At 40.2% G+C, this 142,493-nt stretch overlaps 3 protein-coding genes and 1 long non-coding RNA gene across 9 annotated transcripts; 3 read left to right on the forward strand and 1 right to left on the reverse strand.

Annotated features, from left to right (window-relative positions):
* Positions 1–1,895: 1,895 nt before the first annotated feature.
* On the forward strand, positions 1,896–31,138 carry sh3tc2 (SH3 domain and tetratricopeptide repeats 2). 4 transcript variants are annotated; one of them, XM_074674672.1, is made up of 22 exons: positions 1,896–2,135; positions 11,024–11,116; positions 13,193–13,324; positions 14,023–14,150; positions 14,319–14,424; positions 16,378–16,521; positions 17,357–17,558; positions 17,737–17,810; positions 21,826–22,021; positions 22,218–22,354; positions 22,518–22,568; positions 22,652–22,956; positions 23,715–23,909; positions 24,023–24,883; positions 24,984–25,204; positions 25,292–25,458; positions 27,419–27,596; positions 27,698–27,848; positions 28,097–28,219; positions 29,499–29,649; positions 29,792–29,988; positions 30,124–31,138. In XM_074674672.1, the coding sequence occupies exons 1-22, from the start codon at positions 2,093–2,095 to the stop codon at positions 30,856–30,858; spliced, it is 4,590 nt and encodes a 1,529-aa protein (XP_074530773.1). In that variant the 5' UTR covers positions 1,896–2,092; the 3' UTR covers positions 30,859–31,138. The 4 variants fall into 4 exon arrangements, with proteins under 4 accessions (XP_074530773.1, XP_074530775.1, XP_074530772.1 ...); XM_074674671.1 differs by lacking the exon at positions 1,896–2,135 and adding an exon at positions 8,219–8,600; XM_074674674.1 differs by lacking the exon at positions 11,024–11,116 and having other exon boundaries at positions 30,124–31,137.
* A 12,249-nt stretch (positions 31,139–43,387) lies between these two features.
* On the forward strand, positions 43,388–93,817 carry LOC141793833 (uncharacterized). Of its 2 annotated transcripts, none has more exons than XR_012598440.1 (3): positions 43,388–43,616; positions 43,819–43,992; positions 93,301–93,817. It is a non-coding gene; the product is annotated as an uncharacterized LOC141793833 (long non-coding RNA). The 2 variants fall into 2 exon arrangements; XR_012598439.1 differs by having other exon boundaries at positions 43,388–43,563.
* adrb2a (adrenoceptor beta 2, surface a) lies at positions 56,607–62,214 on the reverse strand. Its single transcript, XM_074673255.1, has 2 exons — positions 62,042–62,214; positions 56,607–61,756 (listed from the first exon to the last, which is right to left on the reverse strand). The coding sequence occupies exon 2, from the start codon at positions 61,754–61,756 to the stop codon at positions 60,500–60,502; it is 1,257 nt and encodes a 418-aa protein (XP_074529356.1). The 5' UTR covers positions 62,042–62,214; the 3' UTR covers positions 56,607–60,499.
* Positions 93,818–131,274: 37,457 nt separating the features above from the next.
* Positions 131,275–135,092, forward strand: il12ba (interleukin 12Ba). 2 transcript variants are annotated; one of them, XM_074673694.1, is made up of 8 exons: positions 131,275–131,313; positions 132,836–132,923; positions 133,016–133,300; positions 133,530–133,632; positions 133,754–133,992; positions 134,101–134,273; positions 134,468–134,589; positions 134,935–135,092. In XM_074673694.1, exons 1-8 carry the CDS (start codon positions 131,305–131,307, stop codon positions 134,972–134,974), a joined length of 1,059 nt encoding a protein of 352 aa, XP_074529795.1. In that variant the 5' UTR covers positions 131,275–131,304; the 3' UTR covers positions 134,975–135,092. The 2 variants fall into 2 exon arrangements, with proteins under 2 accessions (XP_074529795.1, XP_074529796.1); XM_074673695.1 differs by lacking the exon at positions 131,275–131,313 and adding an exon at positions 131,406–132,056.
* The last annotated feature ends 7,401 nt before the right edge of the window (positions 135,093–142,493 follow it).

Below are 142,493 nucleotides of genomic sequence, written 5' to 3' on the forward strand. Positions count from 1 at the left end.
GGGTGTCCTGATCAATTCTTCAACCAAATGATCCCTGAATTTGAAAAAAAAAAAAAAAAAAGTCATTATTTTATTTTGCTAATCAGAATCCTTAAGTCAGGATTTCAGTATGTATGAACCAGGTGCTATCAACATTCCTCCATGCTGCCTTTACTGTGACTCAAACACATCATCTTATATACCTAGTGATTTCATGTTTATTACTGTATGTTTACTGACCTGGCCCAGGTCAAAGCTTGTTGTGATCACCATGAAGGATAATGATTGATCTAAATGAGCCACTCTTGTCAGGGTGTGTACATATCTGTGATTTTGTGTGTTGTTTTCTGGGTGTGACACTGTGTAGGTGGTGCTCCGTTGGCCTGAAGTGTCTCAGTTGCTGATTGTGCCTCTGTGTCAATCCTGTGTTGTGCTTTTGTCTTCCAGCGTGATGCCGCTGAAAAACAGGAAGCTCGTCTTCCCGTGCACTGAAGGCAGGGCAGGACGCCGACAAGGCCAACACATTTTTGTCCCTGCAGAGGCACCAGTGCCCTCTGATTGATAATAAAAGAGAACATCCTTATTGTGTGTCATTACTGAAATAAACATGTACGCTGATGACACCATGCTCTTCCTTCTTATTAAAACAGTTTACTTATGCACATACAGCAGGATGTCAGAGCAAAATAGAGAATATGTTCTGCTTTTCATGAGCTCTGAGCATATGACAGAGATACGATGCTGGGTTTCTTCTTGGCAGTTATAATGCGTTGCCTCGTTGTCTGGCAGGACCATGCGTGTTCTTATTTGTCAATCACTCTCAGGCCACGCGCCCACTATCTTTGGCAAAGATCAGCAGTGTGCTGCATTCTGCATTCTCCACTAAATCTCACAATCCTTGCCCTTTGTCCAGCTACACACACACTCTACAGTCCCACCTTTAATGCTACACTGCTTACTCCACCCATTCCGGCCTTTTTTTCTAATTTGTTGCTATTCAGTACAACCACGCTCCCTCTCTATCTGGACTGCATGCTCTGAACACACACTTTCTGCAGACAGAGCAGAATAAATGGTGTGTGTCCTGCAGCCCTGCATAGCCGATTGCATGATCACATGTGCAGCACAGGGCAGATATTCTGTGTTCAGGGTGACTTTGTCATGGTGCGCTGGGGGCTGGAGATACACAATCAGTAGCAGAGTTTATATTTAACTATGTAGGGAAAAAGACACGCACACACTAGGCAAACCCAAAGCAAACCCAAAGCAACACATGCCTGGGGATTGTTATCTCACTACGAACAGATATGACCAGACATGACCCACGAAATGAAAAGGTGATAGTAAAAAAGAGGTCAATGTTATTTCCCCTGTTTTGTTATGGTGACACAGCACATGAGGGTTTATCCTTCACGTTTCCAGCACACCTTATGGAATGCAGGCAGTGTGAGTTTAAGGGCAGGGCTTTGAAGGCTCTAATCCTCAGGAATGAAGACAAGTGATTTTAAAGAATGGGCTCAGCATTTGTCCCAACCAGCTGATCGCTTAATCTTCTGTCATCTCCTGACAACGGGTGCAGTCGAACCAAACTGGTGTGACTGGTGTTTTAGAATGAGGAAACAGAATTATAGTGTGCATAGGTGTCCTCTAATATCCAGTGTTAATAGCTTTGAAAAGAGAGATTAAAGTGTAATTATTACCTGACCTCTTTCCTCTGGTTCAAACCTCTTCAAGGCTCAAACGCTGACACACTAAGATAAAGTGGGCTAGTATGGGGAAACCGCTGAGGGAGAATAAGAGAGACACAGGGAGAGAAGGGGTAGGCTGTGCCCTTGTCCAAAAGAAATAATGGGAGGAGTTAAGAGCAGCAAAAACTTCCTCAGTCACTGACATGCTGTCTGGGAAAGCCTCTGTAGCACTCAAAGCCACTCACTCACTCACTGACTGACACACTTTTTCTGTTTTTCTTCTGCTGGGCTTTTGGGATGACAGAGGGAGAATGACGGCATTTTCAGCAACTGTCATGAGATTCAATCCACTGGTGAAGCAGTGAAAGCGCTCACACGCACGCCCTGTGAGATACATATGTAGACACACACATTCTTTCACGCACATGAGGAATGAATTGAGAGGGGGAAGCTGGAGGCACCACAGAGGTAAGAGTTTGTTCTTTTACTTTGTTTAACATGCTTAAAGTCTTCTGTTTAGCAGGTTAAACTCTGCTGTACCATAAAGTTGTGTGGGGGCACAGGATGAAGAGGAGCTATAAATGTACAGTTACTGCCATGTAGTGATTTCAGTTCCTTATTTTGCTCACTTATGTGTGTTAATGTATGTTCAGTCGCCTCAAGAGCAGAAAACAAAACTATTTACAATACCCTGTAGTCTTCTTGTGTCTCTTCCTCAATTTTTATTAAGTAGAAATCTGCCAGACCATGAGAAAAACCTGATCCATCCACAAAGCCTTACAAATTTGTAATCATAGTTGCACTATGTTGTATAAATGCTGCTATGCACCACTGTGGGAATCTCCCTGCAGGGATCTCTGTCCCAGACACACAGGCATGAGAGTGAGCAAACGGGGGGCTATGCTAAACTTAGAGTCCAAACCCCTTGTCTCATATTACTCTCCCACTGCTAACTCCTGTACCACATTTTCCAAATCTACAAACCAAGATTGTACACAGACACACACACACACACATACACGATAGCAAACAACCTCTGCTTGTCATGATTTTGAGCATACCCAGACACTGCTGACACCATATGTTTCTCATTAGGCTGAATGCTATTGTCATGGACCGCTGAGTGTCACAATTGCAGTTCAAGCTTTTGCTGTGGTTTCAGACTGTGTGGGGAGGAAAGGGTCATTTATGGTATGTGGTCACTGGTCTCATCAACCCCTGTTGTTACAGGAAGAGAACACTGAGCTTGTAGCTTTACTTGGTTTTAATCATAAATAACATAATGAGACTTTAGCAACGCTGCCTGCAGTGAGTGAGGACTGGTTTGTACAGTCAGGAATAATCAACAGGTGTTCCTTTATAGTGACAATATCTGCACGTTTTGAAGAGGATGTCACTGAAGACAACTGTTGCCCTTCATGCAGCTTTTAGTGCAAAACAAAGCCAGAGCATGTGACCACACATATCAGCCTTGAGCAGCCTGTGTTTATTAGATTAGACAGAATCTGTTGCACTATGAGAAACAAGCGGGGGAGTCCAAAGAGTATCAGGATATGCTCTGACACGCCTTCGGCCTGTTTACAGCTTTCTGCCTCATAGGACACACACGCACAGATCCAATGGTGACCATTCAGCTGACACATAAACAAGATGAAGAGGTGGGTCTCTAACAAGCACATCAGCCACTTCGTCTGCAAGCAGAGGAACAATCAGGGAACAGAAGAGGGAGAAAGCCCATGCAGTTGCTTCCCTCAATTGGTCACATCAAATTAGTTTAGCAGAGGAGCCTTAATGCACTTAGTTTCAGAGGATTTACAGTTTTGACCATAAAAAGAGAAATATACTTCCACGTAGAGTTATGAAGATTTGAAAATTTGTAGTTTTAATAGAATTCTTGGATGATGCTGACAAGTTGCATTATGGGAAATGCAGTGATTTTGGAGATGTGGCTTATACTTGTACAAGACCTTGCAGTGCCTGAAATCTCAGCAGCCATGCTATATTATGAAAAATAACTTTATCTAGCTAAACAGGGTGGCTTTACTCTACAGTATCCATTCAAACCCCTTTCAGATCTGTCTGACTTCATCACATATTATCAAAAACAAGGTTTAACCAAGTCCCGGATCAAAACTAATGCTCTGTTTCTTAAGTCCAAATACTTTCACAAACGAAAAAAATGTGTCTTTACTCATCGAATCATTCCAGTTAACTTTCATCAATGTGCAGTTCATGAATACAGTTCTTGTTGTGGATATACTATTAATGGTACAGTTATATAATGTTAAACTTGTCTGTCGCCTCATTTGAAAGCAGAGGTATAACACTTTTATCTTGTGAATCTTGTGATGCTGCTGAATCTTTATCCTATGATCTATCTTCCCCTGCAGCAACACTTCATGATCTCAGATGCTATCAGATCTGCTTAGCATCATTATTAAGAGCTGTTTTCTATTCTCCAGGGAACCAGATTTACAGTCATTTTGAGATATTTGAAGGCTGTGAGACAAAACAAAAGGTCACTTTGTTTTTATTATATAGTAAGTCCTTTAGGTTGACTCAAAGCCACTTTTTAAAAGATTTCTTGAATCCAGACCAAACTATCCTGCAGTGTGAGGAGCAACTAAAGCAATCATTAGGTTAGTTTTAAAGAAAAGTTATCCTTATTTAACTACATCAGAGTTAACCTTTCTGACAATGGCAGTTTAATGAATGCTTAGAGGAGGTACTGTCAAAATAAACTGGAAAACATTTTCCTTTACAAGAATTGAATAGCTCATTATATAAAACTCTCTTCTAAAAGGAAATAAAAGTATTTATTGAACATGACAAGGTAAATCCAGTTTTCACAGCAGTTTTTCAGTTACGACAAGAGTCTGCAACCTATGGCTCTAGAGCCTCATGCAGCTCTTTAAATCCTTGGGTTAGTGTTAGGGTAAGGGTTAACCCAGTGGTTCCCTGAAGCTTTGAATAAATGTGATTATTATATGTATTGTTTATTTTTGTTACAAAAAATATTAACAAAGCCTTGGCACTGAACAAAACCGTGTTAACCCCTATGCTAACCCTAACCAGGCATTAACCCTAATCCTCCAAAATACACCAACCCTAACCCTAACCCTAAAAATCACTAACCCTAACCATTACCCTAACTATATCCCTATCCCTAAAATACGCTAACACTAACCCTAACCCTATCTCTAAAGCACACAAACCCTCACCCTAACCCTAACCCTAAAACACACTAACCCTAACCATATCCCTAAAATACACTAACCCCAACCCTTACCCTAAAACGCACTTACACTAACCCTATCCCTAAAATACGCTAACCCTAACCCTAACCCTATCCCTAAAGCACGCCAACCCTAACCCTAACCATATTCCTATCCCTAAAATACGCTGACCCTAACCCTATCCCTAAAACACGCTAACCCTAACACTAGAACACACTAACCCTGACCCTAACCCTATCCCTAAAGCACACAATCTCTAACCCTCACCTTAACCCTAACTCTCAACACACTAACCCTGACCCTAATACACACAAACCTTAACCCTAAAAACCCTCACCTAAATCCTAACACTAAACAAAAATAATGATTTAACTTTTTTTTTTTTCAACTAAATATGCATCACATCTTGCAATAAAGCATGTAACCTCTCTACTTTACCTCCCTGAACATCAACAGCCCACCAACTTTGCCTTTGCCTTTACCTGTTGCTAACCTCAAGTAAGAAAGAAAAGGAAGAAAACAAATTAGGTTTTGTGGTTTCTGACATGAATCCAAGTGAGATAAAGAAAAATGTCTCCTTTGATAGTAAAGATTGCATACCTCTGCCAAAGATTTAGGATATCCATACATGGTACCTAAATGTTTCCACTTAAACTAAGCTCCTCCAAAATTAACCAATCTTTTATAATAACCTACCTGTCTAAAAATAAACTCAGCAATCCTCTTCTCTATTTTCTCATCACCTGAACTATCAAAGTGTTAACACTGTTCTCAGTCAGGGGCAAAGTTTTCTCTGCCCTGGTCATTAAAACAATTATTTAAGTAAAAATATTTACCTTTTATGACATCAAAAATACTTTTGTTAAATGTTCCTGTATATTCACTGAAAACTGCTTTGAGACCTTGTTAAATGTGTTTTTATAAATGAATGCTTGAAAACATTGTAAATGTCTGTTTTACAGCTTGTGTCTCCATAAAACGTGATTGCCAAGATGAAAGCAATTCTGAAAAGATAAACTCTTGTTGGGAATAACACACCCTGACAAATGATAGCTTACTGGAAAGGCCATGGGAAGTAATTGAAAATATATTGGAGACATACATATATGTTTACTACATGGGCCAAAAATGATTTTCTTAAAGCACAATCATCAAAGATTTTTTTTTCTTCAACTCAGATAACACACAAACTAAACTTTCCTGAGCAACTTCAGTCAGCACATTAGGACTTTTAGTGTACTTTTAGTGTCAACTGGATATGATATTCAGTTTATGAACTTAAACTTATATTGGATTCAAACTTTGATTGAATGAATGGTGTAAAAGGAATTTTCTTGGTTGCTAGTTTTTGAATATACATTTATGAATCTTGAAGCCACTAACAAAAAGCTTTCATGAACCTTTTTGTATTCTCTATGTTTACTTAACTTCTTATAACAATATCATACAGCTGTAATATCCACATATATAATGTTTTAACTTTAACCTAAACTTTGTAACACAGCAGAGAACCAACATAAACATCTTGTCAGATAAGCTGTTTATGGGGAAAGAAAAGCTGTCACATATCCTAAGTCAACTCAAGACTAATCAGTTATATGACACGTGGAAATGTTGGGAGAGCTAGCGGCTCTCTCTCAGCTAACCATAGACTGCACAAAACATGGGCAAAGACTAAGTTATGTGACCATTTTGTTCCAAGCATGATGAAGCCAAATGATCACAATATTAGCAATGATGATTCAGTGTCAATTTCAGTTAATAGACTAAAAGGTGGAGCTGAGGTGAACTTTTGCCATTGTGGCAAACAGCTACACGAACCTGTCATTTAGTTCAGCCATGCCTCTACTTATGCAAACCAGTGCATTTTGACAGCAAATAGATCAGGGATGGCCAACCAATTAGAGGCCAAGAGCCACAAAAATAACCATAGTACTACAGAGAACCATGTCACACATGTGGTCTTACAAACACACTTCCTCTCTCACAAAAACAAAAGACATAAAATGAAATTCAAAACATTTCCAATTTTCAAAGCGAGGTTTATTGTGTCTGTTAGTGTGTTTAAATTTGTACTAGAGAAGAGAAAATGAAACTTAAGTATCAATCTGTACACCCAAACATTGATCAACACTGAACCCAACGCTGGCATCAGTATATCAATATTTTAGATTGATCGGCACACCAGTACTCATAACTTAATAAATACATTTTTGTGAATGGATCGAAGACTCACACACCAAAAGGCAAAGCGCCACATGCAGCTCGCAAGTCGCAGTTGGCCACACCTGAAATAGATGATCACCTTTTATACTGCATGTCCAGGGAAAGAAATGTAAATATGTTTCATTGTTGTAAAAATGACATTTTTGCATGGGTGTTACTGGTGATTCTGAGGCTTTGACAGCCAGCCTCCAGGTTGGACACTTGAGGGAGCTGCAGTTTTCTGCAATGACTTTATTTTCCAAGACTGTTGACTGACACTTCATTGTGCAAGAACCCCCAAAAAGTTCATTTTAACACCAGTTTAACCTCTGAATTGGCGAATAACCGCAAAGCAGCACCAGGGGTTTCCAATTAAATCTCAAAAGGGAGCCACGCCACCCTTGGACACCGCTGAGGCACACCCCTGCTTATCTCTTCCACAGATCATAGTGCTTCATATTCAAGATACTTCAGATTTTTTCACGACAGAGCACACCCTTCTTCTGTTATCTGCATTAAAATTAAACCTTTCACAGTCACACTCTGACTTTCTAAATCTCCTCTATCTGATCTCCTTTCTGTTCATATGTTGACCTCACCTTAGTGCAGGAGGGTGTTACCAGTGTGTGTTCATGCCATATCATCTGTCCTTTGCCCATCCGACGGCAGCAGGCAGGGTTGTGTGGAGCTGTGTGTTGTGTATAACATGATCCTCGATCTATGCCACTGGGCCACTCACCCTCTTGCTGACCTTGCAGCCTGTCCCTGGGTGGCATTGCCTTACAGTGGCTCAGCAGGCCATCCTCCACACACACACACACACACACACACACACACACACACACACACACACACACACACACACACACACACACACACACACACACACACACACACACACACACACACACACACACACACATTGTCTTTGTGGCACACATTCTGAGCATATTTTCACACACGCATACTATAGGGAAAGTCTCGCTGAGGCCTGCCACCCCCCACACACACTCATACCAATCGCAGAGAGTGCTTTGTGCATTCACTGACTGACTGGGCAGCTACTGAAGAGAGGGAGGGAGAAATGAGAGGGAAAGAGAGGGAGAGGATGGTGGGAGGAGGGAGATGGAGACAGCAAGAGACAGAGGGATTAAAAACAGGAGCAGTCCCAGACAGATAGAGAGGAAGAAGAAGAAGAGATAAAGCTCATTTAGACACATGAGACCCATCCTGTGCACAGTAACTGGTGGAAAGACAGAGTGAGGGAGGCAGGAAAGAGACTACAGAAGTAGAGGAAGGGAAACAGGGCTTGTCCGGCAGAGAGGAAGAGAGTGAGTTGTTGTTTAAGAGGCTGAGGGGGGAACTGATGGGATGGCATTGATCTCTGGGAGTTGCCGGCTCCTGAGCCAGATGGCATCTTGTTGCTGCAGACCGCTGCTCAACTCCTGCTGCTGTGGACCCTTCATCAAAGTCTGCCTCTCCTCCTTCACAGGTCTGTCCCAGCCTGTTCTCTGTGATACTACTACGGCACCTTCATGAGATGAGTGCTACATTCAGATAGACAGGAGCGTAGGTCTAGACTCAACATGGGTAACACACTTAGCCATGAAGGTAAAAAGGGCATGGAGTGTTTCTGTTTCATAGCAGCATGACTGTGCTTGTGATGACTGAAGCAGTCCTGTTGGTGCTAACTGTGCTCTGTGTCGTGGGATGGAGAAGAAAAGGCTTTTGTCCTCTTTGGCCAAATGTCACATTGTATTGTGTTTCTAAGTTGTGCATCTTGTTGTGTTATTGCTTTACAACAAGATAACGCTGTTTTGTTCTCTTGTGGCACTGACAAAGCATGACAGAGAGGACGTGTTTTAATCAAAGTGATCACTTTCTGTTTGTTAATGTGTGGTCCTCAGTATCCTGCGTGTTGACTCAGAGTGGTGTGTGACTGTTTGTCTGAAACGTGTGGCGTGCTGACAGGGAAGTAGAGGAGTCAGGGGCAGGGCAGCTGTTTGAGCCTGAAGGCTCGTCTGATGTCAGTGCAGCTGTGTCCCTGTCTTTTCTACGTCACTGAATTCCCCCAGACCCCCGTTAACACCCGCACTAACTACTGGCTTGAACTTGGTCATCCCAGAGTACACTGCTGCTTCCATACCCCATGTGACATTAACTCCCCTCATATGCCCCTCATATTTTCTACATTTTAAGAATTATCCTGTAAGGGGGCAAAGTAAGGGCCTGTGTCCACTTACTGCATTTCTTATGATGTCAATGCCTACAGCCTCAAATTAGAGTGCTCCAAGCCAGCACTTTCTATTCTGATCATGGAAATTACATCCCTTAAAAGAGATCAGACTGTTTTAATGGGTTCTTTATTGTGTCATAATTGCGTTTGTTCAAAGAAATAAAAACAAATAATAAAACAATGAATAGATTTTTTTTTTAAAAAGGAACATGGAAACTAGAAATTGAAATTGTGTCGTAGCATTAGCAGCAGTTCAGATCTAGAAGTTATACTTTGTAAAAAATAAGTCAGATTAGTTTTGCTTCTTCCTTGTTGACATCAGATGCTTGATTTTTGTTGGATAGTAACAGAAATGTGACATAAAAGCATATGACGGTACAACAGAAGATTAAGGTCACGTTTAGAATTAAAAAAACACAATTTACGTGAACATACTTGAAATTCACCAGTATTTAGTTGTTAATTTATGAGATAAAATACATCAAATTATTAAGATTATGCCTTAAAACAAACCTTATTCTGAAAGGTTTAATCAGAGAAGCAGCCGTCCACCTACGCAAAGAGGATAAAATAAGAGTGTCTTATTGATTTTAGTTATGCTTATGTTGATCGTCAGTTTTGACAAAAAGCTTCTTGATATCTTTGCCAATAGTTTGCGCATGGAGCACAGAAGGCGTAGTGGTCTAGGTTGTGCGCCATGAGGTTCACCCTCGGGCAGATGACCTGGGTTCAATCCAGCTTGTGGTATCTTTCCCCACTCTCTGCTATATCCACTGTCCTCCTCTATCTGACCAAAGGAATAAAAGCCCTAAAAATACAGTTTTTGAAAAAAAAATAGTTTGTAAGAGAACCTGGGGCTGTCTCACGAAGGCAGCTAAACTCTTTGTACCATAAGCTACCATGCACATCAGTCAACAGGGTCCTAATGCTTACAACAGTATGATGCTGATGTGCCAAAAGATTAAGTATTTCCTTATTTACGAAACCTTTACTCAAGTATAACTTCACAAGATGCTCCTTTTACTTGCTTTTATACAGACAGCTCTGATAGCCTAGCTAAAATAGCTAGGCTATCAGCTAGGCTTTTTTTAAAAACATGTTTCTAACCATTTGTTGTATGACGCTGTTCCAAAGTAGAACTATTTTCAACTAAGACTGCGGCCACAGCAAAAACAAAAAACAAGAAACAGCTAACACTGAGGTCATCTGGGGGCTTCTAGTGGTGAGCACTGGCACACTGCCATGTGCTGCCAGTCTAAAAAAGCGGTTGGTGGACACAGGCCCTTCTTGAACTTCTTTCAGTGCAGTGTAACCTTAGCCAGAGAACTACAGCTGACATATTAAGTACAGCTTGATTCCTGATGTGCATCACTAGTGTGATCGAACTGAAGAAAAGCTGGAGAAAAAATTAACCATTTTTTGTTTGTTTATTAATAAACCTATTTTCAAGTGTGGCACAGAAACTTTGTGGAGTTTTGCTAGTTTCCAAGTAAAATCTCACAGCTATACTCTGGAACATATAAATTACTACATTAACTTAATAATAAAAAATAGATTAATTGCATTGACCTGAATGAAAACTTTTGGAGAAGCTCATGTTAAAATTTTAAAAGCAGAAAGCAGCTTACATATTTTTTCATACTAAGGTTGTTAAAACTCATTCATTTACGTTTTCACAGACATTTCTCCTGCTGAGTTGGACGCTCTTTGGCGGGAACCACCCTACACTCTTGGGGGTGAACACTTCTCAGGAAATGACAGCATGACTCAAGGTAGACTACGTTTCTCATCTTCAGTCTGAAACCATGCTGTTGTGCCACGCTTTGTAAACTTGGAGCATAAACAACATCATGGGGCTTGTTTGCGAGCTGTGCTGCTGTCTGTGTGGTCACAGCAGAGGAAGTGTTTGGGACATCCTCTCAGCACAATGGAACAAACCAGGGGAAGCCCGCCACAGCTTAACTGATACTATATGAATATTTTTAGTGGGGGAATTTCACGGATGTTCATTTAAAATTAATTGCAACATGTTATAAATAAAAGGCAATATTAACAATTTTATTTTATTCTCTGAAACTATGAAAGAGTCACAGGAAGTGAGTAGCAGAATCCTCTATAGCTTAACCCTATATTCCTGAAAGTATCACATTTGACGTCAGATGTAGATGTAGAGTTGGAGAAACAGAATTTAATTACCACACGCTGTGAGCTAGAACAAACGCCTAGAGAACATTAACTGCATTAACTTTTAACACCTTTATATTCAGGTGATAAACTTTAACAGCTCTTGCTGAAAATGTATTCCTCCTTAACCATTTAACTCTTTCACTGTTGGTTTCTATTTTCTGCCAAATGTTTTCTCTCATCAGTTTTTATCTCACAGGAAAGACTTCAAAACCATTGTTGTAATTCAAGTTAAACCTGTCTTTAGATGTTTCAGTAAGAGTAGAACAGAGGTTGCCATCATCATCTTCACCATCTATTATCACGCTCATAGTTAAATCTCCAACACTGTCCGAGACTTACATCGTGATATGAGCTTTCTTTGAACCTGCTTTCATCACACAAAAAACACAAACTAGAGCTGGGTATTGATAACTTCTATTTACTTCAAGGTCCCATATTATACAAAAATCACTTTATTAAGTCTTTCAGTGAAATTTGTGGGTCTTTGGCTTTCCTCCCAGCCCACAAAATGTGATATATAATGACAAAATGTAATGCTTGTGAATGTAAAATCCTGACCTAAAAGGAGCTGTTTGGATTTTAGTGATTTGCCGACGTCAGCGAGTCCCTTTTTTTGACCAATCAGGAGCAAGTCTGACCTGATTGGTCCACCGGAGCAGATAACTCCCAACCATTGCCTCGAACCCCTTCTTGCCCACTCATCACTGCTTTGTTTTTGGCTGTAAACAGCTACATAGTTCCATGCACAAGCTTCCCATCTCGGAAGAAGACAAGACTGAGTGGCTAGAGTTCATTTATCAAGGAAATGTGCCCGCTACACTCAGTAAAACTCTGCATGTGTGTGCTAGTCACTTCACGGCCGACTGCTTTTCCAACTTTGGACAGTACAACAGAGGGCTAGCAAATAGACTGGTCCTGAATCCAGGCGCATTACCAACCATCCGCCAACAAACCTCTGACCCTGGAATTGTGAGTATGTTAAATGCTGTGTGCTGTGGAGCAGATGTAAGAGCTTTTCTTCAATGTCCCCCCTGTCTCTGTGTTAGCTTTAGGATGCTAACTTTAGCGGTGGTTAGCCTGTTGTTTTAGCCTGTAATGATACGGTAAATGAGCTTCGCTGTCTTCTAATCATTGTGCACTCGGAGCTCGTGGCCCCGCTCTCAGTGACGTGGAAGAGCAGGGCGGTATCAGCGGTGGCTCATTTACATATGAAGGCCACGCCCACTAAATCAGACCGTTCTGAACAGAGGGGCTATGAGAGCCTGGAAATAATGCTGCTGTGCTTGATTCATTGGCTTTTTGGACCAAAACATGTTACTGCCATTTCATGAAGACATCAATGATCCATATTAAACTGCAGAAAAGGAGCAGAATATGGGACCTTTAAATACTCAATTAACTGTTGTTGAAAACCTGTAAAACTGACATTTTGTGCACAGAAAATTATATTCATATTGGTAAGGCGAATCGGTAATGGCATTGCTTTCAATAGAATCTTATCAGTACCCATCCCTGACCCAAAACATTGCTCTGTTTTAGAAACATGTCTCCCTTAGCATGGGTGAATAAACACCACATCTAATCTGTGAGACAGACAGACAGACGATAGCAATCTCAGCGCCATCTAACAGCTTATGTCCTGATTTTGTTTCCTCTCTCAGGTGCAGGTGAGGAGGAGGACGGTCCTCTGGTGGAGTCAGGTGAAGGAGGGGTGGAGCCTGACAGCTACTGGAAGAGGAAAGCAGCCTTCCTTCGAGGAAGTACCATAACACTGGGAGAGAAATTCTCTCCAGGTAGATTTGATGATGCTTTTCCCTTCAGTTAATTTCTGGACATTTATTATTCTACAGAAAATCTAGCTGGTACATTAGCCGCTCTGCGCTTGTTATCTTATTACATGCAGAAGCATTTCTCATGCATACTCTATCCATGCATACTGATGAGGCATAATTCCCTGTCTACTAATGTTTTACTCACTCAGCAGTTTTGCTCCATCCATCACGCTCCCCCAGGTTCTTCCTCTCAAATGGATTTAAAAGGCCACACTGAGAGTCCAATAAGAAGCCATAATAGCTCTGGTATTCCTCCAGGGGCAACGTTGTACCCACGGAGTGTCTCTCTGAAATATGTGCTCTCCTAGAAAATCTTTAATGAACTCCTGAGAGTTTTGTCTCTTTTTCTTGTAGAAAAAAAAGATGGTTGCATTCCAGTCTCAGTTTTATTTCAACCTCATTTTAGTTTCTGACTACAGACAGAGAAATACAGTCATTTGTGCAAGTGTGATGGATCAGCTAAAGGATTGTAATAAATCATTTGTCCCTTTATTCACTGGCAACTCTTAGCAGACAATGGATGCCAAGTCCTTTCTCTGAGCTAATCTGTATTTCTAAGCTTATTTGCATTGGATTAGATTTGAGTCCACATTATTCTACTAGGACAAACAATGAAATTCAGTTAGGAGTTATTCATCACTGCATTCCTCTTTGTCTAGAAATTGTGCTGTTGTTCACTGGGAGGAGACGCTCCAGTGGGGATCCTGACCGCGCCCTACAGGAGGCGCTGCGCACCCGACTCCGAGTGGTGGAGAGCAACAGCCAGGACGTCATCCAACTCTTTAAAGTGAGTGACAGTCAGACCTGACAGTGCAGACCTTACAGAGGCATCACACACCACTCAAACATGTCTTAAGGAACCATGAGTTGCATTAAGTCATGAGGGAGCAGATAATGCAGTGTAATGGTACAGACTGTGTATTGTGTTCCTGATACATCAGACTTGTTTCTGCAGGACCTGTCAGCACGTCTGGTGTCTGTCCACGCTGAGAAGGACAGATTTGTACTCACATTCAAGACTGTGGAGGAGATCTGGAAGTTTTCAACCTACCTAGCACTGGGTAAAAAAATGACAAATCAAACATTTTTTACATCAGGTCCTTCATGAGCAGGACATGTTTCTTCCAGAGTCACACTTTAAAAGCAGTCAGGGTTGAGCTATATTTGAAGTTAAATCACAGGAGATACAAAGCTGTCTGGTTATCACGGTTGTCAGGCACCTGTCATAGGAATCTCAATCTCAAAACCCACTGGCTGTTGTGTGATGAAACTGTGTGATGAAAATGTGTGCTTGTAAAACAAAAAGCAACTTTTTGGGGCTTCCAACACAGACACCTAGCCAAGACACCTTTTTTCAAGAATTACTTTAATTTTATGTTTAAATTGTAGCTTACGATAGATTACAGTTTTTCTCAGTTGCTTTGGTTCATTTCTCAGAATTGAAATTCTCAAAACTACTTGTTCAATCTTCACATCATCGAGTCATTTTTGCCCATCAAAAAAGTAGCTTCTTCTTTTTTTTTTTCAACAAGTTGCAACTTCTTTGGGACATCCATGCAAATGTTTATGTATAATTTTCTGCTGTTTCCTACATTATCTGTTGCTTATATTATGTTGATCAAAATGGATTATCATGGGTCTCTGATGAATAGTTCATCTCATAAGTCTTTACATGCAAAAGTTTGAACAAGTTTTCATAATATGTCAAACATCTTTCCACACACTTCCATTAGACTTTTTTTTCCTAAATCTGTCTGGATTGTTAAATTGTTTCCTAGTCAACCCCTGCATTTCTCTAACAAATGGAAATGTGTGAAGCATTAGATCCACCAATGATCAACCAGTTTTCTGAAATAGCTCAAAGTTGCAGCTCATGAACCATCAACTGGCAAGTATGCATGTGTACTTTTTCTGTACAGATGGTGGCAACAAATTTCCTGTAAAAGGACCATAAAGATCTATCTCACTTGTGGACCATTCTCTTAAACATAAACTTACAACAGCTGAAGTTGGTTGAAGGATGCAACTGTAATTCCCACAGAACTGCATGAACAGTTTTCCCTAAAGAGACTGTTCTACGTTCACATTTCTACTTTTGTTTTTGTATTTTCCTTTGTGCTATGCAGCGTCCTCTTCTCCTTTCTGTATCATAATGATGGAGTCAGTCAACAAGTTTCACAAACAGTGAAAGTGAAAATGTGAACTTTGTCCAGTCTCTTGTAATCAATCTCCCACATAACTCCCACGTAACTTACAATTTACAATAACTGTCATCAAAACTTTTGGCATAGTTTACATCAGAACATCCTTCTGTTGTTCACTTTCATTTTGACAAACTGTCTAAGCACTCTGACTGTCCTATCCACAATGACACAAGGACTCATCATTCTGATGCACTGACACAGATATTTCATTTTGAGAAATGAACTAAGAATTTTGAGAAAGAGACTGGCTTTTGCAGGTGATCCATGGTGTTTTGCTTTTTGAAAAAACTGTTTTGAGAAAAACACTCATTGTTTTGCAAATGGAAAGGATGATTCAAGAAATGTACCAAAGCAACTGAGAAAAACTGTAATGTACTTTAAATAATCACCGATTGGAGCTGCTGTTGTAGTAAGGTGGCTTGCTTCCACCTCTTCCCCTGTCCTCAGTGACTCTTCTCATATTTACAGCCACTGGCCTGTGAAACAAATGAGGACAGGATAATTGGACTCCTGCCAAAAATAGACAAAAATCTAGTCTTGCATGCACCTTAAGTTTCTTCATCTTTAGGGACAATCTGTCTATAGAGTGCACATTACAACCATAGTTCTCAAGAGTGAGATTGTTTTGTTATCACAGACCACCTCCTCAAATACTAAAGAGTAGGACACGTGGCTCACTTTTCCCTGATATTTTTCTTTTGCTATTAAAATCTCATCACTATCATAACTTCCTAGCAAGTTGATGTTGTTTGGGATGTTGAAAAGTATCATTATAGCATTTGTATCTGAATTACATGTGCTCTGTTGCAGGTTATGTGGCTCGCTGCCTGGAGAACTTTCTGTGTGACCAGTCCGTATGGCTGGACCCGAAGCTGCTCAGTGACCTGGAGATCAACGTCACTGTGGATGAGGAACATCTGGCCACTCTCTACCTCGGCCTGCTACTCCAGGAGGGTCAGTGTGTCGCACTAATTCATTTTAGAGAGGCTGAGTGAGACATAACTTCAGTTAAAGTATGAGGTGTTTTATTTTCTATAACTATGAATATTTGAAAGACTTATTGACACAAATGTCTTTAATCTGTTCACTTTAATTATACAGCACAAGGCTGTCGCTGCCATTTAATCTTATTACTTCTAATCCACTTTCAGTGACCCCAATTAACACTTTGAAAGCCTTAGTAATACGCTGCCAAAAGACTTACCAAAGTACTCTTATATTCATTAGAAGAGCCAATGACCCTGAATATACACAACTGATATATTTTATTTCACAAATTATAATTACAATCAAAACTATGCCTATTCTACACCTCAAATCTCAAGTCAGAGTGATCTAAAATAAGTGGATGACACTTAATGTGTGTAAATTTTTATGCATCATGAAATAATCTGCTGAAGCAAAACTAATGTTCTGTTTTTCCTCTAAGAATGCATATTGATTTCCTCTGGCTACACTACTTTCTCCTGAACATTTCCCAGAGGCAAAACGCTTCATGGAATTATATAATAGGACTGCAGCGCTGGCAAATAGTGATGAGAATTACATTAACTTAATAGAGGGGAATATAAAACATCCATCATTTCCGGGGCTGAATGAGGGCACACTAGTTGTTGCAATTTTGCTGATCCTAAACTTTAGTGTGTTAATTCTTTACCAACATTAAATGCTGACTGAAACACTTTCCACATCACGTTTCAAACCTATAATATCTTTATGTGTGTGTGTGTGTGTGTTTGAGGATCTGAAGAGTTGTGACAGGTCAGCTAACACACCTGTGTCTTTGCAGGATCTTTCTTTGCTAAGGCACTTTTCACAAGGAGTGATGAAGATGAGGATGATGAAGAGCAGCTGTCGTTCAAAAAAAATGACTTGCTGATGGTGAGGGACACGGGACAGGACAACATGTGGGAAGGAACCATGCTCTCCACAGGAAACCACGGCCTGGTGCCAGTCAATGCCATGCAGCCGCTGCCTTATCCCTTCTATCAGTGAGTCACGGCGTGTTCCTCCAATGAGCAGCTTCTGCTGTAAGCTGAAAGCAGCAGTTTGATCAATCTGTCATCCCGTGAGAGCGTTTATCAAAATAAGAAGAGCAGTGGCAGAAATGCTCTACATTGAAACATGAGTTCCTACCGTTTTATTAACCTTACTTCCTGTTTGCTTTAGGTGGTTCCTGAGGAAGTACCCGGGCAATACTGGATGCACGCCATCAGAAAAGGAACAATTTGAGCACTCCTTAGGTAAAGACATTCTGCATGTAATGTCAGCTTACACACAAAATCCTGTACAGTGACCTATACTCAGACACTGACAGTTTAAACTAGAGCCAGGCTAAAACTCTGGATGTTTTTTTTTTTATTAGTGGGACTAATTTGGGCCTAACACTGAGATATCACTTAGTGCATAAGAAATTATTAATAAAACAATCTTGTGATACTATTTATTGGACTGCATGTATGAAGTGAGTAATAATGCTATTGTTGTTTTGGTTGTGGGCTTTCTTTGCCATAACAATACTGCAGCTGCCTGCAGCACATGTAGCAGAAAACCGCATCTTACTCAAGCAACTTTTGGGGTTTTAAGCCTGTGACATGAACCAATTTCAGGATGCACGACTCAAAAGTTCCAACAAAAAAGAGACTCTTTATGAGAGTGAAAAATAAGGCAGGATTTTAACAGAAAATCACTGATGTAGAGAAAGTAAAAACACGAAATCAAGGCAATGTTGGGAAAAACTAAGTATGGGAAAAACAACAAAATAATTCTGTAAAACAAAACGAAAAAGAAAATCTTCAGAAATAACTTCCATCCAGGACTTTGATCTCTGAAACTCACTTGACAAGACAAGACAAACAGGCTACAAAGAGCAAAGATAGACACAGACGAATTATACACAGGGTAACAGTCAGAAGTAGATACAATGAGGTCAGGGATAACAATCACAAAGGTGGATGACACGTCAGGGCAGGAAGTGTAGTTTTCTGAAATGAGAGGAGAGACAATAGCCTACTACAAAACAAAACAGGACAGAACAAGTAAAAAACAAGACTAAATTTAAAAGTGTGAACATAACATAAATAATGAGGTGTGACAGTTCTTTGAAGAGTCACTAGCTACAGATAACTGGCTTGAGGCGACAATGGATCTTTAATAATTTCTAACTGTAGTAAAGATATTCCTGTGAAAATATCAGCTTGCTGAGTACCCAGTCAATGTTGTTTTGGTGCAAAACTGGCGCAGAGTTCATGAAGACAAATATAGATTTTCATCTCAGCTCAGGAATCTCCCGTTAGCCACCAGGGTTTCAATCAACCAATTTGTGACTCTATAATCTGATCATGGACGGATAAAAATATCTGGCCTAAAACTTAAGAAAACAATTTGAAAATGTAAAAGGGGTTAAGTGATGGAGCCTGAGGAGCTCTGTATAAGTACACTTTTTTCCTATTTTGCTGGTTGAAACTCGCTGTATTGGTTAACTACTTCAGGCCCCGTTTACACGACAACGTTTCATCTAAAAAAGGCTGAAACGCAGTGAAAAAAAAATCGGCGTTTCCACGGAAACGCCGTGGGACTGAAAACGCTGTAGTAAGCATGCCAGGCCTGTAGGAAGCGCTATAATTGTCTTGTCTAAAAGCCACTTTTGGGAGATCTTCACCGAAGTAGAGTTGAGCTGATCATCTGGGCCCAATCCCAAACCGCCCCCTACACACTCTCCCTACACACTAACCCTCCCTTTGCGCGTTCTCGCGGAGGGTCCGCCACATTATAGGGGGCTTCACACCGCCGCGCGGCAACGCGCCGCCTCCAGTCATTTTAATGAGGGTCGGGCGGCAGGCGGCAAGCGGTTTTGGCTGCGGCGGTTGGACCCAGAAGCGGTTGCCGCCCACGTGCACGCGCACAGATTTCCCCCTGCCGCCTGGAGTCCAGCGTGTTGAACTTTCTGGCGGCAGCCGCCTGGGAACAGTCAATCACATCGAAGGAAAAAGAAAACCCGGAAATAGCAGGCTTCGCGGGGCAGAACAGCAATGGAGGAGCTAATACTGCTGGTATCTGAATATCCAGAGCTCTACAATAATAATAAAATCTTTCATATGCACATTATAGAGTAAACAGAAACTGAAAGGTACTACTAGGGGGTACGTGTTTTTGAGGAGGGAGTGTTGTGAAGGACTTTTGGGCGGGCTCTGCTGTAACGTTCGCCGAATCACCTCTACGTCGCTGCCGCCTGTTACCCCATGCTCATGCCGCGGTGGCAGGAGCCGCTTTGAAAAACGCTCTGCATTTCAGGGGCCTCTGCCGGCAGAGGAGCGGTTTTCGGGGCGGTTACCGCGCGGCGGTGTGAAGGGCGCTTAAGGGCCATCCCAAACCACGTAGTGCGGAGGGGGAGTGGACTGTTCAGCCCTTCAACAGCGAGCCTGCATCGATGCTCACTTTGACAGGAAGTGCAACAGCGAAATAGAGGAGGAAACAAGTGCCACATGTGTAAAATATGTTCCCCACACCTCTATCACACTAACAGAAACTCACAAGAAGCGTGGTTTAGAGAGATTAAACGAAACAAGCAAATCTTACTCTATGCTGACGTTTGATTTGATCATTAAGCCCTGGCACCTAAAATGTGAGCAGTTTGCAGTATTAATTCATTTGTTTAACTGGAAATGTCAGATGGTGATAGCATTGAAAGACATGTGGGATCACTTCAAATTATTAAGAGTATAATATATCTCCTGTCATTGAAACGGCCTCCGATTGTATGATTGTAAAGAGGAAGGAAAACGAGACAGACGGTGCAGCTCCAAACAGGCAATGATTCTCATTTCACACACGCAGTAGGCATGGGAGCAGGTATCTGCCCTATCCCAATGAAATCCACATGTTTCACTGTTATCTCTGTGTCAATCTAAGCGTATTTTGGAAACATACAACCTTATCAACCCTGGACAGCGATATAGCGACTCGCAATCTGTGCCACAACGTAACATTCATTCACGGGGAGCGTCTTTCTGTTTCCATGGCGACGAGGTTTTCCGTGTTCCGGTGAAGTGAAGAGGGCCTCCCATTCCTGCCGGTAATGGTTATACCCTCCCCCTTCAATTGAAGTGCCCTCCACAGCCAGGAGTGTGACTTCATTTGAAGTGACACTCGGTAGTGAAGGGGTAGTGTGTAGGGGGTGGTTTGGGATTGAGCCCTGGTGTATTAGGGAATACTAAGTGCAAAGGTGGAGCAACAGATGCACATTTTGTATGAAGACAGTCAGCAGATACAGCAGACTGAGCAGCACAAGCTCAGCACGGTAGTTCACGACGATCATAACAACGGTACTGTCATCCTGTTGTAAGCGCTCGTGCGAAGCGGAGGATGACGTCAGTGTGTCCACTGATAACGCCGGCTTACTGTTTACACGGCAACGGTGTCGGAAGCGTTTTAGAAAACGCCGTTGTCATAAACAACGGTGGAGGCCGTTTTCAAAAGTTTACGTTTTACGCCGGCTGAAACGCCGTTTCCGTGTAAACGCCAGGCTGAAATACGACAATACTTTTGCGTTTCACACTAAAACCGTTGTCGTGTAGACGGTCCCTTAATGGTGTTTGTTTATCTGGCTGCACACACACACACACACACACAGAGAGAGTAAAATCTTGAGCTGCTAAATATGCTAAGTATTTGTTATGAACAATTTATAGTTCAAGGTAAATCAGTTTTTGACTTTAGTCACTGGAGGAAAAAAATCCAGTTGAACATTACCCAGTGTTCTCCAGATATGGATGGTGAAGGTTGTACACTGCCAAAAACTGAAAAGTCTGAAAATGTCTCATTTTAGGATTCAAGATATGAGAAAACAAAAAATGACACCTTCATTTTTTGTAAAGAAGGAAAAAACAGCGTTTCATGTGGATGCACTTTGAATAGATAGATAACATAATCTCAAAGGTTCCTCATACATGACAGGAAATTCATTGTAACTAGTAACTATTCATTAGTGACTAATCTCGATGTTTTGTCTTTGAAAACACTTTACTTCCCTTAAAGAAGGACGATAACATCGAGCTGTTCCCCCTCCTGATATCAGGACATCAAGTAGTGCACAAGTGGATCAATGCTAATGTGCTTACACCTAGCCCACTGCGCTAACCTGCACCTACACATTTTCCACTTTCTATGTCCAGTCATTTCCCCTGCAGAGTTGAAAAATACAACAATCTGAACAGTATTACACTGTGTCCTGTACTCATCCTGTTGTGCTCTCCTCAGTGACAGGCTCCTGCGTAGCAGTCATCAACTACACTCCAGAGGGCCCAGATGAGCTCCAGTTAAGTCAAGGTGATGTTGTGGAGATTCAGGGTCTGCTGCTCAGAGGCCTGGGTGTGTTTGTGGGGACACACACCTCTACTGGTCACACAGGTTTCGTTCACAAGGCTCATGTCAAACCCCTGGATGCCAAGCCTGTGTAAGAAATAACACACCTCAGTCATGTTAAAGCTGTTTATGCTGCTCTTATCCACAAATCACCTTTTGTTTGTTGTGCTGTGATAATCTTTGGTGAAATCTGATTCAGTGTTTTCTACAGTCTGGACGGGGTGGATGTGGCGTGGGGTTGAGGAGACAGCAGATGAGATAATGCTGCCTTTGTTTTGTCCACACAGAGACAGACAATTGCTCTTTCTGACTGAGGAGGAGAGGGCCGGCCTGGCTCAGGTCAACCCCTGCAGCTCAGAGCCCAGTGACAGCGGCCTGCTGGAGAGGCTCTTCTCGTCAGACATCAGCTCAGTGTACAGGCTCGGTAATGAACAGACTCTGTACTTTTTCAGTTTGAGGACAAGACAAAATATAGGTCATGTTTGGTTTAATGTGTGGTGACTTTCCTACAAATTAGTGCTGTATTTCCATCTTAACTTCCATCTGGAAATTTAAGACTTTAATTGATTTACCATGTGGGTTTCCAGACAGGCTGGATGCGACTGATTTCATGTACATCAGGAATCGGCCAAAACATGGTAATACTTAAGAGTTTATTGAGAAATCAGCTGTTTCTGTGCTCGAGTTGTGACCGCTCTGACAGCCTCTGTCTCCTTCTCAGGGCATAAAGTCTCCACAAGCACCCGTCTGAGCGCTATGTCAGACGTGAGCGGAGGAACGCCCCCGTACCACTCCTCCCCTCGTACCTCAGTCTCTATCTCCCACCCCCGGCTGTCCATTTATCACTCCCACAATCCTCTGCCACACGAAGGAGAGTGCCTGTCTTTCACTCTGGACGACACATTCAGGGAACTGGATGAGTTCCAGGAAGACCCACCTCTCTTCTTGGACGACAACAGCTGGGAGGGGGAGGACTCGGAGCTCAGTGACCCTACCCTGAACCTGCTCAACCAGGAACACTTCCAGGTCAGCAGAGATCCAGTTAAAGCCCTGTGTGTATTTACTGCTGAGGAAGCAAAGCAAAGAAATCCTTTGTAGGATTCAAAAGTATTTTTTATTCTCTCTACGAATAAAAATCTACCTCAGAAAATGTAAATATGGAGTTAATACGGTGGCCCTGAAGTGCAAAACACAACAGCAAAAAGCCAATTACAACTGCAAATCAAAAAACACCACACGCAAATTAAAAAAACACAACCGCAAAAAGCTAAACAACCACAAATCAAAAAACACAACAGCAAATTTTAAAACACAACCCAATAAACCCTAAAAACAACCACAAATCAAAAAGCTGAACACAACTGCAGATCAACAGACACAAACGCAAATAAAAAAACACATTTGTGAATTTAAAAACACAACCGCAAATAAACTAAACACAATTGCGAATAAAAAAAATAACCGGAAAAAACTCTACACAGCTGCAAATAAAAAACATGACCACAAAAAGCTTAGCACAACAGCAAATTAAAAAATACACAACTGCAAATTAAAAAAAACACTATAGCAAATAACTTAACACAACAACATTAAGCTACTGTAAGAGGTAGGTGCTGGTGGGCAACATGAGTGGTTTTTAATTTGCAGTTGCATTTTTTTGATTTGCAGTTGTGGTTTGCACTTCAGGGCCACCATAAGTTTAAAAGCAAAAACACAAACAAGTATCCTTAGTCTTTCCCCGCCTGCCGAGACCCCTCTGATTCTTTGTTTGTTGTTTCCTCCAGGAGGACTTCCTGCCCCTGTACGACCTGCACTACTCCTTCCTGTGGGTGACCTTCAGTGGTAAAAGTGAGGAGGAGCTCTCAGGTCACCTGGAGGGCGTCAGAGAGTGCGCTAAGAGGATGGGGATGCACTGGGCACATCGACGTGCTTGCTTCCTCTTGGGGAGACTCTGTGCACGAAAGCTGAAGTTCTCTCAGGTTTTTTCTTCATTTCTGGCTTCAATATGTGCTCTAGTTTAAGTCCCTCATTGACTCTAAGGTTTAATAGATATGAAAGTGATGGTGACTGTGTTTCCTCTTCCTCCCCCCAGGCTCGTGTGTACTACGAGGAGTCCCTCAGTGTTCAAGTGGACAGTTTCTCAGACACTCCGCTCCTCATCGCTCTCTACACAAACCTCACTGCCGTCTACCTGAAGCAGCGAATGACCGACAAACTGCCTCAGACTCTGGAGAAGGCCAGTGCCCTTCTCCTCTGCCTCCCCTGCCACACCTTCACCTCCACAGACGAGGTGGAGCTGCTGAATCTGCTCCTGCGGAGGTCGGTAGTGATGGGGGACAAACACCTAGAGGCTCGTGTCTGCTACCTCATCTCCAGCCTCTTCCTGCTCCTCAGGAAGACCGATGACGCTCTTCCTTTTGTTGAACGGCTTCAGTTTCTCTCAGTGACTATCTCTGGAGTTGAGGGGCCACCCATCGTTCCCCTGGACCTTAACTGGCTCTTGAGCTGGCTCTATCATCGGAAATACATGCCTTACCTGGTGCTGGCTTCTCTTAGCCTGGACTCGAGACAAGACCACTCCCTTCATGATGCTTTCCAGAGGATTGAGCTGTTTGTCAAGAACTCTGTGCGTCTCAACCCTTGCTGGAAGGAAGGTACCTCTCTGCTCCCTGCTCAGATTGTAATTTACCTTCAGCAGGCTCTGGCTATCGCTGAGCGAGGGGAGGATATGAAGACTCAGAGGGATCTGTGTCAGGGTTTGGCTTCAGTCTATCAACAGTACGATGCTCTGGATAAAGCTGTGTGCTGTGCTCGGCAAGCTGTGGAAACCGGAGGCCATATCAATGAAGAAGAGGGCTTTGAGGCCTCTGTGCTGCTCGGGTGGCTGCTAGTGTTGACAAGCCAGGCTGAGAAAGCCCAGAGTGTCCTTCAACCACTGCTCACATCACTCCAGGTACAGCGCACGATCGTATTCATCCTGAAACGCCAACAACTTTAATCAAAGCAAACAAAATACCTGTTGGTGTTTAAATCTGAATTCTGTGTTTCTCCAGGGAACAGACAGTCCCACACAGCAAGGTGTCATCCACAACCTCTTGGCTCTGTCTCTAAGACAGCAGGGCCTCATCCGTAAAGCAGGCTGGCACCTCCACTCTGCTCTGGTCATCTCCAGGGAAAGTGGGAACCAGAGGAACCAGGCTCTGGCACTGGCCAACCTGGGCTGCTTGGCTCTGGATGCCGGGGCGTCTTTGGTCGCAGAACGCTTCCTGGTCAGGTAAGACGTTCGTCTCGTCCTGTGAAACGATCAGCAGTTTGAGGTCAGAACATTTCCATTAGTTGCTCATTGTGATGTTACTTACAGATCCCTGCAGCTCTTTCTGGATCTTGGAGAAAGCCCGACAGATGAGGAGCATGTTCAAACCTGCCTCTGGCTGGGGCGGAGCTACAAGGACAGGGGGAGGAGTCAGGACGTCAGGGCGTGTTATGAAATGGGGCTTCTTATTGCACTTCATGCTAGAAATTTGCACAGTAAGTACAAGTCAACACGTTAAAAGAACAAACCATTTTATTTTTAGAATTTAATACACAAGCTTTCACCTCTGTCATCTGCAAGCAGCTAGCTTAACTCTGTGATGGGATTGTCTATAATGGGCAATCTTCAGTAACATACAGTTTCACTTAGTGTCTTGATAACCTTGTAGAAGCAGTTGGTTTCCTGGCATCAAGAAATGAGAAAAGAGAAAGGGTGACACACAGACCATATGCAGACACTGCCAGACTATAGTGATCAACGTGTCATATATGCTTGTAATTCACTGGGCAAACTGTCAACCTGTAAAGATTTGAGAAGATACGAGGTGTAGTTAGGCCAGAAGACTACCATTTCAGTCAGATTTCCACAAAATGATGCCAGAGCTCTAGAAATAACAAGACATATTGATTAAAGATAAAAACTGACCAACATATTGTGTAGTCAGCAGTTAAGGATTCAGTGAACAGGCTAAAGCTAAAATATGAGTTTCTCTAACAGTCACCCTTTAGTCAAACACTATTAGCAGCTCTCTTCAAAGACAAAAGTTAAGCCAAGGCTCAAACTGACATAGTGTGTCCAACTTATAGAGGCTGAACTTTACCAGCAACTCAGAGCATATACACTTACATATTAATATAAAAAAGTCAAATTTATAAAAATATTTAAAAAATCACCAAAAATTATATTTATATGATATTTTGCAATAACTTTGGACTTAGGCCCCGTTTAAACAACAGCGTTTCACCCCAAAATGCGAAACTGCAGAGAAAAAAAATTGCGTTTACATGAAAACACTGAGGGACGGAAAGCGCTGTAGTAAGCATTCCAGGCCTGTAGGTGGCACTATAACTGTTATGTCCAGAAGCCACTTTTGGGAGATCTCCACTGAAGTAAAGTTGAGCAGATCATCTGGTGTCTTGGGTAATAGTAAGTACAGATTTGGAGCAACAGATGCACATTTTGTTGAAAGACAGTCAGCAGATAGAGCAGATTTAGCAACACAAGCACAACACAGTTCATGACTTTCTAACAACGGTACTGTTGTATGCACTCGCGTGAAGTGGAGCTCAACCTTATTGTTTCCTCTGAAAATACATGTAGAATGTTAACACGGCACGGTGTCGGCAGCGTTTAAGAAAAATCCCACCCTGAAGGCCATTTTCCAAAATTTGCATTTTAAGTCGGCTAAAACGCAGTTTCCATGTAAACACGAGGCTGAAACACAACAAAACTTACCCTAAACTCACCCTAAAACTGTTGTGATGTTACCATGAGATTTTAATACTGGTATATACTTTCTTAGTCACTTAGCTTAGCTTAGCTCAGCTTAGAAAATCATTCACCTATCAAAATGTTTTATTTTTTATTCAAATCCACACGTTTAACTGTTGAACAGAACCATACGTGTTTGCAAAGCTAAGCTAACCAGTTGCTTGTTGGAGACATAGAAGTTTTCATTAATATATTTATCTTACCCTGTGACAAAAACAAATAAATAAAAAAGATTAAGTCCTGTTATACAAATAAACAAAACCCACACCAGTTGTAATTTAACATAGGACCAAAAAAATATATTTTTATTTCATAAAATATTAGTTTTGAAAAGATTTTGACGGTACTTATGGTAACCCATGCAGTCCATAAAAATGAACAGGATTAACATATTTGAGTTAATTTTTACATTCTTTGATCAAAACGAACTTGTCTCTACAGCGCCTCTGGTGGACACACAGAGTCAGGACAATACTGAATATAAAGAAACTCAAGGAAACCAAAGCTGTGCTGCAATTTTTTTTTGTATTCCAGTTCTGTTATGCAACACTCTGCAGTTAGTTAATGGTTTGGCCAAAGTGCAGGAAACATCAGCTCCACTTAACTCCCCGTTCAATATGAGAAATGTATCCCAGAGTATTTGGTCTAAGGAGGATGTAACTTATCTGCCATGTTTTCTCTCAGGTCAGATGGTAGTGGCCAAAGTGCTGAGTCGTCTCTACGCTGACATAATGCTCTATGGTCAGAGTATCGTCTACTACGAGCACTGTGTGTCTGTGTCCAGAGAGCTCAAGGACAAGAGGCTGGAGGGAGAGTATCTGGAAATCCTCAGCAGCCTCTACCTCTCCCTCAACACAGAGAAGTCAGTCCACGTCTCACCTCCTCCCTCATTCCTCTTTTCATGTAAACATCTTTTCATCATTGCTCTGGTTTTTCTTCTCATCTGTGGATTGTCATTTGCAGATCATCTCGTAAATCACTGGACTACACCAAACAAAGTCTGAGGATTTCTATAGATTTGGGAAAGAGGGAGGAGGAATCTGAGACGTGGCTGCAGGTGGGACGAATATATCACATAATTCAGGAGGAAGAGCTCGCTGACATGTACCTGCAGGTGAGGAGAGGGGAAGAAGCAAATGAATTTCAAGTATTTTTTTTTCATTCATCAGCCTTTTTTTAACTGAAAACTGTCTGTGGACGTTGTCGGACATTGTTCCAAAGACTTCATCCAATCCTCTCAAAGCTGCCACTGTTTAAGTCTAATAAGTTACAATAGCTCTGTTGTGTTGGCTTTAATATTTTTATACATATATATTAGTGTTTGAAATTAAATCCTGATTGAAAATCTACTATGACTGGCAGGCTGCAGTGAAGACTGCCCTCAGGATGAATGATCCTCACTTTGCTATGAGCATCTACGAGGAGGCGGGAGACGTCTACTTTAAAAGCCACAGGAACAGAGTGGCTTCAATTCCTTTCTTCAGGGTAAGAGGAAAACAATTAAAAATGCATCTAGTTTCACCACCCAGGGTTAGAGTTTTCTTGAGATGAGCACTGATGGTTGAGTGTTTAACGCAGCGGTCTTTTTCTAGCTGCTGGAGTCAGGTTTCTGCTGTTGATGGTTTAATATAAGTAGTAGGAGTTTGGGGTCAGTGGTGGATGTTAAGCTCCATAAAAAGTTCAGACTTTCTATTTCTGTGGAGTCATGCATTAACTTACCATTCAAAACTTTGAGAAACAATAGAGCATTCTAACGCCAGGTGTTACAGTTAACTATGAAATGGATCACTAAGTATTTTGTTGCATAACCACTTAAAATAAAGTCAGTCCTTACAACTCTAACACACCTAAAGATCCAGACACATTAAGAAGCTCTTGTTGAAAGGTTGATTGAGCTAAAACTAACATTTAATGTCAGGATAATTCTTTTTCGTGCTGATTAATCACTTTAACAGAAGCCTTCTGGTGTGTGGATCATAATTTTATATGATATCTATAAAAACTCAAAACTAAAAAGAGTGTTTTTATAACTTCTATCAAAAAAAAATTGTTTTAGAACTTACATACCTCACATTTCCCAAACGTGCCCCAAAAAATGTCATAATTTATGATCTCAAACCAAAAATAAGGCCTAGGTTGTTTGAGTTGGTAATAAAACATCTGCAAATTAAGTACAAAATACTAATAAATAAATAAAATTATTCTTATTGCCTGTTTTATAACTCACTTCAAGCAATTTTGGCTTTAATTATTACTTTCAATATCTTGAAATAATTGATTTTTCTTTACTTGCCAGGTAATCTGACTTTAATCGAAGACTTTCCAAACCTTTTTACTAGAAATAAAACAAAAACGTTTGCTTAGTTCTGAATTTTTTCAGTGTATGCTTAAATTTGTTTTTAATTCAGCTCCCTTACTTCCACCTTTGATTCTGCCTCAAAAGAAGCTCAATAAGACAGTTTTTCAGCAGAACATTGTATGTCAAGCATTCCACTTTACTGCAGAGTCAGGAGAGTAATTGAAACATGATCAACCATACTCATCCATTGTTGAATTCTTTGTATGACTGAGCTGCTGGTCTGTTTTAAATTGGGCTCTCCAATGTTCATTTTTTGTTCATCCTTTTAACAGATTTTTATTAATGCTTATGGAGACTCTCAACCTTAATGAGCATCTCAACTTTAGAAGGCTTCAAGCTCTTTTCAAGTAGCTTTTTGAAGGATTTTTGTTTTGTCTTATTTAACTAAATTTTGTTTGGCTCCAGGATGGAAGTCTGCCTTTTGCCCGAAGCATCAGAGACATCCATTCAGAGTTTCGATTGTTGAGTAAACTGACTGAGCTGCTGATGAACCTGGACGAGCAGGAGGAGGCTCTGCAGTACGCAACACTGGCTGTTCAGACAGCCAGCAGAACAGGTACAGATAACAGTCAAGGCCTACAGAAGAATCTGTTTCCTCTAAACTGTTCACTGGGTATAAAATTAAAAGTCTGTTTTCATTCAGAGAGCTTTGCTCCTTTAGAGAGGCTTGGGCAGACCCCACTCTTGTTTCTCTGCAGGTGTGAAAGTGAACGAAAGGACAGCTTACCATCGGCTGGCTACGATCTACTACAAAATGCAGCAGTATGAGATGGCTGAGAACTACTACCTCAAGTCCCTGTCCCTCTGCCCGCCCATCCTGCAGCACCCTACAGAAGCTCGCTTCTACACTAAAGTCTACTGCAGACTGGGCAATCTCACTCTACACAAACTGAAGGTACTTCAACAAACAGGACACATGCAGTATGATCTGAAGTTTCACACCTACAGTGAATATGATTAGTGGACATCAGGAGATAATCTGTTTAATTTGGACGATATCTGATCTGACTCCCCTCACTGCTCTCTCCAGGATGCCTACGATGCAGTGGGTTACTTCCAGTTGGCTCTGGCCGCCGCTCTACAAGACGAGGCCAACCCTGAGGGTCTTTACGTGGTGTACATGAAACTGGCTGAGATCCACGGCAACCACATGCCCAACGCTCAGCTGTGCCAAGTTTACAGAGACAGAGCCCAGAGTCTGAAAAGAGTCCTGGCTGGAGAAGGAGGCGGCGCTGCTGAGGGAAAAATAAACGTGGACTCAGAGCTGGGCCAAAGGAAGGAAACAGATTTAACTGTGGAATGTACAGAACGTTTGGCTGAGAGAAGAAGCAATTGCACTTTAACATCTGAAAACACAAAACATGAAGAGCCTTCTTTTATAGGAGACACTAACGGGTTAGAAGATCAGAAGAATAATCACCCTGATGTGGATGGCGCATTTGTCGACGCCTATGAAACCACCGCCAGTCAGTCTTACAGTGACAGTATTCTCACTGAGTCCTTTGACACAGCCAGGGAGCAGATCTCAGACTCCAGCAGCTCCACTGACACTCTACAAACATACCAGGATCAAAGAGATAGGAAAAACGCCTCCTCCACCTCACCTGGCAAACACACATGTGACATAACAAGGCTCTCAGAAAACACAGATCCTGATTTTACAGATGAAGCAAACACCCTGACATGTGAAAAAGATGCTCCTGAAGAAAAAGACAATCAGTCTGATTCTGACCACACAGAGACTGTTTGTGTAAACACTGATTGAGCTGAGGACAACACTTCTGACCACACAGAGAAAGAAAAGTCTGCTGACGCACACAGTGAACACTTCGATTTCGATGATGTCTACACATAGTCTGCTTTAAAAACACTTAACGTACTTCACTGACATTTCCATTGTCTGGTCACATGTTTGTCGGCCAGAAAACTGACTCCAACGTTCCAGCCTAATGGCACTTATTGTAGAAAAGATGTTCATACTGAGATTTAGTAAAGCATGTGCCTTTTGTTTAATATATTCAGAGATTATCAATGTTTACTGATTATTATTGTTTTCTGCTTGTAAAACATGTTTTTAATGTATTTTGTATCTCTGGAAGATATGACTTCAGAATAAAGAATGATATTTTTTCCTAATGGACTCCATCCTCTCACTTATGAAGCAGTTTGAGTGTTAAGAAAGCTCCGCAAGACTGGGGGAAACCACACTGGCTTAAAAAGGCTGAATTAAACCTGTGCTGCGGTTCATTCTTGTTTTCAATGACAGCTGTGAGGGAACATTTCTCCTTCAGAAACTAATGATAGATGTAACTAAGACAACAACTATATATTTTACAGTTGGTAATACTTTAGTCTGTCTTGCCCTACAAAGATTGAGCTAAAAAAAAAAAGATCTTTGTCCTTACCCGTAGTCCACGTCTTAAGGACAAAAGACATTCCTCAGGAGACTGTTGTGTCTGCAGCCTCTCTGAATGGACCATTAGTCTGAATGGGATACTAAAGGGCCATCTTCAGGCTTGAACTGCCATCCCTTTGAAGACAGCCTGAGTCTCCACTTATCACCAACATATGAAGCAGCTTTGAATTCCATATCTAACAGCTTTCACCCTCATTCAAAGCCTGAATGGTGTCACACTAATGATTCATTGACGACTGAGAGTGTCAACAACTCCTCAATCAGTTGAAAACCTTAGTGCTCATTTGCATACTCCTTTGTCCCTGTGCCCTGAAACCTCCCACCAAGGATTACATTTCTTCATGTGTTCACCAATCAGTTCAGAGCTGAAGAGGTCTTTAGAAGGAGAGCTGAGACTGAGCCCACAAGCTTCTGGGATCAAGCTTGAATCACCACCTAGACAAGCGGGAACCCTTAGGTAAGAGATGACAAACTCAATTTTTCCCTCAGCTTAAACACTTTTTTATTCACACATTTTATTCTAATAGCATAGTAACATTAAACAGCTAAATGAAGCGTGATTTGTTATGGACTACATCCTTCTGTGGAGTTGTACACCTCAAATAAGCTTGTAATTCGGGCTTTACCTGGTAGAAAGATTGTTTTCGCAGGATTGACTGAGTGTAAGGTTTAAAATAAGAATTTTTCTCTGTCACATCAACCTAAGAAATTTCTTTACAAAAAACAAGTTAACTGACCAAATCCTAATATTTAAATGCTTTCTTAGCATCTGCTGGATGACCTTCACTATCACTCCTCCCATCTCAGGTTAAAATGGCATAGTATGCTTTTAATCAGGACTAGGTACAGTCTTGAGTAAGGCTATGTGTGTGTGTGTGTGTGTGTGTGTGTGTGTGTGTGTGTGTGTGTGTGTGTGTGTGTGTGTGTGTGTGTGTGTGTGTGTGTGTGTGTGTGAGAGAGAGAGAGGAGAGAGACCTACAGCCAGATGTGCTTTTATGTAGTGACTTTTGGATCAAACCAACAACCAACCATGAAGAGTTGGATGTTTTTCGTTGTGGTATGGGCATAAGGAAAAAATAATAAATTAAAAAATAAGTACATGAAATAAAATAAAATTTTAGTTTTCACAGGATCACTTAGAAATTTGGAAGTTATTGGGAGAGATTCCAAGTCATTAGTACCACTGGAGAAAGCATTCAAAAGTGGGATACTCCCACCCCTGTTGCCGGGGTGATAAGGTCTATGACAGAAGAAAAAACAAACATAAACATATAAAAACCAAAACCTTTTTCATTTTGAATCCATTCATGAAACAATTCAGTCATTTTCATAGACTCAGAACTTTCATTTAAATAGGTAAAAAAAAATTCAAAGACAGTTCACATCCAAGGATTAAATATCTTGTATTGCTATAAACGACAACAAACCACTTGTACTGTGTGTTTCCTAGAAGCAAACACCTATGTCGTTTCTGGAAGGCAGCAGAGGGATCTACAGACCCATCAGGGTATGTAAAATGGTTTAATTTGGATTGTAAATACTTCAATGATTTAATATTTGTTTGAACTATCTATAGCTAAATTTAAAGTTGCTGTATTTTCTCCAAAGGTGCTGTTTGATACACCCATCTACCATCGAGCTCTGCAGCTCTGCTGGCATCTAGGCAGCTACAAATCTCAGGTAAGTCCTACCATCCTTCAACAGCAACACAGCTACAAAATGCTTTACAACTGCTTTAACACTCATTCTTGTCGTGTTTGAAATTGAATTATGTCTTTTTTAAAATTTTCTTCAGACTGCTCTTGTAATGGGGCTCCTCAAGCTTCAGCAGAAAGACCAGATACCGTCTCAGGTGACAGCTGAAGACATGGCCAGCCTCGTTTTTGAGAAGAGTGCCAGTACGCTCAGAGAACAGTCAGTAACTGTAGTTACACAGACACATCTCAGAGTCTGTCAGACTGAGGTGTTACACTGTTAAACGATATAGACCAAGTGGTGATTAATCTTGTTTTGTTCCTGTTTGAAGGTTGTGGGAGTTTGAACTGGAGGGTTATGACGAGGAGGATGCTAAGCCTCTTTTGACACTGGTAAGATGAAAGCCCCTCTTGAGTAGTTTTGAGTAAAACGTTAGATTTATCATCTAAATATGCTAAAGCTTCTTTATGTCATTTGCTGTTTCAGGTTTGGTCGGTAAATGTCTGCAACAAGATGAGGGATGTTATGAATGAGGCAAAGATGCTCCTCAGCTCTCAAGAGGCCTTACCTTCTAATTTTCAGTAAGTCAGAATTATTTACTTTAAATCAAACCATTAGTGACTTCAGAAAGTCTGTGACATTCTTGAGTTCTGATCTCAAATTTCACCCACAGACACCTGAAAATCTCCAAGTTGGCTGAAGACTACGCAGAGATCTTGTGTCACAGGCAGAAGGAGGCTCCCACTGTCAGACTGCTCCGTTCACGGGAAGTGGTGCTGGAGGTCGTCCCCAGAGTCCTGCAGGACCTCTGGGTGCTCCCTCCACGCCCCCTCTTAAACATGCCGTCTCAGCTGCTCAGTACGATGTCTGTTGGAGTCACACAGGCAGTCCTGGACAAGGTCTCCTCTGGTCTAACCAAGCCGGGACATCAGGTTAACTTCTCCCGGTCCAGCAGAGATGAAATGATCCAGTCCATCCTTGCAAAGATCAGACAGGCACGTCCACTTGAAGTCTTGGTGGATATGATCGGGACCTTCTCATCAGTGCTGCTGAATGACATTGTAGAAGTTGCGGTGGGACAGATTTCGGAGATGCTTAAATCCCAGGGCTCTGAAGATCAGGATCACCTGATCTCTAGGACTGATCCTCCTGCCAGCTCTCCAGTCCAGGAACATTGTAATGTGGCTTTGAATGGGAAGCAGCAGACACCTGTTCTGGAGACAAGCTCTGCTGAGGAGACACCTCCAGACCACCTCAAGATGGTTGGGAACAAGGCTTTTAACATAAATGAACACATTAATATGGTCTTTTCTGCCATGCGAGGTGGAGTCTTCGAGACCAACTCTGCTGACTCTCCTCAACATCCTGCCTTGTGTGTTGGGAAGAACAAAGAGGTTATAAATGAAGATAAAAAACTCCCAGCAGATCAGGTTCAGCTGGGTCTCCTGCTTTTAAACCTGCGCTAACCTCCTGCTGCTTGATACTTCCACAATGACTAAATGCTTGGGCTACAATGTATTGGCCAGAGTTGGTGACTACACTCAGAATTGGTGGTTGCTACATCCTCTGTTTTTCTATGCTTAGAAAACTAAAGTGACTGAATGATATTAAAGCTGATAAGTGTTGAACAGTGGTTGATCATATTGCATGAGGAGATGGAATGTACAGCCAGTGGATTCGCACAGGCATCGGTCAATGGCCGTGACACTGAAGATTCAGGAAATTGATTTGAAATTGATTTAATACAGACGTACACATTAGGCTTTGATATTCAAGATGTCTAACAGAGCCTTAGTTTGGCCTTTTATCTGTTGTTATGTTGTTTATATTCTTTCATAAACTGACCGATTGGACTCATTATATCAAACAATAAAGTAGTCACCAGATAGATTGGTTGTCTTAAACATTTTTTCTTCTCACCGACCAATTTTCCACATTGACATTGTTTTTAACAAGTTGCTCTCTTTAAGATTCTTGAAAGATATTTTTATAACTTAAAGGAGCTGTGAGGTATATGTAGGTTATTCTTAAAGGTCCCATATTCTGCTTCTTTTCTGCAGTTTAATATGGATCATTGATGTCTTCATGAAATGGTAGTAACATATTTTGGTCCAAAAAGCCAATAAATCAAGCACAGCAGCATTGTTTCCAGGCTCTCATAGCCCCTCTGTTCAGAACGGTCTGATTTAGTGGGCGTGACCTTCATATGTAAATGAGCCACCGTTGATATCTCCCCTCTCTTTCGCATCATTGAGAGCGGCGCCACGAGCTCCGAGTGCACAATGTTTAGAAAACAGTGAAACTCGTTAACATTACAGGCTAAAACAACATGCTAACCGCAGCTGAAGTTAGCATCCTGAAGCTAACACAGAGACAAGGGGGGACACTGAGGAAAAGCTCTTACATCTGCTCCACAGCACACAGCATTTAAAATACTCACATTTGCAGGATCTGAGGTTTGTTGGCGGATGGTTGGTAATGCGCCTGGATTCAGGACCAGTCTATTCGCCAGCCCTCTGTTGTACTGTCCAAAGTTGGAAAAGCAGTCGGCCGTGAAGTGACTGGCGCACACATGCACAGTTTTACTGAGTGTAGCTGGCACATTTCCTTGATAAATGAATGCTAGCCACTCAGTCTTGTCTTCTTCCGAGGTGGGAAGCTTGTACATAGAACTATGTGGCTGTTTACAGCCAAAAATAGAGCAGTGATGGTTCTTTAACTTTAGCATTCTCCTCCCCGCTGCTGGAGAGGTTTCTCTCCAGCAGTGGGGAGGGAAGTGGGCTGGAATGAGGTATCTGCTCCGGTGGACCTATCAGGTCAGACTTGCTCCTGATTGGTCAAAAAAGGGAATCGCTAACATCAGCAAACCCCGAAAATTCCAAACAGCTCATTTTAGGTCAGGATTTTACATTCACAAGCACTACTAAGTACAAGTTTTGTCATTAAATATCACATTTTATGGGCTGGGAGGAAAGCCAAAGACCCACAAATTTCACTGAAAGACTTAATAAAGTGATTTTTGCATAATATGGGACCTTTAAATGCTACTTCTAAGCTTTCGGAATGGACTGATTTTTAGTACCTCTATGTCTCTACGACACTACACCAACCAACAGAGTTTAATAGGGAAAAGAGAGACTGTGCTTTTCTCTGCTGAAAACGATTTCTTGGATTAATTTTGTAGTGATGGTGGAGCCCACACAGGAGCCCAATTGCTAGTTAGAAAAAGACAGAAGAGCAGAATAAAGCCAAACAGGAGAGTGATAGAACACGAGCTAAAGGCTAAAACAATTGAGATTCTATCATTAAATTAAAAGTGAGGATGTGTTCGCTCTGGGCATAACCAGGTTTCACTGATATAACACATTACAAGTGGATTATGGAGAAGATACCTCATTTATGTGTTGGATTAAATCAAAAACAAACAAAAACATGCTCAGGTGTTATGGTTTTTTAAGTCACACAAGTAGACTTTTCAAGTAAGTAGAACTGTTGAGCATTGTTTCCACGGTGAAGACTCTGAGAATTCTTTAGCAACCGCAGGTCAATAACACCCAAGAGTTTCATTCAGAAACAAACAACGCTTCAACACAGAGAAAGAGCAACTCTGTACCAGCAAACAAGTTAGCAAATAGCTAAAAATGGAGGACAATGACAGTTTGCAATCACCTTTCAAGACAGCCCTGAGACTGAAAGAGTGCATGCTGACCAACCAGGCCCTGAAGAAGGAGGTGGCTGGGCTGAAGCTGCAGCTGCAGAACCCAAAGAACGTGATCATCCGTCAGGAGGGGACAGAGCAGCTTCTACCTAAGATTCAGGATGAAGTGGAGAGTCTGGGGCAGAAACTACACCAGGCAGAGACTCAGATTCAGCTGAAGGAGGAGGAGATCCAGACACTGCTGAAAAGCACATCAAACCAAGAGGAAGAGCTGACGGAGCTCATGGGACAGCTTAACCAGAGCTTCAGGACTGAACTCAGAGAGCTCCAACAACAGCAGGAGGAGGCTTCCTGGAGCACCATGGAGGTTGCGACACACATCGAGGAGAATCTAAAGAAGGAGCTTCAGAAAGAGTTAGAGAAGCTGAGAGATCACTTCTCAGAGCATCTTCAAACCTGTCAGACTCAGCTTATGGCTCTCAGCGTCAGCCTGGAGTTCAACAAACTGCTCGTAGACAAGTGGGCGAGGAACGACAAGCTACTCCATCTCAGGAAAAACATCCTGAACTTAAAGGAAGTGGCAAGAGACAAGCTCACGAAGCTGGAGGAGCTGGAGCAGATCGTAGAGGAGGTGAATGCTCAGTCTGAGGTCCACCAGGAGGCCATTATTGAGCTCCACATTGAGTGCTAGTTCACCAAAGCCCGAGACGAGCAAGACGAGGGGTCGAATAGGAATGAGGAGACCTCAGAGTAAGAAGAGACAGGAGGAGGAAGAGGAGAAGGCCACATTTCACAGGAGACAGCATAACACAAGAATCTTTGTTTTAATTTTCATAGCAATAAAACACCATAACATGTCAGTTTTTATTATTTCACTTGTTTTTCAAATGGGAAAACATGATGCTAACCAGATCACGATCCATCCTAATCCTGAACACTAAGAGTTTTCAAAGACGAACAGGTTTTTATCCTCCAGCTTTTCATGAACTCTTTGATTTTGAGTTTAATTAAATTTGAAGAAACTTTAATTTTAGAAACTTTTACTCTAACTGAGTGGATGTTTAATAGTCTAGATGAAGACTTTTTAAAAAAAATCCTTTCTTTAACTTGTGTTTACTGTTCTCCTCACGAAGGAGAGCTCTAACAACAGCTCCACTTAGCATCCCACTTAATCTAATAAGAAACTTAAAGTCACTGAAATATGAATGGATGAGAACACACACACTGTGCAGTACATACACTGCTTAGAAATGTGGATTGTTATGACCCTCGGTCATTTGTTTGTTGGTATTTGTTCTGTGTGTGAGTGCGTGAGCCCAACAGGTGGAGATGGAGGACGGTTGCTGTGATTGGTGCTCGGCTGGAGGACGGGTTTTAGGGGGGAGAGCTCCAATTGGAGGGATCAGGAGTCTCCATCGTTAAAAGCCAGAGGAAGCCCCGCCCTCGCTCTCTTTCTGACTTGCCATGCCGAACAAAGAGCCGTGTGCCGCCTGTTTGTCCTCGTGTAACATGTTGAGATTTGTGTGGAGCCTGACAGATGAATTTTCAGGAGGGAGAAGCCCGTTTTCTTTTTTTGGTAGCCTACTTTTCTCCTGTTTTTGTTAGATTTAGTTAGGTGAGATACTTGTCATTTGTTTTTCCTTTGTTTATTTTCTACAGGTAAGGTTAGGTTTGTAGGAGCGTTTTGTTTGTTGTTTTGGGCTGCAGTCAATAAACCTCCTGACCTGATTTAAAACTTGTTTCGTTGGCCTTTGTTGGGTTGGGCAAGCGGAGAGGGCTCTGCATGTTGTGTCCTGGGCACCCCTAGGCCGGGGACGTAACAGGATGTAAATGTGGAGCTACACACACGAGGTGATGGTTGTATTCAGTGTGTGTGTACATCTGCAGCTTTCAGGATTTTCAAAAGAGAAGAGGCAGCAATTTGCAACAACACATGTCTTAAAGGCACCACTTGAGGGAGCTATTACGTTGATTTTGTGCTTTTCTTTTAAAGCCACCATGGTTGAGTATCTATTGAGAGCAGCCAGAAGAGGGCGGTAAAAGGTAGCCCTTGTTTGCAGCTGGTTTCAGCAGCTGCGCAGAAACTTTAAACAAGATCAGAGGAATAGAGAAAGGGGATCTTAGAAGTGTCTGGACCTGGCAGTAGGCCAAACTTAGTATTATGGAATTTGCCTGTAGGTCACAGTTTGGGGTAGAATTGAGTCAAAATCTAATAAAGACATTTATTTTTCCAGGAGTCTTCCTGTCCGACTCAATAAGACCACATCAGGTGTTAGGTTTTTATTCCAACACAGTGTTGAGAATAAAGACAGCCGGCTCTTGCGGTTTTGTCAGCTTATGAAGCGCAGCTCAAGTGGTAAAACTTTTTTTTTTCCACCACAAACAGCATGCCTAACGTAATCTCATATTGAAGCAATAAGTTATTAACCACTGTAACTTTGGTATTGCTTGATGGAGAATGGAAAAGACACAAGGGAAGAGAGGAGAGAGGAAAGGCGCGGCTAAACAACAACTGCTGAGGATTAGATTGTTGTGCAGCAATGGGCCAAAGGAAGGAATGTTTGCACTCACGGTCTGCATGCAGAATTATGTTGCAAGGCATCTTCCTTCCCCCCACAGGCATGAGTTTGAGCGCAAGTTCACAACAGGTCCAAGAGTGCCAAAACAAGCACTGAATTGTTCTTCCTTTTTAAGTATTCCCATGGACACCACAACGAGCTCAAAGGGTGTTTGCTTGATATGTTTGTGCTCATCACACCATCAAATTTATGTGGAACCACAGAGGCACATTACTCTGCAGAATAAAAAAAAACACACAAGGTTGAATGATCTCGTCTGAGCTAAAAGCTTTCCAAACAAAAAATAAGTAAAAACCCTGAGTGCATTTGATGTTAAGTTTATTTGTTTTAGGAGAGGCTGAAGGTAAAATAAACAAAATGAAAAAAATAACTAACAAAAATAGATATTATTTTTCCCCGCCTTACACAAGAGAGCAATAAAAGTTTATTATGGAAAGTAAATCTTGAAAAAACCCTGCATGAAGAACTGGTTTCTCAAAGCAGGTGGATTGTCGTTTTTCCAAAATGACATTTCTAGATTGAGAGATAGCAATATCCAAACAGCTACACTTGGAAAACCTTTGAGTGAGTATCCCAAAACATTTGGGAATAGTTTGCCCTCAAGACACAGCACGAGACCCACATGTGACTCAAGCTTTAATACAGTCAGTAAACACGCAAACATGGGGTGTGTAAGGTGAAGTTTTTACTTCACTGTAAAATAAAGTAGAAATTTGCTTGTCTTTCATATCTCTTCTGCACAAACAACATGTGTCATATGTGAAGCAGGTGCATAAATAACCTGTAAATGGCCTTAGAAACAACTGAAGTACTGTACACAGTTAGATTTGCATAAATGTCTTTGGTATCGTGGGTGTGCGTGTCCTCGACTGAGGACATGAGGATGCAAATGTTGTTTCTAGTTATACAAAATAAAAATGAACAGTCAGGGTGAAGGAAGTATCTAAGAATGAGCTGTGGGAGTTTCTTTGTTCTTCTTTTCTTTTGGTTTGAAACTTTTTAATTTCATCACCTCTAAGATTTTTAAAACAGTTTGGACACCAAAAATATTCACTGACACACACACACACACACACACACACACACACACACACACACACACACACACACACACACACACACACACACACACACACACACACACACACGCACATACACAAAAGCAAGAGAGGATGAGAGGTTGAAAAACTGAATATAGAACAAAACAACATCCATATAAAAGCGTGACACGGTAGACCATAATGAGGAACATGTAACAAGAGACGATTGTAAGAAAACAAACTGAATTAGTTGGTTATAATACACAAAGACATTTTCATGTATGCAAACACAGCGTGCATATGATGTAAATTCAACAGGGTGTTAGGAGGTTTTCTTAACCAGGCTCTGGACAGCATAATGACGTTCAGTGTCGTGTGTTTCTGAGTTTTACACTCTGAACAGAAGCTGTAATGGAAAGGTAATTTCATTCGTCGGTGATTATTTTTAAGCAACGGTAAAAGAGACTCTAGACACACCTCTGCACACAGCCAGGGTGACCACAAACTGAATTCAAAGTTCAAGAAGTTAATCAATTAGTTTTAATGAGGTAGCATTAATTGACATTCACCACATATTTCATTTTTGTGGCACCTATTATAAAGACATGGAGCCTGTGTGATCAGGTGTGACACCTGTCCTAGAGTGTATTCCATCATACAGGGACAAAACAAGGAAAAGATATGGGTACAAGCTGCTCTTCCTGCCATGCTTGTGAGCAGTTCATGACACTTCCCAGTCTGCTCCTCTCATTGGTTGGTGCAGGTATTCTGTCAGAGACAGTCCGACTTTTATTTGCAAATATCATTTTTTAACATTAGGATTAGGATGATATTAATAAACATTTCTAGAAATATGCCTGTAGCCCTAACTAAAATCAGTCAGCCTGCAGTGCATTAAAACAGCAAAACATTCTTAATATCAAAACTGGCTAAAACTATTTAGCAACAAAATGCATGGATATCATATATAGTATAGTTCCAAATTATAAATGTAAAATGTTTGTATAAACAGTTTTGCTCCTTCAAAAGCCGTTATTTAGGGAGTTAAAATAGGGGGTTGTTTGATCTAAAGTCTGCATAACTGGCTGTGCAGCCTAACCTGTAACCATTTTAAAGTCATCAGTTGGTTTCTTTAATCTTATTGGGGTTTTAACAACCTAAACAGCAAAATCCAAGTCATTCCCTCAAAAAAGAGGCGGGACAAGTGATGCAGATCAGGGTCTGGGGGTTCTCCCCAAGAAAATTTTTAGAAAATTAAATGCAATTTCCTGCATTCTGGTGAATCTTATCATGTTTTCAGATTGAAAGTTATCTTTCTCTTTCATTGTTTTTCCTTGGAGCGGGCATGATCTGCAATTACTGACTACTATTATACTCTGGTGTAATACAGAGGACTGACACTGACAACATTTTGGTATTTGTTCATTCATTCATTTTCTCAGCCGCTTATCCTGTTCAGGGTTGCAGGTGGCTGGAGGCTGTAGCCTATCCCAGCTGTCATTGGGTGAGAGGCGGAGTGCACCCTGGACTGGTTGCCAGTCAATCACAAGGCTGACACGGAGACAACCATTCAAGCACACACTCACACCTACAGACAATTTAGAGTGTTCAATTAACCTGGTGAGCATGTTTTTGGACTGTGGGAGGAAGCCAGCCGGAGGACCCGGAGAGAACCCACGCATGCACTGGCAGAACATGCAAACTCCACATAGAAAGGCTCATTGGCCAAGCTAGGAATCAAACCAGTGACCTTCTTGCTGTGAGGCGCCACCATGCAGCCCACTTTTTGGTCTCTATTTAATTCAAGGATTATGCTTTTGCGATATTTTATACATTTACTGTGGCACTGGGCATTAGAAGATTTCGAAAAATACTAAGTTTCCCAATAAATTATGTGACATTATTCTGAACTACCTGTCTCACCTTATAGCACTCACCTCAGAAACAGAGCTGCCTCCACTGCCCCTGCATGCTGTCCCTGCTTCCGCCTCACTCAGTCTCATCCACCTTTATCAGGAGACATGAAGATGCATTGAGCATATTGATAACTGAAATAAGCTTAATATAGTCTGTTCATAAGTCTGTTTGAAGATTTCTGTGATGTAGCTCAGTCATGTTATCAGCATATCAAATATACAGGTAGAATGGCAGCCTAATTATGTAGGTTACATAGGAAATGGGCCACCTCCCTAAAACATGACTGAGCAGTTTGGCAGTTCAAAATTGGTCAAAAGTGTGTTCAGACCTCAAGTCTTTTTCAATGGACGCTGTCAGAGAGAGGAATAACGTCACAGTAGCAACAGTACGCGATTTCACCAACCTCATAGCCCTCAAGTCTCAAATTACACCTAAATAAAGTCACTAGACTTTTGGAAATTCAAAAAAAAGTCACAAGAGGGGTCTGATTACTAGCTAAATACAGCTCGAAGAAGCTAGGTTGGCAGCACTGCTCCCGCGCAGTGTTTGCTGAAACCAACACGTCAGTCCAGGGTGCTCACCTGCTAACATTCTAGATAAAAGCTGGCTGAGTTTGGCCACCAACTTAACAATTTCGTCACTTACGGGAAAGCTCATAATTTTTTAAAACTTGAGAAACTTGGGAATACTCAGGCAACTTTAACTTACTTTACTTTTCTTTGAAAAATAAAACCCTCCTGATGTCTACCTTTAAGTCATTGATCCTAAGTCAAGTGGCTACATGATGCTAGAAACCAGGAAGATGTGGAGTGGAGTTCTATTGATATTTGTATTCCCTAAGTGATAAAGTGGAACGGATTTTCATGCGAAGTGGCTTTCTGTTGGTAACCAGTAAATCACGGAGTGGATTTCTATTGATGTGGGTATTCTTCGCTATAAAAAATGGAATGGATTTGAAAACAGATAGAATCGATTTTATTTTTGAAGACGAGACGGACTCTTAGCGTGAGAAATCGGGGGTATGGCGTGAGTGCGTGTGAAGCCAATTAATTGTGTGTGTCTCACGGCCAATGCATGAGAGTTGACAGCTATGATGTGACATACAGCTGAGGTTGAGAGAGGAGAGACGAACAGCGTGTTCCTGAGAGTATTTCAATTTTAATCGGTAAGGTCGACTACTCGTGGCCCTGATAACACCTTGTTTGTTTCTCAAAAATGGTAATAAGTGTTTGCCTTTTGTTCTGTGCTGTTATTTACCGTTGTAGTGATCAGACATGATGTGAAGCGTCAGTTAGCGACCTGCTAGTTAGCTTATCTTGTGTGCTAACTTCATTTTGTAACTGTCGTATGTTTGGAAGGCAAGAATGTGCCTTGATATCATACCGTTACGGTAATATTGTAATGCTTCTTATGTTTAAAGGAGAGAGGAACGTTCGAGTGGTTTTTCCTGGTGATCCTGGTCGGATGGACAACGCTGGTTGTTTCTTCCTGTGACCCTGTGTGCTAACTGCTCAACGGTGACTGTCATTGCCCCCGTGACCGCCATTGCCTCCCAGTGATTACCATCCCCCACCTGCCGATTCGTTTGGAAGTTGTGAGTAATAACTAAACTAACTGAGCTCGCATGTGCTGTGTTTTCTGCTCGTATCAGAGTGCAGCAGCCATTAAAGTTTTTAGGCCTTAACTCAACCCAGCTTGGAATCAGGCCTGCAACAGGGTTCAGTTTATAACTCAAGGAGTATGTTGATCATAGCAGTCATAAGGGCTCCATGATATGACCTAAAATCACTATCCTGATATTTTAAGCTATATGGCGACACACAATATGTACGTCTCAATAATATGATTTATTTTCTAAATCACTGTATTAGTATTAAATACAACGCTGTGATGCTTAAAATGACACCTGTAGAAAGATTCAAGCAAACCCTTCTGTGGGATTTTTAAAATTTGCATTTGCAAATCTTAAACCTGCGACCGACGAGATCTGCAAGCAACTTTTTTCCCTCCTCCTAATACAAAAATTTGCATGCAGGAGAGTTTTGTAGGTGGGCAGGGGATTGAGCTGTTTGATGTAACAGGAGCACCAGCAGAAAGTAAAGGAAGTTAAACTTGAAAGAGTATTACAAACCCACATGTAAAAACATTAACTCAATGGTTTTATTCATTTTATACATCTCAAGTGCAAAAATTACGTGATATATTGAGTATATCCGAAATGTCCCCCCACTGCTACTAGTCATATAAAGGGGGTAATTCCTAGTGTAAGAGACATACAAGAGGTGATTATTTTTTATTTGGTACAACTCAAAACTGTTAAAGGGTATTTTCTTTTCCTAACAATAAAGGTAAAGACATTTGGAACCTTAGGATAGGTTTAACAACCAAAGAAACTGGATATTCTATTTGCTTTTATTGGTTTTTGAGTATTGTTTTATATTTTATTTCTTGAAAAGGGAGCTGCTAAATGTTATTAATTCATTATTGTAAATAAGTACCTGTCACATGATTGTTGCATTTAAAGTACAGTTGTGTGGTGTCCATATTAAATTTAATTGAGGCAGTTAAAATCCAAGTATTGAAAGAACTCAAAAGAGAAGTGTAGTATTAATTATAATAGTTTGACAACAAACTCAGGCCCTGTCCCATCGTACTACACACTTAAGATAAATATAACATAGCTACATGACCTGGGTTACATGCTGGTTTAGCCACGGATGGCTGATTTTTATCCTTAGTCTCTGGGGCAGATGACAGGAGCAATACGATAACTAAGATCCATTAAAAAAACATTACAATAAACACTTCTACAACACATCACAATATGAGGACCTTATCTTAATACATGACAACTCTCAACCATAATTTTTGCCTCACAGGCAGAAACCTTGAGCAAAACCAGACCCACACTGAAAATAGACAGCACAGAGCATGTAAGGCACTTTGCATAGGGGATAATGAGCCTTGTTCCCTCAGTGCAAACAGCTCTAGAAGTTTCAGGTCACAACGGCCACAGCTTTTGTACTCACGTTTTACTGGTAATTGAGCTGCACCTGCTCACTACTTTTAATCCTTTTGTTCACTCAAAGCACTCTTACCCTACATGTAGTCTTCACCTCTTCACACTCATTCAGTCAGTGATGATAAAGACTGCCACATTAAGTGTCCAACAGCCTGATAATCACAGTTGCACAGTTAATTATACCCTCTGACACATCTTAGGGTGCAGAATCTTGCTTGAGGACAGTTTGGCATGTTGCCTGAAGGAGCTGGTGATCATACCACTAACCGTTTTTGAGAGACAACCCCCTTTCCCCCTGAGCCACAGCTGCCTCAGTCTTCTCTTTACAGAAACCTTCAAGGGATGCTGCGGTGTTTTAAAAGCGGGGTTGTATGAGGTACTTGTCAATACAAAGTTTAACAGCCACAGGGTATCCCAGTCAGCCCGGCCTCTTTGTCAGAAACCACCCAGAAGAGGTCAGCTCTACCATAACAAAGTCTAACCAAAGCACTATGCTTAGGGTATGTATGAAGTCTAATTGGAAATTTATTAGTGTCTACCAGGCTGTCAGAAAGCTTATTAGCTTTTTCTCTGTTCCTGAATGTGACGCATACATATTCTTTCATGTGCTGTTGACAAGTACCTCGAACAACCCCACTCAAAAAACACAGAACTATCCCTTTAACGGTTTAAATGTCATTTCCTCCCTGTCACAAACATGTTTTTTTTTTTTACATATTTACTCAAAGTATTTCAGCGGGGAAAAGGCAAACAGTGAACTCACCGTGAACATGATGGATTTGTCACAGTTTGAAGAACATGCATTCGCAGCACGTTATCTTTCTCACTACAGGGTAAACCGGTGCTCTGTTTCAGTCCTCCACATCTCACAAGATAAAAAGCAACCAAGGCTGCTACTGTCCAAAGTGGGGCCCCAGAGTGAAAATCCCTTTCTGGTCATTTTATTAAAATGCAATGAACTTAGTGCAGACAATCAAGTCATGTGCACTTTGAAATAATAAATCACGTTATCATAATTACTTCATGTGAACATGTTGAAAATATTTTGTTTCAAATTTATAGGTGACAGTGTAAAGACAACCTTTGTTCTCTAATCCCCCCACTGCAGACATGTACCCAAAAAACTATGAGGGCTGTTTGTACTTAACAAGCTTTGATTGTAAGAATTAAGTAAAACTGAATATGAGGTTGAAAACTTAACCATAAAGAAATCTGTGTAAACAATTAACAAAACTTCTTTCACCAACAATGTTCTCCTTGAACAAATAAACTTCACCATGGAATCCAATAAAACACCATCAGTAAAACCTCTGTCTCCTTCAGCAAAGGCATCCTTAATTGGGAATAAATAAGTAAATCCCAAATAACATAATTGACTGTCACCTTGCATTAGCCTTCAGCCACACACACCTACTCCCTCTTCACACACACACACACACACACACACACACACACACACACACACACACACACACACACACACACACACACACACTTACACACACACACACACACACACACACACACACACACACACACACACACACACACACACACACACACACACAGCCTGCTGCGCCTCTTTCTTTCTCACTGTGTATCTGAAAACTTTGTTCATCAAATTACTTTAAAAAACAACCAGAGTTTTAATCCATTTTACCTGTTACATATTTTCTGCTGCCATGACAAACATGAAAAATCAAAACATTCAAGAACAATGGGACAGTTGTTTTAAGATAATCTGATCAGATTTTGGTTACCACATTGGATCAACTTTTTATTCAAAAGGGAAAGAAGGATTTTGAAATTGGATTTGATCAGGTACACTGATCACAGTTTTAACCTGGGTCAAACCTTCAGTTTGTGTTCAGAACTTTCTTTAGGATATGGATAACTTTGATTCCCAAAACCAGTATCATCCTGATCCCAACAGGGGGATTTCAAGGTGGATTTCAGGAAAAAAAAAGTAGTAAAACTTTAAAATTGGTGGTCAAAAAATAAAACGATTGTATCACTTGGTGTATAAACTTTTACCTATGTTTTTCACTTGACTTGTTTAATCCTTACAAGGATAAAATAGATAAAGCAGACATAGACTACCAATTAAGCCCTTGGTTTTTGCTGTTTTTAAAGGTTTAAATACTTTTAAAATAATTTTGGCAATTTTTGAAATTCTTTTTTTTTTTTTTTTTTTTAAATTACAAACACTTTTTGAAAAATTAGCAAATGCATCAAAATAAAAAAAAACTTGGACATCACATGTACAATTTTACAATTTTATAAAAATAAAATTTTAACTAGATATTAACTATGCATAGAGTTGTATACACTTTGTTGTCTTTATTATGAAGATAAAATAGAATTTGTGGCCCCGGAACGACTTTATTTTAGGTGAGCTGAGGCAAAATGGTTCCCATGAAACCGTAGAAGAAATGTGATCTGGTTCTTCAACAGGATCGGGAACATCGTAAGCATCATCACAGAGAGGGACATGCCTCTGGTAGTTATGTTGTGCAGTACAATACATGCATGTATGTTTTTAACGAACATTTTTCAATCTGTTACTATTGAGCATTTAGCCTCTCTTCAATTTAGTTTTCAAAATATCCACGATGTATGTGGATGTACATGTTTTTTTTTTTTCATTTGTTGTGGCTCAGATGAAGGCACGTAAAAGAAACTATTAACCCCATGTTGGCTCCTCTACCTGTTGTTCTTTACCGAGCTGGTACGTTGTCTCATTTAGAGCACTAGAAATCTGGATTCTGTAAAATTTATTTGAAAATTTTACATCTGGATCAGGGTGGTCCAAACTAATTTTGCTTTGATAAAACCGACATAAAACTAAGACAGATCACCCGAGGGTGCATGTGTGTGTGTGTCTGTCATCATACAGGAGCAGGAGGAGAAAAACAAGCAGACAGCATGCTAATTAAATGATAGCAAATCATGTCAGATCTCCAAGATAAATAAATACATTTAATGCTATAATGGCTCACCAAATTTACTCAGGTAACCGTTAATATACATGGGTGTGATGCCCAAGTCGAGTGCTAGTGTATGTGTGCACTGCGTCATGAGAGTAACAGTGATGTAAATTCGTTCTGATGTGTGAAGAAACTATTGGAGCCAAAACATCACATCTGTTCAGAAAACCAAGGTGATGGTGCTGTTAATACCGTACTAAAATACTGATGATGCTGGGATCATTCATATGACATTTCCCGATGAGCTTCATTTTTTTCCCTCTTGGCTAAATCGATGCTGTGCACATTTTCATGTGCACCTGAATGACGTGGAACTAAGTCACTGTTTGCGTCTGTTGAAGACAGAGTTGGGAGGAAGTGTTGGTTTTCGATGACCTGAATGAGAAGGCGTTGGCATGTTTGCACTGCAGTTTAGGACGCACAACCAAGCTCTGACTCATCTTTGTACCCTGCTCTGTCCTTCACATAGAAAACAAATCATCTTTGAAGACATTATCCTTGACTGCTATAATAGACCAACACACCAGCACACACAAATGAGCAGATTTATCTCCAGCTTATTGTTGGTGATTAGGAAGTGTGTGTTTTTAAAGAAACTAGAAGTAGTTTCAGGTTGATTTGTAACTCTGGCTTCACTCAGTTTAGATTTTTATTAGTGGAGTGTCATGTTGTAAGCACAGTGTGACCATGACCTGAATATGAAGCTGTAAATATCTTGGATTGTATGCTCCAATAACAGGTCTGTCAGGTTCTGTTTTATTTAAACTAGTGTTGGATTCAAAAGTTAAATTTCTGCAGTACAAAGCTTTAAGAATGCTCCATATTTTTATATATTACATGCAAATATATGTTTATCAGATATAAATTACCGAGGAGTTTCTACAACAAACATGGGGTTCTAAAGTGATTTAGTGTTGGATTGAAGTCAATGCTACTCCTAGGGGGCCATTCACACCACCGTGTTAGTGTGAAACATATAAGTATTGTTGCATTTAAGCCTCTCATTTACATGGAAACAGCATTTTAGCCGACCTAAAATGCAAACTTCTGAAAACGGCCTCCAGAGGGATTTTTTTTAAACACTGCTGCCATCATTGTCCTGTAAACAGCAAGCTGGTGTTTTCAGTTGAAACGCTGATATCACACCCCGCTTTATGCAGGTGCATCAAACAGTACAACAGAACCCTTGTTACAATCGTCGCAGATCACCGCGTTGTGCTGCTCAATCTGCTGACTATCTTTAACAAAATGTCAATCTGTTGCATCACTTCTGCACTTAACATTTTCTAATACGCCAGATGATCGGCCCAACTTTTCGGTGGGGATCTACCAAAAGCTGCGTCTGGACAAGACAGTTATAGCGCCACCTACAGGCCTGGCATGCTTACTATGGCTTTTTCTTTCCCTCAGCGCTTCTGTGTAAACGCAGATTTTTTTTCTCTGCAGTTTTGCATTTTGGGGTGAAACGCTGTTGAGTAAACGGGACCTAATAGTGCACAGAAGTATAACAGTAGGATCCATATGGAGGAAACAAACAACATATTTCTTTAGCATTTAGCTGAAATACTCAACTGCAAAATGTCCACAATTAACATAGCAGGTGGGCCAATAAAGCTGTTTTTGGGTGAGGAAACCAGGTTTGATCTTGCGAACAATATCAGGATACTTACCATGACCACTGTAGCTAACAAACAAATTTTTGCTCATTGTGTCAAAAGTATGAAAGAGATTAGAATAGAATAGAATAGAATAGAATAGAATAGAATAGAATAGAATAGAACTTTATTGGCATTGTAACAAGTACAATGAAATTGAAGTCACAGCAGCAATTAAGAAAACAAAAGTAAGGAAGTGTATAGAAAGTGCAAAAAGGTCCATAAGAAAATAGATGATGACAGCTTGTCCACCATTCTCCAGTTCAGCCAGTCTCCACCTCCACAGGGTCCAGGACTGAGCTTCTTCAGTCATGCTCCATCTCTGTCTCCTGTATCCTGTCTGCTCACAGCAGGTGAAGCTCTTCCAATGTGGCGTTGGTGTCCTTTGTTACCTCCATTAGCCATGTCTGTGAATAGCATGATGCTACTCTGCCCTCTGGTATTCCCTCTGTTGCTGGGTTAGCACAGCTAGCTTGTCCATCTTACTGGAGATAGATCTTACGTTCCCAATAACGATGGATGGAAGGACAGGTCCATGTCGTCACTTCTTAGCTCACACCTGAGAACCAGCATGTCATCCTCACCTCCTTCTCCTCACCTTGTGGGAAGACATCAGGCCTTGTACCAGTTAGCACTGACATGCTACAGACTGCTAACAGCTGATTTCACATGTAAACAATGCAGCCGTGGTTACATGTAGGATCTCCAGACAAACACAGGAGAAAAAGTAGTAAAAATATCTCTGAAACTACAAAAAGTTTGGTTTCCATGACCAACAAATGAGATAAACAAAGTAATGATCCACTCCTAATACAAAGATTACAAAGAAGAGACGAAAAAAAATTACAAGAAACGGACAGAGAAGAGAGCTGCTGCAAAAGGCAGCCATAGCCAACAGGGCGGCGCCTAGAAACTCATGTTACTTACTGTGTTATGTTAATTACTCTCATGTTATTGTTTTAAGTTGTTTGGGTCAAGCCAATGTAAGGACATGTCACACTTTCTCATAGCTCTGTGAGAAAACTTGGAAAAATGGCATAAATTGTAAAAAGGATTAAAGGTGTTTGATCACAGGGGGTTGAAATGACATTTTCAGATCAGTTCTATGATAAAGAGAATGTTCTTAATTGAAGAAGTTCACACATGAAGCAGCTTAAATATGCCCATGAACACACCATTTACGACCCACGGATTGAGCAAATTGGCTTCCACAACTCAGCCTTGAAGTTTGTTTAAGAAGAAAAATCATCCTGAGAGCATGTTCTACCTTCAAAATTTGGTCAGCATGTGTGTCATTCCAAGATCTACAGATATAGAGCTCATGCTCTTAGTGAAAGTCAAACAGGAAGTGTTTTATCTGATCAGCTCAAAATTTTGTCCGTGTGTTGGAGATGGACATTTAATGTGATGAAGGGTTCAGATTTCCAGTTAAAGGTGCAGAGCAGGCTCAGCGTTATTGTCTTTGGATATTTGCCATACACAAAGGTATGAGCGCCTATTCATCTCTACAGGCAACTTGATTTTCTGATGTAGCAGAAGCAAATGCCAAAAGCTCTGCCTATGCTAAATATTTTCTACTTGTCTAAGCTGTGGATAAATATTATGCAGAGCTTCCATTCAAAATGCTCAGCAGCTCTGTTGGCTGTTTTATACATCTTTGGTACATAAACATAATCCACTTCAAACACACAAACACACACCTTTTCCTCTGCAGCCCTTCATCATACCTAATCCATGTGTTACCTTTTTAGGCCTCAGTTTACTTTACTGACAGGCATATTTGTCTCTAATTAGTAAACCCCTGGGAGTATGTCAGGGAATGCTTGGTCGTCAAGTGTCAAAAGGATAAAGAGAGCATTGACAAGGTCCAACAAGACAGGACAGAATAAGGAATTTCCACTCTCATAAAGATATTGTAGAAATGTGGCAATCATCACTTCACGTGTTTTTGTCTCCTTCAGATGACGAGAATCCCGTGAATCACTCACTCAAAGAAACATAGCTTAATGGAAGCCGGCCGTTTCACTACATTTGCCGGTCAGTGAAGGCTCAAATGTTGTCAAACAATCTCCAGAGATCATTCTTGGCTACAGAGCAGTCCTGTGAGTTATAATAACAAAAAGAAGAATGGTTAGTGCAAGTTTCCATTTTACAGACTTGATTTTTAAAAGCCTGTTATTGCAGCAAAGGTGCTGCTTGATGGCCACATTTATCAAAGGTCAAATCTAAGAGCTTAGAAGACACTATATCACAAAACACTTTATATTCTCATCCCCCTCCAGGGCTTTTCAAACGCAACTGAACATTGCTACAGCATTACGTAAGCATGAAGGTGTACTTTGAAGGCTGGTGCTACATTACAAAGCCATCAACAAAAGCTCACCATTAAAAAGACAATGTCTGGAGCTGGCTTGTGGTAAATTGATTACTTGGATGACGATTATGAGTGTTATTTTGAAGATAATTGGCCCATTAGAAGTGAAAAAATACAGTAGGAACATTATAAATGCTCTCTTTGTACTGCTCCCTCTTTGGCCTGTGTCAGCGTTCCCATTTATTCAAATAAAAACCAATCCACCCTCAGCAGCAACATGAAGATAAATACAACTTTAATGTGAGGCTGACACTTTAAATTAAGTACGACAACACTCCCTGTTGATCGTCTGACCACCCGTGTGCTTGCTATAAAAGCTGCACTGCCCTCCTTAAAACCAAAGCCAGACTTCATTTTTCATCCTAGAAAACCTCAAACAGATGGATACAGCTCATAGCTCGTCTGTTCAGAGGGGCGGCTCTTTACATGCCGCGCACTGAAGCTCTGGGCAACAAGTGTGTCATTTGCCACAGAAAGAAAGGACCAAAAAACTGAGAGGCAACCTAAATGTCACAGTCTCCATGTTGAAAGATTACTGAAGCAAATGAAGAGCAGGGTGATCACACTAGCACCAGGAATTAAAATGACAAATTTTGCCTTCAAATCTCTGCCCGACGTGAATTCCTAATAATTGCTCATTAGAGATCTGACTTGAAAGTGCTGACCTTTGAAGAAACAGAGAGATGAGGAGTCAAAGAAAGGGGAACTGTGGTAAATTAATGGATGTTACATCACTTAAGGAGAGCTGTAGTGTTAAAGAATTTCACTTTCATTCCTGTGAAACGGCTTACCGCAGGATTGTTATCACATAAAGCTTTGTTTCTTTAATTCATACCTTTTTTTAATCTCATACAGGAGCACCATTCCAAAAGGTGCAAAAAGTTGTATGCATTTTCAGATGCTCCAAAAGCCCCCTCACTTGATTTCAGTGATTACTTTATTCGGGTGCTGAAAATTCATAATTATTATCAGAAACTTGAAGAGATGTTGAAGTTTTGTTTTCAAAATGTATGTCCTGTTCAGTTTTTTTGTAAAAACACTTGCTAACAGAAGCTGCAGAGGTCGTTTGGGACATTGAATGTCACGGTGTTGAGCACTGACAAGTTAGAGGCTATGTGGAGATGACATTTAAGCCATTTGAACAAGGTTTAATCTGTTTGTGTGCTGATAGCAGAGTAGATCTCCTGAACACTCAGAGCTTTAGAGCTCTTGTCACAGGCAGCTTAGCTGCTGTGCTAGCATATTAGCTCACAAGCCCTAGCTTGTTTGGTAAAATGTCTATGACATTCATCTTACATCCCTGCTTATATTAAAAAACGTGTTAGCACGTGCCATTTCTACCCATGTTCCATGAGGCATAGTTAAACAAAAGGAACAATTTCCTTTACATGTACGTATGTTCATGTCCCAAAGAGCTTTAAAGACATGAGTCATTGTGCGTTCAACCCTTGACCCCTACATCCTCCTCCTATATCCTGGTTGCACATTTGGTTCACATTACAAATCACATCACAGATAATTTTTAGTTTTGACTGCTGACTTGCACCCCATGTCAAATGTTCATGAACTTGTCCCTATTTATGGTCTATATCACTGCTCGAGGCTCCAAAGACAGTAATAGGCTTCAAAAAAAGAGCTGAAAGTTAAACAGTGACTGTCCCAAGAGTTTGCGATCATAAAATCAACGGTTACAGGAAATGTTCTCTGACTGTGAGTTTAGCTGGCTGTAATAAAATGATTAGTCCTCACAAATTAGATAATGTATGGAGTTTTGTAGTGGAGACATGCAGAAGATGGAATGTTACTTAGGTAAAACATGTTTGAAGATATGTTTGTTGTATTTTCGTTTGGCTTTCAAAACAGATTGCAGCACATCTTTTGAGTTCATATTTGCTTTTGCAACCTCAGGTCAGGAGAAGTTAGTTTTTCAGAAGCTGACAGGCTATGATTTGAGATGCACAAGAGAACATTGGGACAAATACTTGCTTAAATACTCACACAGTCACAAACATATGCTTGTCAGGCCCTTGGGAGCGAGAGACTGCAGACATTGTGGTGCCTTAGTTTTTGTAGTCACTACAGTACCACCAGGGGACTTATTGATCTATCAGGGACGACCTTCAAATGCTCACACTCTTTATTCAGAACATTACTGTTATGATTAAATACTTGAGAAAACAGCTATGGCTTATGAAAAAGGAGACATTTATCTCTCTGGTGCGTCTTAAAAAAGTCTACTTAGACAACGTGGTGGTTCTAGATATGGGAAATGTGCCATTTTATCTTCTGCTGACAGATATAACCATGCATGGGCTGATATTTGAAGTCTGAGCTGACTGTTGGCCATTAAGGGTACAACGTCTTTCAGGACCAGAAAATCTGCCAACAGGCTTCAAAGAGCATGTGGCAGATCTTTCAGAGTTATGTCTGCTCACATCCCAGTGGGTTACCCTTGGTGCAAGACTAAACCCTGAGAGACATTGTGCATTCGACTAAACTAAAACTACATACCAGTGCTGCAGGGAAAAACTTGAGATTCAACTTATTAAAGGGGGTAGCAGTGGTTCTTGTGAACAAAAGTGAGCAGCTTTACACTAAAGACTTGATAGTGTTGATGTTAAACTGTGGAATTTACCTGCAGGAGAAGGACTTAAGGGGAATGAGCTGTCAGACTGTTTAGATAACCCAAGAGTGTCAAAGGTGAGTTTGTCAGTGTTAGCTCATGCTCCGCAGCATGGCCTGCTGTAATCGCCCGTTAGTTAAATCTCCCCCTGGTAACCCTTGATATCCCTGTTAAGCTTGTTATGCTCCAAAAACAAATTATAATAAAAATGAAACCCACAAAAAATTGAAGTTCAAAACAGTGGTTTCTTAACTGAAAACAACTAAGAACAGATGAACTGTTGCTAGCTTGTTTATCAACTGTAGTATGCTAGTAATTTAAGCTGATGTTTGCTTTGAAAACAGACTGTCTGTGGTTTATTTTTTAGTATTTAAGATAAGTAATTTGATTTATTCATCTAGTGTAATAAAACTGTCAGCATGGAGGAAAGTGTGAGAGAAACAAACATGATATTGGAGTGTTAAATTAAGGGCTAAGCTAATAGTTGTCAGGGTAAAAAGCTACCAGAGACCCACTTTGTGATCAATTCAGCTGACATTAAGCATTGCAATTTTCAACAGTGAAAAAGGACCAGTGATAAAGTATAAGAATAACTAAGTGTGATAAGAACTAAAGGCTTTGAAGGAGATTCACAGGACTAATGGGTTTTGCAAAACTACAGTCTTTAATGTTACTTTGACTGCTGGCGATTAGCTAATGTAAGCTAATTAGCTGAACAAGAATCTTGTTGATCCTTAATGACTTTATGAATGTGAAATAGAGAAATTGACTGAGAGGCAGACAAAGGAAACTTTATGTTCTGACTGCTCAATCAAAGGAAAAAGTGCTTGACACAGAAAGTAGGTTATGGATTGTTGCTTTAGGTGTTCTCACATGACCTGGGTTTCACCCAGTCCTGCTGCATAAGGAACAGAGAAAATGATGTGACTGAGGTCAACACATTGTCTCATTTCAAAATGCTGTAATTCTCCAACGCCTTCATCCATCATCAAACACAGATGTACAAACTCACAAAACCTGTTACATATAGCTAAGTCTTTTTGCATGTATGACTCTTAATCTTCAGTTAGCACATGACATTTTTTTTAAATGATGCGGCAGAAAAACCCTCAGGACTCCAGATAAGAGCTAAACTTCAGGAAGTTTTTTATGGCTCCGTAGATCTCAACACTTCACCTCCCTTGAATTTCTTAAATTAGCTACTCCTTATAATATATATGAGAACTTGAAGCACAGGGCAAATATATTCATAACATCCTGGTCCCCCCCCTGTTCATATTCCATCTGAATCACATGATGGTGACTGTTTTTCCATCTTACTGAAATAGACTTTAAGGCTGTCAGTGGTGGTTTGGTGCATTCAGATACTCCTGACTTTTCAGTCAGCCCAGGTTAGCACTCTCTGTTGTTTCATTTAAAGATATTTGAGGAAATACAATTCAAGACGTTTCATGCGACAATTTATTTCAATACAAATTTTACAGCACATTCACTTTCTTTTTTTTCTCATAAATACAACAAGACACCACATTTTGTAACAGGCAATACCTTAACAATGACAAAAAAGTTGTGCGGAAATAGCTGGCAAACATTAAGTAAACATTCAGCTGTTATTTTTTTTTTTTATTCATGCCTTGGGAAAAAAAAAAGCTTAACAAAGAGATATAAAGAGGGGGTGTTGTGCTTATTTTGTAGGTTTTATATTATCCCTCTGAAAGATTTGTAATAATTTAACATGATTTACAGTTAAAAAAAATCCTCAACTTAACTCAGGCTGGTCTTTGAAATGCTCCAGTTCATCGCTTCCGACACTGTCTCTTTAAGGGGTCTCTAACTTTCTTCCTACTGTTGCCATACTACAAAGTTGTGGGTCTCTGTGAAAAAAGACAAATTTGCTTTTTTAAGGAAATTGGATAAATGGTTATGTCACAATTTGAGCAAATCTCCTCACCCTTTGATTATTCTTACCCAAGTTTGGTTTCTAAAATGCACAATACCCCCTCTTTAATTTTCATATAAAGCCCAAAAGAAACATTTAGTTTCCGTAGAAAAGATTTACATGCACTAATTTGACAGAACCTTTGACATTTATGCTGAGATTCTCTGCCTTTATTCAGTTGTTCATTTATTTATTTGCAAACAGGAAAAATATGTCCTGCAAAAATTAGATCATATGAGGAGGAAAAGCTCTAAATTATCCATAGTTCATGAATTCAAACAGGTGTTCAAATTTTTACAAATGTTTCAATGAAAGTGCTCGACAGTGCTTTTTATATATGAAAAAAAAAAAAAAGGAGCTGTTGGACAAAGGGGGCTACTTTAAATAGAAACAATAACCATAATTTTAGCATTAAATAAGCCAATATGTGCCCTGAACTTATTTTCAATCATAGATTTTTTTTTAAACAACAAAAACATGTGCTATGCCGTGTCTCAAAGCCCAAACTTTAATGATAGGAGAACTTGTTTAACTTTGCCAGGGGATTACATGTGTAACCTTGGGCTTACTTCTGTCTGGGAACTGAATGTTCATTTAATGCATCAGCAGACATGATATATGGTCCCAAACCATCAGGTGAGCTTGGAATGTGGATGTGTCAGCTAAACATTCAACACTCATTGCACATAACAGGGTTGCTCCCTATAGCCTGGTGAGGTGAAGGCATGAATCTCGTACTTTAAAGGTGTATCATAAAATGGTCCATAACTCTGAGAAAGCCAAGGTGCAAGGAAAGGTCACTGCCAGGAGGGAGCAGTATGGATATAAAGTTCACAACATGTTCAACTTGGAGGATCACGCTAAAAGGAAAAGGCACCACAGTCCACAAACACAACACCAAGAATACATATTAGACATGCAAACATTCACCTGTGAAGTGCTTCTTAAAAAAGAAAAATTCTTCAAGCATTTTTAATCCAGCTTTGAGCCATACTTTAGTTTCAATGCTTGGACAGTCTTATATCAAAATCTTGGTCTTGGATCTTGTGCTTTGTGTTTGGTGTTCAGTGAAAATGCTATAAAAAAATCTGCTGAAGGAAATTTTCATGACATTTAACCCCTGCATGAAAAAGGAAAACAGATACAGATCATAGAGTGGAGAGCTTGTTTTTCACGTGGCAAACACTGACGTCTGATGACACTGTGGTTACGTCTACTCCTAAGGCCTTTTGAAAACAGCACTGAGCAAACCTACGGATACAGATACAGTACATAGAAGTCCCTCTGAGGGAACAAAGTTCACAGTTTTGACAGAGTCAGCTGAGCTCACTCTGAAGGCAAAGCTACATGCACTAAAACATAGGTCACTAACAGATTTAGACTGGCACAGGACTCCCCCTCTTCTGCTTTCAGCAGCCACATTTAGCATGCTGTCACATTGATCACAACATACTCCAACGCCAAACTGTCTGGGATAAGGCGGGTACATCTGGAGGAACACCTTTGTTGCTCCTGCTGGATGTAATGATCTTGTCAGCCATTTAGTGTGATACAAATGGGCAAAAATTTTCAATTTAGGCTCTGCGTGCAAAGAGTTTCCTGTCCATTAATGCTTGCACGAGTCAAAAGATGATTTTCCTCTTAGAGTATCATTCAGGTTAGCCTTATTAGGTCTCATCACAACCTGCAAATTTGGATCTTTATACTTTGTAATCAGCTGATCCATTTCAGTGTTGTTCTTAGTAGGGAGTTATCTGATTCTGCAGCTGAACGGTGGAGATAATGAATTTATTCCTGTTTATTGGGTCTGGTTCAAATGGGTATGTGAATTTCCTGGGGCGGCATCGAAAATAGATGTCTGAAAATGACTGAAAAAGCTGTGATAGAGCTGGGGCCCTGCTAAGTGGACTCTTCTCTAATCCCAATGTTAGACTGATTTCATAAAGATACAGACGTTGGTTTACAGTGAGGGGACATGGACTGATTTCATAAAGATACACACATCTGTTTACAGTGAGGAGGCTCTGGGACGTGTCAGGGCACAGCAACAAAGGTATAGCGCTGAGGGTCAGTTTCTCATCTCAGTTTATTGGCCTGAGAAGTCGCCACTGGCAGGTCCAGAGTCTGAAACTTTGTTATCACTTGGTTATTACAACGCCCCTGTTTATTATTGTGGGTGGCGTGTACCCTTGTGCCATGGCTAAGGAAACAGCTTCTCTGGTTTCAGTAAACACTGAAACACAGCAACCACAAAACACGATAAATAAACAGGGCTTGTGTAACAACTGATACCACTGCTACTGGGGGCGAAAAAAAACAAAAAAACAAACTATCCTTACACTTACAGAATACCTTTAAAAAGTACCACATAATGGTTTACATGTCACGCAAATGACCGCACACACAGAATGATGGGAGTGGTAGGCTGTGCAATAGAAAGAAAATGTACATTTGAGCATGATCATGTAACAGCCACGAACCTGTAAAGGTCAACACCAAAGTTTCAGCCCTTTATCAATCAAGCCATCTGCCTGGCACTTAAAGATATTAAATACCTCCGGGGCTGATAAAGGGCTGACACTTCGTGTGAAAAACTTGCCAGCCATATCATTTAACATACACAGGATTGCCTCAGGCGTTTCTCAGCTCGCACTAGTGAGATGAAGATAATGTCATATCTCTGGTGCTGTCTGCTGGCACCAGAAACTCCCTGCAACAGGCTGCAGAAACCCTGAGCGGGGAGAGGGGCCTCACGGTGTGTGTGAGCGGTGAGGAGACAGACAAGCAGGGATAGAGAGAGACAGAGAAGAGGAGAGGAGAGACAGGTTCTGCAGAAAATGTTTTAAATCATGCTTAACACTGAGGCAATCTGTCAAAAAAGGGGAAACAAAATGAAGGCAAATTATAGCTTTGGTTGATTTGGAATGTATGACTTTGAACAAAGCACCAAAAAAGCGTTCAGATTGGACCTCTTATTTTATGATGGAAATAAGAACTTGCTATCCATTGTGGCTTCGCGTGCCTGAATGGAATTTACTGCACAGCCTCCAACACCATTTGAATTTCAAAAGATTTCAAGCTAGTTGTGAGATCGTTCGCCAAGAACTCTTCAAAAGATTCAGCTGGAGCCAGAAGATTAGCAGTGCACAAACCACTCGGTTACTAAACAGCTGAGATGCTACCCCGTGGCCAGTGAGTTGATGTGGACTTGTTAAGATACCAGCACAAGCAAATAAAAAACCAGACACGATGAGGTAGATGGGATTAAACGTAAATACAACAAATGGAAAAGTGATCTACCTACAGTATTTATTCTCTCTTTTAAAGACGGAAGAGAGATACTTTCCTCAGCTGAGCATGGGAAATTCAGTTTCTCCAAAGCAGTCTCTAGAGACTCCACCAGTCAGTTGGACTGGTTTTGCCGTCATTAGTCAGTTGAATGAAAGTTTGTGATGGCAGTGTAAACATGACTGGGTCGCCCATGTCTCAGGCCTCCACGTTTTAAAGGACAGTCGTCACAGTCGATATGCCTTTGCTGCAATTCCCATTAGGGTCCACTGATCTGTCCACAACCCCGCAGACCCCCGCCCCCTTCCCAAGACACCCTTCATTGGCGTCGCTGTCCTCTGAGCTGCCCTTACTCCTCCCTTGCTGCTCGCTCTGCCAGCTGTGCCTGCTGTATATGTAACCATTCACAGGCCCAGAGCTGCCGAGGCGGTTCCTCTTCAAGCAGAGGATTTCCTTGAAGGCGTATCTGAACTCAGGACTCCGGCAGTATATGAGCGGGTTGAAGGCCGAGTTTGCGTAACCTATCCAGTTGAGTATCCTGAAGGTGAGATCATTGTGCAGTTCCTTCCATATGGCCACCAGCACGTTGAGCAGGAAGAAGGGCAGCCAGCACAGAGTGAAGATCCCCATGATGATACCCAAAGTCTTTAAGGCTTTGTGTTCCCGCAGGCAAAACTTCGGCTTCTTAAGGATGCGCCCATTGCTTGCCTCAAGAGTTTTAAGGTTGGTGTTGTCGCTGTTGTGGAAACGACCAACACTTTGGTCAATCTTCTTTAGCTGGCGTTTGGCCTCCTGGAAAACACGGCTGTAGACAAAAACCATGATGACCAGAGGGATGTAGAAGGAGATGATGGAGGAGGTGATGGCGTAAGCCATGTTGGTGTAAAACTCACAGCAGTTACTGTCAGCAATGCAGTCCTTGGCTTCTTTGTCATCAGATATCCACCACTTCATGTGTATGGGCAGGAAAGATATCAAGGCAGCAATCACCCACACCAGGACGACCACGATTCGTGCCCTGCACTTGGTCAGCATGGACTGGTATCTGAATGGGGACGTAATGGCCAGATATCGATCTATAGCTATGACACAGAGAGTCTCTATGCTTGCTGTCACACAGAGCACGTCAGTCGCAGTCCAGAACTCACACCAGAAACTACCAAAGTGCCAAGTCTTAAAGATGATGTAACAAGCTCCAAAAGGTATCACAATGAGACCCATGACCAAGTCGGCACAGGCCAGAGAGGTGATGAAACAGTTGGTGACATTTTGGAGACGCTGGAAACGGGCGATCGCCGTTATGACCAGGATGTTACCGAAGACGATACACAAGACGAGTAATGACATGACCATGCCCAGCAGGATCATTGTTGCCTCGCTGTAGCCCTCCTCACTCGCAGCTGCGTCTGAGGAGGAGTTGATCATCTGTGCACTCACATTGAGGTATCCTGGGGGAGTTGTACTTCCCATCTGAGGAGATTGTATGTGGATAACAAGCAGAAACAAGATAAGTGCACAGTTGAAGACTCAAATTGTCGGTATAAAAAAAAGAGGAAAGGACAGAAATATACAACTCTTGTGTGTGTGAACCTCACCCTGTCAGCAAAGCCAAAGTGAGTCTTTTTCTATTTAAATTGCTGATTTTCATTTAACAGAAAAAAATATCGACAAACACTTCTAAGTGTACTGATCACAACCTGTTGAATTGCAGAAGAAACAATGGCAAACACTCCAAAGGAAAATAAAAGTACAAACCTCCACAGGTTGTCGTTTGGGTCTCTGCCTCCCATGCAAAGTAGAATTGTCACTTTTCACCTACTTCCTGCAAAGTACTCCTATCACATGTCCCTCCGTCTACTGTCTGCTTTTCTTGATCTCTGTGAGCCTCACTCACTCACTCACTCAGCCCCTCAGTCCCTCAGCGGAGCAGTCTTTCTTCTAATGTGTCTCCCAGGCTATTTGTCAGAGCCCTTATAACGTGCAGTGATGACATCATGGTCAGTGCTCAGCCAATCAGACAGCCAGCCTGCAGAGGGTGCTGAGCGCTCCCAAGAGTTTGAACACATTGTCCCTGCAGCCGTCTACTGCAAAGCAGCATGTGACAAGAGACTTTCTTCTTCATCTTTAAAGAATTTCATGAACTCTTGAGTTTTTTGCTTATTTATAGTGGTAATCAGAATGTAGGTACTCTGTTCAGAGATAAAATAGGTCAAGATGTTTAACACAGTTGTGTATCAACTGCTTTTTCAAGTTTCTCCTGTAAGTCTGGGTCTTATTAAAAACAGGTGAAGCTCTTTTGCAGTCTTTGTAGAAAGCTGGATGCACATGTAGACAATCTGGTAAATTGAACCAATTTCAGAGTCAAGTCTTTGATTTAAAGGGAGTTTGACCGATTACGTCCTCCTTTGTCCTGAGGAAACCTCAGTGTTAGGGTGATGTGCTTTCTTCTCCCGTGCAAACAATAAAATGTAAATTGGAGCACACACAGATCACGTGAGTTAAGCCCTTGCAAAAAGAAAGAAAATAAATTGTGTTTATATACTGCTGCACTGATGAATATCTGCATCTTAAACAAAAAAAAAATCTCCGAATTTCTAATGAGAATCTGCATCCAAGACCTTGACTTTTTAACCCTGCAGGACACACACAGGCTGGCATGTTTTACAGCATCAACTTTTTTTGAATCTGGCATTTTTGTAGAGCTCTACAAAGACCGTGTTGACAGTTGACACTGAATGGCTTCAGTCAAGGATGAAAAAAGCCGATGGATGAGGACAGATTAGCCACTGTGTGATGTTTTTTCTGCTTCTGTTTGTCTCTCCACCCTGGTTACACTGAGTCATCATAATGCGCTGACACTAATAAACCATCGGTATGAGTTCATGTTTTGGTATACACCCATAATCTCTGTGTGTGCTCAAAGGATTAGCTATTTAAAGGATTAACGAGTCAACAACCACACCATCTTGTTTAAAGTGAGAGCCTTGATATTATCCTCACCATCATTCTGCATTTAGAGAATCTGTATATCACTTTCAGATGATTTATACTTGACACAGTCTGGTTTATACAGGCACACAAAACACATTGGACAGCTGGTTTAGTTATATCAGAGCTCTGATATGGCTAAACTCACGAAAGCTGACAGCAATTTTTTGAGGATGGTGTGATTTCATTCAGATTTGATGGAATTTTAGGGCTACATGGTGAAATTTATTGTGTCACTTCTGTCGATTGAAAGCAGTCAGCTCTCTCCAGATATCACACTCCATCAATACACGGGGTAAATTTTTTCAGGCAGTTGTGTTTATTGATTTTGGTGGAGTTCTTTCCCTGATAATCACATGAAGAGGCAATTTAACAGAACTACAGTTCACAGAAAGAATGGGCTGGGTTTGTGAATAATAAAACCATTATGATTGAGCATAGATCATGAGCAGGCCTGGAGAGAAGAGGGGGTGTTAAGTTCTCTGAGGGTGCTTTCAAGTGTTTGTGTGTGTGTCCAGGTCTGTCATGAACATACTGCGGGTAGAGAAAGATGATTTCCAGAGGCTTAAAACAGGAACTGTGGTTAATCCATGTACTGCTTTCCACAATGAGAGCTCTCTCATGAGTCCATATGACCAGTGACACAGGAAAAAACCCTGAGGATTGATCTTCAATTTGTTATGAAACAAGCTGAGGAGCATTCTCCCTGCTTTGGTTTAAGTTTGGTTCTTAGTTTGATTTTATGCTGCTGTCCTGACCAGCAGAGATCCATTTTGCTCTTTAGTCCATGCAACATTTTGGTAAAGTATCCCAAATTTTGCACAAGATATTTACGGTGGCCAGGGGGTTTCAGACAATTTGCAAAAGCCACATCATGAATGCAAGAGCAAAAACATGAATGCAAAAGCTACAACACCAATGCAAGAGCAAACAAATGAATGCAAATTTACAACACAAATGAGGGATGAACAATTAATTGATTTTAAACTGACATTGCAATGTAATAGAATGCAATTTTCAAATCACAAAGGCTGCAATTAGATAAAAAAAATATATGTACAGACCTGGAGGGAATATAAAAACTTGTACTTGTTCTCCCTTAAAACCAGCTAAAGTCAAAATGCTGTTTTTTTCTGGCAAAAAAACCCCTCTGTGCTACACAGATCCATCTTGTAGATCGCAGAGCCATATCCCTTGGTCACTTTTTTCTGTATGGTTTGTTACTCTAAATGACAACTGGAGGTCAGTAAAATTTCACAGTGTTCCTTTTTCTTTTTCAATTAAGAAATTAAAAAAAGACTTGTTCAAAATGCTATCTTTATCTTTTGTTGGTTAGTTATACTATAAAATGACTTAAAACTTGTGTTAAGTGACAATGCAGAAGATAAAGGTCCCCCCCAAAAAAATCGTATGCTAAATTGCAATAGCAATATTGGTCTAAAAAAATTGCAATTAGATTATTCTCCAAAATCGTTCAGCCTTAACACAAATGCAAGAGCATAAATATGAGAGCTGCAACGATGAATCGATAAAATCAATTAGTAAAAGCGTCAACAACGTTTTTCCATAATGGATGCACTTGCTGCACCATTACTGTATTAGTGTTTCTTCAGTTAATTTGACTTCTTCCTTTTTGTCAGATTCTTAGTGATTGGTAACTAGCTGGAGGTGCATTACCGCCACCTACTGGACTGGAGTGTAGATTACCTGGGCTGCGGGGCTGTATGTGTAACATGTAAACAGATCAGCGTGGAAGAAGAAGCCAAGCTGGCAGGTGAGGGAAACAAAACAGGCGAATAATGGCAGAGCCGGAGAGTCCAAAAAACTCCAGAGTTTGGGAGTATTTCATGCTGAGAAAAAGCACACAGCCTGTTAATTGCAACATTCGCAAAAATGAGCTTGCATGGCACAGCAGTACAACTGCAGTGATCCAGCACTTAAAACGCAAACATGTCGGGCTCATCAATGACGAGCTGGGGAGCTCAACAGTGAGGTGAGGAGCTACAAAATCCCACATATACTCCTTTTATATGTTATGAAATGCATTCTGTTTTTCATGATTCACCAATTAGTCTTAAATATAATGGTCAGAGTAACCGATTGCAAAAAAAAAATCATTAGCTGCAGCCCTAACACGAATGCAAAAGTTACACTGCCCTCTGCAGTTTGGGAACAGACCCCAGCAGACGCTGTGCATAATGTTAAAAAGTATAAAAGCCACATATGGTCTCTCTTGTTCAGTGCCTCTTTAGCGTGGAGGTCATGCGTATTAATCATAATCCTTAATTGTTTTTACAACCTCTGAACCTTAGTTTAGCGCTACTGTTGATCCAATATTTTAGATTATATCAAGGAAATAACCGGAGACTCATAAAATGCCCTGCAGCAGACATAGCACATCTCTTCTCCGGTTACCCCTACACTTATCCTTTAAGTCTTTTGAAGTGACTAAACAGCAACAAAAATTTGTCGAGCACATGCGATCCTGGTTTCTACAACCTACAAGACAAACATGTTGCACTGTAACCCCTACAGGGTTTATCTTCTGTGTGCTTACACTTGCTCTAGCTTTAGCAGTCAGTGTCTTGTTGTACAGCTCTGTAACCCAAATGTAATGCAATGTATTTTCACGCCTGTACTCTGCTTTGGAAACGGTGAGTTCATGTGTTCGATTAATCACTGGTTTCCTCAGCCTGTGACATCTGTCTTCCTGTATCCTGTCACTCCCAGACAGAGCCAAGTCACATTTGGATAACCCTGCAACAGCCTCAACCCCCATTCAGAGCTGGATATTGTGCACTGCACTGTTTAGTCAAACACTGTCAAAATAAATCTGTCCTCCATCTACACCATATCCTCTGGGATTCCCACTTTTCATCTTCTTGGAAAGTTGTGATTTTGACCCAGTGACCCCACCTGTGCCTGGCCTCCAACCTCCCCTCACTCTATTTCCCTGTAATCTGTGTGAAACAATACCTGGAGGTATTGTTCCTCTGTAAGTAGAGGTTTCAGGAGCTAGAGGAAGTGAGAGGGCTTATAAAAACACTGTCTGCCTCTTCTGTTTTCCTCACATTGCTTTGCTATAGCCTCTTACATGTGCCACATTGTTCATTAACAAACAAACACAGAGACAAATAGCACTTATTTAGGTGTATTCCTGAAAGTTTTATGAAAGGATTGACACTATTTCTATTTCTATTTCTATTTCTAAAGATATGTCCTAGTTCAGATGTTGGATCCTTTAAAAGCTCTAGCCTTCAAACAAGCCAACCTCCGTAGCCTGTGTCAACCACTCAGGCAAAGAAAAGGGAAAGAAAAGAAAGGAGACAGATTTGTTTGCTGGATCTGCAGTAGACTTGCACGTGCTGTGATCAGCCATCACATGCAACCTTCCAAGGAGTAGAAGCACAGCTTGTGCTACATATGAAGCTTGTGGCTGTCTCGCTAGGTTTAGCATGAAAAAGGGTAAACAACCTTATGCTGCCTTAAGTGAACACTAAACCCCTAACTGACCTCGTTATGTTAACAAAACACAATGAAAAGTACAAAGTTGTGGTTAAACAGGGAGTCCCATGGGGATTTATTTTTGGCCAATCAGGGTCAAGCTAGTCGTGGCTAGCAGCTTAGCTAAGCCCAGTGGCTCCAACTGTGTCTGGTCCTTCAAAAATAAACGTGGTGTTACCTTTTTGCTAAGAGGCTGATGTAAGAAAATCTAAGTTACATATTGTAAGCACAGTTCATCTTTTTAATCTGAAGTTTTACATCCAGCAGAATCACTTGTTCCTTTGAGTACATTTTTATATCAACTATGTTAAGTTCGAAAATCAATCCCAGCTACACTTTCTGGATGTGGATCACAGCCTGGCTATGTTTTGAGCTCTACAGGCATACACTGTTAATACTGATTAGCTAGTTGCAAACTGATTTTTAAAGATGGATTAAGGTAAAGGCATAAAGGTAAACCATGGATGACAAAAGGTCTGCAAAGGGCATGCAAAAAGAAAAAATATATTATATAAGAAATTCTTACGCCTAAGAACAAGTGATGGTGAGGAAAAATATAAGTTGTATAAAAAAAGGGATAACTATAATGACAGTAGAAAAAGAACTACTGCAGTAAAATATTAAAGGAGAACAAAAGCAACATACAGAGGATGCAGAAGATATTGTGGATAAATTCAACAACCACTTTGTGAATGTGGGCCTAACTTTGGCAAATGAGATTATAATTTCTGATGATAAAAATGACATGTTCAATCATTTTATAATGTTGTTTAATGTTTCTTAGCAGAGCAGATTTAAAATATATAATTGAAATTGTAGGACAATGAAAAACAAAACATCACCAGACATAAATAGCATTGACATGGTGGTCATCAAAGAGGTCATTGATTCTATCATAAGACCTCTGACTAACATATGCAATCTGTCCTTTCAAAAAGGAGTTTTCCTGTTAATATGACAGTGGCAAAGGTGATTTCAGTCTTTAAAAATGGAGATAAACATGTCATAGAAAACCAAAGACCAGTATCCCTCCTTCCACTATTTGCAAAAATTCTAGAGAAGTTACTTGTGAAAAAATGTAATTTGTTCATCTGACATAGTCAGCAGTAATGTGAGCTAACTAGTGATCTTAATATCTTCTAAACTGCTGAGTATAAAAAAATTCACCCCCTTGTGAAATTAGTGCTTCAGACAAGAGACGTCTTTTTTGTTGCAGGCAAGAGGCATGTTTATTTCTGCTGTGAAAATTCTTTTTTTTATTAATTTTTGGCTTGGTGTCTACGTGATTTCTAGTACTCCCTAAGCCAGCCACAAGTGGACACACAGATTTTAGCAGTTCCACATTGTCTCATATTTTTTAAGTGGAGGTTGCCCCTTGGGCTGACCGCCCATTCCTATCTGCTCAAATAAATATTAAATAAAAATCCAAAGAAGACACTTTTCTTGGTAAAATATGGTGTAATAAATACACCTCATTGCCCAGGAATGCCTTGTGTTGGAGTTGCATGTACCCAATAAACACCGTTAGACTATTTTTAAACTCAAAATCTCAGAAAAACCTCATAAAACCAAACAATTACTAACTTTGTTCATTGTATTCCAGTGGACATATGGGTAGAGATTGTCCAAGTGTGTGGGAACAGCTAGACCCACTGTGATCACCTCATTGTGTTTGAGGGTGGGACTTAGCCATAGGCCAATTATGTAGTTGTTTAAATGTAGTGCACCAGTTGTATAGTGGTTGTGATTGGTGTGTAGCTAACGCTGGGACAGCTAAATGGCTGTACACCGTCCCTGTCAAAAAAAACTAATAGATAAACACATAAATCTGTCAAAAATTAAGGCATATGATTAAAAACCTTCCAACTTCGTGTGTAGATCATTTGCTCTGTTTGTCCACTTCAGGCCACTGTACTTAGAGTGTGATCATTCCAGTTACCAGCCTGTGTGTTGTTGTTCATATCATCTTAGATGATTGGGATGCTGTCCTCAGCAGTGACCTGGTGTCCAGTAATAAATGAACCAGTGGTAACTACACACAGTGTCGCCAATCAAACACATTGATGAAACAAAGAATTTCTACATTTTGAATGAAAGAAACGTGTTGTTTGTCTTCATGACGTGCTGGTGCCTGCTCTACATGATGTTTCAATCTTTTTTTACAACATTTTTATAAGTGTATCACCAGATGTACCTCACTCATGCTGAGTGTCCAGTCATGTCTAATCCATTTATCTCAAGGATTCAAAGAGTTATTGTCCAAACCAATTATGTTGTTATTTAACTTATTCCAACAAAGACATTCCCCTCGGGATTAATCCTGACTCTGACCCTCTAATTAGTTGCGCGGTAAAGGCCCCTGAGGGACGGAGGGTGAGGTCCACCTCACACAAAAGACTAAAAATCTGAGGCAGTTTGAGTTGTGCCATATGACTAAAGGGAAAGGGTGTTTTTGTTCTACTAATAGAGTAATAAAGTTGGTATTACGTGAACTTCACATAAACAGAAACAGTGATAGACGTCGTTACTTCAAAAGAATCAGACCATATATAGACTGAGCAGTTTGTGAGTCATTGTTCACTCAGTTTGCCCCTGATAAAGTTCAGAGGAAGAGGCTGACACTTCACTGTACTTTTAAACAACTTCAAGGCTGAAGTGTCCAGAGCTCGTCAGATACAAGTGATGAATTAAAAAATTATGTAATGAGGTTGTCACCAGTGACACAAACAGTATATCACACAGGATGCTGCCATGACTTAGAGTGGAGCTTAAGTTAGTGCCATCTGTGAGAATTAACAGGCTTAGCTTCATTCGCCTCAACTCTTCATCTCTTCTTTTCTAGGAGGAATTTGCTTTATTTCCCAGGCCCAATATTCAATAAACAATTCCAAACATGGATAAATGGTATCAAAATTAAGTTAACTTTTCTTATCTTCCAGTCAAAGGCGGCACCATGGGAGTCTTTTTCCTGTCAACAGCAGAAAAATTGAGGTCTCTCATTTGAGTGACTTAATTTGTCCATCTTTGCAGAGGCAAACGCTCACAGAGGACATTCCTTAATAGACATGTTTGCAAAGGTTAAAGGTTAAGAGCTGCAATTGACCCAATGACTGAATCAGTTAACCCAAATGCAGGGAGTCGGCATTTACTCTGGAATTTAAAGGAGGATTTATAACTGAGCTGGGCAGTCAGGGTCTGAGCTGAGTTATTAGCTTTGTTTAAACCTTTGGGAGGACGAAATAATGCATTACTGTCCTTGTAGGGATTTAATTAGTGTGAACAAATTCAGCAAAAAAGTCCCCATGGACCTCCAGTCAGCACAAAGGGGAGTAAGAATCCATCTCTGCCAAAGTTGTACCACACAGGAATTAAAGCCTGAATTAATTCAAAGCAGGTTAAAGACAAAAAAAGAGTTTAATAGTTCCAGACTCAGAGCAGCAAACTGGTGTTTGTACTCTTAGGTCTTCTTGAATCCTGATTACTGTGTTGTCTCATTTACTGTTAATGCCTACTGACGGTGTGAATGTCAGATGATGGTGGAGCAGTAAATAGAGATATAAATAAATGAACAGCTGGTGTTTGTCTCCCAAACAGACTGATGGAAAGTGATCGACTTGACATGTAAAAGAGCCAATAATGGAGCTGCCTCTACATTAACTATGTAGATGAAATTAAAAGTCAGTTAGTATTCATGGAATTTTAATAAGACTACATAATGTTTTCTTTTCAAAACGGGTGCGTTTTTAGCCCTTAGACCTCAGTAGCACACTGTATGCTTTGCATGTGAACCAAAAGACAATATTTTTATCTTTTCTGAGCACTAACAATGACTTTTTGTCTGTTTACTTGGAGGAGCTGTTAAATCTGAGTACGAAAAAATCTTCTTAAAAGGGCCAGCTGGGCCAACCCATGAAATTCCAACTCTTTTGTCCTTCCCACTTCAACGCTGATTAATCTGAGAATAAACAGCACAGCACAGATTTCTTCTCTTTGCCACTTAAGGAAGCAACAAGGGGCTCAAACATCCTCTCTAACTTCCACCAACAATTCTGTGTCTTCTTTTTTTTTTCTGCAACCTTAAAAACTCTGTTAAAGTAATTGTCTCCAACAAAGAGTCAACTCCTGACCCGCTCCGCACCAAAGACAGAGATCTGAAACCGACAAATGTCTCAGGGTTTGTTATTTACCGTATCATTGGCAGACATCCAACTGGTATAAATAGCAGCCGCCATGAATGGTTTGTGTCTGCTGGGGCTGAGAGACACAAGACGGATTTCTTGTAAGTGTGAGAGAGACAGAGCAAAACTTGTGATGGGATCCATATGTTTCAAAGATAACACTTAGGAGGAGAGATTGCTGTGCATTTGGCAGTGTTTAGTCCAAAATTGGATGAATGGCTATACACCACAGAGGCTCATTCACTTATTATGATGATGGGGAGAAAAACCCTCAACACTCATACAGCAGGACTATATACACATGAAAATCTGCAGCAAGCAGAGTTAGAATCAAGACACTGAACTCCACTAAAGGCCAAAACAACCTGATGACATCACCTTTAAATCCAACAAAGTATTTCCCTTAAAACAGTCAGAGAAGAGACTTTTGTTAATCATTTAAAGTGATAAAAATAACTACACACGCTCAGTTAGAATCTTTATACATTGTGTTTTTTTTTAATCCTGACAAGTTTTATGTACATAAATCTTGTCTCAAGAGGAAAAATGAATTTGTAATACTGTGATGTCATTACAATGCATGGCCTGTGTTTACAGCAAAACCTTGTAGCCAAAGCCAAAAAAAGAAAAAAAAAGAAAGACACTCAAGTGCATATTTAGGGGATTGCATAATAAAGACATAAACCCTAAAGCTGGAAGCTTTGTCCTTATGTGTGCCAGGCCAGCAAATTTCACTGAACTGAGTAGGTGCAATCCACGGGCCATGTATGCAGGTCATATATAAACATCAACACTGTTTACATTTATGTTCTGCAGCTGTGTGGAGCTACACAGCTGCTTTGCCTTACAAGTTTCCTGCATGTTGAGTACTCTTATAGCTTTGAAATTCTGCAGAAAGACTCACATGGTAACTCTCCTGAACATTATCATAGCTCATCTTCAGAAGTTATCGAGTGCTTTAGAAACTAAGAATCTGAAGTCTGCTCTGTCAGCAGGTCTGCATTTCCTGTAGTACAGCTGTTATCAGGGTTTCCCAATTTACACTTCATCTTGCCACACAGACTGACTGAAACCCGAGAGCTGAGCTTTCCCAAAGACCAGACCATCTATCAAAACCTCAACTATCAGTGTCCACACAGAATTTATGTGTTTACACCATGGTGCAATTTGACTTGAGATGTTCTCTTTTTGACATACAGTAAAATCTGTCAACAGACCATGCATAACAAAAAAAAAACATATCTTTGAGCATTTGTGAAATGCACTGGTTAGTTTTTATCCATTTACTAAAAGTAAACATTAGTTTAATGAGTAGAATTTTGATACTTTGGTGTATTGAAAGCAGTGTAGGTGACTCAGAATTAAAGCTTACATTGTTCAACGTAAATCCTTATTTCTTCATATGAGCTCAGCCTGCACTGCTTAAATTTCAGCCCATTTATCTTCAGACATTTCAATTCTTATGGTACAAAAGAAATTTGATGGGTCATCTTTTATTTATGTATTGACGCTTTCCTTCTTTTTCTGAACGTCAGTTATATCAACAAGGCCTCAGATTGCAGGCGTAACATCCTTAAATTTCTGTGTGTGAGCAACACTCTGAAGCCTACCAGTACAGTCTGTTGGGCAGTCTCTGATCAAGCTGTTCCAATGTTTTTTGAGGAACCTTTGGTTTGGCACCTCCTGTTGACAAACAGGGGCTTCCTCTCTCTTCCTCTTTACTGATATTCTTCTGTTTGTGTAATGTTGTGCCTTTTCGAAGGGGAAATAATGGTGATGTAAGAAACCACACACGTTGCTCTTGTCTTTACACGTGACTCATATCAAAACTCTAACGTGTTCAGAAGAGCGTTCAGTTTCAGGGCAACAGTTTTTCTTTTTAATTAAGTCATTACCAACCACATAAATGGGCACAATTAACACATTAACCTTGCCTTTCAATGCACAAACATAACCACGACTAGTAAAAGCCGCTTTGAGAACTGTTAAAGATGGAAGCACGCCAACAGGGTCTTCTTGTGTTGTAACATCATCTGAATTAGCCAAAATTAATTCCTCATTCCTTATCAAAGATGTTTTTGTGCATGTTTACCTCTGCTCTTAACCCTTTCCTTTGTCTGTGCTGAGTGACGGCACATAATGTGGTCCCCCTACTGGATCCTCAAGGTATTACCAATTAATCAAATTCAAATACCAGAATAATGCCCTAGATTATTTCCCTTCTTGTTGCCGACTGTGAAACCTTGGTGCACATTACTCAATGAGAATGACGCAATATATAATGCAATGTTTGCTTATTAAGGAAACAAGTTTCAACCATCTATCTTTTTAAGCTGTTCACTCCCTTTGACAGTTTGCTGAGGTAAACAAAGGCTGTTTTATCAGTATGCTGTAACTCACTTTAGCTGACACATGTCAAACAGCAGTGGTTACCAGCATGAAAAACCATAACTATTAGTGTTTCCCCAACCATTGAATGGGGGGTGGGGAGTCAAGTTAATTTTATTTTCCATATAGCGCCAGATCACAGCAGAAATGTTTTAGAGTTAACTCTCTCAGAAGTCAGGTCTCTACCTTGTTTTTTTTTATCTAACAGGCTAAATAGCCATATGCTATTCTCATTTCATAAGGAGGTGTCATTTGTTTATCGTCATGTTCACATTTTTCCTCGCGCTGTTTTGTGCACGGCGAAGTTCTAGCTCACTGCATTCACAGGCACACAAACATGTGCGCACACTTACACACACAGACGAGCACATTCCGTATAGTGGACAGAGATCTGAAAAACTACCACAAGAACCCCCCACCCCCATGCTGCCGACAATGCCACTGCTGTAAACCTAGTGGAAACACTAACTATGATCAGTCTTGTTGCTCATAGTCTTGTTTCTGGTTATGCATTGGTGTCGGTACTACTTTTGGGTTGTTCTGAATCTATTAATTAGATAAGCCCAACTGTGGTCAGCAGCTGTCGATAAGCTGATCTAGATAACCCAGAGCAGCTTCAGTCCTGCACATTTAGACTGTGACTCGATCAAAGTGTCATTTTCTGATCAGATTCGGGGATTTTCATCATAAAACCAGTGGTCTCATGAAGATCAGGTAATTATTTTAATTTTGAAGGTCCCATATTATGCTCCTTTTCTACAGTTTAATATGGATCATTGATGTCTTCATGAAATGGTAGTAGCATGTTTTGGTCCAAAAAGCCAATAAATCAAGCACAGCAGCATTGTTTCCAGGCTCTCATAGCCCCTCTGTTCAGAACGCCCTGATTTAGTGAGCGTGACCTTCATATGTAAATGAGCCACCGCTGATACGGCCCCCGTGTCACAATGTTTAGAAAACAGCGAAGCACATTTACCCTAACATTACAGGCTAAAACAACAGGCTAACCACAGCTAAAGTTAGCATCCTGAAGCTAACACAGAGACGGGGGGACACTGAGGAAAAGCTCTTACATCTGCTCCACAGCACACAGCATTTAAAATACTCACATTTCCAGGGTCCGAGGTTTGTTGGCGGATGGTTGGTAATGTGCCTGGATTCAGGACCAGTCCATTCGTTAGCCCTCTGTTGGACTGTCCAAAGTTGGAAAAGCAGTCGGCCGTGATATGACCAATCAGGTCAGACTTGCTCCTGATTGGTCAAAAAAAGGAAATCGCTGACGTCGGCAAATCCCCAAAATCCAAACGGTTCCTTTTAGGTCAGGATTTTACAATCACAAGCACTACTAAGTACAGGTTTTGTCATTAAATATCACATTTTGTGGACTGGGAGGAAAGTCAAAGACCCACAAATTTCACTAAAAGACTGAATAAAGTGATTTTTGCTTAATATGGGACCTTTGATAAAAAATTTGTAGTCACATTGCCCGTCATTCAAAGATCCGACAGCTGCTTTTGCAGTCTGAATTGATAGATAGCACATAAAAAGATCATACTTTCTCCCTTGTTGTAGTATGTTCCCACTGCAATGAAAAAAAATAATTAACAGAACATGTATGGAAAAATTTTGCATGTCTAAACATTATGTACACAAACTGCACGGTAGTGAATGATAAAGCTTTTTCTCTTGTGCTGCACCACAGAACATTGAAATCACAAGCAGTCTCCATTTTGTGTTGAGGTGTGTGTGTGTGTTGTGTGGTGGGGGTGGGGGTGGTGGTGGGGGGTTCCTGAGCATGACTGCAGTGTGAATCTGATTAAACTTGTCTGTCAGATTAGGAAAGGAAGTTGCACTGAGCTGAAAAGAGGAAGCGGGAAGAGAGAAACTTATCTCCGTTCAGGTTCAGGTCACAGTCAAACCAAGTTATTTGGTGAGGAATTCGATGTTTCACTTTATTTTTGAAACTTGTCTCAGCAGTAACTCAACTGATTATAAACATGAGAAAAAAACATGAAGTGAAATGAAAAAGGAGGGTTAGAAAATGGTAGTTAATGCTAGGTGAAGTCTAGTTACAGACATTATTTTCTCTTCTTACTCAGATTCACGTGGTGACCAAAGCTCTGATTATAGGGACAGGAGGTTATCTTTGTAGTTTAAGGAGCCAGCAGGACTTCACAATGGCACCATGGTGGGTGGATTGTCACAGTTTGGTACTGGAGTATTCAGAGCGCTAGCCTGTCCTAATCTGGTGTTAGCGTGAGGTTTTGGTGATTAGGTCACAACAGACATGGAGCCTTCACTCCTGATATAAATGCACACAGGGTGCTCTGAAAACACATGGTAGATCTTTAGCTTGATTTGCCTAAAGTTGAGGGTGGAGGAAATGAATTTTTCTTCCTCACAAAAAGGATTCCAGTTTAGTTCATATTTTTTACCAAAGAACTTCAGAGCTGTAGAAAAAAAGTCGCGCTTCATGAACAAACACTTTTTATGTCAAGTCATCTTCCCTCTGCACCATGAGTCTGTGTCAACATTGTTTTTTAACACTCAATGTTTTTTTTTTTTTGATTGGAAGTTAGCAGAAGTTCATATTTGTTGTCATGATGCAGGAAAGCGAGGTGTTCAAAAGTGGCTAATAAAAATGTCTTTTGAGAGCATCCAGGTGTGAGCAGCTGAGCCTGGAGCTGATAGGAAGGACTCCTGGATAATACTTAGAGTAAAGGCCTTCGTGAAGCCTCCTTGGTCTGGTGCCATATCAAGCTGCAGTGTTAGGTCACAGAAGTCATGCAACGAGCTGGGATGGCTCAAAGACTGTAAAACCAGCATTGAGACCACAGTAATACATAATTTTGAAAATATAATCTTTCCACTCTGTTATTCAAATCATTTCCTGTTTGCTCTTTGTCTTTACACTGCTGATGTGAGACCTCATTTAAATCCCAGTATTGATTCTGCTGAGTTGATTGGCTGTCCTCTGCTGCCTGCCTGTCCCCTGTTAATCTGCATCAGTCAACAGTTTACAGTGCACATTGATGCATAATGAAGTCCCCAAAGGGGGTCAGACTGCCTGTCAGCATGCATGAGCACACATCCTGACACTGACTTTGCAGGTTAACAGCTTCATGTTGCCTTTGCTGGGCTCTCTAGGACTCTGTCTGTACAACCCTAATGGAGATAAATGTAACCTAAGTGTTCTGCCAGTGATGAACCTCTGTGATCTCTGTCTGAGAAGGATGGGACGAGCCCACAGGATGAGGCTGATTAGTGCTCATTATCACTCTAATGACTTTAAGGGACAATGACACAGCCTCGCAAATGTACAAAAATCACAGGTTAACTCAACAGGGCTGGTGTCCTTGGATATTTTCTCTCAGCTGCAGTCTCCTATTTGTGCAAATTTATGTTAATATTTCCCATCTGGGAAAAAAAAAAAACCTTGTGTTTATTTCCCCGTCAGGTTGGTCCTCTGTGCAAAAACAGAAGAACAGAAGGATTTCTGCCTCATCATAAATATCAACAATTAATCTCTGACCCTTTTGCAAATCTGCCAGCAGGTACTTACAAAACTGTGAAACACATGATGTTTGTTTAGTTATAGTTGTTAGAAGAGACAGCCTGACCTCAAGAATATATAACAAAAGAAAGAAAGAGGCAGAAAAGGGAACGATTACTGCAAAAGTAAAGTGAAGAGCTAAAAATAACGCTTGTGAAATGCAAATAAACTTTTTAAATTCAGCTTCAAAAAGTGCTGGTAGATGGTTCACCGGCACGATTCATAACATAAAGTCCAAAGAACTGTTTATGCTTCTCAGTGTTTTAAATAAGAAGTTTACCTCTTGGTAAAGTCATATGGTAATATCAATGTCCCCTTAAATCCTGTGCTATAAAAAAGCACCTAACTTGGTAAAGGGTTTAAAAGAGCACTAAAGAAATAACTGTTTACTATTACGAGGAACAGTAACTGATGATACATGTCATTTTACATTAAATTAACACAGAACATTGTATACCTTGTTCCAGAGAAATCACATTTGTACTCCACTGCTCTCCTAATCATGTTGTGGTTAAATGCTGCTCGGACTATTTTCAGACACAGCGTTTCTCTAAGTGAATCTAACACTTCATTTGAGGATCACACTGGAGTTGCGGAGAGGTGACGGTGCTGGATGAATGAGTGTTAAAGGTGCAGGGTTATCAGGTAGCACATCCAGATTCCTGTCTCTTATTAACAACAAAAACACACTTGGTAAGAAAGGAGAAAGCAGGGTTTTTTTTATTTTTTTTTAAATATATATTTATATAATTCCTTTTTTTTCTTTTATTTTCAAAAAGACTGAGCTGTCCTATCTGCATCACCATGACATAGTTAAACAATGTGCAGGGTTCAATCTGATTTCAACTGTCTTCTGATTTGGAAAAAAAAGGTGGTAAGCGATGAAAGAAAAATGTTTCTTCCTTAAAAGCAAAGTCTGGAAGTGTTGATTGCTAATGTAAGGCGACCTAACCATGCAATCGGGGGGTGTTCTTTTTATTTCTTGCTTTCGCCTTCACTTCTCGTTCCTCTTTTCTGCTGCCAAGAGACACACTGTTCAGCACTTATCTGATACCACCCAGAGGAAGAAGCAAATTGAGGTTGTGTAACCACTTAGGAGGCATGAGTGAGGTCAGTGACTGGCTGCTGGCGTGATGTCAAACGTACATGTTTCTTTGGCATTGAAGAGCGGGAAGAATCATATATAGGCTAATAATAACAGATGATATTAAAGCATGGTATATTAGAAACAAGTTTCAAAGGTTAGGTTGAGTTTTTGCAGTCAGACATATAGAGTCTGTAGACTGTGTTCCCAATCCAAATAAAGACATCAGTTCATCTGCAGTTGCTGTTTTAAAGGCTGAAACATATCACACCACAGGAATGCACTGCATCTCTGCAACGAAGCACTTAACGTAAAAATGTGCATTAAAGTGAAGCAGATTTATCCAAATTCTTTTATTTGTGGCGTTTTTTACATAAGTTGTTAATATTCAGCTGTCTGCTTGTCCAAGAAAGTACACGAGATGTCCTTAAATGGATCCTCATGAGTATTTGTGCATCATCTCTCCATGTGAAGTGACCTTTAGTTTATTAACCTGGCAGGAGTCAATTTTCAGATACCAATCACATCACAGATCCCACCAACAATTAATTCAGTTTACTTATTCAATGGAGCCAGTCACGCTCGTTCCCTTTCTTCATCATCAGTGCTCCTTATCAGTAATCATATTGTGTTTTAATTGGGGTTATACTCTTGCCTATCACTGTTGGTGTTTGGTAACATTTGAACATTTGCTTGCTTCGTTTATCACATTAAGATTTCCTCTGCTGTCACCTCCACAATCTAATCCTGATGTCAGACAGAGGACTGTGTCTGAGGGTTTAATGTATTTTTTAAGGACACTTCAGGAGAAGAAAATTAAAGCTCACAATCACAGTGATGCATAGGTGCTCTTATTCATCTCCTCCTTTTTATACACATGAAGTGATATGACTATTCATGGACATAAGAGGGTCAAACCTCTCAAAGGAAATTGTTAAGAAGAGGGGAGAGTGATTGCACCGAAGAACACTTGAATCCATTACAAATTGTTTGCAAGTATGGTGGGCTGTAAGGGCCATAAAACAAATTTACAATTCAAATATCTGTCATGAACACAGAGGTTGGGGGTTCGGAAATCATTCACCTGTTTATTACTCCCTGTTCAGTATTCAGGAACATCTATTCCATCATTGCTTTCTTTTGTGTTCAGTGTATGATGATGTAAGTATGATGGTATAAAGTATCCATCTTAAGTTTACAACACTTTTCACCATGCATCATTGGATACTACCTACTGCATTGTGGGTAGTGTATATTGTATTTCTGTAATTGAGTCACTATAGCTAAAGTGCAAGTTGAGCCTCGAATCCTTAGTGTTTGAGTCACCTGAGTTCAGTCCTCAGTACCTTTGCCCAAGCCCTATAAGTCCCAGGAGCAGGACACGGGGAACTCACCTGGTGAAACTTGAAGTATCTAACTATTAGTATATAAAATATTATGATGGATAAAGTCAGGGTTGAGTGCAGGATAAGGAATGCTGCTTGTAGGCTGCGTAAACCTGGACTGACTGTGTTGGGTGATTTTGACGTGCAGAGAACACAATCAATGAATTAACAGTTTGTGTCTGTTGATCTGAATTTGACTGCACAACACTATCGTAAAGAGTCTGTCCTAGAAATCTTGGCCTAATTGCATAAGCTATAATTAAAATGCATTTAATGAGTGCTTAAATCACACTTTGTCAAACTTAAAAGAATATTTGTTATATGCAGTCATGATTTATTCATTTAATGTTACTTACATATCTTTTTAAAGATGCGCCTTTATGAAATCAAAAACATATCACAAAAATTAAAAACATAACAACAAACAACAACTTGGGACCATTGAGTGAATTCAGAGGCTAATGTTGTTGTTTTTTTGCAGCTAGCTTATGACAATGTAATCAGCAGTCAAAGTCACATTAACATTACCATCTACTCACTTCTTGGGGTGCATCCTGGACACATGTCTGTTAAAGTTGGATGTCTCTTTCTTCTCTTCAGTGTTTTGTTTTTTCTTTTGGTTCACAAAGTGAACATGTTCTGCATTTGCCAGTGTTTCAGGTTTCTGCCCGTTAAAGGGAAGTTTTTCCTTGCCATTGTAACTTGCTAAATGCTGCAAAGCCCTGTACTCATGGTGGATTAAGATAAGATAAGACTCCTTATCTTGTCTTGATGTTTGGTTTCTGCTAGTAAACTTTTATTAACATTTACGGGTCTAGACCTGTTAATGTTTTTGTAAAGTGTCTTGAGATAACGTTTGTTATGATTTGGCGCTATATAAATAAAGATTGATTGATTGATTGATTGATTGATTGATTGATTGATTGATTGATTGATTGATTGATACTTAGCACCATCACGTTTAAAACCCAGTACCTCACCACCTACATAGTGAAGTTGATTTTGAGTTTAAGATGACCTCATTGATTTAGAAATAGTTCCCTTGATTTCCCAGCTAGTATATCTTTGACACTAACAGAGTCTAATCAAACTCCTTGCAGCCTCCTTGAATTAACATAAACCTGAACATTTCTGTTCAAGGTAACATTAGGCAAGGTGAAAGTGATCTCTGCAGGAATATTAATGGCATTTTGACATTTCCGTCCTCATTCCGCTCTCCTACTCAGAACTTTATAGCTCACAAACATTATAAACCATGACAATGCCATTATCATGATTGCTTATGGTTTACGCCCTTCAGGCTGTCCTCACAATTGTGTCCAGTAACTGTCAGGACTAGCCTGACACAGGAGCCTCCGTTTTTTCCACATTGAAAAACAATTTAGGATGTTAAAGAAACTATTTTTTTCACAGTGTCAACAAGCAGAGGTGAAATGTGTGATATCCCTGTACAGGGATTTGTTTGGGTTGACATCCAGTCTGATTGTTCCTGGTGTCAATTTTGCTGAGTACAACCAAGCTTTGATACAGAGAAGGCTCTGTGCAGCAAGGAGAAATACAGCTGCTGTATTTAAGTAACAATTCTTTTGACCAATTAACAGACGGCAGTGTTGTAGCTCCACCTTCTGGGATTGGATCGGGTCCCAAAAAGTGGGACAGTTCATCTCGGTTATCTGGGAATCTGCCCCTGGATTTGTCAGTGGAAATGCCACAAAATGTGTACCGTACCAAGACAAACCGAACTGTATGGCTTGGTGGGAAAGGGGCTCTAGACATCACTGATATGATGATTAGATTGATCTTGTGTTCTTTCCAAATGAAAAAAAAAAAAAAAAAATCCCAAGCATGAAGCAAAAATCAACAGACAAGAGCAGCATCTGTAAAGTTTACTGTTACTGATTAAGAAGCTTTATATTCTGACGTGATAGTTAAGAGTTGCAGATAACAGACTTTTACAATGAAAGGAAATATTAAAAATCATTCTGTGGGAATGAGGAATCACTAACCATATGCTGCTGGATCTCTTAACCACACCAACAGCATTGAAACTGAGCTCTTTTACTATCTAGTCTCTGTGGCCCTCTGTATGTTTACATTCTCATTCCATGTATGTGTCTGTACGCTTCAACAGTTTTGCTCAAGTATTTATTTTCTGGTGTTTTCAATCAGCAGAGAAATGTTCCCGGGCTTCAAGAGGCGACTAAGACCCCTGGGAACTCTTGACTTTTGTGTGTAGCTATAATGTATATGTGCAGATGTGTGTGTGTGTGGGTGGGTTGGTGTGTTTATAGAGAACAAGAGACAAAAGCAAAGAATGGAGGGGTCCCATGACCAATGTCAGGTGCTTTGAGGTTACGTGAAGCCATTTGTTCCTGTGCTGATTGGATTGGGGGAATGGGATGAATACCTGTCGTCTATATGATGATGCTTTGATGTACGGGCACAAGTCCAATTCATGATTAACACTTTTTGTTTTTCAGCTGGTTTGCAAACTGACAATAATCTCGGTTGTACTCCTTGTTTGGAGAGAGAGATAGGGTACAGCCGGAGCCACACATTAGACTTTGACTGCAGCCAACAGCCTGTGTAACAGGAAACCTTGTTTAGTGGAAGGGTGACACACAACCCTGACGTGCCCAGGAGTGGGAAGTATTCACACATGAGCCGGCAACTGCCAACACACACACGCAACTGTAAATCCCAAAGGACCACAGTGATCTGTTAGTGTTACGTCTGCTGCAGAGAATGAATAGGGATGTGTGCGTTAAACAAGAACATAGATTAGGTTTTAAAATGGAAATTTCTTTTTAGTCAGACAGCTGTTTTCTTTGCACTCATAAAAAGTAATTACAGCTGTGATAGTGCATGCCTCTTTATCAGTGAGCAAGCCTGCAGACTTATATGTGGCGTATTAATCCTACTGTAAGGATATTTGTTTGACTGCTGAATGAGGAATACTTATTACTTGGCAAACCAGCAATCTTTACATCAAATTGCATTCATTTTACGTATGTTTGCATAAAATAGACATATTTATTACATTTTGTCCTCTATAGAACCTGCAATTCAACTTTAATATATATATATATATATATATATATATATATACACATATTGGTAATACAACAAAAAACAAAGGCCCGAGGATAGATCCTTGTGGAATTCCTTATCTTATTCGATTGCTTATCATTCCCCTGATACAAAGAGAGTCATTTTTATTACCTGGCTTCCTTGCTCACATGGAAAATGTTTGATTCTGACCGAACAAAACCCTTGACAACCCATTGACAATGATTGTTAACTTTCAGTAAAACAAGCAACACCAGAGGCAAACTAATCCCACGTCATGTTGAGTCAATCTGTGGAAAAGTGTGTTTGATGATTGATGTTCAAGTGAAGTTCTGATGCTCAAAAATGCACTCAAGTACTACTGATGTAAATTTACTTTGTCACCGTCACAGCTGGTTACTGAATTCTGTCTGGCTGAACAGAAAACTGGCTCAAAGAATGATTTGTTGGACACTTAAAATACCAAAGATAACTACACCAAACCTCAGTTTGTAGACATCATGTGTAAACAGTGAACAAATGAGATTTTTCTTTCAAAGAAAAACATGTATTTCCATGCGTTTATGGAGGGCGATACTCCCTGTATCATTTAATTTATTTGTTTTTTTTATTATTCCTCTATTTTTGTCTTTTCACGTATCAGTAGTTAACAGACTAGAAAAACCCATAGGGTTTTGTTGTGGTTGAATTATCCTCTAGTGTGAAGTAATTGGTAGCTTACAGTTATGCTTTCAAAGCAGCTTAGTGAGTGTAAGTGTCACATTGAGACACTAATTTGCCTTCGCAGAGTAAAGGGAAGTTGTATCTGCTGGTAAAATACACTGTTCATTACACTATGCAATGTGTTACATACACCCTGATGAACTAAGCTATCCTCCTCATTCCTCGTTTTCAGATGTAGGACTGCTACCAAGGGACTTTGCAGATTAAATGCCCACCTCTGCTCATCCTGCTGACTTCAGAGAAAATGCACTGTTTGCATTAAGATGTTAATTTAAACAAAGAGAAATCTTTCTGCAGTCAGTTTGGACTTGGCCACACAACAAACTGAGCTTCAGCTAATCACAAACGAACCCTCCTGTGATCCTCTGCGTGCTGTTTTTCTGTCCCTCTGACCTCCGTCTGCGCAGGCTGAGATTGGCCGGTCTGGTTTTGCGAGGAACAGTAAAGCCAAATGGTTTTTACCCACTGAGAGCGAGACAATCATCCTTTACACCACGCTGATACGATCAATACTGCTGTGCGAGACAGAGCTTTGATACAAGCATGCATCAGAGACTGTGGCCTTTCATCCTCCCCTCTCCCATTAGAAAACTAATCTTTTCTCATTACGCAGAGGGCCTGCATGAGTTTGGTGTTTTCTGATTGGTGTGGGCATTGATCTTTAACATAAAAGACCCCAAGAGCTGGTTAACAAATGATCAGACTGTGGTCTTTCAGATTTATGAGCTTTAAAAGTAAGCAGACTTTGTATTAATAGTCATATTGTATTTGATTACATGGAAGAGAAAGAGGGCTTCTTGTGAAACTTTTCAAGGATGAATGGCAAAAAAATGAATCCCTATTCATTAAATGTGACTTATTTCACTGTGCATACAGCGACACTACAACAAGGTGTTAAATACAGAAATGTTTTGCAAAAACACAACTTTTCATCTCAAGCTAAATTTAAGTCACGTAGATGCTGACTAGGTTATTGTTGTACATCCCAGTACAGAGGGAATGACGATCAGTGGTTTTGACAAGCTGTATGGTTCACTGAAGCAGGTTCATCATGTTTTCACACCATCTAAGCATGCTCTCTTACATGTTTAGTCCCCCGAGACACTCGCTGGCTGTGGAATGAAGACCTTAAAATGACATGCATGAAAACCAATTTGAAGAATGTGAAACCTGTGAGAAGCTGCACTTGAAAGCTTGTTATTTAAAGCTCTACATGAAAGGTACCACCCCTGAACATACTTTTCTCAAGTTCAGGGGTGGCTTTATATAACACAGACTGGACACTTATGTTTCTATGAACCCTTGTGTACCTGTGAGCAAGTTTTTATTTTACAGGCTGGGCAGGAAAGATGAGCCCAGCATGTGACAGACGAGAGTATCTGTACAAATCCTCAGGCAGATGCTACAAGAGATGATGGAGATGATGATTTGATATGTGATACTTGCAGAGAACATTAAATCCTCTGAGCATTGCATGTGAGATATATTTAGCTGGTGTTAAAGAAACTTCATCTTTCTTTGCCCTGTTCAGTCCAGCTCAACTTATAGAATACAGCCTCTTTAGATCTAGGTCCAACATATCGCACTGTTAGAGGCATGGTTTAACTTTAAACCCCTGTCACCACAGTAAGTGTTAAATTCACTTAACATGTTTTTTCTGTACTTGTTAAAAACCATAATGACTTTGCTGTTACTGTCTCTCTGGTACACGCCTCATTAAGCTGTGTCAGTTTGCCGCTACTGTCGACTCACTTCCGCATTCGTCTTTATCTGCAAGATGTACTGTTCTCGTCTGTCACATTCTCCTCAGTAGCTATGCGTCAGTGAAACAATGGAACGGCTGACATACCTATAAGTCTGAGGTAATAACGTGTCATTCTCGCCAGCATCTGAACATGGTTGATGTTGACAAGCCGGTCTCACACACACACACACACACACACACACACACAAATTCACACTCATCATTCATCCATTCCTCTTATCCTTGGGAGTAAGTGCTTCAACTCAAACTACCTCAGCAAAACTCTGATTTATAAACTTAACTCTTTCCCCGCCAGACTGTTAACACTAAGTTGCTAGCCAGCGCCAGCCTTTTTGATCATTCCATCGAATTTTTAAAGGCCTATTAAAAATGTTGTGTAAGAGGTATGTGAACACTGAATACATCATCAGAAAGGACAGACTTTCATCTTTTAAACACAAAAAACTATTTTATTCCATCTCCATTCATTCTTGAGTAATCAACATTTGAACATTGGTAGTTTTTCTGAAAAAACGTCATTCTGAACAAAAAAACAGAGAAACAGCATTTTTATCGAAGTCATTCTTTAGGAAAATAAAACTGATTAGTTATTTACATTTTTGACTCTTTCTTATTCAAAAACAGTTACACTGTATTCAAAATGATTAAATATAACAGTAATAGTAACAATAATAATAATAATCAGTTTGAATATATCTCAAAATTCACAAACTTTCTCACAAACTTATGCAAACTTTACACAAAACATCTCGTGCTTTCTTATCAACTTTACATATTTACAAAAATAAAAATAATATAGTTATAATAAATATAAAAATAAATAGTAATTCACAATTTATCTACCTATCCATTTAATCTTTTTATACACATTTTCACATTGCTCATTTGAACGAATACAGATAATAAAGACGAATTGCACAAAATGTCAATAATATGAATAACTGATTGGTTGAGAGCTCCTTTCGAGAAACTGAATGAATATGAGGTGCTGTGCAAACTCTGCAAGGTACGGCTTCGGGGGTTGTTTAGGCATTATAATGTGCCTTCGAATGGTACACGGTGTAGCATTCACCAGGATGTAAAGGGACACCACAGCCTTTGCAATGGAAAGAGGTCTCTTTTCGCAACCCCTTTCGTGCACAAACCCTGCATCTTCTGGTTGGATGCTGCTTTTTAGGTGTTGGCAGGATGGGGACAAGTGGATGGGCTGCAAAACTGGCATCTAATCTCTTCCTGGGGTCAGCATTGTATGGGGCTCTTGGGGTCTTCTGAGAGGCATCCCTAACTTCTTCAGCTTCCCTTTCCTGACCGCTCTGTCTTGCAAGTTCTGGGCTGGTCCATGATTTTACAACACTCTGGATGAATGCCAGCAGAGTGCTGCATTTGCCATGAGGGGTTTTGGCTTTGTAAAGCACAAAAGCATTGAACAGGCTGATTTCAAATAAATATGTCACAAATTTCTTGGACCACTTTTGAGACTTTCTGGTGAAGGGGTAGTAAGTAATATTCTGATCTAATTTGTCGACTCCGTTCATCGCATTGTTATACTCAACGACACAAGCTGGTTTTTGTTTCTGGACCTTTTCTCTGTGGCCTCTCTGCCACACCAGGATGTTCTCCATTCGGTTTTCATGAAATGTGGTGAGCATTTTCACTGGTTTTTTGTCTTGCCAAGCTAGGACCATGACTTTTTTTTTGTGGCGCACAACTGGTGTTCCCCCCCTCCTGAGGTCTGCATTTCCAAGCTCACGAATGACTGATGGCTCCCCTCTGTTCTTTCTAAGTGTGCCACAGACATGGGTATTCAGGTCAAGAAGGCGCTCACACAGGGCAACAGAGTTGTAATAGTTGTCCATGAACAACCTGTAGCCATGGCCTGCTAAGTGGTCAAGGAGAGAGACAACTGTGTCTCCTAGCGGGGCACTTTCTCCACAGTAGGGTTTGACATTAAAGCAGTACCCTGTCTCTGAGTCACAAAGAATGTACGACTTGATACCATATTTTACAGGTTTTTGGGGGTTGTACACCTTGAAAGCCAGGCGTCCACGCCACAGAAGAACTCCCTCATCAATGCAAATGTTTTTGTTTGGTTGATACATTTCTTTAAATTTGGAAACAAGGTAATCTAACACAGGGCGGACTTTGTACAGCTTGTCATTATTGTTGGCTGACCTGGACTCGTTATCATTGAAGTGAAGAAATCTCCAAATAATTTCAAATCTGTTGCGAGACATGGACTTGCTGAAGTAAGGGGTAGCTAAAACTTCATCTGTTGACCAGTACATTTCAAGGTCAGGCTTACGAATGATACCAGTGAGAAAAAATAGCCCCAGGAAGGTTTTCATTTCTGGCACTGTAACTGGTTTCCACGCATGAATTCGGGCATGTGGTGAGGTATTAGTTTCGGCTTGAATACACTGATTTGCATAGAGATTGGTCTGATCAACAATGTCCTGTACAAGTTCATCAGAAATGAACAACTCTGCAAAATCAACTGGTTGCTCTGAATCAAGAGCAGCAGCTGCATTGACAGGCCCAGGGTTCAGAGTGAAGGGAATATGTAATGGTTGCCAGTCCTTTTCAAGCCACTCACGATCAGGTCCAGGAACTGCAGTAGGATGGTGGTCCGGAGCCCTTTGTTGCTGACTGGCTGCACCACGCCCTGGTGTTTGACCACCTTGTCTTCCTTGCTGCTGTTTTTGATCTGTAAATATTCATATGAACATATATTGATTTATCTTTTGATTTATATTTTTATCTATCTATCTATCTATCTATCTATCTATCTATCTATCTATCTATCTGTGTATGAATCTATCTATCTATCTATCTATCAATGTGTGTATGAATCTATCTATCTAGCTATCTGTCTGTCTGTCTGTCTGTCGGTCTGTCTACCTACCTATCTATCTATCTATCTATCTATCTATCTATCTATCTATCTATCTATTATACACTATTTTTTTTATCTATTTGTGTGTTTGTCTGTGGATGGATGAATTTATGTATTTATCAGTCTATCTATCTATCCATATATGGATGCACTTATTTATTTATTTATTTACTTATTTTTATAAGAGCCAAATAAAACAATGTCTCACCACTTGCACCTCTGGTATTTGAGAGCGGAGAACGAGATCTCCATCTCGGATCCCTCCACTCTGTGTCCAAAGTGTCGCGATCTGAGCTACCACTGTCTTCCAAATACCGCAGAGGTGCTCTTCTTCTTGTCTCACGTCCGGTTGTATGTCTCCTCCTGGCACGGCCCCGAACACCTGTGTCCTTGGCGTCTCCACAGCCTCCTCCTCTCTCTCCCTCCGCGGACTCTCTGCCGTCTCCCCCATCTCCTCCTCTCTTACTTTCCGCGGACTCTCCGCCGTCTCCCCCATCTCCTCCTCTCTTACTTTTCGCGGACTCTCCGCCGTCTCCCCCATCTCCTCCTCTCTTACTTTTCGCGGACTCTCCGCCGTCTCCCCCATCTCCTCCTCTCTTACTTTTCGCGGACTCTCTGTTGTCTCCCCCATCTCCTCCTCTCTTACTTTTCGCGGACTTTCTGTCGTCTCCCCCATCTCCTCCTCTCTTACTTTTCGCGGACTCTCCGCCGTCTCCCCCATCTCCTCCTCTCTTACTCTCCGCGGACTCTCTGTTGTCTCCCCCATCTCCTCCTCTCTTACTTTCCGCGGACTCTCTGTCGTCTCTCCCATCTTCGTTTCTCTCATTTTCCTCAGTCTTTCCTCCGTCTCCACTTTCACTTTCTACATCACTGGCACTTGAACTTTCTTCGGACAAATCAAATGTTGAATCGTCCGAGTCTGAGTCTAAAAGTACCTCCAACACTTCCGAAACAGTGTATCTTTTCCGCGAAGACGGCATATTCGAAGCGCGCTGATCTTTCGTAGTGTCAATGCCGCGAAACACATTAAGGATTATAACTTTGTTGCAACTCTGTTTCCCGGGTCAGCAGCTTCTTCTTTATTTGTTTTGTGTACCTAGGGGTGCATGGTAATTCACAAGATGCGCAACAGCGCCCCTCTCAACATGATGGTGAAAACAGGAATTGACGGAAAATCTCGTGAATGGCGGGGAAGCGTTGTGGCGCGAATGACGGAATATCTCGTCAAAGGCGGGGAAAGAGTTAAAAACCCTACAGTCTAATGCTGATATAAACTAAACTAAACACATTGCCAGGCGCCGTCCTGCTGGCTATGGCTGCCTTTTGCAGCAGCTCTCTCGTCTTTGTTTGTTTCTTGTAACTTTTTTGTCTCTGTTTCATCATCTTGGTGTTTGGAGAGAATCATTACTTCGTATGGCTCATTTGTTGGTCATGGACACCAAACTTTTTGTGTCTTCAGAGATATTTTTACTACTTTTTCTCCTCTGTTTGTCTGGAGATCCTACATGTAACCATGACTGCATTGTTTACATGTGAACTCAGCTGTTAGCAGCCTGTAGCATGTCAATGCTAACTGGTGTAAGGCCTGGTGTCTTCCCACAAGGTGAGGATGACGTGCTGGTTCTCAGATGTGAACTAAGAAGTGACGACATGGACCTATCCTTCCACCCATCGTTATTGGAAACGCAAGATCTATCTCCAATAAGATGGACAAGCTAGCCATGCTAACCCAGCAACAGAGGGAATACCATGAAGCAGAGTAGCATCATGCTATTCACAGACATGGCTAACGGAGTTAACATCAGACACCAACGCCACTTTGGAAAAGCTTCACCTGCTGTGAGCAGACAGGATCCAGGAGACAGAGATGGAGCATGACTGAAGAAGCTCAGTCCTGGACCCTGTGGAGGTGGAGGCTGGCTGAACTGGACAATGATGGACAAGCTGTCATCATCTATTTTCTTATGGACCTTTTTGTACTTTCTATACACTTTCTTACTTTTGTTTTCTTGATTGCTACTGTGACTTCAATTTGGTTGTACTTGTTACAATGACAATAAAGTTCTATTCTATTCTATTCTATTCTATTCTATTCTATTCTATTCTATTCTGATAGGCAGCCTTGCAGTGTTTGGTCATGTGTTATACTGAGTGTGAATTGTTCGCCTTGTTGTTGACTTTTTTATTTTTTTCCTTGCTAATTTTTCCATAACCTTACTTCCTTAAGGCCACAGTCAGTTCCTCAACCCACCCTCTCCTCTAGTTTCCTGGCCTTCACAGCTTACACCCACAGCCAGGTCACACTTCCTGTCTGGTAATACATTGTGAGGGGGAAACACGTAATGATCCTCTGCTCACCATGGGTTACACACCTGCAGGCCAGATAAACACAGCTGTAGCAGATGGACAGATACCGTTCGAATCATAACACTTTCTGTTAAATGAAACCCTCAATGCTGGTTTTAAGATTTAAACCATTTTTTTTTTTCTTAAAACCAAACAGACAAGCAGTTGAAATTTAGCTCATGTGTCTTAGATGCATGAGTGATGTAAGAGAGTACGCATGATTTAGTATCAATAAATTATAAAAGTTTGTTACTTTTTGTGACTTGCTCCTTTCAGTAAGTTTAATATTTGCTCCTTCTTTATTACACACCTGGGTTAAGTACTGACTGGTCTCTTGATTCTGATTTGACTCCATAGCTGGTAGATCTTTGTCATGCAGTGCACACTACACCAAGAGATGCAGCTCACATCATAGACTCAGGAGGACTTACAGTAATCATATCAGTGTCAAAGGCAGAAGTCCAGCTCATTTGTTGCTGGCTGTGTGTACTGTGGGAAAATCAAACAAAAAGAAAGGAAAACAGAGGAAAAGAGGCAGGGTAGGTTTAAGACTCTAAAGCTGTGATCTGCAGCAGAGAGGTCTACGAAATTGGAAATGGCAGATTAAGTAAACAGCTGAACGGGGAAGAGGAAACAGTGGTGTTTGAGGACTGATATGTAGCTAAGAAAGTTGATTCATGCAGTCTTGTTCACCTCATCTAACTTCACTTTGAAATTGAATTGTTAACTTTTATCTGATTAATAGCCTCCGTTACACTGTCTGAAAATGTTTTGTGGCCATATGATCAAATAATTCTCCTCCATAGACGGATTGTCCTCACTAAGCCGTGCTCCCCACTGACATGAAACTTGCATACACAAACTCAGACCCCGGCTGTACGGATCTTTGATAAATGAGGGCTAATGTGAACACTAAGGGCTCTAATTTTGTGGCGCAGCGCAGGGGGCGCAAGCCTGGCGCACCCTGCGCAGTATTGATTTTGTGCTGCGCACTGCCGTGTGCTGCCAATTTGACAGTTTGGTAGACCGTCTGCACAGAGATGGGTGTGATGGCGCGCCAGGGGCAGTTGACAGCGCACCAGGGGGAGATGTCGGCATATTCATGTTGCCGCAGTGACAATTTCGTGCCAAAAACAGTGCAGAAAGTGCGCTGAAAGCTCGCCAGCTCCAACCTGGTCTATTCTCAGGGCAAAGCGGAGTGCACCCTCCACAGCTGTAATTTGGTGACAGGCGTACATGTGCGCACATGTCAACAAAGCCTCAGAGGCAGGTTTCCAGAGTGTCAGGCACATTTTAATGCAATAAACAATCACAGCAATCACTATTTAATGTAACCGTCTTGTAGTTTGATGCACATCTTGCATTTAAACAATAAACAGTCTTAACATCTGATACTGAGTATATATCTGGCTTCTCTCATTTAATTTAATTTAAAGAAAAGAGGGAGAGAAAAGACGAAGAAAAAAGAGACAAAATAAATGTATGTCACTCAGGATTTACCAGTGATTTCCCATATTTCTCTGTTTTAGTCTTTATTTTTAACGTGATCTAAAAGGGTGGAGTACATTATTGTGAGGAGGATGAGGCGGAGACACCGAGAGAGTATACAGTATATCACCAAAGGTTCTGCTATTTGGCGATGACAAACCAGGACTGCAGGTGGATCAAAAGTATTCTGAATGGATAAGCCAGCCGTGTGACTGTCTTAATTTTGTTCTCCTATTAATGACAAAAGAACAGATTACATCTGTCCTGGGAGCTGGCCCACACGGTGATGCGCTTCATGTTCTCCGATGCGCCCCACTGTCGATTATCCTGCTGCAGGGACAGCGGCTCTGACCGTCTCCACTACCAGCACTGTTTCTACGGTGCTGGGGATCACTCAGACCAATCAGATGCTGCGTCTCGGCTGTAGGGCATTTAAAGGCGAGGAGAGGCGCTTATTTGATTGGTGAAGACAGCGCTTGGCTGTGTTAAACCCACTCACGGCTTTTCTCCTACCTCTTTGCCATTTGCACGGAGGGAGGCATGGAAGCACACCTCTGCGCTCCTCTGCGCCTTCAGTGCGCCTCTCTTGGCACTGTAGGAAACTTGCAAAGTGCGCCGGTCATGCCCTGTCCGCGCGGCGAAGGCCGGCGCAGGGCAGGTGCGCCTGCGCTTGCGCCTGGTCTACAAAATTAGAGCCCTATAAGTTGGTCGGTTGAACAGGTAATGTCACTGTTAGGGGATGGTAAGAGGTAAAACTGAATGGTTGTGGGTTAACTGAGTATTATAAATACTTTAGTAATATAAATTGTGTTTATAATGAGTTTTTCACAAGTGTGTATGTTTCCGACCTTTTTTGTTATTACAGTGTTATTAATGCCAGGCTTCTTTAAGCTCTTGTGATGAGTTTTTACCAACAATAGCGATGCCTCTTTTTAGCCTATAAAACAGATTCAGACCATTAGCAGTAACACTGAAAATGACCCTGCCATGAAGGAAAACAGCTTTGACCTTTTGTCTCTTGAATTAAACCCAACATTAATAGATCTTAAAGACTTTCCATGGCTATTATGCTCAATGGTCCTTACAGTGTCTTATGATGCTTTGGTCCACTGTCCAATCTGCTGCATTTAACAGAGATTGAGGATGAGCTGTTTACAGGTTTTGTTGTTCCCATTTGACTAATCAGCAATTTAAAATGTGAGAACACAATGTTGTGTGTTCTGATCCAAAGTGACTCCTGGGCTCTTGCAAACCTGAAAATTAGGAGCTGTTTCAAACTGTACCTTTCACCAGGCCTGGTGACTGCACACTTACGTAAAATGAAATCCCATGAATGTATGCAGAGAACCACAGCTCTCAATAAGCAGATCATCAATTAGCAACAAAGTCGTGAGAGCTGGTAGTGTACAGACAACGTCATCTTTGACAAGAAGCGTACGAAGAGTAAGTAACCGTGAAACCAAAACGAAACCAGGCTCCATCAAGACTACCAAAGCATATTTTGGTCCTAAAAGGGATAAAACAGCCTTATTTGTACTTTGATGTGGAGACAAGTATTTATCTCATGGGGTTGTGAAGCTCCAGGGACTTTGTGAGGCTGTGTTTCATAATTTGTTTCTTATGTCGTTAACCTTTTCACTCCCCTCACAGCACGACGATGGACTATGAAGCAGGGGACACCTGGTCAATACCAGCTAAGATTGATCACACCTGAATGTTCTGCAGATGAATGAAGACAAGAGGACCAAGTTTTAAACTCTGTCAAATTCAGCCTCTTAAACTTACCCTTGTATAATCATACTCTATAATGAAGCATTAGAATATGCAGAAGATAAAGCACGAAAACTTTCCCCTTTGAGAGTAAATAACTCCAAGTTAATGGTGAATAATGTCCCTGTGACAGGACACATGACTGTGCAATTGTTATGAATAATTAGTTGATTTACAGCCTCTTGAACAGTGATTGGCAACAGGTGGTGCCTCATAATTTGTTCCTTTGATTCTTCCTCCTGATTGGACAAGCTGATGACATCATTGTATTAAAACCCCAGCTGGTAGCCAATTTCCTCCTCCACTTGTGCCACCTGCAACAATTAAAGTCAATATTTTGTTCCAAATGGGCCTCTTTTTCAACAAAAAAGTAATCTTAAATTGATATTCAGTAAACATGGAGCTTGAAGGAGTTTTATACCCTTCAGATTTGGTTTTTATTCTTTAACAAGTGTGAGTTAAGTTTTATTTCATTTTTTTTCAGTTTCATGATGAATTAGTACTTTAACTCCTTTTATTAAAAAATACAGAAAACAGCATTATTTTTCAATAATTTTTACTTATAAAAAAAGTTTTAGGGTTATTTTTTGAAGATATTAATGATTTTGAGCAAGTTACACAACTGTCCATACCAGTGGACTGTTTACAGTGCTCAAATGTAACAATTAATACAGCTTTAATAAACTTTGATAAATGATTGATGGTTGATTGACAAAATAATAACATGTACATATAAATATTATATAACACATATTATAAAAGTGCATTTTTAACAAACATTTCTGCCCTTAAATTTGTCTTAGGCAGCAATAATAACTACCTCAACAGTTTGGGTTGCAAGGCCGTTAATACATAGCAAAACACTGATTTAAGCAGACACAGGAGAGAGAAAGAGAAATGGGTAGTATAGAAACCCAAAATACAGCTTTGGCTTATATATGTGATCTGTTATTAAGGGTTAAATACCACACCAATGTTAATCATTAATACCAGTGTTAATTATCAAGGGTTAAACTTTGCCTTATTTTGGGTGAGATACCATAGTGATGTTAATAAATAACATTTCTAATGAGTCTTGTTCATCCTATGTGAACATCATGTCACAGGCTCAAACAGGAGGACTCAAACACAGGAGTCAGAGCGACCAAAACAGTCTCTAATCAGAAAAGGGTTCAACACACGAGTAATTCAATCAGTAAGGCTAAGGTACAAAGTTGGCAGGCAGGAACAGTAACAAGAATCAGAAAACGAGAACATTGGAAAATCATAATACACTAGTGATAATCTGGCAGGGAGTGAAGGGAATACCCGAGGCTAAATACCAACAGACAGTGCACAAAACAAGACACACATTAGGGAGGGGCTCAGTGAGAACTGAAAGAGAAGAGACAAGTTAACACAATAAAACAGGAAGTGGAAAATGAAAGAAACTTAACAGTGATCCTGATACATTAACTGATGGTGATATTACATAATGTAATATACCTGGGCAGAAATTTGTTGTGCCATCCATGAGTATTTATAAAGCCAGCAATGCATGATCTTCAATTTTTTGGACGAGTGATCCATCTTAATTTTTGTCAAACCTAATTAAACCCAGGAACTTAAACATTTAAACTTGCTCATTATTGCCTGGGCAGAGGAGGTTTCTGAACTTCTAGTGACCATGGGAGTTGTGAGAAATTTCTGGTGCACTTACAATGACTGACAAGCGGTTGGCCGTTTGAGTGGCCTCCTTACATGAGAGGGTTTAAATCAGATTCATACTGTGCATGTCGTCATTCTTGGAAGTGGAAAAAGTGGAAATGACACCATTTCCCTATTGCCTGTGGACGTGTGTTTTTTCTTCCCGCCACTAATAACAGACCAAACCCAAAACTTGGATGTTGGAACAATTTTACAGGCAAGTCCTGGTTAAGAAAGACTTGACAACTTCACTTTGTAATTTGCAACCCTTGTTCAGCATCTGCAGAGGCAGAAACTCACTGTTGAAAATGGCAGTAAGTAGAAATAGCCTTTGGCTATAGGTTTTCTGTTTGGCTGGTAGCTTTTAAGATCGGGCAGTTGGAGGTTTTTTCAAGTACTTAATGGGCTAGATTGCTTTATATGGCTTAAGACATAGCTCATTTCAGGTGTTGCTCCAGGGTTTTGTCAATCTAGCTAATTGGCCATACATTCAGACTGAGGGCTAGTGCAAACATGCAGAAAATGCCCTAACAATTATCAGTGGAAGAGCCAAGCTGCAAAATAAAGTACACTTCAGATCCTAAATGCATGCAACAATGTAAAACAAATTAAATGAGCTGGAATTTAAACAAATAAATAAATAAATACTGTAAAAGGTGACGTTTTATGTATTGACACAAAACACACAGCAAACCCATAAACCAACATCAAGGAAAATGCTTATACACCCTATAAATGTGCAAACAACAAACACTGCAAATCCAAATTTCATGATGAAGTTCTGCAGGCCTGCAGGGGGCGATGAAACAGTTAATTATGCTTTTGAAGGAAAAGTAAAGAAGAGGGATTTGGTGAGATTTGATTTGATTGGCAAGTCAAAATGCGCCCATGTGTGTGTTTGAGAGTGGTTGGTTGTCTGTAAATGTTAGCCCTGTGACAGACTGACAGCCTGTCCAGAGTGTAGTCCTCCTCTCATGCTGGGTAAGGCTCCAGCCCCCCTGACCCCAAACATGATGAGCAGTAGAGATAATGAATAATTAATAGATGATTGTATTAAAAACAGCTCAGACTGAGAAATAATTTAAAATAAGTTAGCTATTGATAGGGAAAAAAAAAGCTTGTTTTAGCTAAAGTTAGCCATGCTGCTAAAGTTGCTATATTCTAGCTCCAGGTACTGAATCTCTTAACATAGAAGTAAAGTTGTGTCTACTAAAGAATGATTCATTTACCAGTCCAATAAATTTCAGGTTGCTAACCTAAACATAGTTGATAATTTGTGGCTAGCATTACTGCTAACATTTATTCACATGTCTAACATTGTGACTAACACTCAACCTGAAACCAGTAAACCTAAGTAAAGCATGCTAATAATGATGTTTTTTTTTGTTTTGTTTTTTGTAAACCTACAGTTAGAATTTTATGATAAACAGATATGTAGTGAGTGATACATCATTTAGAAAAGTTGAAATGTCTTTTATATGAGCAAAACATCAGTGGCATCGCATACTGATAATGCCTCGTGGTGTATCAGTATTTGACGACAGTGGATAATCTTTCTGTCTTCAAGCCAGGTCACTTCTTTGCTCTTTCTTTCTGTCACTTGTTCCTGGGCCAAAAGACCAAGAGGAAGCACACCCACAAGCCTTTCAGCAGATGGAAATAACCTTTCCAGATTGTCCCTGCAGGAGATATAATTATTTGAACAGCCTTGGTCGTCAATGGAAGTGCTTAACTGGCCCCTGAATACCTTGCAGGGTCCCCCAGTGACGCTGGTTTCCTATGGCCACTCATCATCAGCGGTCCACACAAACCTTGAACAGGAAAGAATAGAAATATGGCTGCTCACATACACGTGTGTGCAGGTCATATAATGGTTCACCCTCATGATGGGAAGGGTCTGTTACTGATTGGGTTCTATTTTAGAGTGAGTCAGAGTCGTTTTGTTTGGCAAAGCTGATTCACAGCTCTGACCCTGAATATAGCTGCTTTCCACTTCCTGCACAGTACAGTGGGCAGAACAAGACCACTAACAGTAACACACAAAGCTGTGTTCTGCTGCTGCATCCTGGTCATCAGGTTAAACAGTGATTCTAAAATGCCCGCAGGTGTTAGCGTGCCCATGAGAGGTTGTCTCTCTGTGTGTCAGCCCTGGTGACCAGTCTTTGGTGTACTCTGCTTCTCACCCGAAGACAGCTGGGACAGCCTCAAACTTAACCAGGATAAGCAATCGAAAATGAATGAATGATTTCAAAAGTATCAACATGTCTACAGTAAACTCTGGAGTAACAGTACCTGTACAGTCCACAGGAAACAGAGCAGTAAACTTGTCATCAGTGTATTTGCTGAATGTAAAGGCAGCAGAGGAACAGAGAAGAGAAAAAGACAATAATCAAATATGTTTGCACTTGAAGCCAAAGATCCAAAAACATGTTGACTTGCTGAAGCAGAGACTGCATCAAACATGGAGGTGGTCTCAGTGAAGTTATTCACCGTTTGTTTCTTGATAGGGTGTCATGAAGCTCATCAGTAGTGCCAGGCGTATCAGAAATTATACCTCAAGCCCACTTTTTATCATTCTTGAAAGTGGCAAAAAAAAAGTGGAGCTGTGGCATCCTGACACACCTCTTTTGCCCTCCTGTGTCACCTTGGCTCTGCCCTTCAGTCTAGCCAGCCTCAGGTGGAACTGTAGCTTTTAGCACCCTGTACTGGCTTCATTTTTTAACACTATGAAGCTGCTTGTGTTGTCTTGGTCCGGTTCTTTTGGTTGTCCGGTATGTTCCCAAACAGAGTGAAACCCTTTAGTCCAGCCCCTAAAGTGGAAACTCATTTTCTTTCTGCTGTACATTAACCTGCAGTGATTCTTTATGAAATTGATAAAGGTAGAACACATCAGGGACAGTTTCAATGGAGACGTTTGTTTTTTGGCTGAACAAAGAACCCCAGGTGTATCGGGTGCACTGTTAAGTCTGAAGCAAACACAGTAGTTTTGAGCATTCAACATGAAGAAACTGTCAGCTGTGAATGAAAGCAAATTGCTGGTCCTAACTGTCATACCAGGAAAAGAAGTGTGTGAGGGTTTTATTAAGCCCACAAACATACCGCTGTGTGTTTGTGTTTGACACCCAGCTGAAAAGAAATTCTACTCATGGTCACTCTGATAGGATGCTGGTATGTCTATGGCTGTTCATGCTTGCACCAGAGTGGCGTGTAGCATTTCTCTCCCTGTGGGCACAGGATACCAGTTTGTCACCCATTGCACACAACATATGCATTTGGCTGAAATCAAACCCTGTTCAGCCTGAGTGTTCCTGTGATAGTGCAGTTCACTGCAGGACAACATGGTCCCAAAATGACACACAGACATACTATTTATATTGTGAGGTACTTTCTGCACAGCACATGACAGAACTTACAATGTCTGAGTCTTACTGTGTATTGTACTCTGGGTGTTTGTGTGTTTTTCTTCACAGCTCTGTTTTTTTGTTTTTTGTGACTTTTGAACAGAGAAAAACAGCACAGTTCAGTTTCACGTGATATTGGTACTATAGATTTTGGTGTAAACCTCTACATTAAAAAAAAGGAAAATTAGTTAAAAAATAATAATAATAATTTTAGAAATCTTTAAGAAAGAAGAAATCATCTAAAATCTGGATCTTCATATCCAGGTTGTTTGTTATAATGAATAACATCAAGCAAGACCCTTTGACTAAAACCTGTTTCAAGCTTTCTGAGTACTTCTCCAAAAGTAATTCACTCTATCAGGTTCTTATTCATCAGCTGTCAAAAGAGGAAGGAATAAAAGAACCAGATAATGTGAATGGAAATGTCTAAAATAAATTGTTTGGCACAGGTGCAGCAGTGACGTCAGCATCTGGTCACAGAAATAGTTTCCATTCTACAGCACCTCAAATTACTCTGAGTAATTTAATTTACATTTAATACTTTTTTCTACTACACAGATGATTTGATGCCAGAAGTCTGACATGAGAGGTTTATTGACATAAATATATCAGTCAGTCACCACCCCGGCATGAATGCTCCACTTCACTTTTATGACCTAGAACAGTATGTGAGAAGCCAAGAGGCAGGAATAGAAAGGTGTGAACAGGTCTGGCTGGTCCGCTGAGTCCCGCTGTCTGAAATTCAAGTATGAACCATCGCAACAACGCTTTCAGGTAACTAACACCTCAGGAAATTCAAACATGTGCACACCTGAGGACTCTATGTAGGCCATGTGCAGGGGCTGTTGAAGGATTTGTGTACACAGTGTACATTTTTAGCACGGACTGTATAGAGAGAGGAGAGTTGAGGTCTTTGAAACATAACACCACTCATATTCATAAACACCTGCAGTTTCTAAGGTACAACTTTGAGTTTAAAGACAAGCTGCATCAGAAAGCTTGTTTAATGAAGCACACTATGAATGTATGCCTGAGTGAAGCTCTCAAATTGGAGAGTGCTCTGGTAATTGCGTTAGGGAGATGCTCTTTTTCCACATGCTATCTGACTTCCTGCAGGTGTCACACAAGGCAGCTCTAAATTGCTTGTATTTCAATTCAACATAAATGTTCTCTCAATAACAAGCAGAGTCACAAAGTTCCCTGGATGACAACTAGAAAACAGCAGCAACCTTAAAACGTAGAGCGAGAAACTTATCCTAATAGATGTGTTCATCTGTGCACAGATATGAGTCATAAAGGGAGAAAGTTTAGTTTAATGTGGGTGTTTGATTCCCTAACGCCCCGGTGTGTTCTTTTGGTGTCTCTGAAGGAGGTTTAATGATGGGAACCAGACTCTGGATAGTCTGTTTTGCAGCACTCATTAGTATAGCTGAGACAGTTCAAACAGTAAACTAATGAGAGCAAACACGGATTGTTCTGAGGTTAATAAAATAAAGTGAGGTGAACACAGACAAAGGTTTCAATTATTCTAGTCTTTGATTCATAAATAGAAGAAAGGGCAGAGCTTCAAAGTGACGTTCAATTAGTAAAATCAACTCCTGTATGTACAGTCTGTTATACATTGAAATACCCTTGTGGGCGTATATTAGATTTGACAGGTGCTGGGATCTTTCCCGAAGGATTGCTTTGTTGGAACAGAAAAAAAAACAAAACTCTTCTACAAGCTGTTTCTCTAAATTAAATTGCAAAATGGGTTGAGGATGAGAATGACTCACTCTTCTCGTCTTCGCTCACCTTTATTGCTGCTCTGCCTGGTTGCCATGCCCACACAGATGCACACAGAGAGCAGAGGGGGATCGCTAAAGCACAGCTCTGGCCATGTTGTCCTTCACTTAAAAGGAAGCTAAAAGACAGAATGACAAAAGAGCAACAATTAAAGGCTACCTGGGCAGTGGAAGGTTTGGAACAAGAATCCCTTGCCCTTTAACGGAAGATAATACTCTTTTAAAATGAAGCCATTAGCATGAGGAAAGGAGCTTATCATGATTCACCATCATGCTGCTTGAGTGCCTTAGACGCACAGGGAAAAGTTGCACACCATTCTTAAATGAGGTGTTGTGTAAAGCTGCAAAACTGGCTAATGACCCTACCTATCCACTAAGACGTAATCAAAACTTTTCATGAGTTGAACCATCCCGTGAAGACCAAAAATAATATCGGTGTATGACGTAAAAGTTAAGCTCTCATGTAGACATCTGTGGAGTTTGTGCAGCTGCCTTTTGTATGCTACAACCATAAGGACAATGGAGAGAAAAATGAAGAGTTTAACCTGGTTTGGGTTGTGATGATAGACAGTATTTAGGATGGATGACATGCTAGCTCCACAAAAGAGAAGCAGAAATGTAGAGCTGAAATTGAGTTGTGATGAAATGATTAAAGGTCCCATATTATGCCCCTTTTCTGCAGTTTAATATGGATCATTGATGTCTTCATGAAATAGTAGTAACATGTTTTGCTCTCATAGCCCCTCTGTTCAGAATGCTCTGATTTAGTGGGCGTGCCTTTCATATGTAAATGAGCCACCACTGATACCACCCCGCTCTTCCACGTCACTGAGAGCGGCGCCACGAGGTCCGAGTGCACAATGTTTAGAAAACAGTGAAGCTCCTTCACCCTAGCATTACATGCTAAAACAACAGGCTAACCGCAGCTAAAGTTAGCATCCTGAAGCTAACACAGAGACAGGGGGGCACTGAGGAAAAGCTCTTACATCTGCTCCACAGCACACAGCATTTAAAATACTCACATTTCCAGGGTCCCAGGTTTGTTGGTAATGTGCCTGGATTCAGGACCAGTCTATTCGCTAGCCCTCTGTTGTACTGTCCAAAGTTGGAAAAGCAGTGGGTCGTGAAGTGACTAGCACACACATGCACAGTTTTACTGAGTGTAGCTGGCACATTTCCTTGATAAATGAACTCTAGCCACTTAGTCTTGTCTCCTTCCGAGATGGGAGGCTTGTGCATGGAACTATGTGGCTGTTTACAGCCAAAAACAGAGCAGTGATGGCCCTTCAAGGAGGGAGAGTGGGCGGGTAGGGGGTTCGGTGGTATCTGCTCCGGTGGACCAATCAGGTCAGACTTTCTCCTGATTGGTCAAAAAAGGGAATCGCTGATGTCGGCAAATCCCCAAAATCCAAACTGCTCGTTTTAGGTCAGGATTTTACATTCACAAGCACTACTAAGTACAGGTTTTGTCATTAAATATCACATTTTGTGGGCTGGGAGGAAAGCCAAAGACCCACAGATTTCATTAAAAGACTTAATAAAGTGATTTTTGCACAATAGGGGACCTTTAAAGTCAGAGCCTGTAGGTGAATGTTGGTGTTTGAGGCATTCAATAACATTTGGTACTCAATTTCATTATATGTCAATGACATTTTAATGTATTTGAATTCCTCACATTTTAAACTAATGCTGGGGGGCCTCACCATTTACTTTTTTATTCTTATTTACACTGTGCTTGGACTTGTATCAATCAGCTGCTACAGCAATCAGTGGCATTTCTTTAAAAAATATAAATATTTGATCCTAAAAAAAAAAAAATAGCCATCTGACATTTCTTTGGAAATCAAAACTGCAGGACGACTTGATCCTCCGTTCAAACTTAAATATTTATTATGTTTATTTATCAGATAGGAATCTGACTGTCCTCTGATCTTCCCAGCCTGCTGTTCTTCTGTAACACAAGTCCTTCCGTCCATCTGTCTGCTCCACACTGACAAAATAATTGTTATCAGTATTGAAATGTAGACTTACAACTGAATTTTCTGAATACTCTAGGCTTCCGTGTTCGACATTACTACTTTACTATCTGTGTTTGGAGCTGTGCCACATGATAAGGCTTGTTCCTTCCTGTTAAAACATGGCTGAATACAATGTAATGTACAGGAGTAAATGTTAACAGCTCAATAACATTAAGCTCAAATGCCTCCTCAAATGGTACACAATGCACAGGCACCAAATCGGACAAATGGAAACTGACAGCCAGGTTGCTTTTGGCAAGCCAAGTGTGAAGTCATAAAGGGCTTATTCATTGCTCGTAACAACTCTGGGCGACACTTAATACGTTATATAACTAATTTCTGTACAGTGTACACATCATTGAGCTCTGGCACAGAATGGTACAACCATATGGAAAAGGCCAGGCTTGGATGAATGTTGAGAACAGATCTGTTGAGGTTCAAATGTTGCAAATGAAAGCTGCTATAGCATTGTTTTTGTTTTTAAATCATTGTTATATGTTTAAGTGACTCCCAGTTTCAATGTGAACAGTGAGTGATGCAAAGCTTTTAATCTGGCTTTCTTTAGTAGCATGGACTCCAACAAAGAAACAACTATTATGGTTTCAGTGGAATGAAGGAGCCTGACGCTTGTCAAAATAACAGCACCTTATTGCATGTCATCCCATCCATGTGTGAAACGTGGTTTCAGCACTACTGATGCAGTTTAACATTTTAGTGGCTCTAAGATTTGGTGTTGTTTGAATTAATAAGTCAGCATTACATGCAACTGATTTTTTTCTAAAGACAGCAAGAGTTAATTTCCCTGTTCAGGAAGCAGGCTCCTGACAGAAGGAGACCTGTCATGATAAAGAGACAGAAAGCTTCTGTTTTATGGGTCTGATAAACTAAGTCATGTGTTAGCAGCAATGAGAAGCAGTTTCATTCTACTGCCTGTCACTTTACATCAAATATGATCAATGTGACCTTGCAGCTTGGAACAGTTTTGTGCTGAGAGTGCTGTAGTATGCACAGCTGCGGGCCACTTAATGAAAATGCACTGAAACATTTTGTGTTTTTGAAGCCAAACTTGCTTTTCACCATGAAAGAAGGCTGTGTAATTTATCAGCACGTGAGGATTTTAATCTGTCCTTGTACATGCTGAAACTTGTAAAACAATTTAAAGCAGCCATGAAAAAAGGGTCTGGGGACTATCCAGTTTAAGTGTTCTGTCTTATTCTGCAAATTCAGTTTTAATAACTCTGGCAGACTGATAATTTACATCATAAACCCAGCTCCATGAGCACTTTTTCTTTACAAAAATGCTGGAGTCAGCTAACACAGTGTACATGATTGATTTCATAACTTAGAGGTTGATTCATAAAAGCATCTGGGAACATGTTTGAAAATTAATAATTTCTGCATAACAACATTATTCAATTTGTCATTACTGTTTATGGGGTTAAATATTGTTAAATTAAAGCTTATTTTATAGGTAAGACTGTTTTTAAGAGCTATGTGGGTGTGGCAGCTAACATTTTGATTGACAGATGCAGAGGGTAAAAACTAAATCTACATGTTTGAGCTGCCTGTTTCCAAACCAGAGGACGGTGAAACCCCATCATCTGAAAAACATCCATTTCAAGTATTCTCTGATTACTTGCACTATTACCTCTTAGTTTTATAACTATGAAGTCTCCATGTTTGGGATTTCAGGGCTGTACGACCTGAAGAGGTGGAGGCTAAGCCCTGAGCATCCTCTGCAAAGTTTGACTGCTTTACTCACACTGCCAAACAAACACAGTCACATCTTGGTCTGTGACATCCCTGGAGGAGTGCCTGTTTGTCATTTTCTGGTGATTTTTAGTTTTACTGTAACATTTTACAGAGGCCAAATTAGCAATGTGTTGCAGATTTGTAAAAAGTAAAAAAAAAAAAAAAAAAAAAAAAAAAGCCTTGATTTCTGATTGGTGAATTTATATGGATCAGCCATCATTTCTCTATGTCTAATTGAATTATATGTATATCATACTTAACATTGAGTTCTCTGATTGGAGCCTTGCTATTACTTTGGAGGTTAGCAAAACAAAAGAACAAGCGACATGTCACACCTACATCCAATAAACAGACCACAAATCCAGAAATTAAGGTTTAAACTAAACTGAATAATGCTGAATATCTAATTCTAAAACCTGCTCTTTTGATCAATTAGTGTTGTTTGAGAAGGAAAAAAATTATGTTAGTTCAAATGATGACTATTAACCTGTAAGACTTAAAATCGGTCAATTAACACACTTTATTTTATCCTACTCAGCAATTAATTAGCCTTTGCCCTTAGCCTCTGTGCTCAGTCTTTTTATGCAGCCTTAGTAGATTCAAAAATCTTTCTTTTGTGGTTGATTGAAATGCAAAAAACCAAAGTCCATTTAGCAATTGAGATAATTACTAAGGAGAATTCAATCAGCTGTTTAGACTTCATAAAGCTCTACAGTTGGCTCATCGAATACACAACACATAAACAACTAGACCTTACATTGATGGGGAACTTCAGGCAGATGCAGACTAGATAGTGAATAAAAGCTATACAACAAGAAAAAGATGAATAAAGACAGACAAATAGAGAAAGACTGACTGACATGTCAGAGGATCAATAACAACAAAATGCGGTACTAATGCAGCTTGAATCAGTGCTCTGTGTCAGCAGCGAAGGGGGTCAGACCTTTCCGCTTGTCACATTAATCTTAAGATATCACATGGCATTAGTCTCATTACTCAATATTAAGATATGGTTTATGCATACATTTAGCATAATTTGGTGCAAACAGTCTTGACTCAGTTTAAGTCAGATTTTGTTCAGTGTAATTTGGTGAAAAGATACACTTTTCAACCCTTTTTATCATCTAAAAAGCCAGCTGCCTCAAGCCATACACTAATTTAAGACATCAAATGAAATTGCAAATACGATAAGCATGCTGCTTACACTGTGATACATGGGCTTTACCATTTTAACAGTTATTCCCTGTCTTTAGGCTGCAGTTTGGCACTCAAAGTAATCAGACATATACTTATGGTAGATAAGTTGTGAAGTGTCGCATCCACCTCACAACTACAGACGTTACCTTATATGAGCTAAATTACTGCACTGGTAGGATAGCAGCTAACACGATTAAAAAAAACAACAAGATGATGCTAAAGAAAAAAAAGAAAACACATACAAGCTTAGTATCTTCTGACACAAAAAAACTCGAGTGGCTTATAGCTTAGCTCTTGTGTCTGGCTGGCCTGGACATGTATGGACCCTGTCACACTTACAAATTTGATGTGCTACATACAACCCCAATTTGTTAAAAATAAAAATATCAGTTATGTAACCTCAATGACATGTTATCTATTTCCAGTTGGAATAAATAATCTGATGGGAAAGGATCCTGGGGTTTAAACTACAGTGACTGAACTGATAGACAAAAAAAAAAAAAATTGACCCTCTTATGCTTTAGTCATTGGTGAACAAGACATATTACTTGATGCCCCTGCTTGTTATTCACATAGAAAAGCAGCCAGTCAGCTGATATCAAACATTATTTTAACAGTGTTGAGTGCTTGGCTTTTCAAAAAATAATGCATTCAAACATTTACTTTTCATTATTCCCAGTGAGATATCTGAGAAAGTGACATTTAGACATTTAGTTTAAAACCCTTTTCAGTTCAAACATATGACTCCAGTTTCAGCTCCTGTGTCAGCTGATGAATAATGCAGCTCTGAAATCTGAATTTAACTGAAAGATGCATTTGCAGAATCTCTAATATTAGCGTTGTGTTCCGGAAGAAGGCTGATATAATTATTGAAGCTGATTGTTCCCCATCTCTGCCATCATCTCTGACGTGTTGTTTACGAAATACAAATCAAAGGCATAATAGACCTGCATCCACCTACTCACTCACCTGCATATAAATGGGAATATTTAGCAAAGATGAAGCTGCAGCCCTAAGAACATGGGAGGGGGAGGGACAGCAAACGGGTCTTTTCTCCTTTGCCTGAAAATCCTATTATTTTTAAAGGACATGACTCAGTGTGTGAAGTTTACTTTGAGGGCATTTGAGCTGGACTAACAATAAGTTGGGTTTCTTTTAAAACAAATGCCCAATTTTTATTCCTATTAACAAAGCTTTAAAGTTTGTTCAGAATGTCTTTTTATTGCTCATAAAAAATCTTTTTTAAAGACAGCAAACTACTTATATTGGATGATTTTTGTTTTGAGGCACTAATTATATCCAAAGTAAGCCTTTCACCAACATCTGTTGCTATAGCAGCTAGATTGTAGACACAAAGAGAAGACTGTTAGGACAGGAGGATAATGTGAGAAAAGCATTAATAAACACGTTAAACACATCAACAAACACAAACCTTAAAAACTCTATATTCCTAAGAACAGAGTAAAAAAGAGGGAAAATCATTTTTACCTGATATTTTGATATTTTTTTTCATGGTATACATTTTAAAACGTAAAACACAAAAATGAAGAGAGAAACACTTGAAATAATTTGCTCTCTTTGTTCAGTAGAAAAAAAAAAGTGAACATGGCTCAGCAGCTAAAACTTAAGAGAGGAACTAATTAGTTCACCATTCTGTATCTGAGAGTTAGGCAGCTGTGGAAGAAAACAATTCACCTCCTTATTTATTTATTTTTTTTATTTATTTATTCAGCCTCATCATTTTGTGAAACTGCTGTGTGCTGCTTTTATATGAGGGGATAATATAGAACATAATTTATGGGGACAAAATGTCGCCTTTGATTGGTTGTTGATTGAGTTTCAACTGGTTAAAGGTTTTTTTTGTTTTGTTTTGTTTTGTTTTTTTTTCGCAACAAGTGAAGAAAATGTTCAGAACTTATAGAAAAAAATCTTTATTGTAGCTTATGGGCTATAGGTCAAGAGTGTATAACTATTTGTCAGACTTTATGAAAAAGGCAGACAGTCTGGTCAGTAATAGCCAAGTGGCAACCTTTGGTCTAAAACTGTGACAGTGCAGAAGTGCTGTAATCTGTGGTTTCTCGAGTGTCCAAAAGCCGTTTTCACAGCACAAATAAACATATTAATGGCATAGAAATGTCTCCCAGGTGAATAGCTGATTTCACTATCAGCACACACTGTGTAGGAGGTGATTTTTTTTCTAACTCAGGAGGTTAGAAGATGATTAGATTGTGAGTTTGTCTAACGGGTGCCCTATAGCTGTTAGTGTGGAGACTCGAAGCTGCCCCACTTCCAACATGGCCGCGCCAGCTGATTCACTTAAAAAATCTGTTTCAGAAATAGACTGGTGACGGGAGACTATGTCCACTTACTATACAGTCTATTGTAATAACATGATGACCACCAATATTGAGAACAGGCCATTTTCTCATCAAGGTGGGGGCAAAGCAGTCCTGACCTAATGAGTAGGGTGACCAGGTGTCCCGCTTTGTGTGGGACTGCACATCATTTTAACCACTTTTCCCGCGTCCCGCAAATTGAGACCATGTCCCGCATTGATCGGCTCTTGCTCGAGTCTCCAAAGTGTGGCAGTCTCTTTTCTGAAATCATGATTTTCATCCAATAGCTGGAAGAGGACTATTGCCATTACATTTGTCCATTGTCAATCAAACGTACATGTGCCATCAGGACTTTATCGACCTGTCACCTGCGTCATCCTTTCCTCCGCCCACTGACACGAAAAACAAAGGTAAAAGCCATCTAACTGCAGATTTTGTTAAAAAAACATGAAATTCTTGGGAGAAGGAGCTGCTAAAATGTTTATCTAAGGTTGAAACCAGTGCAGGGTGATTCAGAGCGAGTGTTTTGATTAGTTCTTGATTAGTTGGATGCGAAGCGACACACGTCATAATGTAAAACCTACAGAAACGGCCCGCGCAGAAAGTTAAAATGTCATCACCCGTGCCTTTTTGTTTTATTGCACACACACTAGTTGACCTTTAAGAGCTGTGAACATACACTGAATGTAAAAAAATGCCGATACTCTAAATTTATACCATAAAAATATTTCTCAGGCTCTGAGAAACTTCAGGTTTCTTTTTTGAACTTTTACAAGTGGATTTTTAATAGTTTTTATGAGTATCATTTTTCTGTGACGAATGTGTTTCCTTGTCTTTCGAATAGGAAAAATCCATTGAAGGGAGAAAAAAAACCCCACAAATGTGCATACTGTGTGCAACCAAGTCAAATTGTTGTTATTCATGTAATTACAAGCTTGGTCTCATTAGAAATATTAATGTTTCAGAGTTAGATGGACGTTATTTAAAATTTTAGTCTATGTTTTTGCGTTGTAGTAACATGTCCAACATTGCCACGCATAGTCCCACACAAACACTCCTTGTCCCACATGTGGCCTATAAGCACCTGGTCACCCTACTAATGAGATGTGGACTGTCCAACACCTCTCAAGGTGTGCAGTGGTATTTGGAACCAGGACATAGAAGCAGATTCTTTTTGGTGTGAGGTGGATTCTCTATGGACCAGCTTGGTTGTAGATCTGGAGGCCTAGTGCTGGTTGTTACATGCTCTTCAGTTGGTTTGGACCACTCAGGTCAGCATCAACCAGCCCTGGCCGCCCTCAATCTTGTTCTCTGATCATTAGTTTTTCTTTCTTCCACCACTTCTGTTGGGTATTGATTACTGAAAACAAAAAACACCCCACAAAAGCTACAGGAATAAAAGATGTTCAACTCTCGATGTTTCATTAATGTGCAATAGTGTCTTTCTCTCAGACAGACTTCGCATCCGATGAGATATGTTACCTGTCACTCTGTGACTGATTGTATGCTTGGCTCCTGTTCAGCAGGCAAGAGTCTTGGCTGAAATCCAGGCATGTGGATATTTTACCAGCGTTATCACCAGGAAAGAGGACTACAGGCCAGCTAAGCATCGGTAATGAGGTGTCAGTACAACATAGCAAAAAACATAACTGCTTTCTGATTCAGTTTAGCCTCTGCTTTCTAAAAAGAAGGTGTTTAATGGGCACTCCAATCAAATGTGCTTAACCTACCCTTACGCATCCAGATCCTTTTGATATAATTGGTTAATAAAAATGTGTTTTATGTCACTATTTTGTCGTCCACTTTGGGCAGCTTTGGATCAGGTCAGACGTCTCTCAGTTTAAAGGTTGGCAGTCTGACCCCAGCCCTCACAGTCACATGCTTAAGAGTCCATGGACAAGGCACTCAGCCACAAACTTCTCCCAGTGACGCAGTCAGCAATGTGTGAATGCGTGTGATTGAAATTACACACTGGTTACTCTGCTGATGCCCTACAGTAGCAGACTCTGTCATCAGTGTGAATGGGTGAGTGTGACAAGTCATGTGAAACACTTTGAGTGGATTGAAAGACTAGAGAAGCACAACATAATTACCAGTCTATTTATCGTTCACTCAGAGATCTTTCAGCATTCAGCTTGTTCACGTAGGACTCTTTGGCTTGGTGCAGAATTTAAGTCTTTTCAATTTACATGTTTTTGTGGGCTGTCACACCTGTTGCTTGTTTGCTCTGTTCTGATTCAGATGAGAAAATGTTTTTCTCTTCTGGGCTCTTGGGACTTTTAATGTTCACACTACAGAGCTGTGAAGCTAGCCGAGGCTCACATCATCACAGAGCAATCATTCTGTCGCAGCCTCCTTTTCCCTCCGGTAAACAAATACAATTCATACCACTCACACTTTACATTGGGAAGAGTCAGCTCCAAGACACCAACCAACACCACCCAGGAATCCTTCCAACCAAAACAGAAAGATTTGAGACTCAGTCATTATGTTGGTTGATGAAACTTTGTCAAATGTTGGTCACCTGGTAGCAAATACAAAGTTTACAAACTGAAATTAGTGTTTGAACAAGAAGGGCCTTTGCAAATGCTAAGAAACTTTGGCATAAGTGTGTGAAGCTACGAGGCCAGCTGAGCATATGTTGAGGTTCCACTTCTGGTAAGGATAAATTCCTCTAGAGAAACAAGCTGGACAAAATTCTCTAAACTGAATCAACTGTTGAACTAGTGGGTGTTGTTGAGTCATGTGATGTCGCTATGCTTTTGCTTACTTTTACAGATGTATTTTTATCCTTATGTTCAACCAGATCCATGTCCGATCTGTCTCTGAACTGTAGCTGTTAAGCTTTGTCTTCCCTCATAGCTGGACTCACTGGAGAGAGCGCTTTCTACCCATTTCTACCCTTTTCTACCCCTGTATAAAACATGGATGTAGTCTCCCTGATGTCACCAGTCTTTTTCTGAAACAGAAAATGAAGCACATCAGCTATTGCTGCCACATTCGTAGTGGCAAGGGCTTTGCATACAGCTATAGGGCGCCTGTCAGTCACATGACCCAGAGCTGTGCCTCTTATTGGGCCAGCTCGCAATCTTAATATCCTCTGAACAGCCGATTAAAAAAAAAAAAAAATTCACCCCCCGTACAGTGTGTGCAGATAGTGAAATTAGCAATTTAGACAGGAGATGTCTTTTGAACCAGGCTGTAATTCGGTTAATTTCTGCTTTGAAAACGTCTTTTTTGGCTTGGTGTGTTTGTGACTTCCAGTACTTCTGGAGCCAGCCCCAAGTGGACACTCGAGAAACAGCACATTTTAGCACATTTTAGCATTGTCTCATATCCTTAGCCCGGAGGTTACTGCTTGTTCCTACCCCGATGATGAGCTTCTCTTCATTTGTCTTCTAAAAACCTCTAACCAGTTGACTGCAAGCTTGGATCTGCTCAATGTGACAGTTTTGTCAGTCACAGGATAAAGACTCAAACCGCAGAGACAGATTACAGTTCCAAGAGGTCTTTATTCAGTCAAATATTCAGTACACTGAAGTTTAAAAGTGATGATGATGTTAAGTCTATTTCCTCTGCTTTTTTTTTTTTTCTCGATGGACCTGGTTCACTCATTGTTTATCTCCAAATAGTACACCAGCTTTTGTAACAGTAAAATTAAAATCTAAATTTGCAACAATAATTTCCTTCACATCAAGTTTAACAACAGCAGCCTGTGGCTACAGAGCCCACGCACAAGCTACTGCTCATTAGGATAGGTATTGGAGTCATAAATATAAACATGATTGGCTGATATTGTGTGACTTATCCCTTATTCTTTCTTTTTTTTCTGCATTTTCCATTTGCTTGGGAGCTGCTTATTGAGGGCCTGCAAACTACCAGTTGCTCAGGAGCTGCTTGTCGGAGACTCCAGGGAATCCCAGGGATTAAGAGGGAAAAGGGGGTGGGTGTAACGAGACACAGGTACAACATGTTAGAGAGGGGCCTGGTGATCAGTGATGAGGGAGGCAGCCTGACAGGAACTAACAACCATGAGACACAAGGGTTAGGAAAATAAAACAGGAAATATAAAAAATAATAATAATAATAAGATTTTGACCTGACGGATCTGACAGATTTGTTGTTGTAGTTAAGTGAAATATGATTGGCTTAGACACAGAGTGTTTTATTCTGAAAACCAAGCAGATTTATTGATGTTTATTTCTTACATTTCCTGACTTCCTGTCCAGCTATCTTTGCTCTGTACAAACTGATGCAATGTACAGCAGCATCTTGCAAAAGTCAAAGTTTTGTTTATTTAATCCAGAGAGCTTGGTCCTGCAGTAACTGACTGGCAGAGCCGGTAGAGCTCAGCACATGGACTTAAACTGAAACATAACAGCTCTGGTGTTAGGTTTGAGCAGGTTTAAGCCGATTCAGACACAGATGTAGTAGAATTCAGCAACTGTAACCAAAGCTGACTCATGGCTGCATAACTACGTCCACTACTACCAGCATACTTTTACTACTTCTGTGAGATAAAACTGACGACTTATACTAATACTACTGCCTATACAACATGAGTGGACAAATGATTCAAAACAGATCTCAACTTCACACAGTGACGTGGTGTAAAAAGTTCGTTTAAAAGAGCGGTCATACAAAGTGAAATGGGATTAAACTGACCAAATCTGCATTATTTACAGCCATGGGTCCATTTTTTCCTCCTTCATCATGACTTAGCCCTCCTAAATGAGACATTCATCAAATGTATCGACAGGCTGTTGTGTTTGTTTAAGAAATACCTAGTTTTTCATCCTCCCTTAGTCGCTCAAGGGAAAACTTTGCAGGGTCAAACCTGCATTTGGACAGAAACTCTGTAATTAACAACATGACCTCTGATGTAAGTGGGGTTTCTTTCCCCTGTGGACCCTGATGTGTTTTGCAGATGACTAGTACAAGATGTCTGAATAGAAAGGTTAAGGCAGTTTTAAAAAAGCGGTGCGGCATGTAACAACGGTCATGTCATGAAGTCAACAAGCACTAAAACACTCCTTACAAAGACAGTTCAACAGATTCCATCCTATTTTTCCAAAAAAACATTAGCTACGTGTGCCCCGAGCACAACCACAGAAATATGTTAATAACCCAACTGTCAGGTAAGTATTTGGTAACTGGTCAGTATCAGCATTTTGGAACTTGGATGTTATTTTTAAGTCCCCTTCAGCCCAAAATATGTTTTGCTTATTGTTTCTGCACATGCATGTTTGGCTCTCACTGTGCAGAACGATACATGTAGAGTTTGTCATTAGATGTTTGTTTCCCACATTCATCTGCAGAGGGGGAAAGTGTCTCCATGTTTACCTTCAGTCCCATCCTAATGTCTGTGTGTTAAGGTGTATTGAGTGGATTGGAGGCAGTTGTGTCATAACTTGGAAAATATGACATTCAAACCTGAGGGCTGTTTTACACACACACACACACACACACACACACACACACACACACACACACACACACACACACACACACACACACACACAAGAAAAAAAAGGGAAAAGAAAATTGAATAATTCTTCTTTGAGGTCACAGGAATGTTGCCCAAGGACCTGATATTAAAAAAAAAGAGTTTAAGGGGGTTTAACTGGGTGTTTTTTATTAACTCTTATTTGGCATTGCAAGAACCTTATCAAGTTTTTTCCCCACTCCTTTTTATCAGATTGGTCCCACTTTGGTCACAATGAGTCCCCTGTGCATGACAAAGTTGGTCAGGGGTTGTCCAAAGTTCAGTGCTCTGACTGATTTCATTTGCCTTATATGAAGGTGCTCGCGGCTACACCATCATCACTCCATAAACAGCACTAAAAATGATACCAGTTCTTCTAGAGGTTTCTGCCTGTCAGAGGGAAGTTAAGTCCTATCAGTACCGTACTCATCGCCCACTTGGTGCCTGTATGTCCAAAAACAACCGTGCTGAAGTGCCCTTTTGGATTTCCTGTGGTATAAAAAAAACTGCAACATGTCTTTTTGATGCCTTTTTATTGGAAAACACTTAATTTCTTCTCTTTTTTTTTTTAGTTTTCCTTTAGTGGATAAAAATGTGCCCTCTCGATGCCCTTCCAGTGTCTCAAATCTAAAAACAATACAGTGCTCTCTACACGTCCTTCATATGAATGAAATGCAAACAAAGGTGCCCTCTGGACGCCTTTTTGTGAAACCCATTAAAAAACAAACGGGGAAAATGTGAAAAAGCAGCAAATTGGCTGTTATGCAAGGTTGTGAGTACAGTTGAATACTCAGTTATGTTTGTTTTCACTGGTGTTACATCTGGTGATTTTGCCACTTGGTTTCTGACAAAATCTCAGTCTTGTGATGAAACTTTGTGTGAAATTGAAGCAGTGTTGATTTTATTTCTTTGTTATTAGGGTCCTCGGCCTGAGCAGAGGGCACCTTCTAGCAAGAGCTAGTATTTTACTTTTTTTCCACTTCTTGTAACTGAATGTCCAGCACATGGTCACATAAACAATTATTTACAAGAACTGGCATTGATGATTTCGAAACGATAACTAACCCTAAATGATGATCTAGCCAGACTTGAATAAATCAAAAAAATAAAATAAAAAAGAGCCAGTTTCGTAACGGTAAAGTCTCAAAGTTTGGATGAACTGATTCCATTTTTCCTTCTGATCTTGAACTGCGGTGCACATTTATCTCTTCATGGGAATCTTCATAAAAAATCCAGGGCACATGGATTAATAAAGTTGGCAAAGTTCTTCACTCACAACAGTTCAGGGGGACATTCATCAAAGGTCAGTTCACAGAGGCAAACAAATCCAAGTTCTATCCAAAGAATGAAAATCTGAATTAATTTCCAAAGGTTAAAAAAAAGAAAGAAAAAGAAAAAAATGCAGTTAGGTACAAGGAGTAAAGGCTGAAGATTATGAAAACACAAGAGTGACAATGACAGTCTGGCAGAGGGTTGGTGAAAGTACAGGGGTATACAGGGCAGGCTAAGGACAAAGGAGACACAGGAGTGTATTTAAAAAGGCGGGAAACAGAGCAATGGAGGGAAGTAAGACTGGATACGATAACACCAACACCAGGATTACAAAATAAAACAGAGAATGAACTCACATGAAATAATATTACACATTGGATATGCCTACAGTGACATCATACGCATACTCTCTTTTCCTAAGTGTGCACTGAGCATTAATGTAGAGACTATTACTATGAGTTTTTAAACTTAATTACTGCTCTCCTTACTGTGTAAGATGCTTTATTCTGATTGGTCCCTTTGACAACTAATGAGATGAGAGTGAGGGTGGTAAGACCTTTGTGTGGAAGTGGCCATCATAGAAACATTCTCTGTCTTATAACTGAAGGTGATGCTGACTCCAGGCGTGATCACTTTGACATGGACTAAACTCACATTGTATGACGCTCACTGCTCTCGTTCTGCTTCTGGTCCCTGACATGCTAGTCTAACTTGCCCCAGCACCACGTTTACACACACACACACACACACACACACACACACACACACACACACACACACACACACACACACACACACACACACACACACACACACACACACACACACACACACACACACAGCAGATATTCCCAGAACGGAGCTACACAACAAGAGTAACAAATCTGAATGAATAAAGCCTGAACCAGCCCCAAATTTAGGATTACATTTAAAACTGATAGAGATACTGTGTAGCTCAAAACAGATTTGATAATGTCGTCTTTTAAAATTCCTGTATGTCAAAAAAACATGTTCTGGTTGTATTCTTAAAAATATATTTGCAGCTTCAAAAACATGTACTCTTTTTTTATCAAAAATAAAGAAACTAAGCTGCTTGTGTCTGGTCTTGGCTTAGCAGCTGAATTTTCATGCCACTGAGGATGTGCGCCTGCAGGTTTGTGTCCTTTCTCTGCTGTCACCACTAAGCCCTCTGTATCAAAAACTTGGAGGACCATCTCCAGGAAAACATTTAGCTCACACTGTCTATCTTGTTGTGGTTATTGATGGATTTCTGCGTACAAACAACTCCTGTTAAATGTTTGTTGGAGCTTTTATCCTAGAGGATGTGCTGTTCAGACAGTCCACCAGCACCTTTATCTCCTGCTGTTACATGAACTATGCTCTTTTCTCGCACACTTTCTCACTCAAGCTGTTCATCAGGCGTGAAAGATAAAACAATGGCATGTCATGACCCTGCTTCTCGAGAGGCAGCTATCGCTAGACATTTGACATTCCCCTGGCACAGCTTCACAGGTCTACTTCTCTTCATATCAGCTTGTGAAGCTTAGATAATACAATGTGACCAGACTAAAATAGTCCATTACATTGATTGTGTCCTCCACTTCCACCAATTGCACAACCCCGTCTTTGATCCAAAATTACTCGTGAATGCTTTCAAGATAAGGAACTACCTTTAATCCAATGTTCAGACTTAAATTCTGCAGATGCCTCCAATGTTCTCTTCATGTATTACACAACAAACGGCCTCTCTGTAAACACACACTTAAGGCTGATCCACATCAATCAGTGCAGTGACTGACTAAAACAAGCTACTGCACTTACAGCCTCAAAGCACGTTTTCTGAAACACTTGGATAATGATTATTATCATTCACTGGTACACTGCTCTAAACAAAGCTCATGAGTATGTTTCAATCAGAGCGTGATTACCTGAATCTATGTGTTTTATTTAGTCAGTTTAAATTCTGTCTGATTGAGTCTGTTACATAGGAGCAGCTCCTCTTTCCGGGACTTAGCTCAGAGCTACACAGTATGTGCTTTTGCCTTAAGAGGATATCAGTGTGAAATGTACGGGTTGGGAGAGCGACTTATTATGTGCAAAGGACTTTGCAACAATTAATATTTTTAATGTTGAAAACTTGCCAACTGAAAGCTCATACTTGCCTCATTAAAGGTCATTATTGCCCACCCAACCTGGGGTAAGCACAAGAGTTTTGATCTGACTGCTCCGTGTAGCACCATAGGGCAGAAATTCTCACATTCCAAGACACTGTACCTTTAAAGCATGGTTTATGCTTGACTTGACTTCATGCAGCTTCTTACACGTTACAGGATTCTCCAAAACTTCACACATTTAGAGACCACACACTTGATGATATCAATGCACAAGATTTATCTCTCCTGATCTTGCAGTGTGTGGTCTGCACTCCGAGGACACCTCACACTTACAGATTCTTCAGCAGAGCTTCAGCTTCTTCACGCTCGAAATTCTTGTGTAGTAAAACGTGACTTCGATGTAAACAAACATGACAGATGTACAGGAAAAAGCAAAGATGTTTTGTTTTTTCTGACTCTAGAATTTTGAAAAACACACAAAAGAAAAGGGTTCATGGAAAAGGTTGTGGAGACGGCGGGATATGGGCTGTATGAATAACAATGGAAGTTGGAGGTGAGTAAATTTGTTTCAAGTATTACGGATAGATTTCTTACTTCCTCTTCGGTCAGTCAGCTGAGTCAGCTCGCGTTTTGACTGGCTTTGCTCCGGTATTCGTTACATTAGACGCTGTACCTGCTTGGCTCCTCTCAGAGGGCCCCACACACTACAGGATTTTAGTCACAAATGTTAAACACGCTCATTATCAACAATCTCTGGATCGGAGGCCTTCCAAGCGGCTCTGACCAGAAGAAATCACTCTCAATACACCCCACACTACAGGAAAATCACACGTCATCAGACAATCGGGCCTTTGCTGGCTTTGATCGTAAAGGGTAGATCAGGTCAAAAATCAGCCCTATTATCCTGTGGTGTGTACCCACCTTTAGCAGCTTTGCTCTCTTCTATTTAAGCTGAAAGTTAAGAAGAAAAAAAAAACACTGGCATTTATATGGTTTATCATACAGAGATCACCATGTGTATTGAACAATTCCTGGCAAGAAATTGCAGCCACAAGAGGAAGAGAAGAAGAATTTCCAAAAAATAAAAATAAAAATATTGTAAACATCGACTTGCATTTGCAATACACCGCCCCCTGTTGTTTGGGAAAGGATCCTGCAAGGAGGGTTATAAAGTATAAAAGCCTAACGAAATCTCTCATACTGATTCTGGGCGTCTCATTTCCGTGTTTCACATTCGTGTGAAAAGCATAACACAGTGTAAAGAAGTCTGCTTAGGCATGTTTGGGACTGTGACCAATGTGGCAGGAAGTTTGATTGAAAACCAAATAAAACCCATGTCTTCAAAAATAAAATATACTGTTGAAACTGGATCATATTTAGCCTGAGTAAAATGCCAGGACTACACCAGATGTGGTTTGGCTCAGCTCCGCTGCATACTGGCTGTGTATGTTTCACCACCTGTGTGTTTGGTCCAACACCTTGCAGGACACCAGACAGCCGAAGACCCAAGACCAAGGAGTTACAGCGCTTCTTATTCTATTGATGAGCCTCTTTTTATTAAACTGGGGCCGTAAAGCCTCAAACCTGTTGACTCCTGTCCTGGCTCTACTCATTATTTCAGTTTGTTGTTAGAGTCAAGTTAAACACTGTTACACCCCACCTTTAAGTAGCCTTGTGGGGCTAACAATAATCTACAAACAACCCATATACAATATAGAAAAAAACACCAACAATTATAAAAAAGGAATTTATTAATATAATACATTACACAACAAAATCCATCTGGAGAGGCAAATGCCTGATATGGTTTGTTTTAATTTGAAAGTCAAGAGGCATTTTAGATGGTTATCTTGCTCAACTACTTTCACCACTCGATCTGCTTTTCATAAATTGACATGTCACAGATCCAGCATCTGGGAAATTTAGGAGGCTTGCAATCTGCCAGAGACGGGACGTAGCCAGACTGCAATGAAGTGGACCTATTGCGAGCTGACACATAGACTTGAATGGAAACCTTTCTGATTCTGTCCCGTGATGCAGCAGAGCCGGACCGGAAATGCATCTGGTATATTTTGGCTGTAACAAGGAACTGACATGATGAGTGAAGCCAGGCCAGGATTCAACAGGTTTGAGATTTCACAGCCCAACGTGGACAAAAAGAGGCGAAGAAGCAGCCAGCGTGAGTCGACGAATGAGAGAGCAAGCAGTCAACATACATCAGAGTAGAGACAGAACAAACACAGATCTGGTGTATACCCAGTGTAACGCAACACAGTTACTGCTGCATCTGAAAAGATTTTGAACTTCTGAATACAAAATGACAACTTGTGTTGACAGACACACTAACACCCATAGGTGGTTTAGGGTGACAAGTTAACCTATAACATGCTAACATGCCACACAGAAAGACCCCAAACCTGATGTTAACCACCAGGAGCAACATACTAACCACAAGAAGCCCAAAAACTCTGAAAACATTCTGAAAATTAGGAAGCATGGTATTGCTTTCCACTGTTATGCGGATGACAGTCAGATTTATGTCCCCCTCAAAAAGAATAATGAGCACTCTCTTCAACTGTTGTTTAAATGCCTTGACAACATAAAAGCCTGGATGGGTCTTAATTTTTTTTTATTTAAATGATAAAAAGACTGAGGTGATGGTTTTCGGTGGTATGACTGGGACCCCCCCTGTAGATCTGGGTTCCCTGGACCAGTACAACAAACAGACCATCACAAACCTGGGGGTTAAAATGGATCCTGATTTTAAACTTGACGGGCAGAGTAAGGCTGTTGTGAGATCCTGCTTTTTCCATTTGAGGCAGCTGGCCAAAATTAAGCCAATTCTTTCAAGGCAGCATTTTGAATCAGTAATCCACGCCTTTGTGACCACTCGGCTGGATTCCAGCAACGCTTTGTATGTGGGGGTTAGTGGGTCCTCCATCGCCCCTCTACAGACTGTACAAAATGCAGCTGCACGTCTTTTAACTGGCACTCGTAAATATGAGCACATTACCCCTGTTTTAGCCTCACTTCACTGGCTGCCTGTACAATTTAGGATTGATTTTAAAATTCTTTTATTTGTTTTTAAATCCCTCCACGGTCTCGCTCCACCCTACCTCTCGGAGCTTCTGCAACCTCACTCACCTTCCCGTTGTCTCAGGTCAGCCGATCAGCTTCTCCTGAAGGTCCCTAAGACCAAGCGGAAGCTCAGAGGGGACCGTGCCTTTGCTGCTGCAGCCCCAAAACTCTGGAACGGGCTGCCTCATAGCATTAAACAGGCCCCGTCTCTGCCTATTTTTAAATCCCTTCTTAAGACCCACTTTTTCTCCCTGGCCTTTGAAGCACAGTAGCTGGTGATTGTTTTATTTATTTTTCATTAATTTTATTTTGCTTCTTCTGTGTTTTTTATTCATTTCAAATTTGTTTTATGTCTTTTATATTGCTCCTTGTCCTTGACAAATTCATTTTACTTATGTTTTATGTCTATTCTTTTATCTTATATCTTATTCACTCTCTTGTACAGCACTTTGTTTTAACTATGGTTGCTTTTTAAAGTGCTTAACAAATAAAGTTGGATTGGATTGGATTGGATTGAAAATATGTACAGTTAATTATCACAATGAGCACATTCTGATTACAAGGTGAAGCTTTCTGCCGTGGGTCTTTAGAGACATGAATGTTCTCATTGTCTGTCCTCTGTGATCACGCCTGCACATGCTAAAGGTATGTACTGTTACTATGGTTAAGCTGTGATGTACCACTTCACACATATTTGGACAGATTAGCTCATTACGTCTCTTATTTCTCAGCTTTGAAGAGGCTCCAGGCAGAACGCCAGGAGAGTCGAGACATTTGACCCGTGCCGTTATGAGGACAGGAAGAAACACATTAGTTATGAAAAAATAAAAGATACCTTGGCCTGATGCCTCACTCTTGTAGATAACAGTCAGGTCAAAGGTTAAGTTGTTCAAAGCAAATCCAAGGAAGTCCATTTGGCTGGCTGGAGTCACTTTAGCGGGCACAAAGTATCACTTCCTTGGAACTGGTCAGTGACTCAGGATTATTTGTCCTGTTTGATTTTAAGTGTGCTCATTCCCTGGGCACACAGAAAGCAGTCTGATCTCATGAGACAGCCTGATAAAGTTGTCAGACGGAAACAACATGTAATGCATCAGCCAGCGTCTTTTTACGCAACAGTAACACCCACAGACTGAGACAAAAATAAATGCTGAAGCTCTGTCCCCCCACACCATGGAGTCTTTGATATGGAAAACTGTCCTCCCTCCCAAAGACAGAGGATAAAATGGTTCTGTGTGATTCATTGAAGCAAAATCCTGCCCCTTAATGTTGTCAAAAAGTTAAAAGCTCAAATTAACTTTTATACCTAATATGTGTTTGATTTTTTTTTATCTGTAAGCACTATATTCTGTATACTATTTATACTGCTTTAAACGGTAGTATTGCTCACAAGCCAATTTCTTCCAATCAGTCAACATCAAGTATCATAATCTTGTAGACTATACGTAAAAATGTGACATTTGTCGGCGTCAGGTCTGGGTTTAATTTGGGGAAATGTTCTGGTTCATGTTTGTTTGGAGAGTGACGACCATTTATGAATCAGCAGGCTTTGGTTTCTGCTACAAAAACAGTCCGCCGAGCAACAGCGGGTGGAAGACAACCCACTGTGATGACATCCCAGCTCCCCTGAGCCGTTTTCTGACCAAGGTTTGTTTATCTTGATAATCAGATATCTTAAAGTAAGTGAAGCTAGAAATCCAAAGGATCAAAAATTTCAACTCCACCGACAAATCTTATTGATGTTGTACAGCAAAAACAAACCAGTAGACAGACTTCTCTTAAAGAGCATATTGCAAGTTAAAGACAACTGTTAACAAATTGATAGGAAAATAACTTAAAACAATATCCTGGAAGAAATTCCTAAATTAATAAACCACAGGGTCTCCTGGAGACGTTTTATTACTGGTTTTTGTACTTCCGCATTAAAAACCGGCATTTGAACGTGACGCCACAGTCGGGAGTCCTGCTGCTTCTGCCTCTGTTAAACATTAACAAACATGGATCCGACTGTCACTCCTGTCAATGAAGAGGAAGAAAATCTCACTTCCTATTTCCTATCTATATGATGGTCCTTAGAGTTATAATTATGAGCCTGTTAGGAAAGATGGAGACCAGGAACAGGGAAGGATTTGGAGGAATAACAGTCGTAGGAGAGCAGAGGAGTTGTGGTGTGAGGAGAACCAGAGGAGGACGGAGCAGGTTTCCCAGTGAGTGAGCGCTGTTAGCTAGTGATTTGTAGCCGAATGCTGTGTTCACATCAACGTATTTAAAGTTTGAAATCAGAAACACTGACTCAAAAAATAAGTAGTATGTTTAAGAGCTGATCGTACAGCAACGTGCTTTGAGCTGTCATGATAACGCCCATAAAAAGAAAGACAGAGAGGTCTATCAGAGGTCTATCTACTGATCCAGAATCAGAAAACCAAGTCTTAGCTCACATTTCCGTCGGGTTGAATCTCTGGCTGAATCTCTGGCAATCCTTGTTTACGTCTGTCACCGAGAGCCTGGCTAGGGGCTGCTGCTGCTCGCGGTGAAGCTGGAGTTGTCTGACGGGAAAGTGGCCGTGTCAGTCTCACTTGGACCTGGCTCCGGTATCCCATCCTAAACTCCACCCATAGACTTTATAAAATAGACTCCATCACATCAATCTTCCTGTCCCTGTTTTGAGACCGATTGTTGCTGCAGATTTGTCGGCTCCATGATGAGAATCTCCCGTCCCACCACATCCCAAAGGTGCGCTGTTGGATTAAGATCTGGCAACTGTGGAGGCCATTTGAGTCCAGTGAACTCATTGTCATGTTCAAGAAACCAGTTAAGTGGACAGAAGATGGGTACACTGTGCTCATAAAGGGATGGACATGGTAAGCAGCAATACTCAGGTAGGCTGTGAACTTTAAACCATGCTCAGTTGGTACTAAGGGGCTCAAAGTGTGCCAAGAAAATATTGCAGCAGAAATCCAGACTCATTAGACCAGGCAACATTTTTCCAATCTTCTATTGTCCAGTTTTAGTGTTGCTGTGTGAATTGTAGCCTCAGTTTCCTGTTCTTAGCTGACAGGAGGGTCACCCGGTGTGGTCTTCTGCTGCTGTAGCCCATCTGCCTCAAGGTTGGACGTGTGGTGCGTTCAGAGATGCTCTTCTGCAGACCTCGGTTGTAACCAGTGGTTATTTGAGTTATTGTTGCCTTTCTATCAGCTCCAACCAGTCTGTCCATTCTCCTCTGACCTCTGGCATCAACAAGGCATTTTGGCCCACAGAACTGACACTCACCGGATATTTTCTCTTTTTGGGACCGTTCTCTGTAAACCCTAGAGATGGTTGTGCGTGAAAATCCCAGTAGATCAGCAGTTTATGAAATACTCAGACCAGCCCGTCTGGCACCAACATCCATGACCACATTCAAAGTCACTTTTTTGTTTGATTAACTGGACTGCATTTATGAAAAGAAGCTGGGGATCATTTATCTGTACCACTAGATACACTGCAATGAAATAATAATGAAAAAAGCTAATTCATGTCATTGTGTATCATAGGTATATATTTCTACACACTAAGTAATTAAATCAATGATAAAGCATTAATCGAGGATTAATTTCAGTGTTAGTTAGAAAATGGATTTCATCTTAATGTTTTTAAATAAATGTATTTGGTAAATATTGTTGACCAAAGAAAACCAAAAACATGATTGTGTGTGAGGAAAGGAATCTTTTAAAATGTGTCGTGTCTGGAATGAAACAATCCAAGAGTAGAAGTTATGTTTGTTCTGAAAAACTCACTCAAAAATATTGTTTCTTGAATTCATCTACTTTACAAAAACTGACTTTTTCTTTCCTCAAGCTCTCCCCTTCAGTGTAAGAACAACAATTATGATTTTTGGTATTACATAATAAATCAATCATGGGATACGAAATATCTCCCTCTCTTGTCTTTACAACAAAACTGTCAATGTGCACTTCCCCATAAAAATCACTCCTTCCTGCTTGAACAATGAGGAAATCAATGCTCCAAACATTATCTGGTGTTTCTGCATTCTCAGTTGATTGTTCTCTTCCTCTTCTCCTCTCTGTTGAGAAAATGACCGCTTCTCCTTGAGAATCCTGGCACAGAAAATAATCTTTGTCACATACAAAAGGCCTTTTTATAGAGCCAAACTACCAGGACTTCTGATAGACCCTTTGATCACATCATTGTTGAAAAGCCGATGGTATTTTCGTCTCTCAGTGTTTGGTGAATGGCACCACAGCTTTAAAAGTGACTTTACTTGAGTGCTTTAATACACACTTTGAAAGCAGTCTGGGAAAGAGATATAGAGCCTGAGAAAATCCTTCCACCTCACCTTCCTCTTTGCCTGGTCACCCCTCACTGACCCGCACTCCTCTGAGAGACGGTGATAAACAGTGAGGTGTCAGCCTACATTTTTCTGAGAGAGGACGATAAAGAGACTTTGGCACGATTTCTTAATTAATTATTCTTCATCCGCTGTAAAGTAGCTCATTAAAACTTTCTGAACTCTTTGAACTCCCTCATTTACATCGACACTTTGGGATTTTTCCATCCCTACTTGAGCTGTAACAAAGATGGGTTTATATAAAGCAGAGTCTCTGATTGAAATGTGAAGAGCAGACATTTTGGTAGTTGTTTAAATTATCCATTAATCAGAAATCTTTTGAGAAAAGTCTCATCCTTCAGGCTCTGACCAGCGAGGTCAAACATTTTCTGCACTGAAGGATACAGATATTCTTTAAAAGGGTTGTTGAATGCACCCTTTCGTCCATGTCCCCACACATAAGATTGATTATTTCTAAAACTGGCAAATCTTTAATGTTGTGGACAATTCCTTTTATCTCTTATTGTTGTATCAGCAGATAGAGAAGAAATGACTTAATACTTGCAAAGTCATCAGAGTCAGCATGGGAATGTGGGAAACTTCATCATTTTACCTTTCAATCAGTGGAATTCATCCTTCCTCTGTTGCATATTGGGGAGTTGCTGGAGGTTTAAAAACAAGACTTGGCTGTTTGGGTGAAGTGTCTCTTCCCTGGTTTTCCAAGTTAAAAGTGTAGTCAGGTGTAGCTGTATCGTGATGGCGTAAGAAAGCAGTGCGATACCAACAATAGTAATGGCCGAAAAACAGCCCAAAAGAAAAAGGGCAGAAGAGCATAAAATGAATAGAGGGGAGACCCAGGTCAACATTGATGTAGCTTTCCAACGGTGGAGGAAACTCTGCGATTTGACAGAGCTGAAAACAGACGCAGATGTCGCCGTCTTTCTGCTGGACAGGTAAGCAAGATTAGCTTTGTGGTGCTTCACATAAAGGCAACAGCCGTAAACCCAAACAATAGTAGCAAGCTAAAGATAGAAATACCTTTAAAACAGCTGGGGCCGGTGAGTGTTGCAGCTAAATGCCCTGAGGACAGCATCTTCCCACTCCGTCGTACATCTGCAGGTCAAGTCTCTTTCAAAGGCAAGTTTAACAACCTGGGCCTTTCTATTGTGGAGCATCGCACGTCTTTGATTAAAAAAAACATTTATATATCTAAAAAATATATATAATTATAATATCTTTTGCTACAGTACTACTAAAACTCATCACACTACTACTACTTTCAAAGCAAATATGTCTTCACGCATTATAGCAAACTGGCCCTCGAGTGTTCGTTGGTCCGGCCTCCGCCATGTTGGTCAGCTATGCAGTTTCTACAATCGTTTCCATGACGATGCACGTCCATCATCTTTCGGGTGTGGAGCCAGGGGTGGGGTATGAAGGGAGAGGCAGGTCTAAATTTGTTTATCAACAGCCTCTCCACTCGTTTTCTCCCAGACCACTGGCTACACCTTTAAGTGTTTGCAGTGTTGTGGCTTCAATCAACCTACTTTGTCAAAGCAGGTTGATTGAAGGTTTGGTGCTCTGTGAGGTTAAATTCCTTAGTCTGGGCAGCAGACAGAGTATTCATTTCTCTACAAAGACTACAACTCCCTATTTATAACTGTCTATAACCTCAAGGATGGAAACATTTCGCTGGTATTTCCAAAACTAAAAGCTCCTGCCCGAGTGATAATCAACCACTGTGTGCTTAATGTGCAAGTTCATCTTTATCACACCAGAGTTACAGTTGTCAGCTGATTGACATGGAGTAACAAGTCACCAGTCTTTCTAAAATTCACAATTTTTGGGGTGTCGACTTCACTAGTTACCAAAACTAGTGTTGGAGTAAACAGTAAGGTATTAGTGATGAATTTACGTGCCAGTTCTGCTTATTGATCACAACCATCAACCATCGTTTGATCAGTTCCTGCCCTTTCCGTTACATAACCAAGAAGGCGACCTCAGAGGGGGAGAAGTGTCCAGTGTTCCACATTCAACTTTTTGGCTGTTTTGAGTGCACCTGTTGAGAAAATGTGCAGTGTACAGTGTACCACATGGATACTGCCAGCCAGAACACACTTATGCACTAAAAGAGGTAAATGTAAGTGCAGAAGTATGTGATTTGAGAGGGCTTTAGTCTTTGAAAATGGCTGAGAGGACTGACTCACTTTAGGAGCATGCCCCAGTGGTTCATCCAGGTACTGCAATTTAGACATTAATGGGTGGAGGAGGCTCGTCACTCTGAGTTACCTGAGTTACCGTCTGTCAACGTTATTCCTGATAAGTACAGTGAAAAGATTTGTTCTTGAACTCTCTTTGGCTTGCACACCGTTTCTTTTTTTATTTCAGTATGTCTTGTTTTATGACAGGCAGGGATAATAAAAGGCTGAATGGAAAATTCTTGAGTGTACTCGTTCTCTGTGAGCGTATCAGAAAATATTATAAACTCTCTGATGGTAACAGTGAAATAATAAAGACATATTGTGCCTCTGTTCAGTCAAATCATTCATTTAAGAGAATAGAAGAGGATTTAAAAGGCTGAGTTAAAATGTGATCCTCTCAGGACGGACGTGTGGGATGGGGTGGAAGAAGAATAAATGGGAGACAAATAGAGCCATAAATTAAACATATTTTGCTGTAAGATTCAGTCACAGTTCTTCATACTCCTCTGGTTTACAGACCATTTCACAAGCGCAAATTCCTCACTTGACAGTTTGACTTCATTGTTATTGCGCCAATAAATCAAAGCTTGTATTAATAACTAGTGCTCCGGAACACCAAGGGCAGAGTGCAATGTGTGACAGAAACAGTCGGAGAAAGCTCCATGAATCTATCCATCTGTATACAAATCCAGTCTCGCTTTTTCCCACAAATCTTTTCAAAGATTCCGAGGAGAATTAGCATAAACACAGACACACACATCCACCAGCAAAGCACCAAGGAAGCCTGCCAAAACAAATTAAATGCCACAGAGGTCCATGTCTGTGCTGAAAAACAAATCTGTTGTTGCTCACAGTCAGAAAGGGCTCGCTCAATAAGACGGAGGAAGCTGTGGATCGGAGCGCTGAATCCACAGTGTTATATGACTTGACCTTTCTCTCCCAGCATCCATTCCTAATCTCACTCGCTCTGTCTGCCACACACACACCCACACTCTACATCATTATTGTCTCTCCTCATTTTTTTTTCTTTGTTTCTCTACTTTCCATCCTTCACACTGGTGAGATCACTGCACTGACTTCAGTCCAGCTGTTACCATTTGGGGGCATCTGGGAGAAATTCCAGCTCACACAGAGCCCCCTGCCCAGCCGTGTAATTCTCAACAGCTGTACAGCATCCACATAGGACACTTCAGCAGGAACAGCAGACATAGTCAATTACATCTGAATCCACACTAAGCTAAAGAACACATGGGTCACAGCATGTGTGATGTAATGATAATGCCTGGATTGTACAGACTGTTTCATAGAGCAACTCATGAGAGGAACGTAGGGAGGATTCAAATAACTTTTTACTGCTACACTCAGGCAATTGTAACCCTCTGGAGACATCTGGTGGAGAAAGACACACATTGCACACAATGTTTATTACCTCCGCCAAAGAGGTTACGTTTTGGGGAGAGTTTGTCTGTGAACAACATAACTCAAAAAGTAACTAACTGATCTTGATAAAATTTTCAGGAAATGTTCAAAATGGGATAAGGCAGAAGTGATTAAATTGTGGAGGTGATCTAGATCACCATCTGGATCCAGGAATTTTTCGTAGGATTCTTTATCATTGTGGGACAGGTCAACTTTCACCATCTGTGTATATAACTCCACAATAAATGGAATGTTTTGTTTGCAAAACAATACAAGACAAGGTGATGATCATTTCTGACAGATGTAAAAGTACGATCCACATCCTGGCAATATTCTAGATACTAAGATCTGGAATATAAAATATGTACCATGTCATCATAATTTTCAACACTGTCAGGTAACAAATTATCGTGCAAACCTGCAACTAACACCAAATTGTAGCAGACAGTCTGCTGAAAGGGAGTATAACATTAAAGTAGGACTAAAGTGTTGGTGACAATCACAATATGCTTGGCGGAGGTCAATGCTCTCGGAGTGCTTTTCTAGTTTAATGTACTATTACCAGCTTAAAGAAACCTTGACAATATCAACTCTAACTTTATTGTGTTCCCTTTTTTTGCAAAATAAATAAATAAAAATAGGTGGAGTGGTTGGAAAACTCACTTGTTTCAAGGAATCTGGCTATGAATAGATGATGTACTTTTGGTTTTAATGATGTATTTGCCAAATCATACTAAAATGTTGACCAATTTTACAGGAAAAAGTTTTGATATTGGCTGCTTTTGTTTTTCAATTGTTATAAAAAATGTTTGACATGATAGAAAATGATCTACTCATCTTCATCGTCTAGTTCTGAACTGGAAAAGTGAGCAGAATTATCTGTATCCCTCTGTATTACTTTGGAACCAGGGTGAATTTTGAGCCATAACTGAAATAAAAATATCGGTCTTATTTTTGTTTTTAAGATTTAATAATTGTATTGGTATATATAATTTTGGGTAGTGTAGTGCCTTTTATTATTCCACACAGTTATTGCCTGATTACCATCAGAAGAAAGTCTACACAGGGTGAAGTGTTGATATGACACCAGAGGGAATCATGTAATGAATTTGGCATAAAAACTAAAACATGTTATTTCTTCAAAGTCATGATTATAAATTGGGTCCATCAACTTTACTGCATTAATCATGAAGGGCTTCTGGCTCAAAATCAAAATCAACATTCAACAATTAATTTTAATTTAACAGTTAACACATTCTTATTCATTGTTGTTCTGCTTTGTCTCTTTGATGCACCTTGCTACTTCTTCCTGCTGCTGCTTTGATGGAAAGAAACCACTGCGCCTTTGAGAGACACTCCTACTTAAATATTTCCCACACATTTTTGTTGGTAAGTCAAAAGTAAACATCAAAATGCATACTGTTCAATTATTAACAACTACAGTTTGAGCAACCTCCAACAAACTAAGCGTACAAGTGCAGATAATCTGACTGACGCCATACCTGTGATGGAAGTTTAAACCTAAAAAGGGAAGTGAGTGTTTGTTATTCGATATATCACAGTTTTATGAAATAAATCTTTGACAGGCCTTTTTTAAATATTGTTTGTAAAATAAATAAAATAAGGACAAAGTCCCCAATATTAACTAGGGGCCCTGGCATCCACTTTATGTTTCAAACACAGTCTTTTTATTTTTATTTTTTAATTATTTTACATGTCAAAGCTGCATTTGTAGTTAAAGCCTTTACAGATCATACCTAATTCCCATCACAGCCAAGAAAATTACATTTCTCTTTCAGTAGTATGTAAAAAGGTCAGTGTTATCTCTTACTGCAGCAAAATAGGAACAAAGGAAAGATTCATGCCCTTTCAGCTTTGTCCTCTGGAAGAAGTTTGACCCGCAGCCAACCACAAACATCATAGGTCATGAAACTGAGACTATAGGTTTCACTTAGGTCACTTCATGTTTACAATGCTGTCTGGCATCACTTCATCTTATCCTCTGTGAATCAATATCTCTAGAGAAAACCTTTGTTTTCTTCACAAGGGGAAAGGGACTTATAACCACAACAAAGTTGTAAAGAGATGCTACACAGAAAGCGCTGAGGGACAGAAACTCTGTCCTTGTGAACTTGCTCACCTAAAATCTGGTTATCAAGTGGCTTGGGTTATTGTAGTTAAAGTTTCATTCGCAATCTTTGAAATATAATAAAGGGATGCTGTGAGAGTTTTGGTTTGGTTTTATGGCAGGTGCTGCCATCTAGTGCCAGAATTTTCATCTATATTAAATAATGGTGCCACAACCAAAACCTCAACATTCATGTTTCAGAATTTTTGGTGCTAAATATTCTCTAAGAGCTGGGTCTTAGACTTTCTGTTTCATTCTAGCCTAAAGGACAAAGAGGAAAAGGGGAAACTAAGTGCCAAACTGTTCCCTGATCAGTTGAGTCTTTAGACATCTCTTAAAGGTAGAAAGGGATTCTGCGGATCATATGGAGTTAGGTAATTCATTCCACCATTTGGGAACAACAAAGGAGAAGAGTCTGGCTAGATTAAGCCACCATCTTCATGATTAAAACAGCCTCTACCACTGAACCACAGCTGCCCTGTAATAAAGTTGGCCATGCACTATAAATAAAACAGGTCTCATAAGTGAACAGGTCTAAAAACAAAAACAGGTCCACTCCATGAGGCCAATTCTCACCTTTTTACTTCCTTGTGTTTCTTTCATGTTCTTCCCTGACCTGACCCGCATTTCGCATCAAATTCCTTCTCCAACAAGTGGTGTCTTTCAGGAGTTCACAGGTGTTTTGCAGTCATAGTTTCAGTATGATAATGAGTCAGAAGAGTTAAACTTGTTTTTAGGATGACACATTGCAATGCAGGACAAATAAACATTGTGACATCATAGTTGTGATGAAACACGAGGTGATGCTTATTTTTCATCCACGTATGATGCAAGGAAACAGAAATATGCTTGATAGAGAAAAACAAAGAAAATAGAAAATATGAAAAAGAAATTAATGATGATGATGTGGTTATAATTTCAGACCATAGCTGTAGCAGTTGTGTGTGTGTGTGTGTGTGTGTGTGTGTGTGTGTGTGTGTGTGTGTGTGTGTGTGTAAAATAAATATAATGAAAAAGCAATATGTTATATTAACTGTAACATTTAAAACTTTGTTTGTTGATAACCTTAAAGTCTGTCTCTGTGTTATACGTCACTCCACTCTACTCTATTTTTAACTTGATACCAGTATTATTATTATTATTAGTAGTAGTAGTAGTATTTTTGTATTATCATTATTATTATTATTATTGTTATTATTATTAATAATAATAATAATCATAATAATAATAATCATAATAATAATCATAATAATAATAATAATAATAATAATAGCAACAACATGTTTTTAATTATTTAGCATCGCTGTCCTGGGTTTTGAAAAGTTCCCTGTGGGACAGATTTTATTAAGTGAGGGTGGGGACCTGTTTTATACAGTCTATGGTGGGGACTTAGCCCAATTGTCAGGTGTCAGTAGCTTAAATAACTTTTTTGTGTCCAGATCAAGCAGCAGTCTCCATATGACGTTATGTACAAGGAAAAATACGCTGTTTCCTTTTTTCTTTCTTTCTTTCTTTCTTTCTTTCTTTCTTTCTTTACTTATTTATTTATTTATTTATTTATTTATTTATTTATTTATTTATTTATTTATTTGCATTCGGTTGCGGTTTCATGAGGTAATGTTTTATTCTGAAGGACCTACACCGGAAGTGTCGTGACTTCGAATCACACCCAGCAAACGATAAAAGATGGAAAAGGTAAAGTTTCGTCTGAAAACATAGTATGTGGAGCTTTTTATTTAACAACCGTTTTCCCTCTAATTTAATATTTATTTCATTTTTTCCCATTTGTAATATTGTTTGTCGAACAGATGATGTCAGGTTACCTGCTTACACTGAACATGTTAACAGGTGTTACCTTAGCGTCATCACAGGCTACATACCGAGGGTCGATAGCTAACTGGTTTGCTAGTTTACTCTGCATCACTTTTCCTCACATTAATTTAACTTTAGGCATTTTTGGTGCTATAGAACATGACTTTTAAATGAATATGTAATTAGGGTGGTTAGAGGCCAGAGCATGGCATTTTAGCGTGGCTTGGTCGCAACCAATTGACCACATTCATCCTGTGCTCATTGCTACAAGGTGTTGACTAAATGAAAGTGAAAACGGGAAACGTGCCAACCTGACTGTGAACAAACTGCTGCTGTCCGCCAAGCAAGCAAGTGTGGGTGCTATAGCATACACCCATAAAGCTCTTTACTGTCATTAGTCTAATTTTTTGGGTCACATGAAATGTTGTGTACTGTGAGACGTAACGTAACAAAAAGGTGTGTAAATACCTCATCATGCTGCCTGTGCGGCTGGGTGGAAAGCGGAGTTCCTCTGGACTTTTTCTCCTCCTGGCACCTCGGGGGAAATTTAAATGACTGAATTTCTGTCGCATATAAGTCGCTGACAATCCGTGGACTAGCCATTCACTCTGGATACTGTTGCAAAGGTAAGAGAATCCTTGAATGGCTTTTTTCTTTTCTTATCTTATCTTTTTCTCTTTTTTTTCTACTTAAATAAAAGTTTAGCTTAATCATATCACAACAAAATGCAGTTGCTGGTTAAAAGTAGTCTATTTTTATGTCAAATTAAAGGTAGACCATAAACTGTGTTGAGTAATGAAATAGGATGCAGTAAGTGGGTGATAAATAATGCAATTCCATCTAAATATCATTAAGCAATCTCAGTGTAACTAGCTTATTATGACACTTATCCCAAAGATTTCCCTTTTTTCAGTTTTCTTCATAAACATTTTTGATGGTTACTTTCCTCTTATCTGTGATAAAAAAAAAAATCATTTTTAAGTGTTTATTAAGCAGAATTGTATAGCAAGTGTTTCTTTGTAACATTAGTGAGAGGTTGTTGATCCAAAATGTATCTTAAACCATCAATGTCTGTGTAATTTTGACCGAACACTTGATAATTAAAGTTTATCTCCATCTGCTTTATCATGTTCAATTTTATATTTTTATTTTTTATCATTATTATTTTTTATTATTTTTATTTTTTCATTCATTGGTGTTTTTGAATGATGTTAAAATATTGACTTGAAAGCTACAACAGCATTTTAAAACTCTGTATTACCAGCTGGTAATGATTTCAGAAAGATAAATCTGTGCTGAGTTTCTTTCATTGATTTTCTCTTGTGCTTTCTTTTTTCACCTCTGCCTTTTTCCTCAATCATTTTCCCACCAGCTTTACTTTCTCTGTTTTCTCTTTGTTGTCCAGATGAAGTTTTGTGTTTTCACCCTCCTCTGTGCATCACTACAAATCAGTCACCAAAATCCTATTAGTCAATGGACCCTTCGGCCTAATGGTAAGTTTGATCTCGGAGGAAATATTCTCCACTCTTTCCCAGTTACTGCTTTTTCTCTTATTCATATTCTCACCCTTTCTTTGTGCTCTTAGTTTTGGTTGCAGAAGTGGATGGAAGTAAGAGCTGGCTGCGTCTGAGCTGTCTGCAGCCAGAGGAGCTTGTGAAAAGAGGCAACCAGAGTTTGGACATTTTTTGGGAGAAAGACAGTAAGAGAGAAGCTCAAAGAGGAAATGTATATCGGGTGCAGTTACAGGAGAGCATAGGAGGGGGCAACTACACCTGCCACAACAGTGACGGATCACTCCTTAATCACACTGTGGTTCTGATCCAGGAAGATAAAACTATGAGGAGGAAGATTCTTGTGAAAACTGATGATGGTAAGGTCTCATTTAACTCACCATCACCATGATGAAGCAGTTACAACCAGACAAATTTTAAATGATTCCAGGTGGTGCTTTGACTCTGTTTGTGTTCCTATCTCAGCATGTTTGCACTGTCACCATTTACAGGAAATAAAGAAGAAAAAAGATGAAGAATTTCCTTTTTATTAAAAAAGATATTTTTCTTCTTCCTCGGTTTTAATCCCTGTCCTTTTTCTCATTTTAGAGTATTTAAAGTGCTCTGCACAAAATTACAGTGGGGAGATAAGCTGCTCTTGGACCTGGCACAGCAGTCGTGTTGGCTCAGTAGAATTTATCAGAGCTCGACGGTAAGCCCAAAAACTGCTATAAAATGATGTTTCTCTTCAAAAAGGACTTTAATATTTTGAAGTACAGCTGAAACTGAAAAGCTTAATTTGAATATAAAAAAATGGGTTGATTTTCCTGCAGTGCCTCTGATGATAACACCCAGTGCTCTGGGGACACTAACAGTCAGCTCTGGAGCTGCTCCTCACATCACAGTAAGTTCAGATGCTCAGTGGACATGAGTGGAAACAGCATCTCTTGTCTTGATGAGAAGCACTGTCCCTATGCTGAGGAGACCCAGCAGATCCACATCACAGTCTACGTGAAGACCAAGTACTTCCTGGTGGAGGAACACTCCAGACACTTTTACCTGTCAGAGATAGGTGAGAAACCAGTCAGAGACACATTTATGATCCTGTAGTTCATATTTGAGCTCTCTGTTTCTGAGTGTTTTTTTTTTTCACTCTATCTCCCTCATTCCACCTCCACAGTGAAACCTGAGAAGGTGCAGATCAACAAAGTGAACACCACTGTAATAAAGTGGAGTTACCCCAGCTCCTGGAGCAGTCCCTTCTCCTACTTCCCCCTCACTTTCCAGGTCGCAGAGCTCAGGAGGAAATGTAAGAGCTGTGTGAACTCTTGCATTAACTCAAAAGCAACCAAGGTAAGAGGAACCAGCTGATTGTTTTTTCTTCAAAAACCTCAATTGAGTTGGAAATTTTAAAGTTACTATACAGTATTTTTTTTTTCCAAATGACAGGAAATCCCTTAAACAATGAAAGAACTACTCACAGAAGTCACAAGGCAGATCAAATGTTTCACACCGGGTTGATGTAATGTTTGCTTTTTTCCTTTTAGACCTTAAATATCCAATCCACAGGTACCTGTCTGTTTGAGGTGAGACCCAGGTCAAAGGCTGTATGTGTCCGAGCCAGAGACGCTCTCTGTAACTCTCAGTGGAGTGAATGGAGCCACTTGAGGTCAGTACTCTCAATGGTGGATGTACGGAGGTGTACCATCTCTTCCGGAGCCTTCTGTGTAATTAGTCAATAAAAGCTGGATCTCAAACAACTCAAACAGAAACTAGAACAACTGTAGTATGAAAAATTGGTACTGTACATTATTTAGCTGAATCTGTATAGAGTAATTATCATTAATTAGGTCAGATTAATGAAATGTGCTATGCTATGAATTTCCTGCTAGTGTAAAGGAAAAAAAAACAAGATAAATGCAGAAAAAGCTGTTTTGAATTTTGATATCTTGTTGTCTTTCTTTGATTGATACTTGAAATTTACTAATTTAACTTTCTTTTAAAACTTTTACAGGTTGAAAAGAAACAGGAGGAACAAAAAGGAGGAGGTGTAACGGATGACTGGGAGTCCCAAAACTGGACATCTCATAAACTGTTCTTTATTTCTATATATATTATATGTATTCATATTTATCTTTTATTATATCATGCTTTATTTATTTATGTTTTTACCACAAGGGGAAGAAAATGATAATACAATACCATTCTTGTGTCTTGTGTCAGGTCTGTTTACTACTTTTCCAATAAACATCTTCATTCATGATATGAAAATGTGGGATTTTTTTGGTACTCAACAATGGTGTTAAAAGTGTTATGAAACCTGTTTTAGGTTTTTTTTCCTCCTTCCTTTTTAAGAAGGAAGATTGATATCTGAACCTTTACCTTGTACCTTTGTTAGAGAACAGAAACATCAATAATGGTTAATATTTGACCCTCAAACAACATCATCTTGTTGGTTTTTTCCCAGACTGTGAGGTAAGAGTGTGGCTTTTTGCTGGAAACTGGTCTGCTCACTCTGAAAACAAATCACTGTCTTTCAGCTTTGTAGTATGTCCGCTCTGTGAAAGAAGATATGGCATGTGCGGTATTTCCTCTGTCACACGCCAAGAGACATATGTAGTTTTTGTGTTGTGATTTTCTTGCTCTCTCTTTATCTGTCCTTGTGATTAAAATATCAGTTTATAAGACAAACTAAAACACAAACCTTAAAAAAGTCAAAAGGGTTGTGTCGTAGATTTATAAAGTGACAGCTGACAACCCTGAAATCAAGTTTTCAGTCAATTGATCGTACAGAAAAAGAGTAAACCAGGGTACAAAGATCACATAGACAAACTAGAATTCCCGAACTATGTACTGTAATTTGAAAACTGATCTCTCAGACAGAGTTCCTCTATGTGCTTTGATTCAGACATCCCTTTAGGGAAATACAGCATTGAGTCTAAAATACCACTCCAGGGCATTGCTCTCTTAAAGGCTACAGCACCAGTTTCTGCGGTAACAATCATTGGTTTGTTTCCTCAAATAAAGATGAAAGTGTGACTCAGTCTTCCAATGGTTGTGACCCATCCATAGTTCTTTAACAGTGTCAGCTGATCCAACCACCTTTGACACAACAGACCTTTTGTTGACTCATAAAAATGATGCAATATCACCCTGTTATCATAGCCCTGACTTAGAATATGACCAAAATGTTAAATTATTTCAAGTAAGGATGTTAAAAAAATGGATCAATCCTAAATTCATGACAGTATCTTGTAGTTCCACACAGAACAGAACAATCAGAAATACTTATTCCAGGAATATTAATTGTTCCAGGAGGAAATTTGGTGAATTCAGTGCCAGCATTCACAAAGTAATAACAGAGCAGTAATAGAAAGTACAAAGAAATAAAGACAACTAAGGAGTAAATGCTAAATAAATAAAATAAGAATATTTTTCTTTACTAATATATATTTTCACTGCTAAAGTTGTAAAAAATGATGAAATTTTTGCAAAGTGGATAAAGACGCTGACAGCTCTCTCATTGTTCCCTTCGAAGCATCACTATTCTGTGAACCTATGAGATATAAAAGATTAAGATCATATACAACGCCGTCAAATTTCCAGCTTAGTAATAAACAAAGTGTACACAAAGACTTATTAATAATCAAAATCCCATTTCACATGTATGAAAAACCCAAACACCTCTAAAGTAGTGAACTATTCATCCCAGTATTTGCTCAGAGCGAGCAGGTGGTTGTGGTGGATCTTGACTTCACTTCCCTCTTCATGAAAAGGGGAAGAGGTCAAGTGATGTAAACACTTTCAGGGGTAACAAACGTCTTAAACGTGACACCCCTGACTTTTTAAAGTTATTTTTTTATTTGACAGGAAGCAGTTTTCACAGCTTTTGTCAATGTTATTTAAGTTAATCAATTTCCCCCCAATTCAGAAAGTCAAAGGTGATGAACAAGGAGAGCTGCTGTGACAGATGTAATGAATGCTATGTGGACTTACTGAAGTGAAAACTGAACACACTTAGTATCAGTATGTTCACAGAAGTATATCTCACAGTTAATTGATCCTATGGGTACAGCGGTAAAAGTCTTTGAGTTTAGTTTTGGCATCAAACATACTGTATATACACTCACTGGCCACTTTATTAGATACACCCTACTAGTACCGTGTTGGACCCCCTTTTGCCTTTAAAACTGCCTTAATCCTCGTGGCATAGATTCAACAAGGAACTGGAAACATTCCTCAGAGAATTTGGTTCATATTGACATGATAGCATCACACAGTTGCTGCAGATTTGTCAGCTGAACATCCATGATGAGAATCTCCCGTTCCATCACATCCCAAAGGTACTCTATTGGATTAAGATCTGGTGACTGTGGAGGCCATTTGAGTACAGTGAACTCATTATCATGTTCAAGAAACCAGTCTGAGATGATTCCAGCTTTATGACATGGAGCGTTATCCTGCTGGAAGTAGCCATCAGAAGATGAGAAGATGAGTGCTCATAGAGAGATGGACATGGTCAGCAACAATACTCAAGTAGACTGTGGACTTTAAATCATGCTCAGTTGGTACTAAGGGGGCCCAAAGTGTGCCAAGAAAATACCCCCCACACCATTACACCACCAGTAGGTCGCAGCAGAAATCCAGACTCATCAGACCAGGCAACGTTTTTCCAATCTTCTATTGTCCAGTTTTGGTGAGCCTGTGTGAATTGTAGCCTCAGTTTCCTGTTCTTAGCTGACAGGAGGGGCACCCGGTGTGGTCTTCTGCTGCTGTAGCCCATCTGCCTCAAGGTTGGACGTGTTGTGTGTTCAGAGATGCTCTTCTGCAGACCTCGGTTGTAGCCAGTGTTACTGTTGCCTTTCTCTCAGCTCCAACCAGTCTGGCCATTCTCCTCTAACCTCTGACATCAACGAGACATTTACGCCCACAGAACTGCCGCTCACTGGATACTTTCTCTTTTTGGGACCATTCTCTGTAAACCCTAGAGATGGTTGTGGGTTAAAATCCCAGTAGATCAGCAGTTTCTGAAATACTCAGACCAGCTCATCTGGCACCAACAACCATGCCAAGTTCAAAAACACTTCAATCACCTTTCTTCTCCATTCTGATGCTCGGTTTGAACTGCAACAGATCGTCTTGACCATGTCTACATGCCTAAATGCAATGAGTTGCTGCCATGTGATTGGCTGATATGAAATTTGCATTAATGAGCACTTGGACAGGTTTACCTAATAAAGTGGCCAGTGAGTGTATATTGATTGATTGATAAAGAGTTAAGCTACAACTGTTGATTGTTCAAAAACTGAAAAACAGCTCAATCAGATTCCCAGGGTCCAAGCTTTCGTTTTTTTAAATACCTGCAGTTATAAAATAGTTATTTAATCAACTTTATGAGAAGAAATATCCGAGCTTAAAACTCAAAACAAAGCAGTTTTGCTTGGCAAGTCCTGAAAACAACTTATTTAAGATTGCCAAAAAAAAGGAATGAATTGCTTGTAATTATCAAAAAAGAAAAACTGCTTCAAGAAAATACACACAACAAGTTTTTTTCAAATAAGAATAATCTCATAGATCATCAAACTTCAGAATTCATTTTTTTTATCATCAGCTTGTTGATTTACCACGAGCAATTCAGGTGTTTTTTTTACTTAAAATGTCCAAATCATACATTTTCTGAGTTAGTCAGGTGAATTTTGTCTGTATTACGACATTTTTTACCATGAATGAGACCATTGCACTCTACGTTTTGAGGTTTTGCTGTGTATAATGAGTAGCTAGTGACTGTTCCAGTATTTGTTTAAAATATTACCAAGATATCAGCTCTAAGTTTGTAATAGATTTAACTACATGATGTTTAATGGGATGGTCTCAATCGATATCTTAAATATTTTCATATATTTCACATTACAGTCATGAGCGTGTGTCAGGCAAAGGGTTTTAAAATGGGGAAACTCAGACTGTGAGAAAGCTTAAAAGATCCTTGTTAGTGCTCTGAGTCAGTCAAGACCTTTGCTTTACTTTCACTCCCTCTCTCTTTGTGTGCGTGTGTGTGTGTTTCCATGCAAACAATATGAGTCACTTCACGTGTTCTTAAATAATCAACTTCACGTTTCTCAGAGGACATGAATGTCAGCATATGGTCTGGTTGTTTCACACAGCTATAAAGCAGAGTTAAAGCTCAGTGGATTCACAGTCTTGGGGTTCTGCTGGTGCAGGTCTCGTGGTGCCACTTTATGGCAAACTGAACTTATCTTTCTGAGAGAGAGGGAGCAAGAAATATTTGTTGACGGACCTCTTTTTCTCTGTTGGAGCTGTTAAATACCTGAGTCAAACTCACAGGAGCAAATGAGAGCATCAGCAGCAGCTCTTCTGTGACAGAATTTAAGGCATGAATTGGCTGAGGGTTCAGAAAAATTTGAATTGCATGTGCTGACATTGCGATTGCGATAATCGTGCAGCCCTAGTAAATATTTTATCAGTAATGTATTTGACTGTTTAAAGAAAGCAGGATGAGATTTTGTGGTAGACAACACTGCTAACATATCCTATTTAATGTACAGGACAGAAAAGATAACTTAAGATGTACCACTTTACCCATATGGGTCCATAAATAAAAACCAGCTAAAAGTTTCTTACAGAAGTTGAAGGACTGGGAATTAATATTTCTTAAGTTTTTTGGTTGTTAATTTCGTAATGCAATATGCAACGTAAGTTCATACAAAAGGGCTTTGGGCAAAAAAAAAAAAAAAAGAAATAAAACACTGGTCATTTTTCAATCTTCACTTCTTCTTTTTTGCATGACTGACACAGTGAAAGAGTCTTAGCATGTTTAGTACCTAGAGGTGGTCACCATGAAACTTGAATTGGGGTTTTACAAACACTCAAAATGTAAGTAGAATGTTGAACCCAGAGAAACCTCAGATCCTGCACTTCCTCAACACACATCCAGTGTGTGAATGTGAGAGTTAATAATCAAAACTGGTGGACACACTTTTACTAAGTGACAAAAAGTAGCTTTATGACTTATCAGATGTGTGCTGATAGTTTGTATGGAGACAGACAGATTTTGTGATTTATTTTGTTGTAATTATAAATATCCGAATAAGTCTCAAAGACATCCTTATATCAGCGGTATCATTGTTAATAACATCAATTACATTGTGTAGAGGTGTTCATGAAAGAGCTGCATCTGTAGCTTTGTCTCCAAGAAAGATAAGTACAAAAATCTTCATTTAAAAGCTGCCAGGATCTTTGTGTCCTGCTGTTGCTGTGGCACAAACTGTGAGCTGTCTGACTGCATACAAAGAATCAAAACAGGAAAAAGAGCATTTAAAATCACAGCGGACTGTGATGTGTTTATTTGTAAGAAGCCTTGGTGTAAAGAAAATAGGAACAATCATAAAAACTTTGCACAGTACTGTTTATTTCTCCAAGATTTGCTTTAATCTGACCTTTTATTACTTGCTTATTTCCTGAACAAACTTGGCTCCCAGAGTCAAATGGAGAAAAAAAAAAACAATTCCCTGTGGTCCAGTGGATCACGACCCATGGACAAACATATCGGTTAAATTTAGCTTCTTTAAGACCTCAAAAGAGACTTCTATCAACCAACATCTCTCTGACTTATGGGAACAAAACTTTATACATAGTAAAGAGGAGTTGTGATTATGCATTGAATCATCTAATTGAGCCAAAGCCAAACAGGTCTGGGAGCACTTGAAGCAGAAAACCCCGATCATGAAGCATTTTTTTTAGTATGAAACGGCATTTCCCCCCATTTTTTTATTTAATGCAACTTTCCCACAAAACCTGACATTCAAACGTTTATCACTCATGAACTCATGCAATGTCGTTTTACAGCCACTAGATGGCAACATTGCACCAAATACAGTGAACAGGGTTTCAGCACGTTAAAACTGCGGGCTATATAAAAGAAGAGGTCATCGTTAGAGGTGTTAGGGATGTGACGCTTTAAACGTAAAAATTAATATTTGAATAGAAATTTATCCATGTTTTAATACGTGGGACTGGCTCAGTTTTCCTCTATTCCCAGCGTTCTTATTTTCAACACAGCTTTTCTCTGTAGCTCGGCAGAAATTAAATATTCCCTTTAATGTCAGGGTAGTCATTTATTCACTCGTAAAATTCCCTTTTGTTTAGTTATCCATCACATCACATTCTGCTGGTATCATGTCTACATATTGGACGTTTAACATCTATATTTGTCTTCTTTAATGTCTCGCAGAGAGCATATTGTTGGACATAAGGCCCATTCTCCTAAGCATATGTCTGATTTTTACAACTAGTCATTTTTTATGAGTCTTCAATTCAATCAGGCCATTATTATCATCAGCCCAACCTTTTGATTTACGGGAACATCTGCTGGTTATACAGGAAGCGGACGGCTGCGCGTACTGCTCCTTTCTGATCCCTCACTTCAAAATGTCCAATAGAGTTATAACGCGGAGAATTTTAATGGTCTCCCCATATGTGGACACTAGAATTAAAACCACTCGCACACACACACTACTCTACACACACCTTTGCATCGTTTACATGGCGCGCGAATTCCCGCCTATGCGTAATGGCCAGAGATATTATTGCAAACCTCTCTGTCCGGGTGCCATGGAGTTAGTAAATCACAGTATTAACATGGCGGGATCAGCAGGCCCCAGCTGACATCTGTGTTTCTGGATATGGAGACAGTGATATTTGGGCTAACAGTGTTTGTTGGTGCTCGGGGATATAAATATATGCCACCCCAAGGGGCCTTGAGGGTTCGCGCGGGCCCGCATGCCGACCAAGGCAGACAGATGATGGCGCGAGAGCCGGCCACAATCAAACAAATGTGCTGAAGGATAACTCTGAGCGCGTGTGCGGACGTGAGTGTGTGCGTCAAAGTGCGGCAGTGTGAGTGTGAGAGACATTTTGTTTCCCGCTGCTTTTATTTATCACTATTTATTGTATGGTGTACTCACGTGGTGGAAAGCTCACGTTTCTCCTCCCCCAGCAGGAGACATGAATAAACAAATATAGACAATGATGAGGTGATTTCGGGGATGAGGAGTAAGAGCTTGACCGTTTATGGCATTTATCAAAAAGTGCCTGAGATAATCCTGAGTCCTCTGGGTGCACAAAGGTTTGGATATGTAACTTTTAAAAAAAAGCTCAGATTTGAGAAAAACCTCATTTGAAATCAAAGAATTACAAAAATAAGCTTAATATCTGAGGATGGTGCTTTTCATCTGGGCTCTTAATTATGTAGTCGAACTAAATGGATCCCAATAACATCAACGTGTCACTGATTCATCCAACAGTTCTTGATAAAATCTTAATTTTTTGCAACACTCTTCCCTGATGAACCGAAGCTTCTTTCTCATTCTTCTCATTTCATTAGAAGAAACCAAACAGTACTTATCGAACAGATGGCCCCTGGACAATTCAATTTAACAATTTAGCACAGACTCTGGAACGATGAAGTGGGAAGCAGGACTGATGAGGAGAGCTCGAACATACTCACTTTCTGCAAAGCTGGTCTTTGCTGTGCACTTTTCATGCATGTGAGCCCAC

The sequence above is a fragment of the Halichoeres trimaculatus genome, unplaced genomic scaffold, assembly GCF_033239565.1.
Source record: "Halichoeres trimaculatus isolate MK-OKI-2021-1 unplaced genomic scaffold, fHalTri1.1 fHalTri1_scaffold_7, whole genome shotgun sequence".
Lineage (NCBI taxonomy): Eukaryota > Metazoa > Chordata > Actinopteri > Labriformes > Labridae > Halichoeres > Halichoeres trimaculatus.

Excerpts from the sequence above, each read along its gene's own strand:
- sh3tc2 (XM_074674671.1), top strand. The coding sequence starts at position 8,480 with ATGGCATTGATCTCTGGGAGTTGCCGGCTCCTGAGCCAGATGGCATCT. Across the intron at positions 22,022-22,217 it reads CCCCTGGATGCCAAGCCTGT|AGACAGACAATTGCTCTTTC; the intron begins GTAAGAAATAAC and ends TTGTCCACACAG. Across the intron at positions 29,989-30,123 it reads TCACTCTACACAAACTGAAG|GATGCCTACGATGCAGTGGG; the intron begins GTACTTCAACAA and ends TGCTCTCTCCAG.
- adrb2a (XM_074673255.1), bottom strand. The coding sequence starts at position 61,756 with ATGGGAAGTACAACTCCCCCAGGATACCTCAATGTGAGTGCACAGATG.
- il12ba (XM_074673694.1), top strand. Across the intron at positions 133,301-133,529 it reads TCTTGTGAAAACTGATGATG|AGTATTTAAAGTGCTCTGCA; the intron begins GTAAGGTCTCAT and ends TTCTCATTTTAG. Across the intron at positions 133,633-133,753 it reads GAATTTATCAGAGCTCGACG|TGCCTCTGATGATAACACCC; the intron begins GTAAGCCCAAAA and ends ATTTTCCTGCAG.